Source organism: Mus caroli, unplaced genomic scaffold (assembly GCF_978045245.1).
Source record: "Mus caroli unplaced genomic scaffold, Mus_caroli_1 scaffold_15, whole genome shotgun sequence".
NCBI lineage: Eukaryota > Metazoa > Chordata > Mammalia > Rodentia > Muridae > Mus > Mus caroli.
This window is the reverse complement of record NW_028227270.1, coordinates 36,054,263-36,198,441: the sequence shown is the minus strand read 5'-3', so window position 1 is coordinate 36,198,441 and position 144,179 is coordinate 36,054,263. Positions and strand designations below refer to the sequence as shown.

The window sequence follows — 144,179 nt, the reverse complement described above, 5'->3', positions numbered from 1 at the left end:
GCCTGTTTCTTTTCTAATGAGCGACAATAAAAAAGAGTAGGTAAAGTAAGACATACCACTTAGATCTACTGAGTCTGCTAATGTATATAAATATATTTCCAAAATATTTGTACATTACAAATTTTCTCAATACTTGAGAAAATTAATTTGAAAAAGAAATCCATAAATATGAAATACCATATAAATTATATTACCTTATATTTAATCTGCATCTCAGATTAATAATTATGATAATATATTTAAGTTAAAGATGACAAATTTTAATCTTGAAAGAAAAAGGGAAAGAAAACGCCCTCTAGATTTCTCTATTTACAAATAAAATAATAAATGCTTTTGTACCTAAAGGATCATTTAAAAAAACAAAAACAAGTCAAATTTATATAATGCAGTATCTATGACAGAATCCTGATTTTTAATTTTTTTTTTTTTTTGGTTTTTTGAGACAGGGTTTCTCTGTGTAGCCCTGGCTGTCCTGGCACTCACTTTGTAGACCAGGCTGGCCTCGAACTCAGAAATCCACCTGCCTCTGCCTCCCGAGTGCTGGGATTAAAGGCGTGCGCCACCATGCCCGGCTACTTTTTTTTTTTTTTTTGAATCCTGATTTTTAAATACACATCTATAAAGTGTATAAAGAGGGTAAGTGAGGGGTCTTGGATAAAGACTGTATACATGGTAATAATGTGTTATAATTGTTAAATTTCTTGAGATTATTTTTTTTTAATTTTCAATTGCAGAAGGATCTCTTTGTTGCTAAAAAATAAATTAAAAAATATTCAGGGATCAAATTCCACAGGTTTGAGAAAAAGTTTTCGCAAATAATTCAGAATATTGAAACATAAATATTTATGTAAACAGTTGATGCAAATATTACTAAAGACACCAGCCTTGGTTTACTATTCTAGGAACAGTACATTGTGTTGAATTTTTTTTTTCCAAAATAGAACATTATTGGGAAAAAATAATGCTTGAGTCCCACTCTTAATTTTCCTGGTTTGCCTTTTCCTAGACAATGCTTGGATTGGAAACGATCATTTCACATGTATGTTTGAAGCAGAAGTCACATGTCATGCATGGTTGTTCTTGAAATTATAACTATATGACAATATTTCTCTAGGCACTTAACATGTACTAATTCTCCATATTAATTAGCAACTTATAAGTTTAAATAGATATTTGATTTTAGTCTTTGAATTATTTTTGAAGGTATGCTTGTGATTTGCTTTGTACCAGAAATTTCAAACATTCCAACTAATAAATAAGCCCAGGCAATTTGAAAGAGCAACTCTGTCGATGTGAAAAAAATGCTAGGTCAGAAAATTAAATTTTTTTGAGAAACTTGTGTGGAAAACACTCAGAAATAAATATAGTCATAATATTGATTTCTGAAAGGGCAAAAGTTTTTCACACAAATAGCACATTATTGCAAGAAATGAATTATAAAATATGTACAGTTAATATAAGCACTAAGATAGTGACTGTAATATACATTTCTAAAGTGAAAAGCTTAATGACAATTTTATACTTCACACCTGATCTACATCTATCACTTTAAAATAATGAAAATCTCAAATTTAGTTGTATTTGTTTTAATTCTAGAAGATATAATGCTGATATAATGTCAAAATTATTCTTCATCTTTTTGCCTGACTATAAAATTTAGATTTTATTTGGCCCTGACTTCAGAGACTTGTGTTACTTGCTATGGGAAATTTAGACATCATCTGAAGCTATAATTACATCTTATTTTTGCCCTGACATTTGTCAGCTAGTCAATGTTCTTGCTCTTTCCATGTTTTGCATGTCAAAAATTAAATAAATTAAAGGCTAATATTTCTATAAAAAGTAAGGGTACAAGAAGAATAGAAAAATAAGTACTCTTCAACTTCAGAAATTTTCAGAAAACTTGAGCTTTTTAAATCTCCAATAATGTATTGCTTCTTTATTCTTAGTATTTCAATAATTAAACAGTAGTTCAGTGTTTAACAAATGGATATAATTGCTCTGCTCTTTGCTACATTCATGTTTAGAGAGAGCTTGTTGCATATTTTAATGTATACTTTATGCTATTAAGCACACAGGTGGGCTTTATTTGCTAATATTCTTACATTTTATTTCACAATTACTCCCAATATTATCTCCATATATACATTAGATTTTAAAAAGATCTTTCTTAGAGTTATTAGCTAGAAAAATTAAAGCTTTTACTCACTCCTTGTGAATGACCAGAAAACAGTGATATTACTGAACAGCAATACACTCTACACTTTGGCTTGATTGTCTCCAGCTAAAGAAATATGTGAGGTTTTTTGTTTTTGTTTTTGTTTTTTTGTAAATGTGCCACTTAAAATTTTGACACCTAGGGTCATCTTGGAATAGCAGGAAGGAACCTTAGTTGAGACAATACCTCCATCAGATTGGCATGTGTGATAACATGGTAAATTTTCTTGAGTGATGATTGATGTAGAAGAGCCCAGCCCACTATAGGAGGTACCAGTCCAAGACAGATAGTATCCTGAGGTATAGTAAAGGTAGCTGAAGGTGAGCCTGAAGCACAAGCCAGTAAATTGCACTCCTCTGTGATTTTAAATTCTGTTCCTACCTGCAGAGTCTTACCTTGAGCTTCTGCCTTGATTTCCCTCAATGATAGACTGTGATCTGGAAGTGTAGGCCAAATAAATATTTTTCCCTCAAGTTGCTTTTGATCATGGTATTTATCACAGTAAGGAAAAGAAAACTAGAACATTAGTTTGGGGGAATTCAGTATAAAAGAGAGAATGCAAATGAACAGAACTAATACAACTGGGCTAAGTTTTGGATAATGATTGCTTTAGAAATTTTTGGGAAAGAATTTTCTTCTTCCTTATAGGTTTATTCTTTTCTAACTTTGAACATTATTTGCCTACGGTTGTAGGGAGAGTTACTCTAATCAATGAACACTTTCAATAAACAGACATCACTGGAGATACTTTTAGAAATCAGGATTGCCAAGGTCACATTTATTCTAGATTTTAAATAATTTATACATGTCATTGTTGGATATGATTGTTGCCACTTCTTAAAATTAAGGTAGACATGTCCTTTTGGAACATCTGTAGAACTCTTCTAATTACTCTTGACAGAATATATTTCCTGTGAGGGAGGAAGCTAGATTGTAAAGTAAGAGTAAAGTTTATGGATAAGAAAGAGATATTTTCGCATAATATATGGTTATTGACAATGTTTGCAGTATGTAGCTAGATCATGGTTAGGAACTGAAATTGTTCCATAAGAAATAAATCTATACTTCTCTTAGGCATTTACCCCCCAAAACTCTAGGTACGACTACAGAGATACACACACCACCATGATCATTGCTGATCTCTTTATAATAATCAGAAATTGGAAACAACCTAGATTCCCATCAATGGAGTCTATGGGTGAAGAAAGTCTGGTACATTTACACAAAGGATTATTACTCACTTGTTAAAGAATACAAATTATAAAACTTGAAAGTCAATGAATGGGACTAGAAAAAAAAGTATATTGAGTGAGGTAAGCCAGATCCCAAAAGGCAAATATGGTATTCAATTGTTTATAAGTGGTTGTTAGCTGATAAGTCAATGATATGCATATAACAATGTTAAGTCCATATAACAACAGAGGTTGATATTGACTAATGGACTAGGGAGGAAGGAAGTCCCTCCCTAGGAAAGTGAAATATATAGTTATAAATGATGGCCTTGCTAGGCTGGATGTCTCCCTCACCACTGGGGTGCCCAAAGCACCTTCTAGACATTGCTCATTGAGGCAAAAACACAGTCCTTAATGGTCTTCCTCAGTCAGTGTTTTCCTGGGTGGGAAACAGCAGAATCTGGGACAAGTGCTGTGGTTCCCAGTCTCCTGTGTACCTAGGCACTGCTGGCATTCTGCTAGGAATTGAGAACAGTGCCCATCCCCCCACCATGTACCCTTCCCCTAAGGCTGTCTATGTACCAGGCAGGAAGGGGAAAGCAGAACTGGGAAGGGGAAGAAGACAGTTTGGTTCTGAATGAGTGCCAAGAAGGGAAGCAGGCAACCCGGCCTGAGCTGGGGCACAAGTCCTCTTTCGGGAAGGAGTGGAAGGGCAGGGCAGGGAAGCTCATCAGTTTCTATGCTACATGACTGATTGCCATGGTGCTCTCCTGCTCTCTTAGTATTCTAGAACAGGTAGAGTTAGGCAAGGAGTGGCCCCAGACCTACAGTTATCAACTCTGAGATTTACCGAGTGTGGGCTCACTCAAACTTACCAGTTCTTTTGTCTGGGAGAAAGGTCCACTTCCCCGAACATGGCCGGTGGGGAGTGAAAATGGGAGGATCAAATGGAAAGGGAGAGAAAAGTGGGGACAATGGAGGGAATATGGGTAAGGACAGCTATAATGAATGGCCAGTCAAGGAGTTGTTTGGAAGTCTTATACAACGGAAGCTTCTTAAAATATATACATATATGAAAGAAATCTAAGCTGAAACTGGGTAACATCCAATTGAGTTGTTGTCCAATGGGGTCCCATGGAAATTCCCAAACAATCTAAGCTGCCAAGAAAAGAATACGTTGTTCTCCATAAACTGACAGCAAGTTGTAAAGGCAACCATTGCTGAAGATAACACACACATAACTCACTGAACACAGTGAAATCAAACTAGTGCCTACATAAAACTTTCACCCCTGTGTTCTAGTGCCATCGGTAATGAAAGGTACTCTGCAAGCTACTGAAAAAGAAACATAAATACCAACTCAACCACAAAGCTGTTGATCTGCAATCTGTCATGCATTAAAAATGTGCTAGGGCAATGGTGGCACGAAGCTTGTGGAAGTAACCAATGAATGTCCAATCTGACTTAAAGTCCATCCCATGACATAGCGCTCATATCTGCCACTATGACCAAGTGTAGTGTAGAGCAAACAGCCCAGAGACTTATGGTAAAACCACGTTCTATTTATCATATATATATATATATAATATATATATATATATATTATATATATATATCATAAAATGACTCTTAATTTTCTGCCATATGCAGCCATTTTCAGAGAACCTTTTACCTACAGCAGATGGGAAATTGGGAACAAATTTAAAGAACATTCCTCAGCCGGGCCTGGTGGCACACGCCTTTAATCCCAGCACTCAGGAGGCAGAGGCAGGAGGATTTCTGAGTTCGAGGCCAGCCTGGTCTACAAAGTGAGATCCAGGACAGCCAGGGCTATACAGAGAAACCCTGTCTCGAAAAACAAAAACAAAACAAAACAAACATTCCTTCTACATCAGATGGGAACAAATAGAGAGACCCACAGCCAGACTGTACAAACGTACAGAGAGAGAAAGAGAGTGGGGAGAGGGGAGAGGGGAGAGGGTACAGGGAGAGAGGGAGAGAAGGAGAGGGGGAGGGGGGAGAGGGGGAGAGGGGAAAAGGGAGGGAGAGAGGGAGAGGGAGAGACACAGAGAGACCTTGGAATTCATATCTATAAATGTGATGTCTCCATCAAATTTATGTCAGAGCTCAGGGAACCCCATAGAAGAGGAGGCAGAGTGTAAGAGCCACAGGGAATGAAATAAATCAACCTAGCACATCTCATATGAATTCACAGAGACTGAAGCATCAAGTACAAGACTGAAACAAGTCTGCACTAGGTCTTCCACATATATATTATAGCTCTTAATTTAGTATTTTTATGGGCCTCTGGAGTGTGTGAATGAGAGGGTCTCTGACTCTTTTGCCTGATCTTAGGATTCTTTCCTCTTGATGATTTACCTTGTCCAACTTTGATATGATGTTTTCTCTTTATCTTACTTTATTTTATTTTGTTATATTTTGTTTTTACCTCTTAGTAGCCTATTCATTTCCAATTTGAGACAGAAAGAGAGTAGATTTGTGTAATATTACCCAATTAAACACTCAAATTGATCCAGGATGCACTGCGAATTCCTTGTGACCTGCTCCAATGTTCTGACCGCCCAGATAAACACACAGATGCACAAACACACACACAGCCTTTATATTTTGATATGCCTAAAATAACTTAATGGTTGGGCCATTTCCTAACCTCAATGTGGCTAATCCCACTCCCTCCGATATTCCCTAGTTATTACTTACTAAAATCTATATTCCATCTTTGTTGCCCTAGACCCAGTCTAGCAGCCCTCTCGTGTTAGTGGAAAATCAAATACTACTATTGTCCCACTAAAGGAAGGTACAAATAAGATAACCTCCTTGCAACATTCTGTTATATGCATTAATTGTTATCTTGCTCATTCTTCATTAGAGAATTTCCCTCCTGCAGTAGATGGGAACAAATATTGAGACCATGGCTGGGCAATGTGAAGAGAGTGAGAGACCTTGAAACAATCAGTCTTAAATGCCATGTCTCCATCAAGCCCCTCCCCTCAGAGCTCAGGGAACTTTGTAGAAGAGGAGGTAGAAATATTGTAAAAGCCAGTGGGATGTAAGACACCAAGGTATGGAGGCCTTCTAGTCACAAGAGGCCTGAGGCACATAGGAACTCACAGAGACTGTGGCAACATGCACGGGACCTACACCAGTATATGGTAGATCTGGACCCTCTAAAAAGAGTAGATGTAAGGACAAACCCTTATCTCCAACTCAAAAACTATCGCCAATTGGTAACTGCTTGTAAAAGAAAATTAGTTTTCTTCAATGGAGTCTCATTGGGTATACAAATCACATGTCCAGTAGTAGATGATCAACAGAAAGTAAACTCAATGGGATTGGGGGGTGATACTTTTATTTCACAATGCTTTGTTTGGGCTTTAAAAAAAAACATATCTTTTGCTTATATATTATAGTTTCAGAAGCAAAACAAAACAAAAAGGCAAAAAAAGGGGGTAATAAACCATTTCCCAAGAGGCATTTTAGGGTCTATAGAAACTCTGGGGTGCTTTTCCTTAACGCTATAGAATTCATTTGTAACTGACACATTGGAAATTCACTCTACATTTCTTTCAATTTTCTTAACTTATTTAATGCCAATTTTTAATTGTTTTTTTTTTTAACAGTTTTGATGCCACAGTAAGGGCTATGACCATATTGGGCCTACAACACTTTATCAAACACACCATATGCAGAGGAATTTTATGGGTATCACCATTTCCATGAATGAGTCTAAAATGCATAAATAACAATTTAAACACACACAATGCCTTGATTTTAGTTTGTTTGTGGGTTTGGGTTTGGCTTTCTATTTAAGTTTCATTGTTTCTGTGTATGTCGTTACATATGGGAGTCCACCACAGCTTGCATATGATAGTCACAGGACCACTCTGTACTATCAGTTTTCCCCTTCCATATTTATGAGGGTTCCAGGAGCTGAACTCAGATCATTGCCTTTGCACTGAACAGCACTTTCACCCACTGACTCATCTCACAAGCTCAAGGTCTTATCTTTTCTAATGTATGCTATGCCTTCCTTTTAATCTTCATCCTTCTTCTACATTATATAATGTAAAGCATTTTTTAATTTGGTCTTTTATAATTAGAAAAGGAAAAAGAAGAAGAATTAGCAAATAGTGTAAGAACGTCACTTTTCCCCCCTAGATTCTCCATCAGTCCTCTATAGATGAATTTAAATAATCGCAAAATTTTTGTTAGAGCCGTGTACACTTTTACAATATGTATCCAAGAGAAACCAAGGCTTTAAGATATTTCAAGAAAAAGATGAAGTTGCAGTTTTTCTGAAGAACAAAAGTCAGTGTGAGTACAAACAGATATAAGCAACAGGTTTGCTAACACAGTGCACTTAGTGACTGCCAAAGTAAGAATTTTGTCAAACTCCAGAATTCACTGTTCTGTGCTGTTCCCCTAGCTTTATAAAGTCCGCCTGCACACCTGAAAGATCATAATGAACCTATCACTTTATGGGAATCTCGTGCAGAATGTCAGGAATGCCTGCTGGAACCCTGGGGGCAGATTGTGACAGCATCAGTTCATTTGAAACTGGAACAGATGTCTGCTCATCAGTTACCATATAAGGGCAGAAGTCCTTTTGTTCTTTGCTCAAGATTAAGGCAGGGGCATGGGGGTATCAAGTTTGACATGCTGCAGGAGCTTTCTGACTGCAGCCCTAAGAATTGTGAGACATAGGTACTTAGAAGGTGATCTAGTGTGTTCTCTGCATTGACATACACTTCAGGATGTTGAATAACAGTATAAATTTGAATGCAGGATATAGATTTTTTGTCATATATCATGTATAATAGATGTATTTAATATTCACAATTGAATACTAAAGTTATATTCCCTTGAAGCACTAGAGGCATCAAGAAAGAAAGAAAAATGGCATGTTATCTTTTCTGACATGTGAATATGGGAAGAGACTCAGAATAAATACGGTCTTTATCATGACAGGTGTGCTCAGGGAAAGCAAAGGGTGGTTACCAACAGCATAAAAGGATCAGATGAGGAATCCATTGAGCCTGGTTCTGTTCATGGCTTTGACACCAAGCACATAACCCAAGACAACCTTCAGTCATTCACCTTACTTTCCTCAACTTCTATGGCAGCATATTTGTATGGTCTCCATTAAATTTCCCTAAGATTTTTATGATGAGGAAAATAAAAAAACACCATCACAGTATACTATATAAAACACACATTGGTCTAATAGTTTAACAGAATTAAAAATTGTAGGAAACTTTTTCTTATAGACTACAACAAACACTATTTTAACTAGCAACTGCAGATCATCTGTATCATGGATTCAAAACTAGAAAACATAAGAATTGCATCTTTTAAAACAGGACTGAAAGTGGAACACTGTCTATTGAGTTGAATCACATGTCAATTTTCAATTCAAAGGATCTCGATTAAAGTCATGTCTTCCTACCTCAAAGATCCATAGTAGGAGTGAATCTTCCTACTCCAAAGTAAGCAAAACTCCCTCATATATCATGTTTAGTAGATGTATTTAATATTCACAATTGAATACTAAAGTTATATTCCCTTGAAGCACTTCAACAGGTTGGGCACTCTATTTTTGGGTTTTAGTTATTTCTAGATGTAGTCAAGTTAACAAAACAAACCAAAACAAAACCCCAAAACAAAAATAACAACAACAAAAAATCCTCTGTCATACCCTTGGTATTGGTTGCTTCCCAGAGGAAAGACCCTATTGCTGAAAATACCACACACTTTGGACCTAGGATTTGGAGGAATCAAGTTGAACTGGAGAAGAATCAAGCCTCCTTCTTGAAAACTAGTTGTTACAGTATCTGAGGGTGATAATGCAAATTACCAAGGGAGGAAAGTGACCAATGGTCCTACCCATTTGTATAGCATGTAAGCCACAACCATCTTGCCTGGCAAGATTCTGTCATTTATACAACAGTAGCACTTTTATCTTAAGGACAACTCACAGCTGTCTGATTGGACTTAAACCCTACCTAATAAAATAAATTCTGTTTTTTAAATTCTTATTTTTAAGCATAAAATAAATTCTTGCCTCAGACTATAAACCTAGCCAACTAACAAAGAATGTAGAGACGTCACAGACCCTAGAGAAAAACCTACTAGTCTTTTTCCAAACCAATATCACATCTAACTATAGTTACAATACCCTTGTGCTTACAGATAAAGTGCAGCTGCCATCCCTCATTAGAAGCTTCTTTTACAGGAGATGGAGATAATTACAGAAACCCACACTTCTCAAACTCATGGCCTTTTCTTAATTATTAATTAATTAATTAATTAATTATGTATGTATGTATATAAATATAATTGCATTGTATATATATCAACTTACCAACTCCATTTTGTGTTGCTCATATGCACATGTCTTTAGGGATGACTACTTGGGATTGGAAAACCTGTCAGGGGGCTGAACCCTGGAGAAAACAGATTCTAAGCACCCATTGTTTCCTGTAGCACTTCATCTAGAGGTAAGACCTTGTGGCTTAAAATACAGAGGGAAAACATGATCATGAGGTGTCCCACCTCTACTGGTACAACTTTTGCAACCCTACCTCTAAGCCTCAGTCAGCATCACAGAAGAGGGGGCAGAAAGATTGTGAGAGTCAGAGGATCAGGATGCCTGCTGTCTGATAATATCTTCTAGACATCACAGGAAACAGCACCTATGAAATCTCAACAGAATGGCTGCCCAAATAAGACCTGTATAATGGCAATACCAATTGATATGCCAACACAGGTGGGGAACTCTATCACAAGGTCTCACCTCTCAAGAGCAACACCATATGAGCAACACCAAATCGACTTGGTAAGTTGGTGAGTTGATACATATACACATATATATTTGTATATGTGTGTGAATATATGTGTGTGTGTGTGTACAATTATATGTATATAGAGAATTAATAAGTAATTAAGAAGAGGTCATGAATTTGAGAAGTATAAGAAACAGGAGAGGAGAGGTATTGTAAGTAATAGTGTTGGCTCACTTATTTCAATGTGCCTTCTTATTACAATGGCAGATGAGAAATTCATCAGACATGATGCATTTAATAAAAAAAGAATTTAAGAGATAATTTCTGGATTTGAATAAGAAGAGGCAATGCCTGGACACTCTTGGAAATGTTTTCCATGTCCTGTATAATTTTGCTCTATATGCCAGATTTTAAAATATAAACACTGATGTCAAGCAGTTTCTGTAATAAGACATTGTGCTTTTGGTTTCTGGACTCTCTCCAGCAGCCCACTGTATGTGTAGGTATTTGTTTGGCCTATCTCAGAGACTTGACAAGGAGAATCATGTAAGTATGCTGGGGCTCAATGTTGTCTGCTGTGCTGTGAGAAAGTAAGTCCTTTGTCTCTGACCTAGGAATCTCCTCTCATCCTCTAATATTCTGGAAGTATTAACAACTTTGGCAAATTACAAGTAGGTAGAGTTGATATCCTAAGCCTGTATTACACATAGCACATCACAGTGTGTTATGATCAGCAACCATTACTAACAGCAGCACGTTAATCCCAGAAGAAAGAAAAAGCACCGGTAATGGAGGAGGAGAAGGAGGAGAAGGAAGAGGAGGAGGAGGACAAGAAAGAGTCTATCAGCAGCAATATATTGTATATTTGGTGTTTGTTTGTTTGTTTGTTTTTATGAGACAGGGTTTCTCTGTGTAGCCCTGGCTGTCCTGACACTCACTTTGTAGAACAGGCTGGCCTTGAACTCAGAAATCCTCCTGCCTCTGCCTCCCAAGTGCTGGGATCAAAGGTGTGCGCCACCACCACCTGGCGCCCCTACATTTTATAAGCATGACTCTGAAACTTCAATATATATGTGCTTGCTCTATATAAACAAAATATATTCTGTACACATCCCAATGTCCAAGGACCTTCAACCATAAAACATTCTTATCACCAAGTATGAATTTCTTAATATAGTAATTAAAAGCAATAAAATTCCCAGCCCCTAGGAGCTGTAGACAGGAATATCAGGAGTTCAAAGTCTTTGTCAGTTACACAGTAAGTTTAAAATCAGCTTAAGCTTCATGAGTACCTATCCCAATAAAAATAAAATGAATAAGTAAATAAAATTTACTAATGTCTATTGTCTTTACTAAAGAATAGTGTTAAGACTACTCAACATCACAAAAACACAAGCTAATATTTTTGAGCAGCATGTTTGAATTTACATTAGAAAAGCAAAACCTCTTGCTTATTATTGTGTATAAATGCTGTCCATATTCCAAATATGGATTTCAGCTTGTTTTAGTGTTCTATTGCTGTAAAGAGATACGATGATCAAGGTAACTTAAAGAAGAAAGCATTTAATTGAGGACTTGTTTACAGCTTTAGAATGTGAGTCCATGACTATCATGGGATAGGAGCACAGTAGCAGGCAGGCTGGCATGGTTTTGGCTATGAGCGGTTACATTTCATCTGTAACTTATAGACAGAGAGCCAAAGACTGGGCCTGGCATGGGCTTCTGAAACCTCAAAGTCTTATACCCCAGTGCGTGGACATACTTTCTCCAAGAAAGTCACACATCCTAATCCTTCCCAGTGTTCTACAAACTAGGAACCAAACATTCATATATGTAAGCCTCTAGGGACTAATCTCACTCAAACCACCACAAGGCTGGAAGGCTTTTCCCTTATGTAATAGCTGTTGTAGTCAGCTTGACACATCTGGAATTAATCAAAACTCAAGCATCTGGACACTCCTATGGGGGATTTTTCCTGGTTGTATTATTTGAGGTCAGAAGCATCACTGTAAATCTGGGCCACACCTTCTGGTTCACTTGAAAGGACATGGAAAAGGGAATGTTTTTTGCTTCTTGCCTGCTTCTCCTCACTCTCAATGGCAAGTTCATCTATTCTGTTCCCAAGTCGTTCTTTCACTGGTGTTAGAACCTACTTCTTTGAAATTCCAATGTTGACTGAAAAGTGTCCACAATCTAGGACATCCATGAGACTCCAGTACCAAATTGGGATAGCTGAAACATTTAATCTTGTGGACTGAACAACTACTGTATTCTTGATATGTCGGCCAGGAGACAGCCATTGTTGGACTACCTGGACTACAGCCTGTAAGATCCCACTTATTCTATAAGTTATGTTTCTTTAGAGAGCCCTAAGTAACATATCTTGTTTCCCTGAAATAAGATGACTTTTCTGGACCTCATTATTATTCTGGACCTTAGCACTTTTACCTACATGATCTGGTTATTCAAGAAAAAAAATTAATTACTGCCTTTTAATCACTGCATTGGCAGGAAGATATATTAGTATTTTATATCAGTTTTTCCTTCAATCTACTAGTTTGTCTCTGATTTACAGGACATTTAAATCTGTTTACATGGGTGAGTTTGAAGCTCAGTGATAGAGCACTTTTGTTTGGTACCCAGCCCTCAGTATATGTGTGTTGGTGGGGAGGGGAAATCAGCCTTAAAGATAAAGGTCGATAGCATGACAGCATTTCTAGAACGAGAACTATTATCAGAGCAAACATTCTGAATGACTGTCCAGGGTCTTACAAATTCAGAAAGAATGCCTGGAGCATAATTCACATGCAAGCAACTCTTTTGTTGCTTTAAACATTGGTACTAGAGTTTAAATTAGAAGTGAGAAAAGAGATAAAGGAGGAGCAGCTGTTCCTGAGGAGGTTTCAAATGTTACCTCAAAGTTGAGTCAGTTGGCAGAACATAGATGCCTAAAATATATGCAAGGTTTGCTGGTTGATGAGATGCTACATGCTGTACTCCACTCCATGTAAAGGTAAGCAAACATTTAAGATGTGTTTGTCACAAATAGATATTCCTGCATTAAACATAAGGGAGCTAATTTATATTTTTAATTTTGCCATTCAATAAATATTAATATTTATCTACTATATTCATTGTTGGGCATATAGGCACAAGCTTAGACGTGTAGACAAGTCTGAAGTTTAGAAATCTGGAAGCAATTCTATAGGCTGAGTTTGCACAGATTGAAGTAGGTGAGAGTGGTGGTGACAGTTGAAAGGAAATGGTCAGATGTTATAGAAGGTCTGCTCATCATGTGAAAGAGGTTGATTTTATCTTTGAGTCAGTGAGTGAGCCAATGAATGCTTTTACCAAAAATACAATGCAACTAGATTTTTTTTTTGGAACATTTACAATAGTAAAGTTTGCAACATCAATTTCATTATAGAACTACCTGTGGAGCCTTAAAATCCATCACTGCCCATGTATCACCTTGGAAAGATCCTGTTCACTTAGGCTAAGGAGTAGAGAGAGTTTAAAAGCTGTCCAGGTAAGCACTTAGCTTTAGTGCAAAACCAAGGTCAGAGAACCACTACTATTGAAAGAAGACTGGGTCAGAACAACATTTCAGTGTGCTAAAGTGAGAGACTAGGGAGAGCAGAACGCATAGTAGCCGAGAAATCTACATGTAGGACTTTTGATTTGCTAGGGTTACAATTAGTTGTTTAACAATGATGAGAATAATAAATCTGGAACCTCCAGGATCTAGCCACATGGCTCCACCATGTGGATAAAGTGTGATATATCAAGGTGGTTGCTTGCTTTTTTTTTCTTTCTGATCCTGTTACTTTTAATAATTGAATGCTAATAGAAACAAACTAAAAAGCCAAAAATATTATGTTGGTTAAAGGACAAATGTGTTGACTCTTAGACTATTTAGAGCTCAAATACTGTAAGACCTGAATGTGTGTGTGTGTGTGTGTATACATGATTGCCTATTACAGTTTATCAAAATCTCCTTAAGCAAATTCTGAAAATGAGATTAAGAAGAGAAATTAACATCATATTCTTAATTCTTTGGTCACCCAGCAATTTGCATAGTAAGCAGTTTCTCCATATATATATATATATATATATATATATATATATATATATATATATATACTTTCTCTATTACATTTCTTTGGGCACACTTATGAAAAGAGTATTTACTTGCATTTATTACATCTAAATGTGTTAGATAGTGAAGTGGAGTTGCATATAATTTTAGGTAGAGATATGAGTTGCTATGAGGATTTTTGAAATGCCAAACACTTAAAACTGCTTTTTATGTCTCCAGGATGCCTTTCAAGTAGCCTATAATCACACTACATTTATTCTCAAGATATACTGAAATAGTTCAGGTAGAAATTTCTGTTGATTAGAAGAAAAGCAAAATAAATTGGCTAATTTTTACTGTCAAAATTCTTCTTCATCTTGCTTAACTACTTAAAATTTCTTTTAAAAGGCTTGAGTGTATGATTCTTAATGGCAAAATAAACCATTTTCATAGTCTGTAAACTTTCATACATGATTGCCGATTACAGTTTATCAATATCTCCTTAAGAAAATTCTGAAAATGAGATTAAGAAGAGAAATTAACATCATATTCTTAATTCTTTGGTCACCCAGCAATTTGCATAGTAAGCAGTTTCTCCATTCATAGTTGAAGTGTAGTTTTTGCTTTCTAAAGGCTTGCAGAAAGCTTAAATATCAACCCTACAGTCTGGCTTAATATATGAATGCAAAGATTTTTATTTTATTTTGTAATAGTTTTGTGCTGGAAGATGTATGATCCTTATCATCACTAGAACAATTTAGAGAGTACATAGAAGTAATTGGGATTTAAGCTAAATGGACCTAAAGAAACTCAAATAAGTATAAGTTTGAAAGACGATGTGGTCAGGAGCTATGACAAGAGTGAAAAATCTAGAAACAGAATACAGTCTACAATCTAATAGCATGGCTTCCCTGAGGAGCAAGATGGGAATAAACCTGGGGCCTGACCTCCTAGATCAAAGTCAGCATTTTAACAAGATCCCCCAGGTGACTGTATGCATACTAAACTCTCAAAACCAGTCTCCTGGGATAGCATTGAATTAACTGTACTCTATAATGGGTCAGAGAGTAAATATTTTAGGCCTTGCAGGTCAAGTGCTCTGTATCCACAGCTGTAGCCTGGAAGCAGTGCTGGATGACAGCAAGCAAATTAGTGTGGAAATTGGTGGAGGAGCACATAAATGATAACTCCTCTCCCTGTCCAACTAACTCTTTCATGTTCAAAAACTATTGTTTTCATGACTGCTTCTCATGATTCCTGGCACTTCAGGTGCTCAATGGAACTGTTTCCTGGGCTGGAGGTTACAGAAGAAGATTGGGTTATAGGATTTCTCAGCATCCATAATTATGTTCATCAATTTTTGATATGAACACATGCTCAATCACAACAATGGACCCGTGTGAAATGGTAATAGAGAAAAATAAAGTATATGTGTTGGATACTGTGAGCCATCCAATTACAAGAATTTGGGAGTTGGGGAACTCTGAACACAATCTAGAACACCTTTTGGAAGCTGTGTTGGTTGTTTTTTTGTTAACTTGATACAAACTAGGGTCATCCAAGAAGAGGGAATGTCTACTGAGAAAATGTCTCTATCACATTAGCCTATAGGCAAGTATAAAGGACAAATGAAAGGTCCTCTGGATTTTGGAGAACCTAGTCTACTGTGGGAAGTTCTAATGGCTTACCTAAGTGAAACACATGAAACGTAGGAAGAACAAAGACCAAAGTGTGGACACTTTGCCCCTTCTTAGAATTGAGAACAAAACACGCATGGAAGGAGTTACAGAGACACAGTTTGGAGCTGAGATGAAAGGATGGACCGTCTAGAGACTGCCATATCCAGGGATCCACCCCTCATCAGCTTCCAAACTCTAACACCATTGCATACACTAGCAAGATTTTGCTGAAAGGACCCAGATATAGCTGTCTCTTGTGAGACTATGCCAGGGCCTAGCAAACACAGAAGTGGATGCTCACAGTCAGCTATAGGATGGATCACAGGGCTCCCAATGGAGGAGCTAGAGAAAGTACCCAAGGAGCTAAAGGGATCTGCAACCCTATAGGTGGAACAACATTATGAACTAACCAGTACCCCGGAGCTCTTGACTCTAGCTGCATATGTATCAAAGGATGGCCTAGTCGGCCATCACTGGAAAGAGAGGCCCATTGGACTTGCAAACTTTATATGCCCCAGTACAGGGGAACGCCAGGGCCAAAATGTGGGAGTGGGTGGGTAGAGGGGGGAGGGTATGGGGGACTTTTGGGATAGCATTGGAAATGTAAATGAGGAAAATACCTAAGAAAAAAAAGAAAAAAAAAGAATTCATGAACTCATTGTTTTTAATAGCTGAGTAGTACTGCCAGACTGATTTCCACAGTTGTACTAGCTTGCAATTGCACCAACAATGCAGAGGTGTTCTTCTTTCTCCACATCCTTGCCAGCATCTGCTGTCACCTGAGTTTTTGATCTGAGCCATTCTGACTGGTGTGAGGTAGAATCTCAAATTGTTTTGATTTGTATTTCTCTGATGACTAAGGATGTTGAACATTTTCTTTTAGGCACTTCTCAGCCATTCAATATTCCTCCATTTAGAATTCTTTGTTTAGCTCTGCACTCCCCCCCCCCTTTTTAAGTAGGGTTATTTGGTTTTCTGGAGTCTAACTTCTTGAGTTCTTTGTATTTATTACATACTAGCCCTCTATTGGATGTAGGATTGGTAAAGATATTTTCCCAATCTGTTGGTTGCCATTTTGTCCTATTGACAGTGTCCTTTGCCTTACAAAAGTTTTCAGTTTTATGAGATTCCATTAGTTGACTGTTGATGTTAGAGCATAAGCCATTGGTGTTCTGTTCAGGAAAATTTCCCCTGTACCCATGTGTTCGAAGCTGTTCCCTACTTTCTCTTCTATTAGTTTCAGTGTCTCTGGTTTTATGTGGAGTTCCTTGATCCACTTAGACTTGAGCATTGTACAAGGAGATAAGAATGGATCAATTCGAATTCTTCTACATGATAACCACCAGTTGAGCCAGCACCATTTGTTGAAAAATGCTGTCCTTTTTCCACAAGATGGTTTCATCTCCTTTGTCAAAGTCCATGTGACCATAAGTGTGGGGGTTCATTTCTGGGTTTTACTTCTATTCCATTGATCTACCTGTCTGTCTCTCTACTAATACCATGCCGTTTTTATCACGATTGCTTTGTAATACAGCTTGAGGTCAGGGATAGTGATTCCCTGAGAAGTTTTTTTATTGTTGAGAATAGTTTTCCATTTCCTGGGTTTTTTTGTTATTCCAAATGAATTTCAAATTGCTCTTTCTAACTCTATGAGGAGTTGAGTTGGAATTTTGAAGGGGTTTGCATTGAATCTGGACTATATTAATTCTGCCAATCCATGAGCATGGGAAATCTTTCCATCTTCTGGGATCTTCTTTGATTTCTTTCTTCAGAGACTTGAAATTCTTGTCATACAGATATTTCACTTTCTTGGTTAGAGTCACACCAAGGTATTTTATATTATTTGTGACTATTGTGAAGAGTGTCCCTTCCCTAATTTCTTTCTCAGCCTGTTTGTAATGACCACCTAGCAAAATTTGTGCTTTCTGTTCCTATGACCTTACACTCTCCTTGATTCCAAAGATAGGAATGTTCCCTTGAAGGGACACAACAGTGAGTCCACTGATCTGGAAGTTAAGACTCCTGCTCATTTAGTTTGTAGTTCTCCAGTCTCTGAAAGAACAGGCAAAGGTGTAACTGTGCTGAGATGACTGATCCCAATTATCTGTGAGAAACAGTATTCCATCAAGGGTTATAAGAAAGGGCGAGCCTGGTACATAGGGGATTCTTGGAGTCTCTATTACAAGTACTATTACAGGTATTACAATTATTACAAGATCAGTAACAAAAACATGGAAATGACAATAAATCAATCCAGCAAGAACTACTAATGCTCTAGACCTTCCTGAGATAAATATTTGGTTTATTCCATCAGGTAAGTAATGAGCTGAAGTGTTTGTTACATGAAACAAAACACAGAAAGGATCACAGAAGAATGTAGTTATAAATATCACTTATAATTATGTAACCAATTTCAGTAATGAAAGCTGTAACTGATAGTAGTGTTCCCTTTTATTCTGTTATAGACATTTGGTTTTAGTATACATGTTTGTGCTAGTATGTGCACACAAATATATATTTCATATGGATATGGATATGCACATATATGTTTCTGTTTTCTTCCTTAATTTATTCCATTATTATATAACTCAAAATGAATTGATTTACACTTGTATTACAGTAAAATTTGACTTATTAACTATACATGATAGTACTTCAGTTCTAGGAACAAGATAAGCAAACATCATTAAGGACTTTGTCTCTTTTTCTAGGGAAGAAAACAGTTCATGTTTACTCAGATGTGATATAGCTATATTATATTACATGGAATTGCAAGATCCCACCATGTTACTTGAAAATATGGTATTGTTTATAAGAATGCATATCCAACTTTATAAAATGGGATTTGTAATAATTAGTTTTATGTGGCACAAGTACTGTATAGTGATTGGTAAAATGAGTGAGCAGGTAAAGTGCTCATTAGAACATGAGGATCAGGGGTTGAATCCTTGGAACCCACATACATGCTGGACTGGTATGGAGGTCTGCTTACAATCCCAGTGCTTAGGAAGTGGAGATGGGATCTTTAGAGTAAGCTGGATAGCTCAACTAGATAAATAAGTGAGTGAGCTTAATGATCAAATTAAAGATTCTGTCTAAGTATGTAAAATTTATGCGTATATTCCAGAGCAATCTAGGAAGACATCTATTTCTGCTCTCATAAGTATATGCGCATGCACATTCACACACACACATATGAATTTTAAAAAGTCTGTAACTTAAGAGAATTTTTGCTAAGACTTCATAATCCCAGGCTCTTCAGATCTGTTAAAGTCCTAAATTTTGTAACCAAACACAATAAATTCACCAGGTAGGAAGTGCAAAGCCAAGTAGGAATGGGTTGTAAGTAAGCCAGGTTTACTTGTCTGAACAGATGGCTCAGCAGTTAAGAGCAATGTTTGCTGTGTAAAGGGACCTGCGTTTGATTCCCATCATTCATATGGGGAATTATAACTCTGTAACTCTTGTTCCAGAAGGATTTGGTGCCTTATTCTGGCCTCTGCTGCACCAGATGTGTATGAAGTGAACCTACATACATCTGAGGTTAAATAAAATAAAAGTGATTTTCTTTCAAAGACAGGTTTATTATTTGAAGTGAGGAAGAAACATACTGCACAGAGTTGAAGTTAGCACTCAGTTGGCAGGGTATTTGTTGGGCATGCATAAAGCAGTCTGCTCAATCCTCCGCACTGAATAAACTCTCTGGGGAAAGGGAAACACAGCTGTAATTCCAACAGTCAAGAAAGTGGTCAAAGAAAGGTCAGAAAGTTAACGTAATTGTTGCCAAGGCTAGCTACTCAATGCTTTGTCTTGAAAGAAAATAAAAAACAGGGAAGTTAGTTTTAAGATGTATATGGTGGCTTCTGTCTGTAATCTTGACATTTGTATGTACACTGAGGCAGGAGGATGAAGGCCAGCCTGAGTCCTGGGCCAGTATGAGGTGTAGAATGTGATCCTATCTCAAAAAATACACAGAGATAGCCAGGAGTTGTGTGGCCAGTTTTTAGTAACAACACTGATGAGAAAGAGGCAGGACACTCTCTGAGTTCAAGGACAGTCTGGTTCATAAAGTTCCAGGACAGCCAAGGATATATAGAAAAACTGTGTCTCAAAAAGCCAAGAGAAAGAGACAGAGACAGGCAGACAGACAAACAGACAGACAAACAAACACAGACACAGAGATAGAGAGAGAGGGGGAAAGTCTTCCTCGGAAAAAGCACAACAGTACACTGTAAATAATTCTCAAAACAGAAAATCTTCAAATAAGTTAAAAATCATTTCTTAGAAAAATTTATATATAATCATATTAAAAATATTCATTCATAGATGGAGAGGTAAGCACAGTTCTAATTATACATAACTCCTGTCCATACACATGCATGCTCAAAACAAGAGTATCTGAAATCAAATATGCTCCAACATATAGCAAGGATATATGCTCCACTATGTTCATAGCACCCTTATTTATAATAGCCAGAAGCTGGAGAGAACCAGATGTCCTTCAACAGAGGAATGGATACAGAAAATGTGGTACATTTACACAATGGAGTACTACTCAGCTACTAAAAACAGTAAGTTAATGAAATTCTTAGGCAAATGGATTGAACTAGAAAATATTCTAAGTGAGGTAACATAGTACAAAAGAACACACAAGGGGAGCAGACCTTGGGTGTGAACTCTGCAGCCAGTCCAACAACACCCAGAGAAAGATCCACTCCCAGGCTCTCTAACATGCCCAGGATAGTAGTATCAAAGGTGAGGAGGACACAACATTTGCTCCAACAATGGAAGTAACTGGCTCCAGCAGTTCCCAGGCACCCAGGAATGCTACCCAACCACTGATATGGGTTTCTTCCAGTCTGAGAAGACCTTGGGCACAAACTCCAAAGTCAGTCACACCACCCAGAGGAAGCTCCATTCTCAGGTGCTCTAACACACCCAGGACCACAGGATCCCAGAATCCTGAGAGCTTGGTCATACCAGGATCTTAGGGTCCCAGAGGCAGTTTGACTCCCAGGAGCTCTGACACACCTAGAATCTCAGGATTACAGGACCCCAGAGACAGATTAACTCTGAGGAGTTCCGATACAACCAGGTTCACAGGAAGGACAGGCTGCAGTCAGATATATCGAGGGCAGGTAGCACTAGTAATAATCAGAGAGTGGGAGGCAAGTGGAAGAACATAAGTAACAGAATCGAAGGTTACTTGGCATCATCAGAAACCAGTTCTCCCACCATAGCAAGTCTTGTACACACCATCACACCAAAAAAGCAAGATTCATATCTAAAATGACTTCTCATGATGGCAATAGAGGACTTTAAGAAGGACAAAAGTAACCCCCTTAAAGAAATACAGGAGAACAGAAGTGAACAGCTAGAAGCCCTTAAAAAGGAAACACAAAATTCCCTTAAAGGATTACAGGAAAACACAACCAAACAGGTGAAGGAATTGAACAAAACCATCCAAAATCTAAAAATGGAAATAGAGACAATAAAGAAATCACAAAGGAAGAAACTGTGGAGTTTGAAAACCTAGGAAAGAGATCAGGAGTCATAGATGCAAGTAAGTATCAGCAACAGAATACAAGAGATAGAAGAGAGAATCTCAGGTGCAGAAGATACCATAGAAAACATTAACACAACCATCAAAGAAAATGAAAAATGCAAAAAGCTCCTCACCCAAAACATCCAGGAAATCCAGGACACAATGAGAAGACCAAATCTAAGGGTAATAGGTATAGAAGAGACTGAAGACTCCCAACTTAAAGGGTCAGTCAATATCTTCAACAAAATTATAGAAGAAAAGTTCCCTAACCTAAAGAAAGAGATGCCCATGAACATACAAGAAGCCTACCGAATTCCAAGTAGACTGGACCAGAAAAGAAATTCCTCCCATCACATAATAATCAAAACACCAAATGCACTAAACAAAGGAAGAATATTAAAAGCAGTAAGGGAAAAAGATCAAGTAACATATTAAGGCAGGCCTATCAGAATTACACCAGACTTCTCACCAGAGACTATGAAAGCTAGAATATCCTGAGCAGATGTCATATAGACCCTAAGAGTACATAAATGTCATCCCAGTCTACTATACCCAGCAAAACTCTCAATTACCATAGATTGAGAAACCAAGATATTTCATAACAAAGACAAATTTACACAATATCTTTCCATAAATCCAGTCCTACAAAGAGTAATACATGGAAAACATCAATACAAAGAGGGAAAATACACCCTAGAAGAAGCAAGAAAGTAATCTTTCAACAAACCCAAAAGAAGATAGCCATACAAACATAATTCCATCTCTAACAACAAAAATAACAGGAAGTAACAATCACTTTTCCTTAATATCTATTAACACCAATGGATTCACTTCCCACAAAAAGACATAGACTAACAGACTGGATACATAAAATGGACCTATCATTTTGCTATATACAGGAAACGCACCTCAGTGACAAAGACAGACACTACCTCAGAATAAAAAGTTGGAAAACAATTTTCCAAGCAAATGGTTCCAAGAAACAAGCTGGAGTAGTCATTCTAATATTGAATAAAATTGACTTTCAACCAAATTTTATCAAAAAAGATAATGAAGGACACTTTATAATGGTCAAAGCAAAAGTCTACCAAGACGAACTCTCAATTCTGAACATCTATGCTCCAAATGCAAGACCACCCACATTCATAAAAGAAACTTTACTAAAGCTTGTTGCACCCCACACAAAATAGTGGGAGACTTCAACACCCCACTCTCATCAATGGACAGATCATGGACACAGAAACTAAATAGAGACACAGTGAAACTAATAGAAGTCATGAAGCAAATGAATCTAATGGATACTTATAGAACATTTCATCCTAAAACAAAAGAATATACCTTCTTTTCAGCACCTATGGTAACTTCTCCAAAACTGACCATATAATTTGTCATAAATCAGGCCTCAACAGATTCAAGAAGATTGAAATAATCCCGTGCATCCTATCAGATCACCACAGACTAAGGCTGGTCTTCAATACCAACAAAAACAATGGAAAGCACACATACACATGGAAGCTGAACAATGCTCTACTCAATGATAACTTGGTCAAGCAAGAAATAAAGAAAGAAATTAAAGGCTGTTTAGAATTTAATGAAAATGAAGGCACATCATATTAAAGCTTATGGGACACAAGGAAAGCAGTGGTAAGAGGAAAACTCATAGCTCTAAGTGCCTCCAAAAAGAATCTGAAGAAGGCTTATATTAGCAGCTTGACATCACACCTGAAAGCTTTAGAACAAAAATAAAAGCAAATATACCCAAGAGAAGTAGACAGCAGGAAAATTTCAAACTCAGTACTGAAATCAAACAAATAGAAACAGAAAAATATATAAAGAATCAACAAAACCAGGAGCTGGTTCTTTGAGAAAATCAACAAGATTGATAAGCCCTCAGCCAGACTAATCAGAGGGCATAGAGACAGTATCCAAACTAATAAAATCAGAAACAAAAAGGGAGACATAACAACAAACTATATCTTAAAATAACTACTCTGTTTGTTGAATATTAACAGTCAAAAATGTTAAAATCATGTTCTACAAACATCATGGATATGTTATTGATAACTTTTCTCACTGTGCTTGAAATCAACATTTTCTTAATGTTTAACGTCAAAGAGATTTTGCTATTTTGAAATGTTTAAAATATACTTACTGATAAAATAATTTCTCTCCTAGAAACACTGATAAACTTTTTAAAGTAAACTGACTGTTAGACAATGTACCAAGATACATAATGCAATTTAAATACTCTCCACTATGTCAGGTGCTATCATATAAGGGCTTTGAATATAATTCTTAATTATTTACTTTTAATATTTCATGCTCTTTGGGGGTTTTGTTTTTTGTTTTTTTTTTTTGTTGTTGTTGTTGCTGTTTTTTTGAGACAAGGTTTCTCTATGTAGCCCTGGCTGTCCTGGAACTCACTCTGTAGACCAGGCTGGCCATGAACTTAGAAATTCACCTCCTCTGCCTCCCAAGTACTGGGATTAAAGGTGTGCGCCACCATGCCCAGCCTTTTTATGGTCTTTTACTATGCTTAATTTCCAAAGAATATTTTGTATGTTTTGAAACAATGTAGTATTCAATATTAGATATAGGATCCTCAGTTAAGGATTGTTTTAAATATTCATTAGTGATATTTTTAGGGTATGAAAGGATATGAATATAAAAGTTGAACAAACTTTTATGTATTATTTGATTCTTAAAATACTCAATATTATTCATTTGTTTGATTATAAAATGCATTTAAATAGTAAAAAAAATTAAGAAAAAAAAGAAAGAAAATCAATCAAGAAATACCTAATTAAAACACACGCACACACACACACACACACACACACACACACACACACACGGGATGCACTCACTGATAAATGGATATCAACCCAAAAGCTGGGAATTCCCAAGATACAATTCACAGACCACATGAAGCTCAAGAAGAAGGAAGACCAAAGTGTGGATCCTTCAGTCCTTCTTAGAAGGAGGAACAAAATACTCATGGAGGTTGAAACGGGAGACATTGTGTGAAGCAGAGTCTGAAGGAAAGGCCATCCAGAGACTGCCCCTCCTAGGGAAAGCAAGCTTTTTTATTTCTATGCACAGGATGCCTACTCCTAAGGTGGGTTTGAGAAGTCAGCATTGGTCTTGAGGAAAACAAGATTTTATAGATTGTAGGTAGTGTGATACCAGTCCTGTCCCCCCGCCCCAACCCCTCCCCACCTTTGTACTCCTGGTTCAGCCTTCTGAGTAGTAGGCTTCATAGACTGTGCTACTTAGGCCCCTTTAGATCAAAGATAATTTCTTTACCTCTTTTCTTTCTTCTCCATTTATTTTGATGTATTTTGGAGAAAGTATTAGCTATAGATATCTCCTTGATTTTTCTTAGTGGTAACTTAAAATATTGGGGGTAACAATGGAGGAGCTAGAGAAAGTACCCAAGGAGCTGAAGGGGTCTGCACTCCAATAAGTGGAACAACAATATGAACTAACCAGTACCCCCAGAGCTCGTATCTCTAGCTGCATATGTAGCAGAAGATGGCCTAGTCGGCCATCATTGGGAAGAGAGGCCCTTGGTCTTGCAAACTTTATATGCCCCAGTACAGGGGAATGCCAGGGCCAAGAAGTGGGAGTGCGTGTGTAGGGGAGCAGGGTTGGGGGAGGGTATAGGGGACTTTCGAGATAGCACTTGAAATGTAAATGAAGAAAATATCCAATAAAAAAATGAAAAATATTGGGGGTAAAAGTAGAAAAGGATTTTAGAGTCAATGTTAATTGTATGGTAGAAAAATAAAATTGTAATGCATTTATCGGTTTCACAATATAATTTGTAAGTCTATATTAAAAAAATGTTAGAAACCAAATCAGTAGCTAAAGGAATATAGAATCATATCATACTTTAAAGTACATATAATTTCTGTGAGTTTAAATGTAATTCACGGGGCTGGAGAGATGGCTCAGTGGGTAAGAGCACCCGGCTGTTCTTCCGAAGGTCCAGAGTTCAAATCCCAGCAACCACATGGTGGCTCACAACCATCGGTAACAAGATCTGACTCCCTCTTCTGGAGTGTCTGAAGACAGCTACAGTGTACTTACACATAATAATAAATAAATAAATACATACATAAATACATAAATAAATAAAAGAGCACTGACAAAAAATGTAATTCACTTTCTTTTAAAAACTAAGATTTAGATAGGAGTGTCATGACTGACCTAAACTCATTATATCATGGCCTTTAACTCTTGATCGTCCTGCTTTCTTCCAATGTCCTTACATAGCAGAAGGTGTAACCCAGATTAAAGGTGTGTACTACCTGGATCTGGGACTTGCTTTGTCCCAGGCTGACCTTGACCACAGATTCCTCAGACATTCACCACCATTCCTGGCTTTATTTATTTATTTTTCTTTAACTTCCTTTATTGTGTGTCACTGAAATCAGAAACTTTGTGTTGATGAAATAAAGGTGATGAGTTAAGAAAATGTAATCAAGATTCAACTTAAAATACTCTAAATTGGGGATAAGGCGTTGGCCCAGTGGATTAAGCATTTGTCTCTCAAATGTGAGGACCAGAGTTAGGATGCACAAAACTCAAGTGAAAACTAGTATGCTTGTTAGCCACCTGTAGCCTTGCCCACCACTCTGAATGCAGAGATGGGGAATATGTAGTCAGCCTAGCAGAAAATGTGGAGCTTTGGTTTCATTGAGAGGTGATGCTTCAATCAATACAATGGAGAAAGATTGAAGAAGACACCTAACATCAAATTTGGACTTTTACATGCATGTTACACATGTATACATGCATACATACATGCACACGTATACCATACACACATAGACATGCAAAAATTACTCCAAGTTATATAAGTAAAATTGATCCCTTATTCTTCTGGCCCCCTTTTCTTCCTTTTCTGTTAAGAAAACACAATCTTGAATTCTTTTGATTTTCTCCTTGTCCTAGGGTTTCTAGGATAAAACTTTAAGAAATGGAAAAATTTCCCCAAAGCAAGAAAGGAATTCCCAGCACTATGTGTGCTCTTGCAGATATTTTTTTTCATTATTTGCATTTCAAATGTTTTCCCCTTTCCAGGTCTCCCCTTCGGATCCCCCCCCTATCGCATCTCCCCTTCTCCTGTCTCTATAAGGGCGCTCTCCCACCCACCCACCCACCCACTCCTGTCTTCTCATCCTCATATTCCCCTACATTGTGACAACCCAGATGTCCCTCAACAGAGGAATGAATACAGACAATGTGGTACATTTACACAATGGAATACTACTCAGCTATTAAAAATGATGAGTTCATGAAATTCTTAGGCAAGTGGGTAGAACTTGAAAATATCATTCTGAGTGAGGTAACACAGTCACAAAAGAACATACAAGGTATGTACTCATTGATAAGTGGATAATAGCCCAAAAGTTTAGAATAACCAAGATTCATTTCACAGACCATAGGAAGCCTAAGAAGAAGGAAGACCAAAATGTGGATGCTTCAGTGCTTCTTAGAAGGATGAACAAGGGGCTGGTGAGATGGCTCAGTGGGTAAGAGCACCCGACTGCTCTTCTGAAGGACCAGAGTTCAAATCCCAGCAACCACATGGTGGCTCACAACCATCCGTAACAAGATCTGGCGCCCTCTTCTGGAGTGTCTGAAGACAGCTACAGTGTACTTACGTATAATAAATAAATAAATCTTTAAAAAAAAAAAAAAAAAAAAAAAAAGAAGGATGAACAAATTACTCACAGAAGAAAATATGTAGACAAAGTGTGGAGCAAAGACTGAAGGGAATGCCAACCAGAGACTGACCGACTTGGGGATCCACCACATATACAGCCAGCAAACCCAGCCCCTATTGTGAGTGCTGGGAAGTGCTTGCTGATGAAAGCCTGATATGGCTGTCTCCTGAGATACTCTTCCAGAGGCAGATGCTTGCAGCCAACCACTGGACTGAGCTCAGGGGTCCCCTATGGAGGAGTTGGAGAAAGGACTGAAGGAGCTGATGGGGGTTTGTAGGCCCATGGAGGGAGCAAGTGTCAACAGTCTAGACCCCCTGGAGCTCCCAGGGACTGGACCACCAACCAAAGAGTACACATGGATTGACCCATGGCACTGGCCGAATATGTGGCAGAAGATGGTCTTGCAGGTAACTTTAGTGAAGTATGTAAAACCTTTCTTTGTAGACCAAGAGGCAATAAATGCTCTGTAAAGCCAGATCTTTGATTACAACTCTTGGATTACAAGTTATATTGGCGCTCAAAAAACTTAGTCTGTCTACAAATAGTACATAGCACATTTTAAGAACTGCTGCACAAAGACATTTGTGTTTATTTTTTAAAAAAGCACTGAAAATTTTCCAGTTAATAATTTATGTCTTGATGGTGTCCAATGAAACAGTAGTATCTTTGTCATTGAGCTGTTAATTTACTTGTTTCTTTTCTAGGAAGACTAGAATGCATTTTGTTTGAATAATCTAGAATTAGATTCAGCAAAATGTGACCTAAAGATTATGTAAAGAGGGTGTTGATGCATGCCTGTGTTTCCAGAATTTGGAGAGGCTTTGGCAGGAGGATCATAAATTTGAAACCACCATGAACTAAATATGGATTTCTAGTATATAATGAGACAATAAGGAGCTGAGAAAGGCAGGAAAAATGGGAGGAAACTCTACTGCACAAATTATGGCAGTGGGGGATTGCTTTGTGCTCTCCCTGTTGGTATCAGGACCTCTGAAACTCTTGATATCATGTAGGCGAGACCCACAGACCTGTTGCCACAGACAACGGCCACCATATTCCCAGAATCCATTGTGCTCACCTCCCACCTTTACCTATAACCACGTCACCATCCATATATATATCCATATATATACATACATATATATAAGTATATATGTATATGTATATATATATATATATATATATATATATATATAATGCCCCTCCCTCCCTCTCTCTCTTTTTTCCCCTTCTCTTTCTACCACCACCTTGCCCCTCTCTCTCCCAATAAACCTCACGTGGAACTGTTTGGCCTGATGTAGTCCTTCTGAAGCCGTGCTTCATTCAAGATCAGAACACTCCCTCTAAAGAAGAAAATAGGTGACTCGAGAGATGGCTCAGTGGTTAAGAGCACTGACTGTGTCATCCATATGATCTGGGTTCAATTCCCAGCACCCACAGGGCAGCTCATAACTGTCTGAAACTCCCATTCCAAGGGAGCTGAAGCTGTCACACGGATATACATACAGGCAAAACACCAATGGGCATAAAATAAAAATAAAAAATAAAGAAATGAAGGCTTATGGAACCAATGTAAATTTGGTATCACAAATGCAATGTTCAAAGTCCTAGTAAAAAAACAAAAGGCAAATCTCTTTAAGGATTGTTAATACTGTAAGAGAACTGTAAAACTAGTATCCACTTTGGCTTCAGGGATAGGACTACTAGCAGGAAATAAAAACCCTTGGAGAAAGGGTCGCGTTAGCTGTAGCTCAAATTCGCATCCAGTACTTTTATTTTCCAACCAAGTCCCTCTACCCACGTGTCCCTTAGGCCTGAAGTTCTTTGTGCCCAGGCGTCCTCTGGAACCTGGATCCCTGCGGCCACGCCCACTTTCTGACCCTCCTGGGTCACGCCCTTCAGACGCCTCCCCAAAGCCTGGGAGCCGCGAGGCTCCGCCCTCCCTCGTCACGGAACACCTCCCACCGGCTCCGGAAACTCCTGAGCAGACGCTGGCACGTGACCGAGACGTCACGCACGCGTCCGCGGTCTGGGCGGGGGTGGGGGTTCGCGCGTTGGCCGTCGCTCGTGGTCGCTGTCTCTCGGAGTGTCGCTGCTTCTGTCGCGGCCCTGCGGCCCGTGAGGGCTACAGCATGTATCACAGCAGCAGCCAGAAGCGGCACTGGACCTTCGCTAGCGAGGAGCAGCTGGCGCGCCTGCGGGCGGACGCCAACCGCAAATTCAAGTGCAAAGCTGTGGCTAACGGGAAGGTGAGGTCCCCGCGAGCCAGCGCCTGTGCCCACCCTAAACCTGGGACCCCCTCCTGAAGTCCCGCTTTGCCTGCAGGCTGGAAGCCTGTAGAGCGCTCACCTGGCTGTGTCAGTGCAGACAGGGACTGACGCGACAGCCAAGTCCCGGGCTGGCGGTGGCAGAGGTCTGAGTGACATCCTGGGGACTGGCAAGAGCCTAGGAAGAGTGCGGACTTAGTGCGGGACTCGAACTGGTCACTTGTGTTTCAGGATGTCAGGACAAACCATTCTCTGTAGTTGGCAGGAGGGAGGGCACACACATAGGCTGGTGTCTAGTGGAAAGTCAGACTGGCAGGCAAGTGCGTGGAGTGCTGGTGGTCACTCATGGATGAAGCTGTACTTCTGCAGCAGTGGTTGAAGAACGTGCACAAGCAACTTTGTAAGCGGAAGTGTAAGGCGGTTGAAATTCTTGCCAAAACTGAAGGGAACTTTTCAAAGACTTGAGATGGGGGAATGATGGCTTGTTGGATCTGCTTTCCAGAAACAACCTTCACACAGAAGGTTGTACAAGGAAAGAAAATCGTTGACACAAGTATGGCGTGTTCTATGGCCCTCTATCCAGGTCTTCCTACAACTCTCCCATTCATTTCTGTGTAGGGCCCTGGATAACTTTATAGTAGCTTCTACAAATTTCAGGCAAATAAAATTTGTACTAACAAAACAGGTAGCCAATGAACTGAGTTATTTTAATTTTGGTGACATAGGGATTTATTGAGAAAGCTACTTTGGGAGAGTTCCAACCCATGAAAATATGTATCTTTTTAAAAAATTTACAAGTAATGGTATCAAACCTGGGAGTGAATTGGCACGTACTCTGTCATGATTGTATAAAAATGTCCAGCTGACAGTTTGAGAACTTGTAAAATGAAAGCCTAGATTCAGTTTATTGATTTTTGCATATTCTTCTCCTAGATATTTTGCTTGATGTTTAGTAAACTTAACAAAGAGAGAAAAATTCAGGTCTATTTTTTGTTGATGGTATAAGTCCAATTTAAGCAGGACAGATAAGACAGTCTTACAATGAATTCACTGACCTTACATTGAAATGTCTGCTCTGTCTTAAAGGTTCTTCCAAATGATCCAGTGTTTCTGGAGCCTCATGAAGAAATGACACTTTGCAAGTACTATGAAAAAAGATTATTGGAATTCTGTTCAGTGTTTAAACCAGCTATGCCACGGTCTGTTGTGGTAAGTGATGGCAGAGAATACGCTTGTTAGCTGGCTTGAGAGAATTGAACTAGTCTTTTCCCTTCTTTTTCCCCCATAATTTTTTTTTCACATTATATCCCAATATCACCACCTCTTCTCCTTCCTGCCGTTTGCAAATTCTTCTGACCAATACTCCCTTCCCTTCTCAGAGAAGGGGAAGCTCCTCCTCCTTTGGGTACCACCCTACCTTGTGACATCTAGTCACAGAAGGACTAAGCATCTCTACCACTGAGGCCCCAACAAGTCATTCTGGTTGGGAAAGGGGACCCAATGGCAAGCAACCGAGTCAGAGACAGCCCCTGTTCCAACTGTTAGGGGACCCATATGAAGACCAAGCTGCACATGTGGTACAAAGGTGGAGGGTTGGGGAGCTAGACCCAGCTCTCTTTGGTGGTTCAGTCTCTGCGAGCCCCATGGGCCCAAATTAGTTGGCTCCGTAGACCCTCCAATGGAGTTCTTTACAACTCTGGCCTGCTCAGCTCCATCACTCTTCCATAAAACTCCCCAAGCTCTTCTTGATGTTTGGCTCTGGGTCTCTGCAACTGTTTCCATCTGTTATTAGATGAGGCCTCTCAGGAGACAGTTACGCTAGGTTCCTATCTGAAAGCCCAACAGAGTGTCAGTAATAGTGTCAGAGGTTGGCTCTCTCCCATGGAATGGGTCTCAAATTGAGCCAGTCATTGGTTGGCCTTTCACTTGAGGTTGTTTCCAGTTTCTGACTATTATAAATAAAGCTGCTGTGAACACAGTTGAGCAAGTGTCCCTGTGGTACAGTGGTGCATCCTTTGGGTATATGCCGGGAAGTGGTATAGCTGGGTCTTAAGGTAGAACTATTCCTAATTTTCTGAAAATCTGCCAAACTGATATCCAAAGTGTTTGTACAAGTTTGCACTCTCACCAGCAATGGAGGAGTGTTTCCTTTGCTCCACATCATCACCACTATGTGGCTGATGGCTGTCACTTCAGTTTTTTGTTTGTTTGTTTGTTTGGTTTTGTTTTTTGGTGAGACAGGGTTTCTCTGTATAGCTCTGGCTGTCTTGGAACTCACTTTGTAGACCAGGCTGGCCTCGAACTCAGAAATCTGCCTGCCTCTGCCTCCCAAGTGCTGGGATTAAAGGCATGCGCCACCACTGTCCGGCTCAGTTTTTGATCTTAGTCATTCTAATGGGTGTAAGAAGGAATCACAGAATCCTTTTGATTTGCATTTCCCTGATGACTAAGGATGTTGAACATTTCTTTCAGTGCTTCTTAGCTATTTGAGATTTCTTTGTTGGGAATTCTCTGTTTAGCTCTATACCCCATTTTTAATTGGTTTACTTGATTTTTTCATGTCTAATTTTTGAGTTCTTTATGTTTTGGATATTAGTCCTCTGTCGGACAATCCTGTACAATAAAAGAATTTCTGGAGGTATGACCCTCCCTGATTTCAAGCTATAGTGCAGAGCAATGGTAATAAAAACTGCATGGTATTAGAATAAAAACAGACAGGTTGATCAATGGAATAGAATCAAAGACCCAGAAATAAACCCACATACCTATGAACACTTGATATTGACAAAAAAGCCAAAACCATGCAATGGGGGAAAAAGCATCTTCCAACAAATGGTGCTGGTCTAAGTGGCTGTATGCAAATAGGCCCATATATATTACCCTGCACTAAACTCATGTGCAGATGGGGTAAAGAAAGTAGGGAACTGCTTGAACTCATTGGCACAGGAGACAAATTCCTGAGTTCCTTAGCTTAGGCACTATGATCAAAGGTTAATAAATGGGACTTCATGAAACAGCAAAGCTTTTGCACGGCTAAGGATACCATCAGTAGGAAAAAATGAAAGCCTACAGAAAGGGAAAAGATCTTTTAACAAGTAGCAAAATGGTATTTACGTTAGAGTTATCTTTGAGGTTAAAGTAGTTCCTAACTGCAGACTAAATAGGACCCAAACTATTTGGCAGACTATAATAGAAAAAAACAAAAACAAAAATCAAGTAGTTTATTTCTTCTCACAGTGTGGCCCAACACAGGCCATCTCATCAGAAAATGACTCTCTTGCCATGACTAGAATCTTAGACTCCTCCCCTCTGGTGACTCTTGGAGTGCCTAACCTGGTAGTCCTCTGCTTCTGGGTGGAATGAGCTGAAACTGAGGGGAAGCCATAGTAGTTGCTCCCTGAATCTTGGGCTGAAAAGTGAGTCATTGCACTAATTTTGTTAACCATAACAGACAAAAGCAAGACTGTGAAATGTGGTTCTCTCCAGATGCTTAGTTCCCTGTGTCAAGGTGTGAATCTTAATGTACGTTAGCCACCTTAACATGCTTACATGAATCAGTCACATTTTTAAAAATACTGGTATTTTCATACATGTATCAGTATAGTGAATGTGAGAAAAATTAATTCTGTAAAAATTTTAAAGGCCTAACTCATAGTTGTTATATTTTATGAGTAAGGGCATCTCCTGGGTCATTTTATAGTGTGCTGTACAGGTTGTGACATCCTTTGTTTGTTTGTTTGTTTGTTTGTTTGTTTGTTTTAGAGCTTTATTGTAGAAAGGCAGAGAGAGAGAGAAGGTAGAGAAGGAGAGGCTGGCCATGGCCATGAGGAGAAGGGAGGGGGATAGAGGGAGCAAGAGGGCTAGAAAACCAAGAGAAGCAGGAGAGGCAAGAACATAAGCGACATCCTCATTTTTCTTCCCATATTCTTTACTAGAAAACAGTAGAATTGAGATTAGAATATAAACTAGTGATTTTTCAACTCTGCTAAACTCAGTTCCGGTTTGAAATGCTCATTGATTTATGTTCCAGCTGCTACTCTTGCCCTAAGATCTTTTAAAACTTTGATTAGAGGATATTAGAGGTGACATTGTTATTGGTTTCTTGGTAGCTTTGTTTATTTTGTTTTCTTGAGACTGTCCTCTATGAGTCATGTTGGTTTTGAGTTTATTATATTCCAGAGGATGAACTTGAACTCCTGGGATTCTAGGCACTACACATCTGGTTTTACTTAGTACCCAGGATCAAATGCAGAGCTGTATCCATGCCTGGTAGGCGCACTACCTACTGAGTATATCCCAGGCTTAAATGTCTCAGGATTCGTTTATGTGGTTCTTAGTGCTGTGTTTCTACTGGGATGGGAATAGGTAACTTGTGGTCCAAGCTAAATAATGAAGAAAAAAGATGGTGTTAAGGGTGTCCAAAACATTTCTTACCTTATTATTACTCTCATGGCTTGTTGGTTGTAAAGGTCAAGTATGAAGGGCTGTTGTACTGGCTGGTTTTGTGGGTCAACTTGAGTTATCACAGAGAAAAGAGCCTCGAGGAAATGCTTCCATGAGATCCAGCTGTAAGGCATTTTCTCAATTAGTGATCAAGGAGGGAGGGCCCATTGTGGGTAGTGCCATCCCTAAGCTTGTAGTCTTGGTTCTATAAGAAAGCAAACTGTGCAAGCCAGGGGAAGCAAGCCAGTAAACAGCACCCTTCATGGCCTCTGCATCAGCTCCTGCTTCCTGACCTGCTTAGTTCCAGTCCTGACTTCCTTTGGTGATGAACAGCAGTATGGAAGTGTAAGCTGAATGAACCCTTTTCTCCCCAACTTGCTTCTTGGTCATGATGCTTGAATCCTAAGACAGCTGTTTTTTTAAGTTTCCTAATAGAGAAGAACTATCTACTCTACTCCATTTTTATAATAGGAAAAAAGAAAGAACATTGAAAATATTAAGTTCGTTAGTATTTTTTATTCATTTTAAAGTTGTAAACACATCTGAGAGAGGACAGCTGATTAGTTTCCATGATGAAATTGGGGTTGATTTTTTTCATTACAGAAACTGTAGAATGAGCTGGTAGGATTAAATTATTTCTTTGATCAAGCAGTCTTTCAGTGAACTTGATGAAATTCATCTATACAATGGATGCAGTGATTTTGTTTGTTATTGTTGTTTAATATAATTTGACAGCAACTCTAGAAGCATTTAAATGAAGTATTTTTTCCTGTTATCAAATAAATAAGTGGTTATTTTACTGTTAAGTGATTCAGTAGGTAAAGATAGAGAGTTCTTAGTTGAATATAGCCTCTAACCCTTGAGAAATGTCACTCATGCTATTTCATTTTCTGTGAAGAGAGCAATTTTAGTACTGTGTTATAAGGATTGGAATAAATTGATACTACTGTGTTTTGCTCAGTGGGACTTATTGAATGGGAAGTATTCAGGCAAATGTGAGGCGCTACAGTTTGGCAGTAGTCATCATGGTTCATCACAGATTTGGAGTTGACAGAGAAAAGGCTTTTTGTTCCAATCATGTTATCCATTAGCATTTTTCCAAAATTGGCTAACCTGTGATTGTTAGTATTTTAGTCCTTAAAATTTTCTGAGTATAAGTACTCATTTTGCTCTGAGTTCTAAAATTAATACATACATACATTTTTAAGTTTAGTTAACTACAGAAAAACTTACACAGGCTGGAGACAGATAACTAAAAAAAAAAAAAAAAAAAAAAAAAAAAAATACAGGCTCTTTGATTGTGGTGTTTTTTTGCAAGGGGAAGTTCTGATACTAAGGTCTAGTTCCCGAATTGGTTCTTGATTTGTCAATAAAGAAGGGCAGGAGCCAATTGCTGGGCGGAAGGTACATTTGGGTCTGGGTACCAAGAGGAAGGAGACACAGGGAAAGAGAGAAGGGGCTTTTCTGCCATGTTTTGGAGGAAAATGGACACAGCAACCATGTAAGACCTCGGGGCAGCTAGGGCCTGCAGCTTCAGCTATGTCTTTTATCCAAGGATTCAAGGGTCTTGGGTGAGGCTGGTAACTGGACCCTTCCTGGAGCAAGGGTCTTGGGAGTGGACTGGTGAAGAAGTTTACTTCCGGAGCATAAGGCAGGTAGAATAGGAAGTAGAGTTTTTTTTTTTTTTTTTTTTTTATTACATATTTTCCTCAATTACATTTCCAATGCTATCCCAAAAGTCCCCCATAGCGCCCCCCACTTCCCTACCCACCCATTCCCATTCTTTTGGCCCTGGCATTCCCCTATATTGGGGCATATAAAGTTTGCAAGTCCAATGGGCCTCTCTTTCCAGTGATGGCCGACTAGACCATCTTTCGATACATATGCAGCTAGAGACAAGAGCTCCGGGGTTCTGGTTAGTACATCATGTTGTTCCAACAATAGGGTTGCAGATCCCTTTAGCTCCTTGGGTACTTTCTCTAGCTTCTCCATTGGGAGCCCTGTGATACATCCAATAGCTGACTGTGAACATCCATTCCTGTGTTTGCTAGGCCCCGGCATCGTCTCACAAGAGACAGCTATATTTAGGTCCTTTCAGCAAAATCTTGCTAGTGTATGCAATGGTGTCAGCGTTTAGAAGCTGCTTATGGGATGGATCCCTGGATACAGCAGTCTCTAAATGGTCCATCCTTTCATCACAGCTACGAACTTTGTCTCTGTAACTCCTTCCCTGGGTGTTTTGTTCCCAATTCTAAGAAGGGGCACAGTGTCCACACTTTGGTCTTCATTCTTCTTGAGTTTCATGCGTTTAGCAAATTGTATCTCATATCTTGGGTATCCTAAGTTTTGGGCTAATATCCACTTATCAGTGAATACATATTGTGTGAGTTCTTTTGTGATTGTGTTACTTCACTCAAGATGATGCCCTCCAGGTCCATCCATTTGGCTAGGAATTTCATAAATTCATTCTTTTTAATAGCTGAGTAGTACTCCATTGTGTAAATGTACCATAATTTCTGTATCCATTCCTCTGTTGAGGGACATCTGGGTTCTTTCCAGCTTCTGGCTATTATATATAGGGCTGCTATGAACATAGTGGAGCATGTGTCCTTTTTACCGGTTGGGACATCTTCTGGATATATGCCCAGGAGAGGTATTGCTGGATCCTCCGGTAGTACTATGTCCAATTTTCTGAGGAACCGCCAGACTGATTTCCAGAGTGGTTGTACAAGCTTGCAATCCCACCAACAATGGAGGAGTGTTCCTCTTTCTCCACATCCTCGCCAGCATCTGCTGTCACCTGAATTTTTGATCTTAGCCATTCTGACTGGTGTGAGGTGGAATCTCAGGGTTGTTTTGATTTGCATTTCCCTGATGATTAAGGATGTTGAACATTTTTTCAGGTGCTTCTCTGCCATTCGGTATTCCTCAGGTGAGAATTCTTTGTTCAGTTCTGAGCCCCATTTTTTAATGGGGTTATTTGACTTTCTGGAGTCCACCTTCTTGAGTTCTTTATATATATTGGATATTAGTCCCTTATCTGATTTAGGATAGGTGAAGATCCTTTCCCAATCTGTTGGTGGTTTTTTTGTCTTATTGATGGTGTCTTTAGCCTTGCAGAAGCTTTGCAGTTTCATGAGGTCCCACTTGTCAATTCTCGATCTTACAGCACAAGCCATTACTGTTCTATTCAGGAATTTTTCCCCTGTGCCCATATCTTCAAGGCTTTTCCCCACTTTCTCCTCTATAAGTTTCAGTGTCTCTGGTTTTATGTGAAGTTCCTTGATCCACTTAGACTTGACCTTAGTACAAGGAGATAGGAATGGATCGATTTGCATTCTTCTACATGTTAACAACCAGTTGTGCCAGCACCATTTGTTGAAAATGCTGTCTTTCTTCCACTGGATGTTTTTAGCTCCCTTGTCGAAGATCAAGTGACCGTAGGTGTGTGGGTTCATTTCTGGGTCTTCAATTCTATTCCATTGGTCTATTTGTCTGTCACTATACCAGTACCATGCTGTTTTTATCACAATTGCTCTGTAGTAGAGCTTTAGGTCAGGCATGGTGATTCCACCAGAGGTTCTTTTATCCTTGAGAAGAGTTTTTGCTATCCTAGGTTTTTTGTTATTCCAGATGAATTTGCAGATTGCACTTTCTAATTCGTTGAAGAATTGATTTGGAATTTTGATGGGGATTGCATTGAATCTGTAGATTGCTTTTGGCAAGATAGCCATTTTTACAATGTTGATCCTGCCAGTCCATGAGCATGGGAGATCTTTCCATCTTCTGAGATCTTCTATAATTTCTTTCTTCAGAGACTTGAAGTTTTTATTATACAGATCTTTCACTTCCTTAGTTAGAGTCACGCCAAGATATTTTATATTATTTGTGACTATTGAGAAGGGTGTTGTTTCCCTAATTTCTTTCTCAGCCTGTTTATTCTTTGTGTAGAGAAAGGCCATTGATTTGTTTGAGTTAATTTTATATCCAGCTACTTCACCGAAGCTGTTTATCAGGCTTAGGAGTTCTTTGGTGGAATTTTTAGGGTCACTTAGATATACTATCATATCATCTGCAAAAAGTGATATTTTGACTTCATCTTTTCCAATTTGTATCCCTTTGATCTCCTTTTGTTGTCGAATTGCTCTGGCTAGGACTTCAAGTACAATGTTGAATAGGTATGGAGAAAGTGGACAGCCTTGTCTAGTCCCTGATTTTAGAGGGATTGCTTCAAGCTTCTCACCATTTACTTTGATGTTGGCTACTGGTTTGCTGTAGATTGCTTTTATCATGTTTAGGTATGGGCCTTGAATTCCTGATCTTTCCAAGACTTTTATCATGAATGGGTGTTGGATCTTGTCAAATGCTTTTTCCGCATCTAACGAGATGACCATGTGGTTTTTGTCTTTGAGTTTGTTTATATACTGGATTACGTTGATGGATTTCCGTATATTGAACCATCCCTGCATCCCTGGGATGAAACCTACTTGGTCAGGATGGATGATTGTTTTGATGTGTTCTTGGATTCGGTTAGCAAGAACTTTATTGAGTATTTTTGCATCAATATTCATAAGGGATATTGGTCTGAAGTTTTCTATCTTTGTTGGGTCTTTTTGTGGTTTAGGTATCAGAGTAATTGTGGCTTCATAGAATGAGTTGGGTAGAGTACCTTCTGTTTCTATTTTGTGGAATAGTTTGTGAAGAACTGGGATTAGATCTTCTTTGAAGGTCTGATAGAACTCTGCACTAAACCCATCTGGTCCTGGGCTTTTTTTAGTTGGGAGACTATTAATGACTGCTTCTATTTCTTTGGGGGATATAGGGCTGTTTAGATCATTAACCTGATCTTGATTCAACTTTGGTACCTGGTATCTGTCTAGGAACTTGTCCATTTCATCCAGGTTCTCCAGTTTTGTTGAGTATAGCCTTTGGTAGAAGGATCTGATGGTGTTTTGGATGTCTTCAGGATCTGTTGTTATGTCTCCTTTTTCATTTCTGATTTTATTAATTAGGATGCTTTCCCTGTGCCCTCTAGTGAGTCTGGCTAAGGGTTTATCTATCTTGTTGATTTTCTCAAAGAACCAGCTCCTTGATTGGTTGATTCTTTGAATAGTTTTTCTTGTTTCCACTTGGTTGATTTCGCCCCGGAGTTTGATTATTTCCTGCCGTCTACTCCTCTTGGGTGAATTTGCTTCCTTTTGTTCTAGTGCTTTTAGGTGTGTTGTCAAGCTGCTAATGTGTGCTCTCTCTAGTTTCCTTTTGGAGGCACTCAGAGCTATGAGTTTTCCTCTTAGAAATGCTTTCATTGCGTCCCATAAGTTTGGGTATGTTGTGGCTTGGCTTCATTTTCATTGAACTCTAAAAAGTCCTTAATTTCTTTCTTTATTCCTTCCTTGACCAAGGTATCATTGAGAAGAGTGTTGTTCAGTTTCCACGTGAAGGTTGGCTTTGTATTATTTATTTTGTTATGGAAGATCAGCCTTAGTCCATGGTGATCTGATAGGATGCATGGGACAATTTCAATATTTTTGTATCTGTTGAGGCCTGTTTTGTGACCAATTATGTGGTCAATTTTGGAGAAGGTACCATGAGGTGCTGAAAAGAAGGTATATCCTTTTGTTTTAGGATAGAATGTTCTGTAGATATCTGCCAGATCCATTTGATTCATAATTTCTCTTAGTTTCTCTGTGTCCCTGTTTAGTTTCTGTTTCCATGATCTGTCCATTGGTGAAAGTGGTGTGTTGAAGTCTCCCACTATTATTGTATGAGGTGCAATGTGTGCTTTGAGATTTACTAAAGTTTCTTTAATGAATGTGGCTGCCTTTGTATTTGGAGCATAGATATTCAGGATTGATAGTTCCTCTTGGAGGATTTTACCTTTGATGAGTATGAAGTGTCCCTCCCTGTCTTTTTTAATGACTTTGGGTTGGAAGTCAATCTTATCAGATATTAGAATGGCTACTCCAGCTTGTTTCTTCATGCCATTTGCTTGGAAAATTGTTTTCCAGCCTTTCATTCTGAGGTAGTGTCTATCCTTTTCTCTGAGATGAGTTTCCTGTAAGCAGAAAAATGTTGGGTCTTGTTTGTGTAGCCAGTTTGTTAGTCTATGTCTTTTTATCGGGGAGTTGAGTCCATTGATATTAAGAGATATTAAGGAAAAGTAATTGTTGTTTTCTGTTATTTTTGTTGTTAAAGTTGGCATTTTGTTCTTGTGGCTGTCTTCTTTTAGGTTTGTTGAGGGATTACCTTCTTGTTGTTTCTAGGGCGTGGTTCCTGTCCTTGTATTGGTTTTTTTCTGTTATTATCCTTTGAAGGGCTGGATTCGTGGAGAGATAATGTGTGAATTTGGTTTTGTCATGGAATACTTTGGTTTCTCCATCTATGTTAATTGAGAGTTTGGCTGGGTATAGTAGCCTGGGCTGCAGTTTGTGTTCTTTTAGTGTCTGTATAACATTCGTCCAGGATAGGCTTGCCTTTATATGTTACTTGGCCTTTTTCTCTTACTGCTTTTAGTATTCTATCTTTATTTAGAGCATTTGTTGTTCTGATTATTATGTGTCGGGAGGTATTTCTTTTCTGGTCCAGTCTATTTGGAGTTCTGTAGGCTTCTTGTATGTTCATGGGCATCTCTTTCTTTAGATTTGGGAAGTTTTCTTCTATAATTTTGTTGAAGATGTTTGCTGGTCCTTTGAGTTGAAAATCTTCATTCTCATCCACTCCTATTATCCGTAGGTTTGGTCTTCTCATTGTGTCCTGTATTTCTTGGATGTTTTGAGTTAGGGTCTTTTTGCATTTTACATTTTCCTTGATTGTTGTGCCGATGTTCTCTATGGAATCTTCTGCGCCTGAGATTCTCTCTTCCATCTCTTGTATTCTGTTGCTGATGCTGGTATCTATGGTTCCAGATTTCTTTCCTAGGGTTTCTATCTCCAGTGTTGCCTCATTTTGGGTTTTCTTTATTGTGTCTACTTCCCTTTTTAGGTCTAGTATGGTTTTGTTCATTTCCATCATCTGATTGGATGTGTTTTCCTGTTTCTCTTTAAGGACTTCTACCAGTTTGGTTGTGTTTTCCTGTTTTTCTTTAAGGACTTGTAACTCTTTAGCCATGTTCTCCTGTAGTTCTTTAAAGTCCTTCTTGATGTCCTCTACCATCATCATGAGATATGCTTTTAAATCCAGGTCTAGTTTTTCAGGTGTGTTGGGGTGCCCTGGACTGGGCGAAGTGGGAGTGCTGGGTCCTGATGATGGTGAGTGGTCTTGGTTTCTGTTAGTAAGATTCTTACCTTTACCTCTCGCCATCTGGTAATCTCTGGAGTTGTTATAGTTGTCTCTGTTCAGAGGTTGTTCTTCTGGTGGTTCTGAGTATCCTCTGTCAGCAGAGCTGGGAGACAGGCTCTCTCCTCTGAGTTTCAGTGGTTAGAGCACTCCCTGCTGACAAGCTTTCCTCTTAAAGGGAAGGTGTACAGATATCTGGCGTTTGGACCTCCTCCTGGCCGAAGAAGAAGGCGGAAAACAGGACCTTTCCCAGATGCTGTGTTGCTTTGGCAGGTCACAGAAGCTGTAGGCTTCTGTGGTGCACACTCTCAGCTGTGCAGATAAGTTCCTAAATTCAGTGGAGTCCTGGATCCAAGATGTGCTCCCTGCTCCTGAGGCAGAGGGCTCCTGTGCAGGGCAGACCACTGTCTTCCAGCTAGGAGGGTGCCGGATGTCTGTGGCCCCAAAAGGGTGCTGCCTCAGCAGCTCTGTGGCTCCCGCCTGTCCCAGAAGCTGTCTGCCTCTGTCGGCAGTAGAGTTTTTAAAACTTCACTCAACAGTTTTTGTTGTACTTTATCACAATTTATTTTGATTAAGGGAAAATTTAACATATTGATGTAGAAAATGTTTTTAAGGAAACCTGGGCATGAGTGAATAAATTAAGTTTTTCAAAATTTAACATGCTACATGGAAGTAGGTTATGCTTTTATAAATGTTTATATTTTTATTTTTAATCTTTAGGGTACAGCTTGTATGTATTTCAAGCGTTTTTATCTTAATAACTCAGTAATGGAATATCACCCTCGGATAATAATGTGAGTATAAATTTGGTTTGGTTTGGTTTTGAACGGAGATGTTTATAATGTGTGAACCTTTATCTGTGGACTGTATATGAGAGATAGTTGACAATTTCAGTTAGGAACAATTTAGACTTGAATTTTTTTTCTATTTGGATATAAGGTCTTCTTACTTGCTGTTATGTTCTTTATAGCTAATGACATTGAACAGCAACTTGTCTACCACTCACATAGTTTTCCTTACATCTAGTTATTCTACCAATACTGCTGTCAGTGATACCTTTATTTCCCCAGTTGCTCAGGCTAAGAATCATTTGAGGAAATTGCTTTCCATTTCCATTCAGTTTATGGATCTTGTAACTTCGGATTCATTTTGGCTAAACAGAAGTTTATTATACTCTGCATTATGCTTACCATTATATATGAGAACATAATTAATATAGGGCTCATCAGTTTGCTGTCATTCATGCTTCTGTTTGTCCCCATTTCATTCCCACCAGTCAAGCTCAGGCCTTTATTGTGATTTCAGATTCTAAAAGCTGTCAGCAGTAGCTTTCTTACACTAGTTTCTCTGAACTTAATTTAGTAACCCAGGGGAATTTCATGTTTGCTTGTAAGCTGGTAATAACTACATACTCAAATGACTTGAGGCTTCTGCTGATGACCATCTGCAGTATTACTTACCATTACCTGTCTTCTATGGTCATAAGGTATATGCACATGATCAATTCTGTTAAATCTTCCATTTATAGTTCTTGATGAACACTACTTAGTTATTTTTTCAAGTCTCTGGTTGGACTATATAAAGCTATTAATAATGGTTAAATACTGTAGCAGTAGTAGATGATGGGCCAATCTAACTTTATAGTTTCCCCTAAGTCTAACGCATAAAAATTTAAAAAGGAACACTTTTAAGTCCATTTTTTTTAATTTCCTGCAGTGTCTAGCATTGTTACATTCCAATATTATGCAGTTTACAAAGTAATATTTAGGTATTTCTGCTGTCCTTTATTTTTTTATGTAGGCTTACTTGTGCATTTTTGGCCTGCAAAGTCGATGAATTCAATGTGTCTAGTCCTCAGTTTGTTGGAAATCTTCGAGAGAGTCCTCTTGGACAAGAGAAGGCACTGGAACAGATTTTAGAATATGAACTACTACTTATACAACAACTTAATTTTCACCTTATTGTCCACAATCCATATAGACCATTTGAAGGCTTCCTCATCGATATAAAGGTAAACCTGCTGATTGGAAATTAGCTAGTAGAGCTAATTCTTTGTTATTGTTTGCTAAAACGAATTGAAAACTTTATAATCAGTAATAGACTAACTCGTACAACACAGGTGCAACCTGAGAGTCTAGGGTAATAGTTTTCAAACTTCATTGTGCACTAGAGCACACCTGGAGAGTTTGTTTCTTAAGATTATTGGATAAGAGTTCCCAGGTTTCTGGTTTAGTAACTTTCTATAGTAGATTATGAGATTATAGTAATGTCATTAAAGAATTATTGTAACTCTTGTAACCGATATATATTGTCATAGATCTAGGCCTAGTGACTTATAGAACCTCAAAAAGTTGTTAATATTAAACTAAAATATAAATTGATCTTATTTTAAATGTTTTATGTACTCAGTTCACAAATAAAAGCACCAAAATTACAAGTACATAGGTGAGACCTACCTGTATTTTCAGAGGAAAATACTTCCTCTTTCAGAGGAAAACTTCTCAGGAAGTTTAGGTGGGAGGACCACTTTGAATTTAGGAGTTTGAGACTAGCCTGGCAATTTAGTATGAGTACACCACAAAACTTGTAACACAAATATGTGCACGTGTATATTTAATGTATAGAATTTATACCTATGTATTTACATGTGCCACATATTAATACATATGTTAATCTGACATAGTCAGTTTAACTTGTTAATAGTCTAAGTAAAGTCAAAGAAAAGTCAGGCACTGGTTATTTTCAGGTGAGCAGTTGTAGATATTCTGTTTATGCTAAACAGGTTTTGGGGTGCAACCTAGGAACAAGACAGGAACCATGACAACTTTCATGGACCTTAGATAACTATGACTGTGGTAAATTTTATATAGGGAAATCAAAACATTCTATTAGAAGATGGCAGATTGAAAAGCAAGGAAAACACTGTTGAGAAAGCATCAGTTGAAGTGAAATTCAAATCAAGAGTAGCAAATAGGTAAGGAGAGAACATTCCACCCAGAGACCTTCCTAGTCAGGAGCTCAGATTCAGAGCTCACTTAAGAAGTGAAGAGCCTGGAGATGGAGGGGAAAGAGTGTTTGGCTTGAATTAAAGGCAAAAGTCTAGACTATATAAGTAGTGTTGAAGATGTTGAACAAAGGGAAAAGAAGATAGTGAAAGCCTTGTCTAGAGAACTGGTATGATTGAGTTCTCAGTGTGCAAAAATGGCCTGTTGGCACCTGACAGGTTAGTTTTTGTCTATACTAATCCGGCTTCTCTAGAGTAACTTTATAGAGAGAGAAAAAAGGGATTTACTAGGATGTGGTCAGTTAATCAAATAATGAGTGCGTCTGAACAGAAGATCCCAGAACCCATCCAGGAATGTGAGGCTGTGAGGCTGGGTGTCTCAGCTGATCAGCATACACTGGAATGCCAAAGAAGTAAGCACTAATGCCAGTGCTAGCAAGGCAAGAGCAAGCAGGCAAAAAGAAGGGCCTCCTACAACCATGTCTTTTATATAGGCTTCCAGGAGAAGGTGTGACCCAAATTAGAAGTGAGTCTTAATACCTCAAAAGATCTGGATTAAAGGAGTATCTTTCTACCTCAGAATTCCAGATTAGGAATGAATCTTCCCACTTCAAATGAATGAATTAAGCAACAATCCCTCAGGTTCATGAGCCATTTGGGGTTCTAGATAATTCCAGATGTAGTCAAGTTGAGAGCCAAAATAGGCATTATACCATCAGATAAGATTAGACATCTGTATGTATCCTGCATTATGAAAAGAGTGAATGGGCAAAGGGGTAACAGTGGGGATGGTCATAAGAAATGTTTAAAGAGTAGCTGAAAAATGAAGAAGCTTATAATGGGACTAAAATGTATCCAGAGTTGTAGGATTGTTGGAAATCAAAGGGAAGGAAAGTGCTCTTGTAAGTAAGCCGAACATCTTTCCAACTCTTCTTAGATTACACAGAGAAAATGGAGTGTAATAATATTTGCTGAATTTTGTGCCAGAAAGGTCATTCATGAGTTTGTTGACATTTGTCTTTAAGGTGTAGAAGGACAAAAAAAAAGGAGATTGGTGGCTTTAGGGGAATAAGTTGAAAGACAACAGACTATAGAGATGCGGGAGTTTAGAGTGCTAGCTGTTCTTCTAGATGAACAGGGTTCAGTTCCCAGCACTCACATCATAGCTCATAATTGCCTGTAACTCCAGTTCCAAGGAGTCCAATGCTCTTTTTTGCCCCTCTTGATCACCAGGCATACACGTAGTGCATAGACATATGTGCAGGCAAAACACAGATACACATCAACAGGCATAAAAGCAAAGAAAATAAAAACTTTAAAACTATAAATGAAGGAGAGCTGTCTCATGTCAACTTGGTTACATAGAAAGATCCTGTCCAGGTAAAGGGAAAGAGGGAGAAAAACAGGTATGTTTCTTATAAATGTTCCTTAATTACTGGATATATTCTGAGACACGAGATGAATTTGTCATTGTGTGATCAATATCACAATGTTCCGCCTTTACACATTGCCCTTAGCTAGGTGCTACTGTGCATGGAGCTGTCATATACTCTCATAGCAATGGCTTGCTTCTGTTATTCTCGTATACCTGAGGTGTTTTATAATTAGCATTTTGTTACTAAGTAGAAGAAACATACTCTAACATAAAAACTAACTTTTTGCTAGTAAGTATAAAACATACACTCTAAAATAAATGAAAAGTGTATGGTGCAGCTAGAACATAAAGCAGTACCATAGTTGTTTATCATTTTTTCAAAATTCTGTAATGTACATACTGTGTCTTACACTGAACCATAGACTGGTTTCCATAAGCATCACGCAAGCATGGTCCTCATGATGCTGGTGTGGTACTGAATGGCGGGGAATGCTCAGGTGCTTTGGAAGCTTGGAGAACTCATGCCTCTTATTCATTATTGAAGGAAAAAATGCTTTGTAGGATAGAACTTGTATATATAACTTAGATTAAACAGTTTTTTTTTTGAATTGGAAAGGTAAAATGAAAGAAATGTTGGGTGTATACATGTTTAGTTTTCTAGAAGAGACTGACACACTTAAGTACTGATCCAATGAGCTAGCAATAAGAAAAAAATTAAGGGAAATAGAGACTGTATAGCAGAGCTGTAGACTCTACGAACAATATAAAGGAGGTTAGCATGGGGTTTGAAATAGGGTACAGCTGGCCTTAGAGAAGGTGTAAGCTCTTGTGTTGACACAGGAGAGAGTGAGTCTGGGTGAAAATATGGAAATAGTCTTATCCTTATTAAGTGCAGAGATAATTTTCCATAGAAAGATGTTTTTTTGAGACTTACTCAAATGAAAGAACAAATTTTCTAGGAAGACATCATTGTTAGGCTAAGAAACATACCAAAGTCAGTGAATTTGAATTTATAGTAGTATCCCAAAACCTCTTTTGTAGAGTTTTCTGCCAATGTCCAGAAGTCAAAAGTATAGAAATTAGATTCAGATGCTATTGAAACTGAGGCTGAAGAGATTGCTTATCAGTTAAAGAATGCGTGCTCCCTTCCAAAGTTCATCTACTTGTGGTGGTTCAAAATTGCCCATAACTCCAGCTTCAGAAGAACTGACGCCCCTTACTGTCTATACGTGCACTGTGCACATATTACACACATTCACAAACAGACAGACATAAATAAAAATAAATGTGTATATATAAATAAATAAATATGTGTATGCACACATATATATGTGTGTGTATATATACATATGTTTATATGTTTATACAGTAAAGAAATTATTGAAAACTCTAGTAACTCTGATCAGGTTGAAGAATTCAAAACCAAATGGTTCAAGATTTACAAGAAAGAACATCATGAAAAATTAAGAAAATCCTGAGAAAGGGGGAGTGACTACATTTATCATTTCAGAGGTTAGATATCTGGGGACAATGACCAGACCTATGTGGGACTCTGTAGTTGAACCAGATATATTTTGTTTCAGAATATTTATAGATTGTCTTACTACTAGGATTTGGCAATGAGTATCTAAAGTCAGTCTGAGGGATTAAAATTTAAGGAAAGGCCGGGCATGGTGGCGCACGCCTTTAATCCCAGCATTTGGGAGGCAGGGGCAGGTGGATTTCTGAGTTCCAGGCCAGCCTGGTCTACAAAGTGAGTTCCAGGACAGCCAAGGCTACAAAGAGAAATCCTGTCTCGAAAAACCAAAACAAAAAAAACCTTAAGGAAAGGAATTGACAGCATAAAGTTTTCCATAATTCCTGAACATAGTCTAAAAGTATTTCTGTAGATATTTGTGAAGGCTAATTGGTTCAACATTCATTTACATTTACATTTACTCCCCCCACCCCCATGGTATACATTAAAAAAACTTTGCTTTGACAGTGATTTGGTACAATTTCTAATGTGGCCTTCCAGTCTTTACCTGCGCGTCTATATCTTACATATCTTGGCTTTGCCTTGAATCCCGTAGAATCTCGAGGAGTTTCCCTTTCTAAGTTAGAAATGTACTAAATTGAGAATAATGTTAAGTACTAATGTGCTAAAGCATATGCTCCTGTTTTTTTTTCTTATAAGCATATATTTCTAATCATGGTTGTATTCCAAAAAAGTTTGAAAGTCATATCAGTGAAAACACTCAGAATTTGTTGACTATAACTTAGCTATGTACATACCAAACAATCTAGCACTGAAAGATTCATTTTTGGAATAGAGGAAAGGAATTATAAAAATCATTCTTTATTAAGTACTTCCTAGTTACTGTACTTTTTTTTTTAGATTTATTTATTTATTTATTATATGTAAGTACACTGTAGCTGTCTTCAGACACACACCAGAAGGGCGTCAGATCTCGTAAGGGATGGTTGTGAGCCACCATGTGGTTGCTGGGATTTGAACTCAGGCCCTTTGGAAGAGCAGTTGGGTACTTTTACCCACTGAGCCATCTCACTAGCCCCGTTACTGTAGTTTTTAATGGTATGGCTATCCAATAAACTCAGAAATGGTAACATCTATAAACTTTCTTTCTAGACTCGATACCCCATGTTGGAGAATCCGGAGATTTTGAGGAAAACAGCTGATGATTTTCTTAGTAGAATTGCGTTGACAGATGCTTATCTTTTATACACACCTTCACAAATTGCCCTGACTGCCATTTTATCAAGTGCCTCTAGAGCTGGAATTACTATGGAAAGGTATTAATTTGTTTTGTCTTAGTTCAGATTCAAGTTTTACTTCTTAGTAGAGTCTGAGATTTTAAGTAAGCTTCATGAAACAATATTTCTGTATATATAATGCCTTATATCTGGTAAGTTTTGTGATTGAAGAAAGAAATCGCCTTTAAAGAAAGCATTTAATCGAATATTGTTGAGCTAAGAGAATATATTTCTGACTAAAGTAGAAGTGTGACAGGTAGTTTTGGAAGACAATTATAGCTACCAGTGTATGATAGATTTACAAGGCAGTGTTAATGCAGCAAATCTGATGTATTGTATCATATGTTGTAAAGCATGTGTAACACTTTCAGTAAGGATTTGTAGAAGTATGCTTTAGGGTATACCCATATGAAAATTATAGTTGAGCCATAAATAATAATAGCCAGTACATAAACACACATACATAGACATTACAATGAGTACTTAATGTGAATTAATTCACTTGATTTTTTTTTATGTTATCATATGCACATGCTAATTCTTAAACTTGTAGTAGTACTATAAGTATATTATTACACAGCTGGAAGAATGGCCAATTCGAAACAGTTGTTATACTCCAGTTGTTTTACAATTTATACTATTTATTATTGTTCATTTAATTTCTCTTATGATGAGATTCTTTTGTTTCATCTTTATAAACAGCTGAAGAAAGTAAAATTTTCTAAACTTAAAACTATTTCATATACTTAAAAATTTCAAAATACAATGATAAGAAAACATCAGCTATTGACAGATGTGATTTAGATTTTGTTCTTCCTTGCTGGGAATATTTATTATTGCTACAGAAGTGACCTTAGCCTTTTAAAATTTATGGTATGTATACCTCTTATATCACTTATTTTATCTATGTGTACTTGTAATTATATGCCATGTGTATAGGTGCCATATGTATGGAGACCAGCAAAAAGGTGTAATTTCCCCAGAGCTAGAGTTGGCTGCCAAGGGCCTGCTCCAGCTGAGGAATGGGCTGAAGTGGGACACAGAGCTGGATGAAGGCCAAAGCCTGATAGTAATGACCTTGTAACTCTCGGCTCTGTTCTGGGGGTCAGAAGCTGATGGCCTCTGGAAACTTAACTCTTTCTTACTGTTCTGTGCTGATAAGTGCTGAGTTTTGACTCTATAGCTCTCTTACTATTTATGCATTAATAAGTGTTAGTTTCTTTTTTAGCTCAAGGACCCCTTGCTGGTGAGAGGCTTAGAACTCATTAACTCTTCATGGACCAGAGGCAAAAGAAAGGAAAAGAATTAAAATCTTTCACCAGGCAATATGTATAGAAAAATATACATTCATATACATACAGACTCTAGTCAAGCCCAGCCACCTATCTTATCAGCTCTACAAGTGTTCATGCATACTTACATACATACACATATAGCTACATGTCATACATATAGACAGACATATACATATATATGTGTTTGGTGGGTGGGGCTGAGCACCCAGATACCACACTTTATTCCTTCTCTCTGTCCTTCTTACACCTTCTTAGACAAAAGTTCTTTAGAAAATTACCTCATAGGTAAAATATTACACAAAAGTGGAGTTACAGAAAGACCTTGATACTAAGTTCAAAGCATTGTTTCATCCAAGTTCGAAGCAACAGTTTTACATGGCCTTGTTTTATCATAGTGCATACCTGTGGCTTTATCCTTGGATCTGACCCAGAATGAATATTTTTCTTGATCACAAATCTGTCCCAAGCCTATTTCTCTCCTTAGTATAATTGTGAAAGCTCATTATAGACCCTATTATGCAGCCTTTACTCTTCAATGAGGAGTGGACACATACTGTTCTTGATTCTAACTTTATTATATTTCTTTCTGGCAAAACAACTAAACCATCTCTTAAAACTTTCTTTGTAAAATTATTTGAATCAAATCAGGAATTCTATAAAATCATTAATTTATCTAAACAACATTAATTCATGAATGTTTATCTCTATGTTGATGTGCGTGAAATCTGTGCAATAGGGTAGGCTAATGCCCAGGGATCATTAGATGGTAATAGGAAAAGGTATATCAGCTGTAAGAAGCAATCCTGAGATGAACATCCCTTGGGACCTTGCCTCTCAGAGCTTACCCATCAGAAGCCATGCAGAATTGGTGGACCACCTCCAGGAAAGTCACCTGCTAGTCTTAGCCTTCCTTAGGTAGCTAGCTCCTGCCAGGTAGGTGGTTAAGAGCTGCCATATATGGATGCTGGGAACCAAAGTTGAGTCTTCTGCAAGAACAGTATCATTGAGATATTTCACTAGCCCCAGTAAACCTATCTTGTGCAAATATAACACACTACGTAGATTTAACCCTATTGTGGTTTATATCTCATTTATTCACTATGCAAACATTTAATAAGCTTCCATTATACTACACTTAAGGAATACAAGAATGAAACCCTGAGCTAAGAAAGCACAACGATGTGAATAATTGACTTGGCTGGAGGTTAGGTGTAGAGTCTTTGTAAGGGCCAATGGGAAATGGAAACAGGAATGTCAGGAGTTAAAGGACATCCTTACCTATGCTGAGTTGAAAATGGGCTGCATGAGACCTTGTTTCAAAAAGAAAAAAACCAAAACAAAACATGATTTAAAAATGAAAGAATAGCCGGGCGGTAGTGGTGCATGTCTTTAATCCCAGCACTTGGGAGGCAGAGGCAGGTGGATTTCTGAGTTCTAGGACAGCCAGGGCTACACAGAGAAACCCTGTCTCAACCCCCCCCCCCAAAAAGAAGAAACTACAGGAGAGTTGCAAATACATAACAAGAGGGGAATAAGGAAACTAGTTAATATGCAACATAGCTATCAATGTTTTGTCATATAGCTTAATCTAGGTAGTTTAAAATATAGCAACAACATTTTATAAAACTCCTTGCATTCTTTACAACTAATTTATCTGGAGAAAGTTTTCTATATATATAAAGACCGGAGATTGCTTTGGACGTGATAAAAATCAGACGTGATAGACTTATAAAGCATGAGGTAATAATACCATGTTGGTAGGTTACTTGCTCATGTATAGCTATAGGTACAATGACATTGTTACTGAAAGGAGAAAGCTGACTGGTGCCATGTTCCTTATCTTCTACCTTTGAGCTTACTTAAATCCATCTCTATAGCACAGACTTTTCATAAATCACATATAAAGTTAGGCTTGTAGTTAGGCTGTATCTATAGCAAACATTTAATATAACAATGATAAATATAGGCTGTTAGTACTTTTATCTCTGAAAAGCTATATATAATAAAATTTAAACTTTTAACAGTACACATCTCTTAAACTGGCAGAAGTGTTAGTAAGTTTTCAGACTCTAATAGGTTTTAGTACTGTAGAGGTTTCAAATAATAAGTAATAGTCTTAAGTAATTTTAAAACTGTCTTTGATGTAATGAACATGGAGGTAAATAATTTATGCCTGTCTTTTCAGTGTGCTATGTGCTTTCAATGAATTAAAATGTTGTTTTTTTACTTCAGCTATTTATCAGAGAGTCTAATGCTAAAAGAAAACAGAACTTGCCTGTCACAGTTACTGGATATAATGAAAAGTAAGTGCTATTAACGTAGTTGCTTTCTGAACAAATGCTGTAGTAGACTAGTATTTCAATTTATTTTTATTGAATTACTGTTCTCAAAATGCATTGAAGATTCATTGACAAGAATAAATGGAAGGTATGTGAAAGGAAATTCTTTTATCTTTAAAAAGAGAATATGGATATCAGATTTAGAAAGGCCTAAGTCAGAATAGATTCTTTTGAAAGTATTCACAAATATATGGTAGACATTTAGAATCAGAGAGCTAACTTCAAGGGAAGGTTTGCATTTGGAGCATTTGTTTTGTAAATAATTTTAACTAGTTAATATCTGTCATATACTGATCAACCAATACAAAGCCAGTAATTTTTCATATGGGGGTTGGTGAGGGAGAGGTGTCAATTTCAGAAGACAGACACATTGACTATTACAGCTTAGAGATCGATAAAAATGAGGTTTGTCAGCTAGGTGGGTTGGAACTAGGTGGTAAGCCCTTGTCTAGCTCATTTCAGTTCTTGTTCAAACACTAACATCAAAAAACCCACACTATCCAAACCAAAAAGCCATGAAGAATGCTGCTTAAAAATGCCCCCTTAAAGGAGGTCTATGTCCTATCTGTGGAACCTGTATCTGTTAACTGAGACTGTAAAAGATGGGGTTGTACAGGTTAGTTCATGAGAAGGTGCTGATGATAACTTGAATTACTGAAGCAAAATAGTACATGTTGTCACAGGGTCTTCATGACTAGAAGGTAAGAGACGTTTGAGAAAAACAGTGTGAAAACAACAAAAGATATGCAGATGTTGGAGTGATGTGTCAATTAGAGCCTTCAGACAAAATTTGCCAATACTGTGACTTGGGCCCAGGGAAACAAGATTCCCGATTTTTGGACTCTGAAGTGTGAGAGAATACAGTTGGTTGCTTTAAAACACCAACTTAATAATAATTTTAATAGGAGCCTTGGAAAATTAATATAGACTTTGATAACAGGCTTACCAAAAACTTCTTGGTGCTAGTGTTGAGAAATCCTCTTAGAAATTCTGATTTGAATTTTTGCTTAATTAATACATGCATATGTATTAATTGTATGTGCACATGTAACATATATGTGTATACATATACACATACCTACGTATATATAAGCACACATACATATTTGGCATATATATATCACTAATTTGTGTTTTTGACGCAGTCTAGCAATGCAGCCCAGGCTAGACTTAGACTTGAAGTCTTTTGCCTCCATTTCATGAGTGTGAAAATGGTAGGGGCATGCCACCACATTTAGTTCTTCATTGTCTCGGCAATTATGTTCATAGGTATGGAGACATACTTTAGAGGTAAAGCAAAACAATAAAATATAGGATTGCAGACCTTTGTTTAGGTGATAGTAAATGTGTATGTATATATTTTAATGTTTGTTTTAAAAGCTGAGATTCAAGTCATGCAGTTGCATGCCTTGAAGTGATTCTTTGCTTTAAGTAATTTTGGATTTCTTCTGAGCATAATGGAGGGTTGGTCTTTTTTCCCTATAAACTGTAGGTCTTCATATTTACCACTAGAGGGTTCACTTCCAAAGCTAATTGTGATTTGATAATAGTACTTTTTTTTTTTTTTTTCCTTTGGTTTTGTTTTTTTTTATAATAGTACTTTCTAACAATTTGGTAGTAGAGGGGACTATAAAGAAAACACACTGCTTATTTGAAGGCTGTGGTTTAATTACTGATTTCTTATATTATTTTTATTTTGTTCCACTTATTTTAATAAATATGAAACAAGGATAATGCTTCAAAAATACTCAGCTTTAGTAATATGAAGGTATTCATATTTCTTTTTATAAAAATACATACTGATCTAAAGATGTTTAATCACAAATACCAATTTCAGTCTGAAAGCACATGGCCATACAATATAAGTCCCTGGACTATCATGTTTCTAATCTTGAGATTTTTGGTTTATTATGTTAAACATAACAAGATAAGATAGAAAGTATTGTATATAGTCTTATCTTTACTGATCTATAGTTTGTTTTCAACATTTAATTTGTTAAGGAAACACCCTTGGTTTTTTTATATGTTCTTATAAATAAGAGGGTATATTTTGGGATAGATTGTTCATGTGTATGGCTGGTGGTAGAGAATAAAGAATATTTACTAAATCACATAGGGACTATTTCAAAAGCCTTAAGTTGAGCAAAATGTAAACATAGAGGCACTTGGAAAACATTACTACCAGTATTATATACAGCATGCTAATATTAATGCTATATATAGTGTGACATATAGCAGATACTCATTATTTGAACTTTAAAAGCTGCTGCTGCTTAATACAGAATACAAGTCCTGGTAAGAATATGTCATCACCAATGTCTTCAGTTTCCTGAAGCAAGTTAGATTATGCTTTTTTTATACAAAAGCAGATGTTTTGTTTTGTTTTGTTTTTTTAAAACAGGATTTGACTGTGTAAATCTGGCTTTCTTGGAACTTACTCTAGACCAGGATGGCATCAAACTCAGTTCTACCTGCCTCTGCCTCCAGAGTGTAGAGATGGAGGCATGTGCCACCACATTTAGCTGAGTTTTTATTAAAAAAGAGTTTGTATCCCCATGTAGGCATGAGAAACCTAGTAAAAAAGTATGAGCCACCCAGGTCTGAAGAAGTTGCTGTTCTGAAACAGAAGTTGGAGCGATGTCATTCTTCTGACCTTGCACTTAATGTGGTCACGTAAGTAGGCATGATAAAGAAGTTATGTTCACAAAGTCATTGAGTTCAATTGTTAAATTATTTCACTGTTACAAGTTTGTTAATCTTAGCACCTAAGTCAAACTTTATAAAAAGTTGAGTATACTGATTTTGTCTGTGTTGGGAGGCAAGCTCAGGGCCTTGTCCATAGGCAAGGGCTCTCTATACTTGTCCACGTCCCCAGGTTGGCCTATGTGCACATTTCTAGTGGAAGTAAACATAAGGAAGAAATGTTGGGCTTTCATCCTACAGGTTGATCCTGATCGTTAGTGTGTTACTTGGCTTGCTTTCCCACTTTATGTTAAACCTTTGTCTCTTAGCCAACCTGATATTTTTTGGTGAACAAATGTACTGTTTTAGAATTAATTTTTATAAACAAGTAAGGAAGCATTGTGTCGGAGAACGAGTAAAATATGCTGTTAGGTTGTGTAAGTATAAGAGCATATTTAATGTCTCTTGCTTTGTAGGCTAATGTAGAATTTACTATAAAATATATATTCTCTACATAAAAGATCCATTGTAACTTAATTTTTAAATATGTGATAATACAAGTAAAAGATTTTGTTTTATATGTATTGACTCTAATCTTGTTACTTATTTATTAACATGTAATGGGAATTAGCTGTGATAGCTATAAATATTTATTTATTTATTTTATTAGAGAAATGCTAACAAATATGTGTAAAAAGCTGAAGAGTATGCCAAAATCTTCAGCACAAGATAGTCATGGCTTAATTTCTTAAATGTAGTTGTAGTAGAGGACTCCCAGGGCTTACAGAGTGCAAATTATAGGACGGTTGTCTTACAGATATAGCTTCAAAACATGTCTTCAAGTAAATCTTGAATTGGTAGGTTTCAGTAGTAACCAGTAAATATCAGAAGGTTGTAGAGAATTAAAGTTGACATATTGGTAAGTAGAAGGACTGTAGCACTTGACTGTGTTCTTACATTGAGTTTGATTGGAACATAGCCCATTATTGGTTTACATAATTATTGTGGCTGTTTTCATTCTGTGGCAGAAAAGTTAAGTGGTTATGGCAGAAACTGCATGGCCTATAAACATAAAGTATTTACTAATTTGTCCTCATAGTTGGATCATTTGACTATTAATTCTGTTCCAGCTAGTAATGGAGTGGGCCATAATCCAGAAATTTCTAATCGATAGAGTTTACACTTTATTCCAAGTTGCCATTTGCTTTGCCAACCCTGCCAAAAAAGATGTCTACATTCCTGTGAGTGTCTGAATATTTCTTTGTAAAAGAAGGACTTAAAAATTATAAAATACAATCAGTTTCTCCAAAGTGAAATATACATAAAAATATAAGTTTAAATTCTGTTAGATTCACCAGTTAAAAGTTACTGTCAATTTGCTGCATAGTTCCTAAATACACAGTATCTCACTGCAGGCTGGAAACAGTTCATGAACAACACTAAGTAGTAGTACTTCAGCACACAGCATTTATTTTTTCCTTGATCATTAACATTTTTGCCTTTATTTTTCATTGTACAGTTACTGTATTCTTCTAAGTCACCCACTGAGTAAACACCAATGTTTCCTTTAATCAAACAGATCTTGATCTCAGAAGTCACTTACCAGATGGGTCTACCATCTGCCAACCTTTTCTTTGTAGAAATGCATGAAATACTTGTGTGTGGTAATGTGTCCACATCATGCATTTAACATTGCCAGTCTGGGTGAAAAAGATAGTCACCTTGACCATTTGCATTTCCCTGATTACTGTAACTATTGATGTTTCCAGATTTAATAGCCATTTGTAAGTTTTCTGCATTGGTTCTGGCATTTTATTCTTGTAATACATTATATATTGACATCTTTTTTTTTTTTTAAAGATGTTTATCCTATTTATGTTTTTTTCTTACACTTCTTTGACAAAGAAATGCTTAGGAAGGGTAAAGGCTTGTGGGGGGGGGCTTAGTTTGTTTTTTTAACCAATATTAGTAGTTTTTCTAGTTTGTTTTTAAGTATTCATTGTTTTCTTAGTTGACAATTTTTAATCACAAATAAAATTAAAAGGTATATCCAGTTTTTAAATCATTTATTGTATTTCAGTATGTACTTAATAAGCAAGTACCTTTGTGGAGGGCAGAGGACAACATAAAAGAGTCAGTTTTCCTTTTTCCATATGCCATGGGGAACAAACCAGGCCGTCCATCTTGGTGTCTAACCCCACTGAGTCTGTCACCAGATATGCAGAGCCATTTTTGCCTGTCTGCTTTGACTGCTGATGTATTAACACCACCATATTCTTAATAACCATAGCTTTTATAGTGTGTCCTTTTATTTGTTCCTAATCAGGGTCTGGTTTAGGACACCTCAGATTCTCAATTATCCTATCCTACCTGAGTGTTGGCACTGCAGGTGTGTGCCACCACTGCACTCCACTTTACTATGGTTTTATGATAACCAAGACAAGGTCTTCCAGCATTTTTTCCCTCTAGATTCTCTTTGCTATGTTTACTTGAGGCCAGGTATCACAGTGTAACCAATGATTATCCAATAATCTGGTTAGAGTCACAAGAACTGGGACTTATGGGTATGGTCAACCTTTTCGTTGTTGTTTTCATCTTTGTAGGTTCTTGCTACACTGGATTAAATATTAAATATTGCCTTTGTATCCACAGATAATACCTTTCCAGCTATCTAGTCCCTACTCTTCAGTACATAATGTATTTTGGTTTTGAAGATAGGGTCTCATTTTTTAACCCATGCTAGACTGAACTGAAGGCAATACTAGTGCCTCAGTCTGAGTGCTGTCATTGTAGCTGAGGGCTACCACATGTTCATATGGCCTTGCTAGCTTATTTTATAGGTATGGTTGCCACTATCAGTTTTGCTAATCGATAATTGCTTAATTATAGGAAGAAGAGAAAAGGCTATGAAGATGATGACTATGTATCAAAGAAACCCAAACAGGAAGAGGTATGTTTTCCCTAAGACAACTTGTTATAACTTACATTTTCTGGCACGACCTAAGTTAGTGTGTATTGTTCTGAACTATTATAAGCATTATAGAGAGCTGGGGCTGAGAGTGTTTAAAACAGTGTCTTGCTTTGTAGCCCAAGTTGGTCTTAAACTCCCAGTTCTTTTTTCACCTGAGCCCTCCGAATACTAGGACTACAAGTACCTCTAAAGTTTGACATTATTAAATGTTTACTCACCTGTTTATGTACAGTAAAAATTTTAAAGAAATGGTTAAAGGGAAGATTTATGTTGGGTTATGTTCAGGGGAACTGGAGTCCATGGCAGGAGCGTGTTGGCAGCTGCTTGTTACATGGCGCTAATCAGGAAGCCTATGCATGGTCTATGTTTACATGACTGTGAACCACTTCTAAAGTAAGCTACTTGATTGAAGTAACTTCCTATGATAGAAGGCAGTGATGCTAAATTTTATCTATTCTCTAAGGATTCTGTCCTTGCCTTACCCCAGCTTTAAAATCTATGTCTTAAGAAGTCAAGGATAAATAAGCACAGGCAAAAAGATAACTTTTTTACTCCTTTAGAGTGGGCAGCTGCCATGTCATTATCACAGCCAAGTGCAGGACTTAGCACATACCTGTAGTTCAAGCACTTGAGATATAGAGGATCCAAAGCTGGCTGAAGACATAATAGGAGACTATCTCAAAAGAAAAAATAAAAAAAAAAAAAATCAAACCCATCTACAGTAGACTGTTGTCAATCCACATTTCTTAAAGGGAGGGAGGTAAACAACAAATGGCTCAATACTTCAATGTTACCCTTACCACATTGTTTTCCCTTTAGGAGGAATGGACTGATGACGACCTGGTAGACTCTCTCTAACCATAATAAATGACTGCAGCAGTACTTAGTAACCAACGGAAGTGGGAAGCGTGTCTGACATTTTACTTTTTTAAAAAATAGTACAATGTGAAAACATCAAAATATATTAAACTTTTCTAGTTGTTATATATATTTTGTGATTGTTTTATATAACATATAGCTTCAAAAGAGGTGAATGCCACCTAGTTTGAATATTCATAATCCACTAGGATTAGGAGCAAACCATGTCCTCCTGTGGTGGACAAAGTCAAACTGTGGTGCACTTCCTTGTATTGTTTTAGACAAACTATAATAAACAAACCTTTCCATTTAGAAGCAATATACCAGAAAAACAACAACAACAAAAAAATGAACAATAGGTAAACATCTGAAAAGTTAAGAAGAAAATAGGTTTTATCCTGCAGATGCCCTTACAAATGCTTCTCAAATGTTTCGCCAGTGGACTGAAGTATTGATGATTCGTTACTAAGCTGGAGAATGTACTGGGCACTTACTTAGTACTTAGGTGTTAAATTTTATTACATGAAGTTACAGATATCTTCTAGGTTTAAATAAAAATAGAATTTTTGAGTATAGATAAAAAAATCTTAAATTACTACAGATAAGTCATAGCAAATGATATAGTCAATTTTATCATTAAATGATTATCTCTCAGTAAATCCTTATAAATTTGGAATTATAGTGACTAGAAATCTGTAGATAAATTATATTCAAAAATTTTAAATTAAATACCTTAATATAAAAACCCAAAACATATGCCTCTATTTTTCTATAACTTTAGTTAATTATATATCTCAATGTGCTATTTTCCCAAATACAGATTGGGAAAAATGATAATGCCTGCTCCTAATGGGATTAGTCACAGCAGTGCTTGACATACTAGTATGTATTTGCTGTATATTAATAATATGTGTTACAGTTAAGACCAAAATAAAGATAGATATGCATATATTAGACCAGTGTTTTGTTTTGATGTTTCTTTTTCTGGAACACCAGCTTAAAGAAATTCTGAGAAACTCAACTACTTTGAATCTAAATCTACTTAGTTTACATATTCCATGATACACTTCCCAGGAGGGTAGGTAGCATTTTAGCTATGTTTGTAAATGGTCTTTACTCTATGTGCATTTTCATCTCTAATTTATGGCTTGAGTTTATTTGTAGGGTTTTATAAAAGTAGAGTAAAAATGAACACTCCTCTGCCCAAGTATAGTTCAAGTAAAACAACATGCTAGACTATAGACAGAACTGCAAGTGCTCGCAGTGTGTCTGCTTTTCTTTCATATCACTAAAAATTTGGCATTAAAGCGAGGGCCACATGTTTCTCTGAAAATTTCCTACCCATCCCCATTAAAAATAGGTTTGAAAGATTTTATTTCATCACTGACCACCTAGTTATTACAGGGCCTAAGAAGGTAAGTAACAAGTTTCCCACTCCAATTTAAAAGACAGAGCATGTTACTATAATACAAAAATGAGGATAAGTCAGATTTCTTTTAAAATAAATAGAAAAGGGAGAAGCATTTCAGGCTTAAAAAAAAAAAAAATAGGCTGTCATGGCCAAACACAATCAGTGAGGACAAACTAAAATGCCTTAGAGTCTGGATCTCTCACTGTTTTCCAAATTTACATTAATTTGTCTGTAGCCTTTCCACCTTATAAACTTAAGGACAGAGATGAGTTACTGTCAACATCAATAATGGGAACTGCATTGACAACAAAGCCAAGAAGCAGGGTTTTTTTTTTTATTTTGTTACCACCACTAACTTGATTGAAACTATGTGAGGAGAGTAAATTTACCTTTATGGTAGCATTCAGCCCTATATGTAAGCTAGGGAAATCTCTCAATAATATTCTAAAGAATACAATTTAGGCCTCTCAGTTTGATTCTCAGCAAAGGGAAATAGACCTTGATTACTTAACATTTGTCCTTGTATACAATATCTCTTGATAAATACAATCAAATGTTTTATGGATCTAGGCCTTCAGAAAAATATTTTTATTGAGAAAACTTTATTAATACCTTCCTTAGTACCTCCCTTGGTGGTTCTTTAAAAAAAGAAAACAGCAAACCTATTTTGATTACTAAGAATACTCTGCTACATACTGTTTTTAAATCCCATCTTCAACAAAATATAGGAGAGAACACATGTTCCTTAACAAGTTGTATATTGAGTAAATAAATGGACTCCTTTGTGAAAGAAACAATAAAAATAACCCTGATTTTGCCCTGATATTAAAGCTTGAACTATCCCTAAAGTGGGAAGAAAACTATAACAAAGTTAGAGTAAGCTAATCAGTTATGCAAGCTATCCCTTAGTTTATTTTAACTTAACCCTTGTGAATACTTCACACAAAAATACATACACAAGAGCAAATGAACTATACAAACTAAATATCCAGCAGGAAAAACAAGTACAAATTAAAAGATGTGTAAGTTGTTAAGTGGCTGATTAGGTTATCTGCATAATCAAAGATAACAAAAACCTTCGTAGAAATGACAAAAGTATTCTAGCAGTTCGTTTAAACATAAAAGACATCAGCAATCTATAAAATGGTCAAATGGGTAACATGCAATAATTGGTACAATGACCAATAATATTTATTGAATTTAAACTATTTACTGTTGTAAACATTTTAACAAAAGCATGAGATCTAAATACAGTCTTTGACAATTCCAACAAAATAAGTGGTATGTTTAAAAAATAAAGCTGATGAGCAATAGATTCATCGATTTTATATATTGTCTTTCAACAGTTCCAGAAAGAATAGCACAGTATTTTTAAAAAGTATACAGCAAGATTGTTCCTATTATAATGTCAAACTCTGGAAACTGTAAATACAAAGAAAGTCAGTGAACAGTCAAATGGTCATGTTCATGAAGAAATTACAGTAATAACTGTGCGATCCATTAAATTCTGTTGTCAATAGAATGCGTTTCCTTGTCAGTTGATTTCATAGTTCCTTTTCCAATAGACAGCAAAACTTTGGCAATTGGATATACTGAAAATATATTTTCAAAGTTCAAGACACAGTCAGTCATAGCAGTTTTGTTGTTGTTAAGGGTACACCAAGGCTCAGAGTTTGGTAGATTCCATGTGGAAAAAGTGTGCAATATTCTGCACAGATAGCTTACAAAGGTGCTGGCAGTTACTCTTCAGCAGAATCTTGGGTTTTTGCTTGCATAGCTCACACATCACTGGAATGTGGAAAAGTGTGCTATTTTTTTTCTTTCTCTCTTTATTTTTTTCTTTTTGGCAAGAGCAAAGGAGACATGATGATGTGAATTACCGCGGTGGGCATGCTGAATCCATGCAGAACACCAGGCTGCTACCTGATGTCATTGGTTTTTGTGTACTGGTTTTGTTTTTGTTGAAGCAGTTCTGTTATTGCCAGAAGCTTTTTCAGTACATGCTAGACACAGGAGAAATAGTGAGGAAAAAAAAAATCACTAAGCAAATAAAGAGCCTAAAATTTCAATTATAGGATTTATTACTTTTGATAAAAACTTTATCAAAGGTACTGGGATTCTACTCAAGACATAAACTGAGTATTTTTAGTTGTAACCAAAATAGAGAAGGTCTTACTACGCTAAATTTTGTCATTATAAACCTTGAAATATCTAAGTTAAACAATACCGTTTTCCAATTGTATTCTTAACTAGCTAGGATTGCTTGGATTCTAGCCACGCAGGCTAATTAATCAGACTTAGGATGGGTGTATCTTGATTTATACTTTCCTATGTGATACCCTTTTCTCTCCATTTAACTACCTTAGCTCAAGAGAGACTATCTCCAGTAACTTTTCACTAAATCAATTAAAATATCTTTACAGTTCCATTGGACAGCAAAAACTTAATGTGGACTGATTTTTAAGGTATGAGTTATGTACCATACCAACTTGAATCACTATAATAAAGTGTCATCTGTAGTTAGTTTTCACATTTCTTATATAGTTCTCCTGTGCTTCACAAGTAATTTTGCTCACACACTTGGTATGAGAGTAACTGAAAGAGTACCATGCCTTCTTACTACTAACAGTAACTCACTTGCCATTTCTATATGTCCTATTTATGAAATATGAATATTGCCATTTTGTAAAACCTACCTGCTGTACACCACGCTCATTACTGAGCGTTCTCAGTTCATCTGAATGAGCTACACAGATCTCATGCAATGCTGCTAAGTCACGAGACAGGTCAGTTCTAGAATGCTCTGTAGTGTCCGGAAGTTCAGGTACATTCTTTAAGGGAATCATAAAACTGCATTTAGAAATAAAAACCCTTGTAGTCTCTTCTAAAGTTATCCTAACTAGGTATAAAACATTAATTTGTACAAAAATTTTTATTCAAGTAATTCTGCTAAACATGGGTTATAGAACCTCTATTTACAAAGAAGCCAGGTTCTACAACTTTCATAGAATGACTGAATTCTTTTTAAATTTAGAACATATGCAAAATAAATGATATCATTACAACTTAAAACTCCTAGACTGAATACTACTATAGTACTCTTATCTACATTAACCAACATCTAAAGAACTAAATTGTGATAGTATAATAAAAATTCATTGTTTGTATTTCTTTAGACTGTGCTCAAGATAATTTCTAAAATATGGGATTATTGGACATTAACATGTTTAACCTTCATGAAGTAACTTAGCCATCATAATAAGTTTATAATACTGTATTATTGCATTAAATGCCAATAATTAGAAGTACTCCTAATAGAATCTTTGCAGAAGTTCACATAAAAGTTTCTTATAAATATAGAACTTATGTTGTCGGGCTTCCTCCTAACCCCATTTGTTTGCCAAAGAGGGCTTTTGACATTTGTTTTAAAATGAATCACTGAGTCGGAATACACTACTACAACTGAATCGCCTATACTTTTGATGACATAAACTTGGCTCAACACACACACATGCATGCTAATTTCACCTTGGTCTCCGTGTATACATGCCACATTATGAATATATTTACTTAAAAATTCATTCAGTGTAGAAAATTTACTATTTAGGGTCTCAGAAATTATGAATATGTTCAATTTTGTATCAGTTTAATTTATAAAAGCTCAAGTGAGGCATAATAATTGTATTATTTCATTTAGTTCTAACTTTAGTTCTAATATAAATGGCTTCAAATCTTGGTTTAGCTACAACTTAAAAGATTAATAAATCCAACAATAGCTAAAGGGTATGAATGAAAAGACAGTCTGAAAGATGACTGGTTGAAAGCCACTATTGTGTATGCTTGAAATAAACAAGAATAAGTGAAAAAAACATTTTGGATAGAAAAGATTTTATTTTGAAGTCCTGGTTTTAAAATTTAAAGGTTACTACTTATATGGCTAAGCTTATTCTTAAAGAACTTGAAAATTATATACATACCCCAAGTTCATCTAAAAACATGATCATGCGATGTTTATTACTTTTTATAAATGGGTTGACACCTTCCATATAAGGCTCCTAAAAAATTAAAAACTTCCATAAGGCTCCTAAAAAATTAAAAACTTCCATCTCATATACCTTAAAAGAACTGTTTTACAACAAAAACTATACATGTTGCAAGAATTAGTATTTACTCATGCAAAATTTCTCTTTAATATAAAGTTTCGAGGGAGGAATGGAGGTATTTAATGAAAAGATTCAAAATTAAATTACAAATTAAATTATAAATTAAAAATCATTAAACATATAGCATGGCAGACCCAAATTGTTTATATATAGATCTAGAATTAATTACTGATAAATTATGAAGAATCCAATACATTATAGGGAATTAAAATACAGTGAAACCAAAAACTCCCTATGACTACAAAATACGCTTTGGGTTTCAGGAAATTTCAAACAATAACCCATAAATGTAAACCACTTAAACTAAAATCCTAACCCACTATAATTTATAATTTCTAGTTAGTAAAGTATCAACAACAGGCTTCAAATGGGATAACATTCCATTAGAAATCCCAAAGATGTAGATGTGAAGTTTGGAAAAACAATAATGACACACACGAACACCCCTAGCAGATGAGCAGAGATAAGGATCTGTGGGCAGCAGACACCTCTGCATCGAGAGCACCTGCTACACCTGCAGAGGAGGACCAGGGCTTACTTGCCAGCACTCCTATGGTGACTATGCTCCTCAACATCTCTTGTCCGCTTCTGGCCTATGTAGGCACAAGGACCATACCAGTGCACTTAACGTGCATACAGGCAAAATACTCATACACATAAAAGTGAATAAATCTTTTGAGAAAAAAAAGAATCTGGCAAGAAATAATAATAACCAAAAATGGGATATATGACAAAAGCCTGAAATGTGTATTTTTATTAACCATACCCCAAAGTTTAGGACAAGTCTGAATGGAAGTGTAAAGAATACTTGTTACATCTGAACATCAGTTAAAGGACTGCATACTGACTAGTGGTATGTACATGTGAATTTGTGAAGAAATATGTCATATACTAAGTCACAAAAGCAGCTAACTATATCATTCCAATAATGTTTTGAAGATCTGGTATATATTCATTGTGAATTTGAATTTCCATTTAAAATGTTATTAATTTAATTATCAAAATATGTTTACCTTAGCTCCAAATTCCACAAGATTTGCTAAATTCTGCACAGATTTAGCCACTAATGTCAGTGTTCTTGCAGCAATAGGAGATGGGGAATCTAGAAGAAAATTGGGTACAGCCAATGACACCGACTCCAGAGGTTACTTTCAGATAAATGGTCAAACACTTAGTATTAACACTAAAGAAATATTAAAAGTGCCAACAATCCTTCATTCAGAATATACTCACAATAGTCCTTGAAAATATATCACTTAATTCAAAAGAACTTGAATTAAAAGGGAAAATTGAACTTACTTATCAGTGCTTCTTGTTTTGTGAAAAGGAAACTAAACTTGAGTAATTTCCAACTGGCTGATATTTCAGAATACTTCAAAAAGCTGCTTTATTGCTAAGAAGACTCTCACTCTAAAAACTTTCAGACAGTGCCCAAAGCTAATTCAACCCACATAGGGGAGCATTTTGCAATCTTAGCAATTCCCTGTTCCCAACATTATTTGCAGGCTACTAGTTCACTTTATACATCAGTTTTTGAGTTCATGAAATAGTTCCTTGTAGAACAGAGAAAATGGAATGTAAATGAAAAGTATTTGTAGCTACCAAACAGAAACTGACAATTAAGGCACCACCCATGTCCATGGACAACCTTGAGTTTCTGATCTCATTGCTATTTTCTTACCTGAGTTTTATCAGGTACAAGGGGTTGAACCCAGGGCCTCATGTATACTCTGCCAGCTTAGTTCCACCAGCTTAGTTACATTCTCAGCCAGCAACTATTAACATTTTGACTCACTGTTTTGTATTTAAGTGCCAGTTTAAGGCCAATGTTTAGATAGAGCGCTCAAAAAATTCTAATCCTTTTAATTTTTAAAAAGTTATGTGTACTTTGGTGTGGGTATGTACAAATGAGTGCAGCTACCCACAGAACCAAGACCAGTGTCTGATCCCTTGGAGATGGAGTCATAAGTGGTTGTGAGCCACCTGCCATGGGTGTTCGGAAGTGAATTCAGGTTCTCTGTAAGAGCATGTATGTTCTTAAACACTGAACCATTACACCCAGTCTTTTATTCTTAATATGCATGATTTCAATCACCTTAGTATTAATAAAAATTGCAGGAATGTGAGTATAAACATAATAATATTGAAAAAATATATGGTCTTCCTTTTGATTTTAAGATCAAGGGGACTCTTAGACTCACCATTCATGCATATGGGCATTGTAGATACATTACCACTGTATTTAGTGACATAGTCTGGCTACAAAGCCCAGGTTTGCCTTGGGTTTTTTTGTACCTTAGCCTCCTAAGTTCTGTGTTTACAGAATTCCAGAATGAAGTTCCACCTCAAATAAATTTTAATACAGATTTGAGGTTCAAAGTATTAGCATAAAATGACTGTTTCCTTCTATTCTTGTTAATGGACTCATTACAACATCAGAGTAATGAACATCAATACTTTTTCTTAAGCTTACAAATCTTAAAATTTTTTCCTGTGGACAGTGAGTGAAAAGCAAAATGGAGTCAAACTTATTAAAAAGAATCTTGGGCTATCTTTGTAAGTGTTCACAGATTGCTAATGTGGCTGCACATAGATTTTTAACCTGATCTTAGCAGAAAGTTTACCTTACAGTAACCTGATGTAGACAAAGGACACAAGAGTCCTTCCTAATCTCCTACAAACACTTGTCAGAGCCAGCAGGCCAGCAAGAGTGGTAAATGTGCTTGCCACCAAGTTTGATGTCCTGATTTCAATCCTAGGCATTCAAATGGTGAAAAGAGACAGTCATCTCCCAAGAGCTGACCTCTGACCCCTACACATGCTCCATAACAAGCAAATGCCCCCCCCCACATATATATATATATATGTGCTCAAGTGACTACAATGTAGACTTTTTAAAATAAAAAAATGAGTCACAGGTCAGAAAAATCTTAGATACTAAAAGACAAAGCAGGGAAGAGTGTTTTATTTGTATCTTGAATTTTTTAATTTGATTTAAAAGGCAAGTATTTTTATCAAATATGAAAATACTGATTTTTTTTCTCATTTGAAGATATATTAAAAGGTACCTGAGATGATATTAAACATCCGTGGATTCAGGATAGCAGGGCAGATAAGGCGTAGAAAAACAAAACCACTAATTGAAGGAAAAAAAATTCTTTTTAGAAAACTTACATTATAAACAAAAAACTTAAACTTAGAACCATAACATTTACTCTCAACATAGGGAAGCCTAAATGAAGTTATTAAGAAACTTATAAAGCAAACTTACAGACTAACTTTGGAAAATTTTCGCATAAACCTCTTACCTGTTTATAGTAGATTAGTAATTCATTTTCTACTAGAGGAAGCAGTTTATTAAAAACATTGAGATTTGCTGTAAAATTATGAAGAGTGAAATAAGCCTTTTATAGATACATTCTGTAAGGTTTCAAATCATCCACTCTCTTGTCTGTCTTTTAAAGTTTATTTAAACAAACAAAAAAGTCCATGAGAGTAAAATAAGTTGGTCATATCAAAACTGCTCACAACTTATATAAACAGTTTAATACATTGTCATTATAAGTGACACCTGAACCAATGAAAATGTATTCAGTAAACACTCAAAGGCTTTCAATGATACTACATTTTTTTTTTTTTTTTGGTTTTTCGTGACAGGGTTTTTCTGTATAGCCCTGGCTGTCCTGGAACTCACTTTGTAGACCAGGCTGGCCTCGAACTCAGAAATCCACCTGCCTCTGCCTCCTAAGTGCTGGGATTAAAGGCGTGTGCCACCACCACCTGGCTGATACTACAAATTTTAAAGTTTTCTTTAAAAGTTGTTAAATTCCAAAATAACAGAACTTATCATGGCTTATCAACAGCAGCTATGGCTGACATCAGTCTTACTTTGAGAACTGCAGTTAATGTAAGCTTCAATAGATATCCCACTCTGTATATGTTGTCATGTAAGATCAATTTCACTTCTTAAAGAATACATGGTTCCCCATAGTTTTTATGCTCCTTCTACAGATTACTTACAACAATTAATAACTCTTCACATTATGATTTCCCCCATAGTGAAGAAGGTTCCTGCATAAGGTTTTCTGAAACATTTTGATACTTTAGTAGCATCTGGGAACTAAAAACCTAAATCTCAGTGAAAAAAATATTTTTAAAATTTTAAGGTGATTTTAAATTGAATAATACATGGGTACTACACAATTTAAAGATGACTAGGAAGAGAATTCACCTCAGGCACAAAAGCCTCTAAAGTACACTGTCATTGTTAATCCAACCAGAGGACTCCCTGCTGTATTAGTTTAACAGTTACACGTATTTAAAGCAGAGAACAGTTTATTGTACATCACACACAGCTGCTGAAATACTGTGCTTTTCATTTTCTTCATTCCTACAATTCTTCATTATGTTTTGGCACAGCTACTTGACGAGTTTTGGTCGGCTGTTTTATTCAGTGGTAGGAATCAAGTCCAGGACCTCTTAGTGTTAAGCTAGTACTCCACCACTGAGCTGTGCCCTTAGGGCACTATTAGACATTCTGTCTGTAAGAAAAGTAGAATTCTCTTGACAGAATTTACATTAGAAACAGGTCTTTAAAACTCATTTTACATTTGTACCTGTACTGTGTATTTTCCATAATTACTAGAAAACTGCTGTATTTGATGTATTTCTATTAAATTTCTAGTCACTGTGTACTAGCTGAGATATGCTTACCAAAATGTTTGAACAAGATTTTTAGATGGTTTTAGAAATTAAGTTTATAACTTAAGCAAACAGTGTAATCTCTGTAGCTCTGCTTCCTCACTGGGTAGTGATAATGAATGCCAAAGCAGTCCTTAATGTACTATGAGCAGACTGAATCAAAGCTTCAGAATTACACGGCAAGGCTGGAGATCTACATGCTACAAATGAATTAAAATCCAGATGGTTCAATTACTGTATTTTCCAAGCAACAAGTTTCTGTATTTTTGCCTACATAAACAAATCAGTGTGTATTCTATACAATGTCTATGACAAATGAAGAAGTGACTCTTACCTAACGACTCTTGTTCTCATGGTGTTATTTGTAGGCCACTTATGCTGAACTGATTTCTGTAAACACCCATAGATATATCTCAGTGTCCTGCCAAAATAACATAAATGTCTCAATACAGAAAGTAAGCATCATCATAATCTAGTAGCAACTAAAATTTTAATTTACCCAAACTGTATACCATATTTTAATGCATTTGGCTTTCTCATCTAAAAAAGGTTTTGTCAAAAGTAATGAGAAAAACATTCAATGATGTATGTAGAAACATAATCGAGTATGCTTAGCTCAATGCGTTGTAAATTCTGTGTTAATGAAAAGTATGAAACAAGTTATTAGAAATGAGAATAGATTTAAACTTCTTTGTTTGCTGGAAATCTAATGTTAGGCAAGAAGTAACCACTAAATTTCCAGATACTGTCCCCAGATTTGAGACATGTCAATCACTCCTTAAGCTAAAATATAAGCCAGACTTACTTGGTCCACAAAAACATACAATCTAATTTGTAAATACATGTTTTTAGGCTGGCCTAAACTCATGCTCTTCTTGCCCCAACCTCTCCAATACTGGGATTACAGACATGTGCCACAATGCCTGTAATTTTATCTAGCTTCTAAGTTATTTTACTCATTCTTTTACTGTCTTTTCCTTAAATATAATCCATCTTTTTTAAGGACTAAAAGTCTGAGTATAATGCCAAGATAATAAAAGTCATTCATTAAAAGACAAAACGAAAATTTGACAACTTACGGTGGAAGTATTTCTGAAGCCATGAATATTTTCTCCACAAGCTCTGAAAGTATGCTCAATAGGTGTGCTAAATTAGTGTTCACATCTTCATTTTTTTCTAACTTTGACGGACTTAACTAAGAGAAATACAAATTTATTTTTTGTGATGATTGACTTTCAAGTAAATTGTGGTAAATGAGCAGTTGTTTTCAAAGCTGTTACCTGTTCCACATATACAAATGCAGTAAGTTTGCTAAAATTAGTTTCTCAACTGAATATGCACTACTCAGTTCCATTTATATAAGAAGAAAAGCTGTTTTTAATGAGGTACAACTTAGTGGCTAAGAAAAATAATCACAATATATTAAGTAAAACCATGACCCTTCAGGTACAACCCTCTTCCCCACCATCCAACTCTTCTGGTCTGCTAGATTTATCTACAAATATGAAAGCTATGTCAGCTTTCATAGTAAGGGTAATTATGGGATTACCCTCAACTTAAGTCACTCATTTTGTTGTGGCAGAATTAACATTTTACAGCTCCAAGTGTTGAAAAGAATTCCCTTATTTTATTGACACTATATCAAGCCTAAAAATGTATACTGTCTTTCTTTGAAATTGCTCTGTAGCATTCATGAAGTAGAACAGTCATGTACGAGTGACTCTACTCAATGGTATGGGCTGCCTATAAGCTCACAGTGCAACCTTAATCATCTTTAAAAGATTATTTCATCTTTTATAAAATAACCCAGAAATACCTCTAGGGAGAAGATGTTACAACATATTACTCAAGGTAAGCCCTCTTGAAGTTTGACTTTGGCTGCTGACATGGCATTATCCATGTGGGAAATTCCATATCCAACTTCACACGATGTGCAAACCATAACACAAGCCTCCAAGAATTCATGTAAAATTAACTTCAGTCATAAGACTTAGGTTCCATTCCCAGGATACTTTATTGTATATATGAAATCATCCAAATGTTTTAAAATACTTCTTTTTTTTCCAATAACAGATACTCAACATTGTTCAATTGTCGTTATACACATTTTCTCAAAGTGAAGTATGCTTGGTCATTAATATAATAAAAGAAATGCTCAAAGAGCTTTGTATGTGCTCAAGGAGAGGTGGATTATATATTAGAGAACACAATTGTACTGATAAATTTCAGAAATGATGTACTTTCCTAAAGATGTAATTTTTTTTAAAGTTCTCATTAAAATATGCTATTTGCTGCAAAGAATAAAACTATAAATTCTTACCTCACATGATTGCTTGCTTTCCATAATCTTTAAAATGGAGTCTTTCAAAGCATGATGAACAAATTGTGTGGCAGTAGCTTTCATATACTGCTCCATCAAGGTACTTGCAAGTGTTGTAGCTCGAAATAGGGTAGTGGCTTCATCTACACAAAAATGGATGTTTCATTGTATTTACAGAAATGTACTAATATAACTACTCTGGAAATTAATTTTCTTTAGTAATGTGCTTTTTACATACATATGTTAGGGTTAACATGCATTAATTCATCTGATCTCAAGAGTGAATTAAATCATGACTATGATAAGTGAGAAGAAAAAAACACCATCATGTTCATATGAAAAGATTTAAAATAGTTCTCCAGTGTGTTGAACACCAGTTTGTGATAAACACAAACTTTCTACTGATTTCATACCAAAAATAAATTACTTCATCTCTGTGGTGGTTTGAGTAAGAATGGTCCTCGTAGGCTCAAATATTTGAATGCTTATTTACCGGGGGTGACACTATTTGAAAAGATTAGAAGGATTAGGAAGTTTGCCCTTATGGAGGAAGTGTTGTCACTAGAGATGGGCTTGAGGTTTCAAAAGCCCATACTAAGCCTAGAGTCTCTCTCTGTGCCTTCAGATCAGGATATAGCTCTTGGCTACTGCTACAGTGTTTGCCTACATGCTAACCATGCTTAATACTGTCATAATGATAAAATATTAAATCTCTGAAACTGCAAGCAAGGCCCCAATTAAATGCTTTCTTTTACAAATGTCACCAGATATAGAAAAATATGTACCACTTTATCTACTCCTTGACAAATTAATTTTTGTAATTTTTATGGTTAAAGAAGGCAAGGATTGTCACCAAATCAAAGTGCTGGGAGAAAATAGATTAGGAATCTGTGAAAAACATAGTAATATGTTACAGTGGCCTTGGAACTGATATAGAATATAGAAATAAAATACACTAGTATTTTATGACTTCTACTCATGAGTTACTAAGTACAAACTCAGGTAATATGATAAATATTACTCCACTGTTGATCACACATATATTACCTTCCATACTTATCTCTCTGTCATTTAGTGTGCATAACAACAATGATTCAAGCTTTTCATGAAGAAATATCTTTAGTAGGATGCTGGCCAGTAGTGTTCGGTCTTGTCCACATACATGTGATAAGGCATAGACGACATGAAGTTCCTTTTGCAGTATAAGCTAAAAGTGACATAAGTAAAGACTGCTGAAAGTACACAACAAGACCAAGGGAAAATATAATTGAAAAACATATCTATTGAATACAATTGTTAAAAATTGACTTTATGTTCCTAGTCTCATTAAGATCAAAATCACAGTATGTGTTTTTTACATCTGGCTACTTCTCTGCCATTAATATAGGGTGTTACTATTTAACTTAATGGATTTTTATTAAATAGTAAATATTTCTGTTTAGTATCATTAAAAATGATTAAACTAGTAAACAATACCTCTTTAAATTCACTGTACTCTTCTTCTGGCATGATTTTTTCCATGGAATATCGTGCTCGAACACGCAAAGATCCTGGTTCAATACCTTTTAGTGGTATATGGGAACTTAGCAGAAACCATTCATCTGTTGCATGTCCTTTCTGTAACCTGCTCAACTGGCAACGCATAAATACTACAACGAAAAAAACAAATTACTGTATTAGAAAACCACTACAGTCATATAATAAACTTTTCTTGATAATCCTTTTCTCTAGTTTTAAATGCTGTCCATTAAGCAGGTTTTCAACACTTTCACAAAGTCAACACTTAACTTTTTTTTCTTCATTTACTGAAGGCCTGTTATGTGGCATTTTGTTGTAGAATGGGAACATGGGATTGAGAAATGATTAAGACTTAATGAATGACATGTATGCAAAACGTCTTAAGTTATCAAAGAGGATGCAGTTCAAGTGCTGCAACAGTGAATAGTACTTTTGGACATAAGGATAAGTAAATCAGCCTAGGAGAGTTAAAAGTCTCTTCCAAACAGAAAAGTGTGTTGAGTTAGCTAGTGAGTTATCAAGGGAGAGGAATGAAGACCACATCCAAATAGAAAGTATGACATTTTTCTGTGCCATTACTGCAATGTTATCATATAAGTAATGGAGAAACACATTTTTTTAAAAAGGTATGCAATTATAGACTAAACATTTTATTCAGAGAGGTACATGTCATTTGATCTGTCATATTACTGTTTACCCTAAAACCCTGAATTGTAAGAAGACATAAACCTAAGTCACCCTGATGTGAATCGTTAGATCACACTGTCATCTATCTATTCTATCAATAATGTGGGAAGAAATGTACTGCTTAGAATAGGATCGGAGCATCTGCTATTAAGCACCTAAATTTTCTGTGTATGTTTTTTTTTTTTTCTTCATCTTTGCAGGTTTAGGTTTTAATCCTCGTCAAGCTAGACAAATACTCTACCACTGAGTTACAGCTCTAGTATTAACAGTACCTTTACTATGTGAGGTGTAGGAAATGAGGAACACTAAAAAAGTAAAGAGAATAAAAAAGTAATCACCACTACCATTTTCTCATCTTGTTCTTTGGGAACAGGAAAGTGGGTATTTGTATATTTTAAGTTGTAAGGACTTACATACACTTTAGTCATTTTGTTTTTACTCTCCTTCACAGTCTCTTCAGAACAATATTTAGACGCAAACTATTATATAGCATGTTTTTCACTTCCATTTTGACACATTATAAATTCTAAAAATATATACAATATGCTTTTATTACTTTAGAAAACTTCATATTCAACTTACAGATATCTGGATCTTTGCTTTTCTTTGTTTTATTACTAAGTGTGATTTCAAATCTATTGATGTCAGGAGGAAGATCACTAAAGAAGCGAGGAAAAAAAATTAGAAAAATGTTCTAGTATCAAACTACCTTATTTATTTTTTAAAAGTTCAGTGTGTTAGATCTAAAACAACATTAATAATTCATTAAAACAAAATTAGGAAATACAGAAAGCATTTTGTTATTGTTTTTGAGTAATTTAAATATGAAAGAAGCTAAGAGAAAATACTATTAAAATACCTAGAAAACAATAGAAACTTAAACAGATAATTTATATATAAACAGTAGGAGGAAAATGTAATTATGATTGTAAAAACTGATTGAATATGACAAGATATGACTTACTCAAAGACAAACTCCTCTGACCATACTGGGTTTTGCCCCTCCCTTGCATGAGTTTTTGCTACTTGGACGCTATTCAAGTAGATGTTACAATATGGATTAGTAAAGTGTTTTACTGGTAGTTTATGGGCTTCTTCAATATGTAAAACAAGGCTGCTGACCTAAAGAGAACACAAAAATTCATATCCAAGATTTCAAGACCTGTATATGAGGCTTTTAAATTAAAAAATAAAAGACTTTTTTCCTTAATATTTAAAAGAAAACATAAGCTTTGCTAATCAACTACCATCATCCAAATGAAAACTACAAATGGAATAAACATGCTTATATGTAATATACAGTATAAGCAACCATATGCTTACATTAAGATTTCACTATTCTAGTAAGAGTCTCATGGTTAAGGTATTCTAAGACACCAATTTTATCTTTTGACATTTCAAAAACGACAGTAATTCCAAGAAACTATCTTATCACCAGTTTGGGTGCCAGACATGACCATCTACTATTGCTTTCTCCACATCAGTTATGAAACCTCCTACAAGTCAGTCTCGGAGCCTCTCCTTTTTCATAAATGTAGAAGACTATATGTTAATGATTGGGAACAATCCATAGCCACACAGCAGAGTAATTGACATATCAAAGGGATTCACGATATTAGCTCTGATTTTACATGTACAAATATATATGACAATTTCAGTATATTGAATACTTAAATCACAAATACAATTAAATGTCCTTGGGACAAAACCCAGGTTTTATAATACAAAGAGTATTTAGTTACCTAAAGAAACAACTATTTTATATACTTACAATAAAATAGTACGTTAAACTCAACAAGATTCCTAGAAATATCCATTTACAGCAAAGCTATAAAATACCTGAAAGACTAAAACCTTTCTACTCTTGAGAAATGTTAGGAAAAAATAGCATGCATAGAAAAACCAGCAAAGTAAAAAGAAAATTAACTATTACAAGTCAGACAAAATGAAGTTTCACCTGACGAAGGCGTTTATTAGATGTCCCTGGGCTACTTTTCCGTAAACTGCAAAATGCTTGCAGACCTTTCATCCAATCCTACGCTCACAAAAAACAAAAACAGAAACAAAGCATTAGAAACAAACAGACATGAGTTTATGCAATTATCAAATTATCTTTTTTATATTTATTATTTGCCATTCATACTCTGCAAGTCCTACTCTCAAAATATACTACATTATAATTTCTTTCTGTCCTACCAGAGTGAAACAAAAAACAAAAATTTTAAGTCAAAGGGCCTACTTAGGATCTAAAGTATTATGGTCATTTGGTTCATATCTAGGCCTGGCAGATAAAGTTCTATTCCCAGACACTTACGTTCATTTTTTGATCTAATTTATTTTTCAGAGTTTCCTCAGAAAACAGCCATATTTGTACAAAATACAGTTAAATACTCTGAAATATTACAACTAACTGGCTTTCTTTTAGATTATACTGACTTATGGAAATGTAATGAAATGATTAGTTTCAACTGAATTCATAGAGTATTTAATGGTCAATTTTAAAGGGCAATTTTCATACCTCATAACACTTCACTGTACATGTGTCTGTGTGTATGTCGTCTATGTGTATTAAAAAGAAAAAAATGCTAAAAACTATTAACAAAAACTTTGACATGGCGTTACTCATTTACTAAAATGCTAACACTTTAGACATGCTTTCATAATTCTGTATTATGGTAGTTCTGTATGCAAGTTAATAAGGAAAATTAGGCTAATACAAAGATATTAATAGTTTAGGAAAAAGTGATCTTACCTCTGCTTGTTCTGGAGTTTCTCCTGCAAAGTAAAAGATGTAATGTTCTTCACTAAAGTGCTGAACTACTATTTGAAAACAGTTTGGCCTTGGAACACATGCACACAACACAGGAAAAAAAAAAAAAGAAGAAAAATTATTTAGAAACTTATAAAATAGTTACATCAACTTTTAAAAGCCACAAAGTGTAATTTAAGACTGTTATAATTTTTAATTTAAGAGAAGTTGGTATTTCGTTCTGCCAAATTAAAATATCATGTATAAATTTCAATATTTAAAATAAAGTGCAAAACTAATATTCATTACAAAGAGAAAAGTGATAAAAATGTTTAAGTAGAATTTCTAGAATTACACTAAATTAATAAACAGACACTGTGCGCATTCACTGAAAGTAAAAAGAAATGTTCTTACTTGAAAAATGTTAATGCTTATCTCTAAACAGACTAGAGTTTGAATTGTTTGCATTATAATTTTCTATTTTCAAGTATTTTAGTGTTGATTTTTTTTTCATCTATAAAATCAGAAACACCATCTCTGCTACACCACTTGCTCTGTAGTTTAATGACTACAGTGTCTGTTTATATCTTCCTCCAGTATGAAATAAACTTGAAATTGCTTAATAAAATGTTTAACAAGGAAGTGTTCAGAACTTGGTAAGCATTTCTTTGTACTGTAGACAAAGATTTTTATCATGCTTTGGGGAGATACTAAAATAATGGAAAATTATGAACTGAGAATTTCTAATTTAAATATATAGCAATCTAATTGAAATATAATGTGATTACAACTATCTATCTAGACTGGGTAATGTACAGTAATAACAAATGACCATGTGAAGATATGAAGAACAGCACACGTTGCGAAATTTGAAGGATAAGCTCACTATGAAACGAGATTGACATTCCCCATACAGTTTCTTTTCAAACCTTTCCATGTGATATGTGGGAACGGCCAAAAGCTATGAAGCTGATGTGCTAAGCAGAAAGCAGCAACTGAAAGGCTATCCAAAATCCCCAGATGTTCCACCATGATTGGGAAGGAAAACGGAACTTAGGCCCCTCAATGAACAAACTTTTGTGTTAGACACCTCAAAATGACTACATTGTCACATAAGAAGGCAAAACCAAAGTGAGGCTGAGTTTCCCAACTTCAGAACTCAGTCTTCACTTGGTCACCATAGGGCGTAAGAACAATACCTTCCGGAAGCAGTAACATCATTCAAAGCTTTTCACACAAGGAGTCTGTCATTCATGCAAACATAAGCAGATATAAGAACTAAACAAATGAAAAGTGAAAAGGAAAAGGACAGTAGAGGACAAATAGCCAAATACAGTTTACAAGTAGGTAAAACTTAAATCTTAAAACGAATGAACAAACAAAACCAGTACAGATGAAGAACTCGATCTATAAAAAAATTTAACTTCTCAACTTAAAATGTGATCAATAAAATGAATCAGAGAACTTAACTGAAGATAAATAGATTAGCGAAGTGAGGCATCAAAAGGAAGTACCCTAGCTTGAAGAAAAGATCCCAAGAGTAGATGTAAAACACAAACAAACCCATATATTTAGCAACATGGGACATGAAATATGCAGATCCTAGAAGAAATTTTGCAGAAGCACTGCAAAAACATGCCAACAAGTATTTTTCTAAAGCTGGGAAAAGACAACAGATCTTTCATTTAAGAAACTATAATCATTAGAATTTTTAAAAAATATATAGCAATAGGCCTATTCTGGTTTTGTTAAAGGAAAACCCTTCAAAGCATCCAGAAAAGGACTCATTAGCATAAATAAATAAATAAATATCTGAGAGAAAAAGATTGAAGTGTCAGTGAAAATGATGGAAGGTAGTAAAGCTATAATATGGTTAAAGAACTCAGAGATGCTTCTTAATGCAGTGTGCTAATGGTTAATGAAGACACATTATTGTTCAGTCTGGGAATGAGCAACTGACTCCTTGTGTCGTAGATGGAGCATCTGTATGAGTTTCATGAAAAACAACTAGAAAATATAAGAAACAGAAAATTGCTGATCTGTTTTCCTGGTCACTCTCCAAAAACAGCACATACAATAAAAAGTAGACCCTAAACTGGCCTATTTCAGGAGCAGAGATTAAAATTTGAGCTTCGTTTCATAGACATAACTTTTCATATCAAGTTTCAGACCTGGCATCATTAAATATTTATAACTAAGGTACATTTAAAGTATATAAACAATTTCTACAAGCAGCTGTACACTAGAAGCAATAAATGATGATGATACAGTGATGCTAAATGTGTATTTACTGCTTTCCAACTGTCAGAACACGACAGTTTTGTGCTATAGTTAGAAACTCACTCCTTATTCAGTAAATGTGACTTTGAGTTACTCCCACAGAGTTTTTCCTACAGAGCATGCTTCTTAACTCTTGTATCAAACAGTCAGAGTCTGATCCCTTTTCTTCATACAAAAACAAAAAACACGAGGCTAAAACACCTTGGATTTCATTACAGCCTTCATTTTTGTTTTGTTTCTTTTTGTTTTCTAAAATAAAATTGTTTTATCTGAATTCAGATCTACAGACAAAACCAGCCCCATATTGCTTATTTTCAGGAAATGTTTGGTTTAATTTAGCCTTAATTGGGTAAAGTCTAAGGCCTATCCTCCATCCTTTGACACTGGAAACGCTTCTCCCTATGCTGTACTCCTTATAACTGAGAAAAAAGTGATGTAACATGTCCATCCTGTCTCCTTCAGTGAATCTTTCTTGTGATTTAAAAACCAAACATTCTGTTTTCCTCTGATTTCTTGAGCTCTAGGAAAGACACTTGTACATGAATAGTCTGTTTAATGAATATGGAGAGAGAATGATTTGAAAGGGGTTTTTCTGCCACCTTGTTCCAACCTAGCTTTATATTGTGAATATTTTTGGTGTGCATTTCTTATCCTTATCAGCATGCTGTTTTGTTTTAAAATAAAAAGAATAGCAAAGTCAAGTGAATTTATGAAATATTTAGTAGCTAGTTCTACTACTGAGAAGCCGTTCCATCCATATCTACCTAAGAATCAAATTGCACATACAGCTTAGACAAAAGCTGAGAAAAAAAAATTACCGGTAAATACGTTTAGGTAATTTTATGCTCTTTGAAAATGGTTTCATTTTTCATATTTGAAAATGGTTTGAAAATATCTACTATTTTTATTATTAAAAAAGTTAAGGAAAGCACTGTCTTACCTGCCGAAGAGACTGTCATGGACAACATAGACAGAACACACACTAAGATCTATTAGCCCTTTTGGTTTTGTAGCTCGTTTTTCACTTTCAAAATAAATAAGTTGAGCATCACTGCCTTCTAAGATAAAATATAAATTTTTCCAACGTTTTCCTTTACCTGTTAAAAAATAGTATCTTTCCTTAGGAACTATGAAATCACATTTTCAGAATACAAAATTAAATACATTTCAATTTTCATTCTAAGTTTAAAGAATAGATCAATCCATGTATAATTACAAAATGCCTCTAACATGTAGAAAAAAATACTTGTTATTATTGCTTGTTTAATAAATTAATAAATAGTAGAGTTCATTAGAATATTTTAACTTTATCTTTTGATATTTCATTATTATAATGTTTAAAATTCTTGTTTTAGAGTCATGGTTTACCACCAATATCTACCTCAATAACTTAATATAAAACTGAGGTAGACTTATAAATAAAAGTTTAGTACTGTGAAGTCCACGTGCCACAAGGATTTTCTCTTAAGAATCCATAGGTGAGAACCTGAAACTAAGTCAAGATTTAATGGCACACTTTTAAAAATGTAAGCTTGTTCTAAAACCCTGGTTTGATACATGGATTTAATTAACTAAACCTAATTTTCAAACATTCTATGCACAAGCTCTGAACAAATACTTGTTACTAATAACCCATGACAAAACTGATGTCTTGCAGTAAGTTTTATATATAATATTAAAATCCTACATTAAATCCTTAGTCTTAAGAGTTTACTTACCCTTCTTCAGAAGATAACCTTTCTTAACAATATTTTTATAAAAAGCGTCCTTTGTTTTACGACGAATTGTATTATAGATTTCCTTCCCATCCACTGTGTCATTGAGTACTTGCCCTTGATCCTGAATTATAAAAACCATTAAAATTATTTATGAAAATATATGAAATTACTAATTAAAAACAAGGTTAAAACATGTCTAAAATACTAAAACCAAAATATGTCTTCCAAAGAAATTCTCAAAAAGGTTTATCATTTCTTAAGAACAATGTCTCATGGACAAATGCTGTTTTTTTTTATTAGATATTTTCTTCATTTATATTTCAAATGCTATCCCCTTTCCTAGTTTCCTATCCAAAAGTCCCCAATCTCTTCCCCCTGCCCTGCTCCCCAACCCACCTACTCCAGCTTCCTGGCCTTGGCATCCCCCTGTATTGGGGCATAGAACCTTCACAAGACCAAGGGGCTCTCTTCCCATTGATGCCCAACTAGGCCATCCTCTGCTACATATACAACTAGAGACACGAGCTCTGGGGGTACTGGTTAATTCATATTGTTGTTCCTCCTATAGGGTTGCAGACCCCTTTAGCTCCATGGGTACTTAAATGCTATTTTAAACCTCATTCAGCTTGTTGTTAAATTTTATGGCAAATGATACAGTTTTGATCTACTTGTCCAAGAATTAACTTGCAAGTCAGGAGGCAATGTAAATTAAAGCAAAGTAATGTTTGTGAATGTTCTTTAATTCTGAGAAACACCATGTACAACTAGAAAACTACCCACTTGAATCAGGACACATGCCCATCTTAACCCTCAGTTCACCACACACATGATACAGCACATCCTTACGTCTTCACCTGGTATTTCTAAACTGTCGGATTTAAAATACTTTTCTTCCTACTACTTTATAGCTTTCTTTTGTTTTACCACTTTGATAGCCACTTCCGAAACAAAAAAGCCTCACATCTTTTTTCATTTTAAAGCACCATATTATAACCCTTACAAATATAAAGTAATCATGACCTTCACAAATAAACTAATTTTCAAATGTATTAACGTATAGAGAACTAAATTGTTGTATTCACATTTCTTTATAGAAGTTCTTTTATTTCTGAAATATTACTATTTTATAGTATCTAGCCTGTGGGGAGGCTTTGTGTGTCTATTCACCATCTTATAAATATAGAATATTAAGTTATCTTCATGATCACCTTTCTATTTTAAGACATTCTGCTATTTCATTCCCTTATTCAGCAGTTATGCCCAGGTACTAAAATGTTAAGAAACGGAAGCATTACTTACCTCCAATAAAGGTGACAAACTGTCTTACATGCTAAATTCAACCCATTATCTCTTTTACTTTGCTGCTGACTTGAAGTACTGTAGTTTGAACCTAGTGCATTCTGCAATACGAGGCAAGTGCTGTACTACTTAGTTATATCATCAGGTACCCCACCCCCAAACCCAGTTTTCTGTTTTTGTACAAAAGGTTTTAGTGAACCACAGATGATAATTAGTAATGACTAATTTCCTGGTTTAATACAAACTTGTACTCAACAATGGTGATTGTCTTTGTATTAGCTGTAGAATGTGGCACACCAATACCACATTCTTGACTTCAAGGTAATTTTTACGTGTTATCTGTTTCTATGTATGTAGGTGTGTCTAGATGTGGAGGCCTGAGGACAAGGCCTTTCCCAATCATTTTCCACCTTACTTTGTGAGACACTGTATCTCCCTCAACAGAGATCTTGCCAATTCAGCAAGACTGGTAGGCCAGAGAGCTTTAAAGATCCTTCTCTCTCGACCTTTAGTTGGGGCTGGGATTATCGTTGCACTCTACTGCATACAGGTTTTTTTTTTTAAGTAGACACTTGGAAATCAAATTGTTCTTACGTTTATATCATAAGCACTGTACTAACTGAACTATCTCTCTAGCTTTATTAAATATTAAATTAAGATATAGTGACCTACAAGTTAATAAATGATGCTAGTAAGAATACAGCTTCACTTGTAGGTTGTAATAAATCACTAAATGGTAACAAGGCATGTGTCCCTCACTCTGACCCACTTTCTACATAGTTCTGAACAAGAAAATCTCAACTTACACAGTCCTTCCTTCTTGAAACTAGTGGATAAACTGAGAATACACAGGCTGTAGCCAAACTTCAATTCTATTATTCGACGACTAGGAAAACTTCATTTAACACTTCAATTCAACAATCTACACTCATTACAGATCACTATGTTCTAATTAGAGAAAGTCAGTAAATATATCAAGTAAATTATACAGTAAAAGATGTAGACTGCTTTGCAAAGAAGTACTTGTCTCTAAGTAAGTCTCATATGAAGCTATTTTTTTGGGTAAACTTTGCATAACTTAAAAAAAAAAGGTAAGTAGATGTCTGAGGGAAAACCTAGCTCAAAGATCCAAAGGAGGCAAAGAGCCTAACATGTTTAAAAGTCTTCAACAGGACCAGGCTCTGTTGGCATATGCGATTAATTCCAACTCTCCAGCAGAAACAGGAGGATCTCTGTGAGCTCAAGGCCAGCCTGTTCTAAAGAGCAAGTGTCCAGGACAGTCAAGGTAACCCTGTCTCAACAAACAAAACAAACCCCAAACAGCTGAATTCAGGAAACAGATGACATGAAGTCAGAAAAAAATAGGTATGTGGGTAACACTAAAATTCCAGTATAGTTTTCTGTCTGCCACCAAAGGTATTTTTTATTATTTATTCTGAAATATTAAACATCTTGGATCCAACTCACATTTTAAATGTCTAACTCTTACATGCTATAAAGGACAAAGGCACACACAAAGAAATAAATCATTTTTTGTGTTGTTTGGGTTCTGAACGTATTTTGAGTTCAGAGCAAGAAGGATGTTACCAACATAGTAAATAGGGGGGAAACAACCAAGTATGACTCAGTGACTTGAGAAATATACTTAGCCTTTCTAGTTTAAGTTTTGTTATTTGTAAAATAGGCATGATTATAGGATTAACTTGACCAAATTGTTGGAATAATTAATTACTATATTATAGAAAAATACCTAAAATGAAGTATTTTTACAATTTTGAATTTTTTAATGTTTGTATTTATGTTGTCTGTTTAAGAGCAACAAGTTACTCACATAACACAGCGTACATGTGGAGGTCGGAGGATCCTTCCATTAAGTGAGTGCCTGGGACTGAACTCAGTTTTTCAGGCTCAAAGCACAGTACCTTACCTACTGAGCCACCTCATCAGCTGTTTTTCCTCTAGCGCCTTTAACATGAAGTACTAATTCTAGTACTGGCTTGTTTCCATTTTAGCTGATGTCTTGGTATTTAGGGTACATAGAGGGGAGGGTTGATTGTGCAAGCTGATCAGGTTGTTCATTAGAAAAAAAAATTTGTATTTTCTAATGGACTGCCAGTTAAAAAACAGGTGTATATGTTATGAGTCTTCAGCCTTCTGCTGAAACCTACATTCATTCCAAGACTAACACAGTATACTATCACTAACATTTAACTGCTTGTATAATACATTTGTTTTATAATAACCATTTTTGAAACATTCAAAGAGTACCACCTTAAAGTTTCTATGATTATTACAAGGACTTACTAATTATCTACTGACTTAACAAAATTGAAAATTAATAAATTCCCTTACAATTAATTTTCTAAAGGAATCTAAGCAATCAGTAGTTTTAAATTTTATGTAGTTTTAGAAGAATGCTTGTACAACCATCACAAAAATTATTTTGAAAACATGATGTCAATTATTTCAAGCAAAATAATAATAATAATAATAGTAATGCTGACCTGCATTGGTACAGGTTCCTTAAGATAATAGCCTTCAACAATTTGTTCTTTCCGATAATGGTCTATGATGTCCCCAATACTGTTAAAATAAAATAAGTGTGTAAATCTCTTAGAATACACATAATCCTTGTTACCAAGGATTATCTATTCATAATAGTCACATTATTATAGAAAAATATGAATGTTACAAATACAGGTTCACAGGTTGGAATACATAAGTTAAAGATTCTGGTTCACATATATATCAAACATGCAAGCAACCATGAATGGAGCTCCATACTCAGAAAGTGACATTCCATGAGAAAATAAGGACAATCTCGGTTTGTTTGTTTTGGGGGGTTAAAAACCAATCCTTCAGACATGAAAGTGAAGAACAGAAATGGTGTTTATTTAGCAAATGATAAACTAAGAATTTTTTACATTAAATCACTTCACTTATATACTTGATTTTGTATAAAATTTCATTATCATTAAAATAAAAACACGAATACTTAAGTAGAAATAGAAGTTGAAGAATAAAAAGAAAAAGTACCCGTTCTGCCATCTGCACCCTCGAGCTGAGGCTGTTCCACAGCCTGTACACTGGTCCCGACAGGAGAGACCTATTCTTTCAGGAGTGTTTTCACTCCCAGGCTCGGTTGTGAGATAGCCACTTTCGCTCCAAAAACTGTGTGAAGCAGGGTCAGCCAGGAGCCAGCAGAACAGAGGAACAGTGGAGCAGCTGGGTCACAATCCTTCTGAGCCGAGGCAGATCCACAGCCTGCTGTGCACTGGTCTGACTAAGAGAACCCACTTTCTCTCTAATAACTGGCTAACTGGCTGGAGCTGGGCAGCAAGGAAAGGGGCATACGGGTGTCAAGAACAGTGGAACAGCTGGGCACCCAGAGCTTGGACAGTTCCAGAGCCCTCTGTACACAAGTTCCTCCAGGAAAGAGCTGATTCCCAGGAGTGCTGGCACAGGCTTACAGACCCACATGAGGAACAAGCTTCACCCAGAGACAGCTAGAACATCTAACACCAGAGATTACCAGATGGCAAAAGGCAAACCCAAGATTCTTACCAACAGAAACCAAGACAACTTGGCACCATCAAAACCCAGTTCTCCCACCACAGCAAGTTCTAGATTCCACAACATACCAGATAAGCAAGATTTGGATTTAAAATTGTATCTCATGATGCTGATAGAGGATTATATGACAGACATAAATAACTCCCTTAAAGAAATGCAGGAGAACACAGGTAAACAGCTAAAAACCCTTAAACAGGAAACACAAAAATCCCTTAAAGAATTACAGGAAAACACAACCAAACAGGTGAAGGAATTGAACAAAACCATCCAGGATCTAAAAATGGAAGGAGAAACAGTAAAGAAATCACAAAGGGAGACCACTCTGGAGATAGAAAATCTAGGAAAGAGATCAGAAGTAATAAATACAAGCATCACCAACAGAATACAAGAAATAGAAGAGAGAATCTCAGGCTCAGAAGATACTATTGAAAATACAACAATCAAAGAAAATGCAAAATGCAAAAAAATCCTAGCTCAAAACCAGAAAATCCAGGACACAATGAGAAGACCACGCCTAAGGATAACAGGTATAGAAGAGTACAAAAATTCCTAACCTGAAGGGCCAGTAAATATCTTCAACAAAATTATAGAAGAAAACTTCCCTAACCTAAAGAAAGAGATACCCATGAACATACAAGAAGCCTACAGAACACCAAATGGAATGGAATCAGAAAAGAAAGTCCTCCCATCACATAATAATCAAAACACCAAATGCACAAAACAAAGAATATTAAAAGGAGTTCAGGAAAAAGGTCAAGTAACATATAAAGGTAGACCTATTAGAATTACACCAGACTTCTTGCCAGAAACTAGGAAAGTAAGAAGATCCTGGGCAGATCTCATACAGACCCTAAGAGAACACAAATGCCAGCCCATACTACTATAGCCAGTAAAATGCTCAATAACCATAGATGAAGAAACCAAGATATTCCATGACAAAACCAATTTACACAATATCTCTTGACATATCCAGCCCTTCAAGGATAATAAATGGAAAACTCATGGTATGCACTCGCTGATAAGTGGATATTAGCCCTAAAGCTTGGAATGCCCAAGATACAATTCACAAACTAGATGAAACTAAAGAAGAAGGATGACCAAATTGTGGATACTTCTTCGATCCTTCTTAGATAGGGAACAAAATACCCATAGATAGTTACAAAGTATGGAGCAGACTGAAGGAATCCAGAGACTGCCCCACCTGGGGATCCATCCCATATAAAATCAACAAACACAGACACTTTTGTGGATGACAACAAGTACCTTCTGAAAAAAGCCTGTTATAGCTGTCTCCTGAGAGGCTCTACCAGTGCCTAACAAATATAGAAGTGGATGCTCACAGCCATCCATTGGACTGAGCACAGGGTCCCCAATAAAGGAGCTAGAGAAAGGACCCAAGGAGCTGAAGGGGTTTGCAGTCCCATAGGAATAACAACAATATGAACTAACCAGTACCCCCAGAGCTCCCAGGGACTAAACTACCAACCATCCAAAGAGTACACATGGAAGGACCCATGGCTCCAGCAGAGTAGCAGAGTATGGCCTTGTCAGACATCAGTGGGAGGAGAGGCCCTTGGTCCTGTGCAGGCTCTATGCCCCAGTGTAGGGGAATGCCAGGGCCAGTAAGCAGAAGTGGGTGAGTTGGTCAGCAGGGGGAGGAGGGAGAGGATAGGGCGTTTTGGGGGGGGGGCAAAACCAGGAAAGGGGATAACATTTAAAATGGAAATAAAGAAAATATCTAATAAAAAAAAAAAGAAAAAGAAAAACTAATAGTTAATTCCCCCTGTACAGTTGTCTCTATGGCATGGACGGATTAGAGGACTTTGATTAAAAAGTATCATCAACTTCTCCATATATTTGGAAAATATTACTGATGAAACTAAAAGTAAAATGACATAGTATAACACAAAGTTTAGGAGAGCCACTAAATATTTTTTGTAATAAATAAAAGTGTGATCTGTTATTAATAAGTTCCATTAATTTCTAATATTTAATTTCTGGAATTTGAAACTTTTATTCTGTATACTAAATGGATGAGTATTTTTAAGGCTCCCAAGTAATAGATTTCTAACAAGATTTTGTTAACCTGCCCCTTGATTTATTCTTTTCATAGTTCTTCAGTGGCAGAATAACTGCAATATTTTATGTGTATATGTTGTGTCCACAGTTCCAAGTATCTCTCCTATATTAAAAAATTAATCTAAATATAATAGCCACAAGTAAAATATGTACATATTAACAGATGGGAAGGAGAAATAAAAGCAGACAAGATCAATTTTTAAGAGACCATGTTAAAAAAAAACTGAAAATAGGATAAATCTAAAACTATTTAAAGAAAAATGAAAATCAGAAAAAAATTGAAAGCAGCTAGATACCACCACAAAGATGACTGTGTTGTAGAGTAAAACCTATCATTTATCTATGAAAATTAATAAAGGCCAAAGCCTTTCCTATGCATGAAAAGGTAGACATAACCATGGTAAATGCAGGCATGGGAATGTAACAGTGAAACCCAATATTATTTATATTTAGTATGTTTTAAATATATAAGTGATCCTCAGTAAGATAATTTAAAATAAAAATTTAAAAAGCTTGAATGAAAGCACCCTGTGTGGGTGGATAAAGCTGTTCTCCAAAGCCACAGATTATTAGAAGAAAAATACTCTGCTAGGGTTGGGCTCATTTTTTAAAGCCTTCAAAACAATATAAGCGAGCACATTTATTATTATTGATCATGAGGAATACATGGTATTCTGAAACCACCACACCTGGAACACTGAGAAATGAAGTGGAAACAAAGTTATAAGCTTCTTCTCTCCTATGTGGCTCTAACAGTTCTAGAAATTGCTATGCAAGTAGCTGGGAAAACTGTCACCAAGTTTCAGTTTGTGTGCCTGCTGTGCTACATTCCCGACCTACAGGCAAGATATGTTCACTGGGATGAGACTATGATAGTGTTAGCCAACAATTTTCTAAAAGGACCTGAGGACTGGTTCATAAGAGGAAACTCACATGTGGTTCTATAAACCTGACCAAGTTCATGACTGCACCTGTCTTATGCTCTAGCAAGGAAGAAGCTACAGCTGCTATTTTGTGGACTGCACATGATGTACAAGCAGATTTCCTCCTCACCAAGCACAGTAGCACACTCCTCTAAATCAGCACTTGGCATGTAGAGACAGGTGAATTATTGTGAGTGCAAGCAAGGTTGAGCCAGGTCTATACACTACCAGGACAGTCTGCGCTACAGAATGAGACCCTGTCTTAGAAACAAAACAAATTTGCTTCTAAATAATGTGTTCATTCCCAGAGATTAGTGTTCCTATCATATCAGCTTTGGCCAACGAAGCTTCTTTCACAGTGCTCTACAGTTACTGCTGAGACTCACAACACAAATAAATATCTGTTGAAACTGCAGCTAAAACTTGGTATCTCCCACCCCAAGTTCAAGAAACACTGTGAAAGGGTTAGAATGAATGTAAGAGCTGAATGAAAGGATGCACTGTTGTAGGCTGCTGTCTTCCAGTTATGGCATGCATGGCCTTGTATTCATAAACTCCCATCAAGTATTACCTGCACACCACCATACAAGATTAAATTTCTAAACACCCTGTCATGGAAAAGTGAAGGGCTCCCGAGGAGCTATCCCTCCCTGAGGATATACAGCCAATTAATAGTTGCTACAGAAAAGAAAGGTATTTTCTTCAGTTACTGTAGCCACTGGGGCGGGGGGGCGGGAGGGGAGCGGGGGGGGGGGGGGAGGGCTTATCTATAAAACAAATTTCTAAAGCCACCATGCAAGGTACTTTAATTTAGTACATATTACATAAAACTATGCACACCTCTTCCTAAGCCCTACATAGATGTTACTCTTCAATGTGTTACTAAAACCTCACTAATTCCCTTTTACTATTACCGAAATTGTAGTCTTTTGGTGGTTCTCAAGCCTATTTGTATTTTCCTTCAATTCATCACAAAGTGAAAATCTTTTCTAACATTTCGGAGTACTAAATAATGTAGAAATGGGTCTTTTCCTTCTTCTTTCATGTGTACACAGCACAGTAGATTTCACTAAATAATCAGTCAATAAATATCTGCTGAATTCAATTTGGTGCTAAATGCCTCTCCTTTTCCAAAGTAGCTTTTTAAAGCTGTAGCTCAAATTGCTTCATGAAACAAAGCAAAAAGTCTAAGAGGAAAACAGAATACTAAAGTATGCCTAGCAAGCTGGATCCTAGGTGATGTCTAAGCCTAGATTATAACATTAAAGGAACTCAGGTAGCGTAATACGATGAGATACGCAAATGTCTATAATTACATCTTTCATTTAATTTTTTTAACTGTCCAGTGAACTTCTGATGAGCAAAAGATCTTATTCTTGAATTTCTGTTTTCCAGATAATCAGCTGTTGAGGCTTTATGAATTTAAAACTCAAATAGGGAACTCTAATGGAGGAGGGGAATATTAGGTCAGTATTAAGAAGCAGGTAAATATATTTTTAAAAATAGATCATACCAGCTTCCAAAAGAAGAAATAACACTACCAAAGTGAGCAAATGTTTCACCCTTTCTCCTTTCCAGAACAATACTGTCACTCTATATTACATATCACTGTGTTAATATGATCACTTTCCTAAGCAAGCAGTGAAACTCATTGTGAGCTTTGAAACAAAGTTTTCTAGGAGTTGAGAAGCAGAAACAAATCAGACACGCAAAATGTATCAACTTGAGACAATAATCCAGTAACATAATGACATTTGTAAAAAAAAATCAGATGACTCCTAGAGAATTACATAAAAATAGCTTGTACATAAATACCTGATTAAACAAGACATCTGGGAGTTGAAAAGTTATTAACGATCATGTTTGACACTGTTTAAAGCATTCTCATAAAAGACTATTACAATTATACCAGAAATTGAGGAAATCTGTGTATTTTGATTCCAACTATTTTCACCATAAGCTGTCGCTTAATTTACCTGTTATAATAGCGGCCTCCCATCATAAACTGGTTGTTAGGTGTTGGACAAATTTTAAATCGCTGAATATTTTCATTGGTCCGAAAATACAGGGAATAATCTCCAGGAGTATTATCTGAGGGCCTCACAAGAAAGCTGCAGACTTGTCCAACTGTAAAAATTAAGCTGTTAGTTTTATAATCTAACTATCAGAGAGAAAGTATGTTAAGTAATTATTAAGTACAGTCAAATGTAAAATTTTATAATAAAACTTTTACTATTTTCATTTTATGTTTCCAACCACCCGTGTTATTCTCAGTGTAACACAAGCATATTGAACGAAATTCTGTACAATAACTTCTGGAGTATATCTACACCCTTCCCTCACTGAAAGAACTCTCCTGACAGTAACAGGAATTAAAACTGTTGCATCATCTGTTAATCTCCTAAAGAAGATGTTGAAAGTTAAATTAATTTTGCCTAATTTCTCCAGATTTCCAATTAATAATTTAATTTAATAATTTCCAATTAATAATTAATAACAAATATATTTATATAAGAGCTTGCAGAGGCAAATAACTTAAATACCTGAGAATATTATCATAAGTTAGTACACACACCTGATACTTTATTCACTAGGTATGATCCTGAGAAGGCATACAGAAAGGACTATCTACAATTTACAAAGACTCCTAAGACTGTCTTTCCTTTGTGATGGAGAACTGGTAACAGAAAGATCATGAGCTGACTCTTTTAAGAAAGCATAACCAACATAATTACCACATGTAATTTTTATATACATCAGTAATTGTTTCAATCATCTAGCTCAGGCTCTTGCTATCAAGTAACTTGGTACTCAATACAAAGAAGTAAAATTAATTCTTTTTATATTGGGTTTTCATGGTTCAACTTAATATATAAGTAAATTTAAAATTGCAAACTATGTGATTTAATGTAGGATTAAAAAAAAAAACCTCTTGGTGATGATTCTGATACTCTCTGTTTCTTCTACAAGTTTGTAAGTGAGTATGTTTGTGAAATTCTGGGGGTGACGTTTGCACTCTTTCAAAAGAGAATATGAATGAACAAAAATAGACTCTAATGGGAGAAACTATGTTTAGGCTATTTTCATGTTTACACACCTAAAACAATACTGGGTACTTCAAATACTTGGCGATTCGGTATCTAAATACAAACCTACTCCAACAACTGAATAATATATTTATGGTTCCACCTTGAAAGCTAATGGCATACTCCTGTGGTTTAAATTTGATTTCTATTTCTACCATAAAGCATTGTTGTGTTTTAAATTATATTCTGGATCTACTTAATGCTGGTTATTAAATCCATTAAGTACTTCAAAAATTATTTCAAAACCAATGAGAGAAAATTATTGATTTAAAATGTAATGCCGTATATCTTTAAACAACTCAGATCACATACTTAACAATTAGTAGTTTATTTACTCTAAATAGCCTATTTCCAGGTACCCTAGAAAATAGATGAACTACCAATTTTTCAAGAACCACAACATCTAAAATACTCTGATTGATTTCTGTCCCAAATGTTTGTGAGGCATTGTTTACTAATAAATTAACCTAGAGATGAACAGTTAATAATAAAGACTGAGGTAACACAGCTGGCAATCAGTGGTGCTTCCTAATGCTACGACCCTTTAATATAGTTCCTATGTTGTAGTGACCTGCAGCCATCAAATTATTTTCGCTGCTACTTCATAACTATAGTTTCACTATTGATGTGAATTTTAATGTAAATATATTTGGAGATAAAGGTTTGCCAAAGGGGTCACAACTCACAGGTTGAAAACCCCTGCTTTAAATTATAAACCCATAATATAAGTAAATTTAATTTATTCTTCCCTGTAACAATCATAGTAATTAGAAATTTAATTTCAAATAAGGTTCAATTATGTAATTCCACTAGGCATACAAGAATGTATATTGACACATGCCTTTAATTTAACACTTGGAAGCAGAGGCAAGTAAGTAGATCTGTGAGTTCAAGACCAACCTGGTCTATAAAGCGATTTCAATGACAGCCAGGGCTAATACACAGAGAAACCTTGTCTAAACATTAAAGAGTATATTATGTATTCTTCTAAGTGTGTTATATGTAGGACAGACCTAATACACATAAAAAAGTATATCACAAGATTGTAAGGTATAAAATAGGGGGAAGGAAACATGGACAGTGGATAGAAAAGAAGAAAAATATATTCCAAAAGAGCTTACATGTACATTTCAACTTAAACAGTACATGTACATTTCAACTTAAAACAAAACCAGAAAATACCAGCTCCTATTGCCCTGCATTGGAAAGAAATAACAGTATGCATGTATTATCAAATGCTAAAAAAAAAACTGTAGTACATTAAAAATGGTTGTTCAATTTTATACTTTATAAAGATATTAAAGAATACAAAGGTACCTGTCATTAATAAATTATAAGCTTCTTGTTTGGAAATTTTCCCGTGGAACCATCTTAAAAGGAGAACAAATTAGATATTTAAATCAAAAGTCCACATGGTGCTGCTTTCATATACTCAAAGGTAACCAAGCTGATGAAACAAATGTCATGGAAATGGTCAAATTTTCATTTGTTACATTTCTATTGCATTTTGCAAACTTATTGTGCTTTATCTCAACAAAGTATGAAAATACTAGGAACTGTCAAGTATAGACTACAATTACCATATTAATTACAATATTTTTAAGAACAATGGTTTTAGTTTTAGTAGTAATCGTCACATGCTTATAACATAGCTCCATTTTTCTTTGAATGGCTTGGGAAGGATAGAGAAAATTATACAAGGCAAAAATTATACAAGGCCTACAAATGTTTTCTCATGCTTCTTCCTTCAAAAATAATTTTCTTTTAACATAAGATCTCGCCTAGTAAAATTAAAATGTAAACACCAGAACAAGTACATACTAATAGAACGAACTACTTTTAATTCTGAGCTAACAGCCTATCAAATTGGACTAGTAAAATATTTTATAATCTGTATTCTGGAATTAAGAATTTAGAAATTATTATTATACACTACAATAATTGAAAATGTAGCAGAATGAAATTAGAAAGGTATCTAATATTTTCCTTTCCATAAAATAACATGTTAAAAAATTACTTAAGGATCAGGAATGGTGGTGCATGTATTTAATCCCAGAACCTGGGAGACAGAGGAAGGAGATCACTGTGCTCTGAGGTCTGCACAGTGAGATCCAGGGCAGTCAGGACAAGTGAGCTCTTGTCTCAGAAACTAAAATGTAAAAGCCAAAGGTCTATCGGTTCTCCTCTTATTTACATCACATCTCATTTTCTCTTGCTGGTTATGTCAGAACACTTCACTCCCACGTTGCTACATCTTCTTAAGGTCTGCAGTGATTTGTAGTAATGAGTTAACGGCCAGCTGTAAAGTACATATACTACAAGACTAAAAGCCTAAGTGCTCTAAGATGCAATGCTATAGGCTTAGAGGTCACTCATTCTGCTTCAAATTATTCTATTAGTAGGGAAAGTTAAAATACAACTTAATTTTTAAGTAAATGAAAAAGTAATCATTAACTCAGATTTCCTGATGTTCTCAGAATAGATGTTAATAATGAAAAGCAAATGAACTATACAGTTCAGAATGCTTTAAAATGTATGCATTCAAGTAAAGATTAAATTACCATTTACTACAGAGTGGATTTCCATATTGTAGAAGACTTAGCTAGATGGCTTCCAAGACTAACTCTACAGTTTTCTAGCTAGTAAAAATATAAACCCAAAGAATACAGTTTAAAAAAAGAGACAAAGGTGAATAATATTTTGAGCACTGAGAAAAGAGCCTTCAGGCACAGGGGTAAGATTATTTCCCAGTTATTCTTAAATAAAACTTATATATTCAATTACATAACTTGGACTCAAGGTAACAGGTAAGTCCTGGCTCTTAAGAAGTCCAGACTCTGGTTATAGGAAAAACAAAACAAAACAAAAAACAATACAAAGGGAACAACTAAAAACCATGTAAAAATACAGTAAGTACAGTGATAGGTATGTGTTAGGGCATTTGGAGAATAACGGAGAAGTGTACCAAGTCTTCAGCATATGTAAGGAATAACATGAACATTCACTCAACTCAATTTACTAAATTCCATAATTAAATACATAAACAACTGTAGGTAATCCCAGTCTTGGAAACAGCTTAATAAAATCATTAAAAATAGTTATGCATTTAAAAGGTCTACAAAGTTAAGAGTGAAATGAAAAGGCAATAAGTTACAAGAAACATGGACATCACAGACCATCATTTTAAGACCTGCTGAAGTAAAGTTGGTAGGGAATCAGTTCGGGATTTTAGGTGAGAAAGTATAATTTCTGATAGGTATTTTAGACAAACCATTCTAAGTGTTGGAGCAGAGAGTGTGAGATGATTAACAACTTGGAGGGCCCAGAAGAAGATGACTGCTGTGTCAGGCACTAGGAAGAATGACTCTCGTAAAATTATTTAAGACTGAAAAGTAGGGACTCATTCAATAAATATTTTAGGAGAAAAAATGTACTAGAACTTAATACCCACACAGATATGGAGCTCAAAAACACAAAACAAAAACAAAAAAACAAAACACTAAAACTGTCAAACCAGCTATTTAATCTCAAAGGGATTCACTGCGACTAAGGATACTTGAGACAATTATGATATTTCACTGCCATAGTCTCTACTTTAAATACTTAAGAGACTAGGCAGGTACTTAAAATAAACCAATACAAATTTAACTTATGCTAAATTCCACATAAATATAAAGTTCAGAAAAACAAAAGACTTACATGTATTAATATGACTTCCCAGTGAAGTCTTATATTTGACATTGAAAAATGAATGCAGTTTAAATATTTACTGGCATCTTAAATCTGTACTATTAAAACAGATACAAGGGAATATACACTTTCTCTTGAAAATCTGAAGGATTTCATAATACTGAATTCAGATTAATTTAGTGTGTGTATATGTGTATTTGTGTGTGTGTGCACACGCGCGTGTATGCAAGCGATCAAGCAAAAGAAAGTGTGTGTGTGTGCGCACACGTGTGCGTGTGCATATGTGTTTAAGTATGTGGACATCATTATATGCATGTGGAAGTCAGAGGATAATTTGTTGGGTCCTGTGGATCAAATGTAGGTCATCAGATCTGGCAGCAAATGCTTCTACATGCTGAGCCTGTCACCTGCCCAATGAATTCACATTCTAACACACATTAACTAGACAGAGTGGTCACCTTAAGACACACAAAAAACTTTATAGTTTTCTACTTCTCAAAATCTATAACATTAAGCAATGAATGTCAATTACCATTTGCTAGCACTGAGGTAAATGATAATTGTCTTCTGACAAGAGGGAAAGAAAGTATTCTTGGCACTGTGGTCTCTGTCGGGGTTTATATAATACAGAACAGTATTACTGTGTTTGGAAAATATATAAAATATGCCTATATACACACACACATAATATAATCTGCTTTTGTTATGAATCTCATGCTCTTCAAGCATTAACTAGCATTTGAAACTGCTGATACAGACTTCAAGCAGAATCAACTAGGTACAGGTAGAATAATGGAGTCACTTGTACCTGCATGGAGTATTATAAAAATGTATTCATAATATATATTCTATTAAGACAGGAAACTAAGAGAACTACATACAGAATACTCAGATTAATGTATTCACTTTCTAATGGCTAGATAACAGGAAAATAAAACATTTGAGGCAAGTTTTAAATTTCATCTACAAATGCTGACAGCTCGGTTAGGGGAAAAATGCACTGTAAAACTAACAGGTATATATTCTATTGAAATAATATGACCAGAACAGGATTAAAGGCTTAAGATTTTAAAAGGAATCTCATACACGCAAAAAGATTATTTAAAAGGACTTTACTTAGTTATACTAAAATTTTGAGTTATCTCACATATTAATGATAAAAACTGAATTTAAAAGTTCATAATATATATATATATATATATATATATATATATATATATATATATATATATATATATAAAATACATGGCCACAAAAAATAATAATGTAGTCTGTAAGAAAATGAAGAGGGCTCACTATGATTCAAACATAATGTTTACCAGAAAGTCTTTTAGTTTGGTGATATGAGATTTGAATATAGGTATAGGCCAATGTTTGCTTAAAATTCTTACCAAAAAAAATTTAGTACTAGCTCCTTAAGAAATATTTATATAGCCAGGCGTGGTGGTGCACACCTTTAATTCCAGCACATGGGAGGCAGAGGCAGGCGGATTTCTGAGTTCGAGGACAGCCTGCTCTACAGAGTGAGTTCCAGGACAGCCAGGGCTACACAGAGAAACCCTGTCTCGAAAAACCAAAAAAAAAAAAAAAAAAAAAAGAAATATTTATAGAATCAGATTTTTAAAAAAATGTTAATCTAAAAAAGTCATTATGTTGACTATTTTCTAATTTATATTTTTTCTTTTTATAATTAATAAAAACTCACATTTTGCCTTCATGTGGATCTTCTTCTCGGCTCTAAAGGAAAGACATTAAGACAGAATTTTATAAAATTAAATCCTAATATAATTTCATGAAAATTCCTAAGAATCAGATCTTCAAATCTTTCTCCATAGTACCTTTCATAGTTACATGTATATGAGAATATGTTTCTATTCTATAATTATTACTGTGTCCTACTCCAACCTCTCTGAATTCATTAGTTTCCATTGTAAATGTTCACTTAAGAGTAAACCAATCAAATGAACGGAAAATTTTGAAGCCAAACCTTTACTACCCTCTCTCTTGCCTACAAATTTCTCTTTTTACAACCAATACTCTTAAGCATAGGTCTCAAATGCTCATGTACATTTCCTGCCTCATCCCACTCACTTTCTAGCTGTCACACCTAACTACCCATTTGCTAACCAACCTCGCATTCCTACTCTGGTTTGCCTTCTGTTATAATTGTCGCTATCAAAATGTCCTTTCAACTCATTGCTACCTACCTATTTCAAAAAAGCAAACTATTAAGGTAAACTACCTCAAATGCTATGTCTTCACAGTGTAACATTTTGACCCTAAAAAGTGAGAACTTTCTTTTCTGTGGATTATAACATGCATCCTCCTTTTTTTAACCGTATTACAAACTTAACCTTACTATAGTCTGTACTCCAGGGTGTACTGTTGTCTTGTTTGTTGTTTTTGTTTTGTTTTATTTTTGAGACCATATCTCCCTATGTAATCCTGCCTATCCTGGAACTCAAACAGAGTATACATTCATAGTTTTTACTAAGTATTGGTTGAATTCTAGTCCTAACAGTTTACACAGAGTTTTCAATGAACAGATAATGAAAGAAAAAAAGTAATTATATTACCTATACAAGGACTTCTCTTAATTAGGTCCTCACTAAGTATTTAGAAAGACTAAAATCAAACATTCAATGAATACATAATTCAAATTAATGTATAATAGGCAAAAGGAAGTCTAACATAAACAAAATCTAAAAATTTATAGGAAAACTAACATATTTATAAGATGCTTGAATCTGATTGTTCCTGTCTGTATACCTCTTCCAATGTAGAATTCGGAATGCTATTCAAAGAACTGGAAGTTATAATCCTAGATCTTGCATTATGTTTGTGACTATGAATACAGGATATATCACATTTCCATAATTCCTTCCAACTTTCCTCAGTATGTTTTATGCATGTGAATCAAGATCTAGTTGTCAGAATAAGCAGACAAAACAATTAGTAGCAAAACAAATTACTCTACCATCTTCCACACAGGGCATACATAGTTCTGGGGTTCCATAAAAGATCACAGAAAGCCATTCTATACTACCACACAAATCTAAGAGGAAAATGTAAATTCCAAAATTATAATGTTTAATACATTTTGGTGGTGTTGAATATTGTCTGTAAAGCATGAACATTGCTTGAGTGCTAATTTGTACTAATTTGCTAAATATATTGATGATTTAAATTATATACTAAGATAAATAATAATGTATAATAGCAAAGAAAACAAAGGGGAATATTCAAACTGTAGAACTTTGGGGTTATGTATGAGTAATATAATTAAAAATTTCTAAGATTATTAGAATTATATACATATTTGAAAAATTATACCAAACATACAACTACTTAAAATTCTGAGTCAGATATACCTAATAAAGAAAAGAAGCACAAAAAAATTATCAAAATAAGTACAAGTGATAGAAATATTGAAGTACTGTGTGCAAAGGCAGATATATAACACACTAACCTACTTTATTTCTTTACAAATAATCATTTATTAACACCAAATACACCTTAAAATTTCTTTGCATTTATGAATTTAAGCATTTGACAAGAGGAAATTGTTTCTGTCTAATGACCCAGAAAACAGACTTCTAAACTTTTATAAAGAATTTAGGATCTAAAATTTAGAAGAACAAATGAAACTTACCACCTCTTCCACTAGGTCTTCAACAATAAGGCCTTGCTCATCTGTTCTTAGATTGGTAACCCACATCCATCCATCTTCTAACTCATTGTGAACAATGAACATATCTCCTTTTAAGAAACTAAAATAGCAAATGCCATTACTATCTTAAAAATGAACATTTAAGTAGTCCTAAACCATTAGATATTATGATATCGGAAATATGCAAAAACACTTAAAAAACAAAGTTCTATGCTGTTTCTAGCATCTTTGTTTGTGAAACTGAAGACAGTAAACCTGAATCCTAATTTCATTATATGTACAATTTAATTATAGGTTTAGTAATAGAGTCTACTTTGCTGGACTATATTCAAATTAGAATTCCTCTATTTACTACCTACTTTGCTATATTAGACTCAAATTAAAATTCCTTTAAATAGTAAACAATTACTTACGTATTATAAGTAGTTCCAAGAAAACTGAATTTTAAAGTTTCCAAGTTTCAATGTTGTTTATTATATGTATGACAGATGTAATAAAAAGCAATTTACAGTTAAGATATATATAAATATATCCATATATATTTATATATGTGTGTGAGAGAAGGATTGATTTAATAGAACTAAGGTTTATAAGTATTGAGCCCATACTGAAAGAATATTGAAAAATATATAAACATATATATTTATATTTATATATATCTCCTTTAGAAAGGGAAACAAAGTAGTATTAATTAGCGTTTATAATTACATCTTAAATTTATTTGATTCAAATGCCTACTGTTTAAAAAGTACAGCATTCTTTGACTAAAAATAGCACCCAGACATGTGTTAAAAGGCATCTATGCTTTTTTTCCTGCTATGTAGTTCAGAGAAGAAGGATGTACACAACTTAGTTTCCTTTTTACTACCTGGATGTTTTCAAGCTCTACACCAACAAGGAGGCTTCAGTTGGCTGTATCATCAATATAAAATCACCAAAAATTCCTTGCAGTTTTCCTTCCAGGATTAAGTGAATGACTCTAAATATCCTTCTGGTTGGATGCTGCCACTGACCATACATCTATAAGGTATCTTCATATATTTTTCAATATTCTTCCAGTATGGTCTCAATACTTATAAACCTTAGTTCTATTAAATCAATCCTTCTCTCACACTCATGAATGCTTTTGTTTTTGCCTAAATGACTCTATTTTTCTCAAATTTCAAAAAACAAAGCTTATACAAAGGAGAACTTTTATAAAACACTCTATATTCAAAAAGCCACAGATTAATGCCATCTCAATTCTAAAGTCCTCCTTAAAAATACCCAAGATTTTCCTAGATAAATGGCAGCCGACTTTATCATTTAACCAAATACATCTTTCTAGAACCACTTTCCCAGCTACTAGGATAACAGGACCATACCATCACAGCTACATGGAATTGTTTTATCTTCTTGTTTACTACATGAAGTTCTAGATGCCTAGTCAAAGATCAGAACACAATGTGTTTTGCTTGCTCATTCAGACATCAAATGAAGCTATTTTTATTTAGCCAGAATTGATCACTTTAGGGTTGTTACTGTGCACTTTAAAGTACCTGAAGTTTTTAATACCCAAAACTTTAGCACTATTATTGTGAAGTCACAATGAAAAATAATTTCAATCTCATGAGCTTTGGTAATTAATTTTATGTGTCAAGTTAACGGAATGTCAACCTATATGAAGCATTATTTCTGGAATATTCTACAGGAGTCAACATTTGAATTCATACATTATGCTAGTGTAGCTTGTTTTCCTCCATAGAGTAGTTATCATCCAGTCCACTAACTGTCTGAACAGAATAAAAAGTAAGATAAATGTTTCCTTTCCTTATCCCCCTTGGCCTCACTGTTTCCTCTGAGCTGATTCTTATCTTCTGTCCTCAGAGTGGGATGTACTCTGACTTCCATGGTCTCCCCAGGCTTCCATACTTAAAATTATAGAAATGAGTCTCCTGAATCTGTTCCAATTCTTAAAATAAACCTTCTCTGGAGAAATCAAGATAACATATGGACTATCTAAGTGAGTCTCAGAACAATCAGATGAAATACACTTAGAGACTGCAGCCTTGGATGATCAGACTTGAAATTTACAAATTTTCTAAAACTTACACTTCAATACTACTAACTTCTATTAAATAACTTTCTTCCTTTTTATTGATTTTATTCATTTTCTCACATTAATTTATAAATAAATGTGTGGCAGTAAGAATTAAATGAGAAGGCATTAGCTTGACAATAATTATATAAAAATGAAACCCTTATTTGAGATTCAAACTATATCTTTGTTTTCTAATACTAATTTCTAAAACTTTTAGTCCACAAAATATTTTTGTATTATAATTTGCAATTATTTCAAAGAGAAACTATATAATCAGTAATAGGCAAACATTTTATAGTTAAGAAACAAGGATTCTATTGAATGATTAAATAGCTTTTTAAAAAAAGAGAATTTGATTATAAGTTTTATAAATAACTTAGAAGTCAAATAACATACAAAAACTATAATGCTCCATGATTACACAATATTCTTGAATGTTAAGATTGTTTACTCATTATGTAAAATTAAGACAATTATTTCAGCAAGATTAATAGCTGAGGCATAAATGTAATGGGGAATAAAAACAAACCATTAGATAGATAGATAGATAGATAGATAGATAGATAGATAGATAGATAGATAGACAGACAGACAGACTAGATAGATAGATAGATAGATAGACAGACAGACAGACAGACAGACAGATAGATATAACATAGGTAGATTAGGTAGAGTAGGTAGGTAAGTGAATGGATAGATGGATGATTGATATAGATAATAAAAACACACAATTTATGAGAGAAATCTCTACTTTCTCAGAATTTTTTTTTAAATAATCTAGTTTTTCTCTTGTAATTTTCACTGTAGCCACACTGATTCAAACCTTGGGAATAGATAAGCCATCCAATGGGAAGACAACAGATCGAGTATTAAATACAACTTTATATGCCTATAATATCTCTCAAATTCAAAATCTTTCCTAGTTTAAAAGCAATGTATCTTCATTGTCTACCTCTTTTCAAATGCTACAAAAAAAAAAAAAAAAACACTATAAAATACCTTATTTCATCAGTGTCTGGTACTTTTGTGTAGGGCAGAATGGCTCGCACACGCCTTCTATCTTCTACTGGCTGAAACCATGAAAAGTAAAAATAATTAGGAGCTGATAGAGGCTTCATGTCTCCATAGCTAAATCTCCAGTCTCACAAGCTTGAAAATCCAAGCTGGATCCACAGAACTCACATAAAAGCTATGACAGGTATGGCAGCTGCCTGTAATGCCAGCATTTAGGAGAAACGAACAGGGGGTACCTAAGGCAAACGATCAAGACAAACTAACCAAATTTAAAAGCTCTACTTTCATCCAGAGACTTTGCTTCAAGTAATCAAGTAGAGAGCAATCAAGAATGACATGTTGTCAAATTCTAGCCACCAGTAATAAGTTCGCATGTGCACTCCTTCCTTGTCACACATGCAAGCCTGTATACACAGTCACAGACATATACAAATACCCATGCACACAAAAGAAGATTGTTTCTGTAAGTCAAAAAAGATAAATTCACACAAAGCTTGAAGTCAATACAGCTGCATACTATAAATTCCATAGTCACTGTACTCTTTACTGAGCATCTACATAGAACCTAGACATGTTTCTGCTCTTCCTTGATATTTTTAGAAAAATTACTATACACTCATAACACATTTTCTTCGGGTAATCTAAACAATCCTTAAATAAGCTACAGAGAACATAGAAATTAATCTATCTTTTATGATATAAACATTTACCTTCTCGAGCAATTATTATAATCTATAAGCACAAAATTATCTTTAAAAGTCCAGTTACTTAAATACAAATATTAGTTTTGAAGGAAACTATCATTTTTTGTTCTAGAATTATAACTAGAATTAAAACAAATACTTATTAAATTCTAATACATGTAAAAGATTTGGTAAGATTACAATCCACCCGATTTTGTAAAATCAAAGTTGTGATATATCATGTGTTTTACTTACCTCTGGTGGTGCAACTGGATAGAGTAATTTTTCTCCTTTAAGTAAACAAGAAACATGACTGTAATAACCTATTAGGTCTGAGAGTGAAGAAAATCGCCTTCCACCAATGTAGTAATCACCACACATAGCAATAATCCTATAGTAAAGGAAACAAAACAAACACATAAATAAATAAAAACAAAAAACATAGTTTGGAAAGGATCTTAAAAGCCAGTCTTTTGTTGTCTCTTTTCTGAATATGATCAATTTCATACTCTTTTCCACTAATATAACATTTCTATATTTAAAATATATATATTTATATCATGAGAAATTGAGTATTATTTTTAAATATTTATGAATTTGATAAGACATATTTACAAGCCTCAATTATGTAGTTGAATCAAATATTTGAAAATTTACCCTCAGATATCTCTCTTTACTTTCTATTTTTAATACTCAACAATTGTATAAGAGCTTCTTTGACTACAAGTAGCTTACATATCTTTTGAAATTTATGTGAACAGTAATAAAAATGTTACATAAAAATTATGATCAGATATTACTGATGTGAAATTATATATGTGAACTTATCACAACAATGACAGTACCCTTAAAACTTATTCTAAAATTTAAAGACACAGAACATTTTATCAGTTAAAACTAGCTAGATGATTTATGTTTTATTTTCTCCCATATTTTCGTTTCATAAAAATGAAATACAGTAATATCTGCAAATATATTTATATATAGATATACCTTTGAAATTTTACATACCTGTTTATCTCACAGAAGAGAAAATGTATCTTGAGAATTTCAAGATAGTGAGACTTAAAAAAAAAAACTAAGGACAACCTCAACTTCCATACAATATTTTCTGTTACTCTCCAGTCTCAATCTATACATCTTTCATTTTAGTTTTTACCTTTTTCAAAATGTATCTGTAGTAATATATTCCTTAATTGTACATATATTTGAAAGCTGCCATTGTAAAAACCAATATTACTACCTTTTGGGGGGGGTTATAAAATGTAGTTTTATTTTATGGTACTCTGCTGCTGCATAGGGCATAACATTTTCACAAGGCTTTTTTGGGACTACAGTCAATGATTAGCAAACACACAATATAGTGGTCCAGGTCTCTAAAGAATAATTGCTGGACAAACCAGATACCCTCTCACATGTGCACAAATCTGCATGGAAAAGTACTGAAGTCTAGACTTGGACTTGTGTACTTTATTTCTCCTTTCTAGTGTATTAAGACTGGGAAGAGAGGCCCCTTGGTATTGCAAACTTTATATGCCCCAATACAGGGGAACGCCAGGGCCAAGAAGCAGGAGTGGGTAGGTAGGGGAGCAGGGCGGAGGGAAGGTATAGGGAACTTTTGGGATAGCATTTGAAATGTAAATAAAGAAAATGTCTAATAAATAAATAAATAGAAATACTAGCCCCCCCCCCAAAAAAAAAAACAAAAGAAAGGACGAGTATTTTAATTTGCCCAAAGCAATGCTTGTATTGTGGCAGCAACATGCTACTTCTATCACAAAGCTAACAAAGTCAGGAGGTGTAAGTGAATTTTTATTGGAAAGGAATTGTCAACTTAAACTGTAGCGAATGAAGAATGCATAAGGAAACACCCTGTTGTCACAGACAGATGTAACCTCCACAATATGTGATGCAGGAGACATTTCAATCTGTGATCTCCAAGCCCAGGTGCATTAAGCGCTTTCCCATTCAATATTACTACCTTTAAACAAAAAGTTTAAACACGTCGAGTATTTACTCTAAATCACTGATGAAAGAATTTAATTGAAATCAAGTTTATTATACCAAAGTCATTCACTTTTATAAAAGTGAACATATTTATATATAAATATATATCAGATTAAATACTAAGTGCCATATGAAATACCTTAAACTAGGAACAAAGACTTACCTAAAGTGATTGACAACATTTGTCTGACTAAGGAATGAAAGGACAAAGGACCCCGGCCTCCGATCACTCTCTCTTATAAGATAGCTTCCAGATTTCCCTGCCTGCCTGAGGCGTTCTTCTGCTATAGTTCTATCAAGTTTTCCATGATACCACCTAGGGAAAAAACACAAGTAATTAAAATTAAAATACCATCATAAAATTTCTGTGCAGATGGAACAATTACAGTCTTATAGACCTCAGGTCTGTGAGAACACAACACTCCAAGTTTTAAACACATGCAATTTAAACATTTGTTTAGTACGAACAATTGAATTTTAACTCCATTTTTCATCTCCTCTCAAATTCCCTAAAATCAATAATTCATTAAGTATTTAAGTTTGTTATACAAATGCAAACTTCTTATCTCACTGATGAATATTTATTGCTCTAGGTTTACTTGTATTTCTTCAAAACAGAAATGTTTATTACATTAAATCTTTTCCTGGAACATAAGAGCAAGATGAGTAATTAGAAATAATTTACAACTCTATATATTGAAGTCCACCTGACATAACAAAGTATTTGAATCCTTATAAAAAATAACATTTTATTTTATTTTAGTCTTACTACCCTGACAGAAGAACAGAATAACTATTTAAAAGACTACTATTAAAATTTCCTGTTCCAACAAAGAGCTGATTATCGCCCTGCGTTTTATGACAACTTACTTCATGAACATATACTTAAGCTCAACTGTTCTTACAGAGAAAACACGGGTTTGTGTGTGTGTGTGTAAAAAAAATGCAACTGCCTTGTGTAAAAGTTTTCAAAAGTTTTCTATAACTTCAAAAGTTTTCTATAACTTTTAAAATACTTTTCAAATCATCTTACATACATCTGTCTCTTCTAAAATTACTTAATTTGCTAAATTGATAAATCTCATAAAACAAAGACAGTACAAACAATCTAAAGCCTACTGTGAAGTCTTCCTCTTAGGCAAAACAATGTTTGTTAGTATCACAAATACTGTTTGAACACACACACTTTCAGTGAAAATTGCATCATCCTGCTTCTGCTTATCAAAACACGACCCTACTTTGAGGTCCTGTAAAGTGTCCATCCATAAAGTCATTTAAACGTCTACAACTAGAGACATTATGTTCCTCTTTTAAACTGTACTACTACATAGGGACATCAGATTCCTTTATCTCATTAAAAAAAAATCTCAAAAGGAAAACCTTATCTCACAAAGAACGTTTGAAAAGCAGACCTGGTGTTTCATACAGGTAACCTCAGTATTTGGGAGGTGGAGAGGAAGGAGGATCAAGATTCCCCTTGATAATAGCAAGTTCAAGGTCAGCTCAGACAGTATAAATTCCCTCATCTCAACAAAGGGGAATTAAAAAGAGCAGTGTTTTGCTTAGGATTTCCAAAATAAAAATGAAAAGCAAAGGTGGAACTCATGCCCTCGGCCATGTCCATGCCATACTTGACCACTATTATGATAAGTTAAATCATTCCTAACTCTTCCATCAATTTTATACACAAAACAGCTACTGGATCTTCCACTCTGAGCAATTTAAACCAAGAAAATTGAAAACAACAATAATGAAAATTGCCTCATGCTTCATCCCATCCCTCTCAAGAATATGACTAAGTCTCAATCCTCCAGACTTGGTCCCCACAGTATCAAGGTCTATAGGCATGGCTTAACCTTTCTAGATCTTTTTCTCTCTCTGCTGCATCCTCATCATTCCTTGTCATTATTTACACCAATCCAATTCACATACCATTCCCCATCTCCCCACCACTTCCAAGTTAGTACCCTACAGACAGATTTTTAAATAACAGTTATTCGAGGTAGGGATGTAGCTCAGTGATAGATGTCCAAAGCCATGGGTTCAACTCTCACCACAAGAAATCTTCAGAAAATGCAATCATTAAATATAAAAATATAAAAACAGAATTAAAAAAATAAAGATGAAATGGGAGCATACAAAAATCCAAACATTTAAAAATAAATAATCAAATTCATAAAATTAAGAGCTAATGAGATTAAGAGGAAATTAAGCAAATTTTAAAAAGCTAGATTACTTTGAAAATATGGTTAATAAAGAAAATCCAGTAAGAAAATTAAAAAAAAAAACAAATTATGGATGGTACATAATCTACTTACATGTGGTAGTTTGGTAGAATACTGTCAAGTCTTGGGCTTTTAGATACTTAGTTTCCAGTTGGTAACATTGTTTGGGAAGGTTTAGGAAGTGGGACTGTTTTGGACCAGGTATGTTATTGGTTTTGAGCGTTTAACACCTCCAGCCATGCCCAGTTTCTTCTCACTAGGTGACACTTAAAGGTTCAATATTTGAGACCTCAGTTTCCTGCTTGTGCCATCGGGTCTTTGTTCCACTATCTTACCATAAGCCTTCTCTAACCATAAGCCCAAATATACTCTTCGATAAACTGTCTTGCTCATGGTGTTTTACCACAAGAATTAAAAAAGAAACTAAATCATGGGGAGTCAGAAAAAGAAAGCAGGAAAGAGAACGAAAGAAAAGTAAAATCTGGAGAAGATCCAAAATAATTCCCAAATCCAAGAAAGAGAGTAACAACAACAACAAACAATTAAAGTCCATAAATGGGAAATAAGAAAAAGAGATGGGGCAGATATAAATGCAGAATTGCCCTTTTCAAGATATATCAGAACAAAGTTGCTAAAAATGAGATTAAATCATAAAAGCAAGTATGGAGGCATTATCTTAAAGAAACAATGGTAAAAATCTTTGCTAACTTTCCAATATTTCGTTATTCACTTTACATCCCACTCATTGCCTGCCTACCAGTTACCTCCTGGCAAAATCCCCACACCCCCATCCACTCTTCCTCTAAGAGGGTGGGGACACCTTTGGTATCCTCCAACCCTGGCACATTAAGTCTCTGCAGGAATAGGTACATCCTCTCCCACTAAGGCCAGCCAAGGCAGTCTAGCTAGAAGAACATCTTCCACATACAGGCAACAGTTTTTGGGACAGCCCCTCCTCCATTTGCTTAGGACCCACATGAAGACCAAGCTGCACATCTGCCACCTAAGTTCAGGGAGGTTTAGGTCCAGCTCAAGTATGTTCTTTGGTTGGCAGTTCAAACTCTGAGAGCCCCAAGGGCCTAGGTTAGTTGACTCTGTTGTACTTCCTCTGGAGCTCCTAGCCCCTCAGGGCCTGCAATCCCATCCCCTATTCTTCCATAAAAGTCCCCAAGCTCCATCAACTATTTGGCTGTGGGTGTCAGCTGTTGGGTGGAGCCTCTCAGAGAACTAGATTAGTGTGTGTGTGTGTGTGTGTGTGTGTGTGTGTGTGTGTGTGCCCGCTTCCCTTGTTCTTCCTGGTATGGAAGTACCAATTTCCTATGTTTTCTTAGATGTAGTTATCCTCCTTAGGTTGGAGTTTTCCTTCTAGTATTTTCTGTAGGGCTGAGTTTTATGGATAGAGACTATTTCAATTTGGATTTGTCTTGAAATATCTTGCTTCCTCCATCTATCATGACTGAGAGTTTTGATGGATATAGTTGTCTACATTCGCATCTGAGGGTTTTTTTTAGGTTGTAAGATATATGTCCAGGCTCTTTTAGTTTTTAGAGTTTCTGTTGAGAATTTGGGTATTATTCTGATAGGTCTGAAACTGTACTGTGCAAAAATCACTAAACATGAAAATTTAGGAAAAGCAGAATCAAAGCAATAAGGTACTTCAATAAATTCAACACTCTTAAGAGAATTACTATACTAATAGCCATGCTGGATAACAGCACATACCAGAAATGCAGAAGATTCTAAGTTATGTGTTTATCTAAAAGGTCAAACATTACCAATTCCTTCCCCTACATATCACACAGTACACAGTGGTTAAATGTTACTGCATGCTCATATAATAGATGGCATACTGACTTGCTACATACAATTCACTGTATTTGTTCAAAACTGTTCTTTCTAACAAAAATCTAGGTTTTATTTAAATACATTAATACCAAAATAAAGTACTGTTCATAGAGGTTAAAAACAAGAAAATCAATTCGACAGTTAGACATTTATTACTCAGAATGATTAAAGGTTACCAATCTAATGTCATCTTTGCTATTTTGAACAAAACCACTTACTTCACTCTCTTGTCTACCCATTTTTGTTCTTTTACTATTACGTTTGTACATATAAATCATTTTGTTTTTTACCCACAATCTTAACAGATGCTCAATTCACATAAACCAACCTATGTATTATAAAGTATTTATGGCATGGCAGCTTTTGAGCGTAACCCTACCACCCAGCAGACCGAGACAGAAGAATACATAAGGAGTACCAGCCCATCTGGGAAACATGGCAAGATATTATTGTAAAAGACAAACAAAACTTAAAACTTCTTCAGAACACTTCCAGTTTCCTATATAGAATGTATGAAAATCCAAAGTCAAGAATGCATCTTTTTGACAAATCATGAAATGAATAAAGTGAAAAGTCCACAACTCTCCTACAGCCTTAGAACCTGAGACACTGGCAAATATGGAGAGGAGAGAAAAAAAAATCACAACTCAACTGAACAGACACTCAAAAGCAAAAACTCTCTTGAGAACAAATTCTTGGGTAGAGGAATGTTAACTGTGACTGATGAATCTCTGGAGACTCCATGTGGACAGATCTAAGAGTTCAAGTCCCTAAGACCCAGTCACAATGTTTTTATCTCCAAGGATTCCTACTAGTTCTAAGTCTATTTATTAAACTGTAGGTAATAGCCTTTTATGAATGTGCTTATATAACTACAGGTGAGAGCTTCTGAACATATACCAAAAATTAACTAGAGATACTACACATAATGAATCTCATCTCTTTGTGGCAGTACCCCCATACTGCAAGGCTTAACCTCACTGCAGCCTTGGTTTTGAAAACCAGGGTGTATTTTATGACCAGCCTGCTATCTTGGAATTCAATACTAATGAATGTTTGCCTTTGACACCACTGACTCAAGACTTCCTGTCAACAACTGCAGTATCTGGGGTCTGAAGATATGGCTCAGCTTTTTTTTTTTTTTTTTGGGGGGGGGGGAGTTGGGGGGGTTGGTTTTTCGAGACAGGGTTTATCTGTATAGCCCTGGCTGACCTAGAACTCACTTTGTAGACCAGGCTGGCCTCGGACTCAGAAATCCACCTGCCTCTGCCTCCCGAATGCTAAGTTTAAAGGCCTGCGCCACCACGCCCGGCCATGGCTCAGCTCTTAAGGGCTGTTCTTTCAAAGGACCTGAGTTCAATTCCCAGCACCTACAATGGAACAAACAGTTCCAGGGGATTCAAACCCTTTTCTAACCTCCATGGACATCAGGAGCACACATGGAACACATATACATGCTGGCATTATATACATAAAATTAAACAAACAAAATCAATTGCAGTATTTTTACTATACACATAAAAAAAATCTTTTTTTTTCTTTTACAGAAACCTAACTCAGTTGGATTTCAAAAAGCAACAGACTGTTGCCTTTTCCCTAACATCTTCATCATGATTGATTGATTGATTGATTGATTGATTGATTTTGGTTTTTCGAGACAGGGTTTCTCAGTTCAGTCCAGGCTGTCCTGGAACTTACTCTGTAGACCAGGCTGGCCTCGGACTCAGAAATCCGACTGCCTCTGCCTCCCAAGTGCTGGGATTAAAGGCGTGTGCCACCACTGCCTGGCCATCTTCCTCATGCTTAAACCAGCATGTCTTTGTGTTATATGAAATGTTCAAAGAATAAATAACATTATTTTATAAAAAGAGAAATCATACCCTGAATAAAAGCACAAATTTTGAATGTACTATTATATTAGAGCTTTTAATTTTGTGGAGATTTCAATATGCTTGTCCTAGGGAGTGCCACTATTAGAAGGTGTGACCTTGTTGGATTAGATATTCACTTATTGGAGGAAGTGTGTCACTGAGGGTAGGCTTTGAGACCCTCCTCCTAGCTGCCCATAAAAATTTTTCTCCACCAGCCTTCAGATCAAGATGTAGAATTCTCAGGTCCTCCAGCACTGTGCACACTTCCCACCATGATAATAATGGATGGAACCCCTGAATCTGTAAGTCAACCTCAATTAAAAGCTGTCCTTTATAAAAGTTGCCCTGGTCATGGTGTCTCTTCAGAGCAATGGAAACCCTAAGACAGAAGTTGGTACCAGGAGTGGAATATTGCTGTGATAAGCCTGACCATGCTTTTGTTTGGAGGAATGTGGTCTTTGGGTCTCTGGAAAGCAGAGGTGTGGGAAGCCATTCCGGACTTCCTGGTCAGCCGGATAGAAATCTATTCCAGGCTGTAAACAAGCCCATGTTTGGTGGATGGTCCGCCCTTAATCCCTGATTGGCTGAGCAAGCCTGTCTGGTGAGGTAATGTGACCTGTGGTGATTGGTGGGGGCGTGGTTGTGGCTGGAGTGGAGAAAAACACTTGTAACCAGGGAGGCTGGGGGATTTGAAGAAAGAAGCTGCCTGAGTAAAACTGCTTTAAGAAGAACCGGTGGTTGAGTCTTTCTTGCTGGCCGAGTTGGATGAGACAAGTGGTACCAAAATCCGGGACCGATTCCCCCACCAAAGAGGTTCAGAACTTTCTGCAGTCAGGGTCTGTCTACAGGATGAGTACGGTAAGTAACTCAGTATCCTGGGATTGGGATTAGGCTCTCTCTTGGTAAAGAGACAATAAGGCTCTCTGGCTCTGAAGACAATAAGACTCTCCGGCTTGGAGACAAGAAAGTGAAAGTAAGAGAGAAAGTGAAAGTAAGAGGGTAGTGAAAGTAAGAGGATAATAGGAACAGTCTATGGGTTACTTTCTTTTTCTAGCCATTTGAGTAATTTTTCTGAGGGCGTGAATGACTAGGTATGGGGTCGTCACAGTCACACCCAATTTTTTCAGTGCTCGAAGAGCGGCTAAGAGCAAAGGATGCAAAAATTTTTCTTACTGCCTTTTGGTTTAAAGGATGGCCGATTCAGGAGTCAGAACAGATATTACAAGGCCTGGGCTATGCAAAGAGCCCAGACGTAAGTGCCAGGATGCTCCCTTGGAAAGATGAAGAAGGGCATGATGGGATGTTTAAGCCATATGTGCTTGAGCTGCCCATTACCTTATGGGGCAGGGATTTGTCGAAGGATCTACAATTAAGACTTACTAATGAATATTCTGATGCCTCCCAGAAGATGATGAAAGACATGGGATGGCACCCATCCTTCGGGTTGGGAAAAGGGTTGCAAGGAAGGAAGTCCCCGATTCTCTCAATTAAAAGAAAGCCTCGGGAAGGAATGGGTTTTTCCTAGGGGCCACTGGGGGAAGCATTCCCATAACCTGGAAAACTGAGGAGCCGGTGTGGGTGCCTTAGTGGCCATTATCCTCAGAAAAATTACAAGCTGCTAAGGAATTAGTTGAAGAACAATATCTTTTGGGTCATATTCAACCTTCTGTATCTCCATGGAATACCCCAATTTTTGTTATCAGAAAGAAATCTGGCAAATGGAGGTTATTACATGATCTGTGAGCTATTAATGCACATATGCAGGTGATGGGCTCCATTCAGAGGGGTCTGCCTCTCTTATCTGCCCTGCCAGAAAAGTGGCCTCTAATAGTAATTGATATTAAAGATTGTTTCTTTTCCATTTCCTTGGATTTGAAAGATAGTATTAGATTTGCTTTTACTTTGCCCTCCTGTAATCATGAAGAGCCTGATCAAAGATTTGAGTAGGTGGTGTTGCCTCAAGGAATGGCTAATAGTCCTACCATGTGCCAGCTTTATGTAGGAAAAGCATTGGAACCAATTAGGAAAGAATATCCCAAACTTGGCTGTGTTCATTACATGGGTGATATCCTGCTTGCAACAAAGGATGAAAAGTATTTGCAGGAAGCCTATGGAAAGATGGTGGAGAGTTTGAGGCAATGGGGTTTGTATATTGCACCAGAGAAAGTGCAACAAGATAAAATAGTGTCCTATTTAGGAGCAAGGATCGCCCCTACAGCCGTTTGGCCTCAAAAGATACAGTTGAGGGTTGATTCCTTGCATACTTTAAATGATTTTCAGAAATTGTTAGGCAATATCAATTGGATTCGGCCCTATTTGAAGATCCCAAATGTTAAATTAAAATCTCTGTTTCAAATTTTAGAAGGAGACTCAGAGTTAAGTACCAAAAGGGAATTAACACCTGAGGCTAGAAAGGCCCTTACCCTAGTGGAAGAAGAATTGATTAACGTCCAGCTTCAACGTTGTCAAGAAGGGTTACCCATCATTTTGATAATATTACCTACTGAGATGCAACCCACAGGATTATTGTGGCAAGAAGGCCCATTGCTATGGATCCATTCCAAAATATCTGCTGGGAGGACATTAGATCATTACCCTACAACAGTGGCTTCTTTAGCCTTGTTGGGAATTCAGCATTGTTTACAATTTTTTGGTATAAAACCCAGCTCTATTGTAATCCTTTATGATGGGTATCAGCAAAAGGTCCTAACAGCAAATATTGATGAGTGGGCTATTTTAGCCTGTGTTAATGAGGGCCCATTTGATAATCATTATCCCAAACATCTGTTAATGACCTTTTTTAAGGAACATCCAGTCATTTTTCCTCAAGTGGTGAGGAAAACATCCATTAAGGATGCAGTTAACGTGTTTACTGATGGATCAAAAACTGGATGTGGAGTATATATGGTAGAGGGGAAAGATCCTGTGGTCAGGCGGTATTATCCCTGTACTCCGCAGATGGTGGAATTACAAATAGTTGTTGAGGTCATTAAGGATTGTGATTTTCCTTTTAATCTAATTTCAGATTCACAATATGTAGTTAATTTAGTTTTATCCCTAGAAGTGGCAGGTCAAATAAAGGCTCATAGTACCATCCAAGCCTTGGCCTTACAATTACAGAAGTTGCTGTGGGAAAGACGCCAACCATTATATATTGGACATGTTCGTGCCCATAGTGGGCTTCCAGGACCCTTAAGTAGGGGAAATGATATTGTGGATAATTGTACTAGTATGGAGTTCATATTTTTAGCATCCCCTATAGAGTTAGCCTCACAATTTCATTCTAAATTTCATGTTAATGCTAAAACTCTGCAGAGAAAAATTGGAATCTCTAGAGCACAAGCTCGGGATGTAGTCACTACCTGTGGACGTTGCCTTGAGTTTCAACACCCACCTTCTTATGGAGTGAATCCTAGAGGATTGCTCCCTCTACCGGTGTGACACATTTTTCAGAATTTGGCAAATTGAAATACATTCATGTATCCATTGACACATGTTCAGGAATAGTTTATGCATCTCCCATGGCAGGGGAAAAGGCCTCCCATGTTATACAGCATTGTTTGGAGGCCTGGGCAGCTTGGGGTAAGCCCCAACAACTTAAAACAGACAATGGCCCTACATATACTGCCAAAACCCTGGTGTCTTTTTGTCAACAGATGGAAGTACAAGTTAAAGACGGCCTGCCATATAATCCTCAAGGCGAAGGAATCACTGAACGAGCACATAGAACCTTAAAAGAATTATTAATAAAACAAAAGGGGGGAATAGGCTATGGCCATACCCCAAAGATAAGACTCTCCTTAGCTCTTTTTACCTTAAATTTTTTACAATTGGATAAGGAAGGTCGCTCTGCTGCTGAACAACATGCTAATACCAGCCCCAGTAAACTGGGGTATGCTAAATGGAAGGATGTGCTTACAGGATCATGGAATGGTCCGGATCCCGTGTTAGCCTGGGGGAGAGAGGGTCTGTTTGCATGTTTCCACAGAATCTCGCAGAGCCACTGTGGGTTCCAGAGCGGCTAGTGCAATGCTGTCAAAATGAAGAAGCTGATCTTGCTGGTGATGTGCATGTGTCTGCCCCTGATGGGTGCGGAACCCAGATGGGGAATACTGTCAGTGTTTAAATTGGACTGTAAAATTTGATGGCAAGATGAATGAGCTTCGCTCGGCGATTGTCACCGTGAATTCTGAGTGGATCCTGGCTTGGCATCGGGAAAGAATGGACTGGGATAGGTGCCCTCGCTGTGGCCCTTGTTTTGGCATGCATGTTGGGTGTATGGTGTATGTATCGTTTGCGGAATGCCCAGGTCCACACTGTCGCCATGGTGGTGCAAGCTTTTGCCACAGTGGAAGCAGGCAGTCACCTCAGATTTGGCTTGCTGTCATGAAGAATGAACAATGAACCCATTGCTCCATAGGGTTGTACGGCTAAGCACTGCACAGAGGTTAGTCTGGAAGCTGTTTGACAATCTCTGGGAGGTATATCTGATTGCATGAGGGTTGAGTGTCCTAGTGTCCTTCCCCCAGGAAAAAGGGCATGGGAGCAGGTCAGGGTTGCTCTGGGTAAAAACCTGTGAGTCTAAGAGTCAGTCCTGTTCATGGCCCCTATTTCTGCACACTGGGGATCAGACCTCTCTCTTCACCCACGGAGCTTGTTCAAAAAAATATAAAAGGGGGAATTGTGGGAAGCCATTCCGGACTTCCTTGCCAGCCGGATGGAAATCTATTCCAGGCTGTAAACAAGCCCATGTTTGGTGGATGGCCCGCCCTTAATCCCTGACTGGCTGAGCAAGCCTGCCTGGTGAGGTGATGTGACCTGTGGCGATTGGTGGGGGTGTGGTTGTGGTTGGAGCGGAGAAAAACACTTGTAACCAGGGAGGCTGGGGGATTTGAAGAAAGAAGCTGCCTGAGTAAAACTGCTTTAAGAAGAACCGGTGGTTGAGTCTTTCTTGCTGGCCGAGTTGGATGCGACACAGAGGAATGTTTTAAGTGGGGCTTAATAGGCCACCAGTATAAGAATATGGAAGACATTTTGGTGCTGAGGATGATTTGAACTGTGTAGACTTGGCCCAAGAGATTTCAGTGGAGAAGAATTTCAGTATGTGGCATAGAGACTGTTTGTTATATTGTGATGACAAACGTGGCTCCTTCATGCCCTTGTCTGAAGAATCTGCCTAAGGCTAAGGTGAAGAGATTTATATTAATTGTATTGACAAAGGAAGTCTCTAAAAGCCCAGCAAAGACTTTGTTCTCTGGTTTAGTCTTATGAAAAACATTTTCAAGCTTAGCAAACTTCCAAAGGAAAAGTACAAAATGTATGGCTCAAAGAATAAAGGGGCACCAAGAAGGAGAATGGAGCTGGATCCTTTGTTCAAAGACATAATCAGATTAAGGGAGTGGTGACCTCAAGGCAAGATCCCATCATACTAAACCTATTTTTATGCTTTTGTAACTGAATAAGGAACTACATTCCAAAAATGTGATCCAAATCTTGAAGCTGGAAGACAGGCTTTTGATCCAGATCTTGAGAAATAGTGGCCATGAAAATCTAGGTCCAGGCATAGTGTGGTACACATCTTTGATTGAAGAATGTAGAGGCATACAGATCTCTTAGCTCAAGGTCAGTTTACAGAGCAAGTTCCAGGACATCCAAGCTTAGGCAGTGAAGGAGGTGAAAACAGAAAGCTGGTGATAATGTAATAGAACAAGGGGGAAACATTCCAGGCCCAGCAAGCAGCAGAACTCAGCAGCTTTGGCCATGTGGCTCTGGCTTTGGAGTCAGGAGTAGGAAACTACTGGGACAATTGATGCTGGTTAGCTGGAACTAAGAAATTAGTGATCATCGTCACTGAGGTGAAATCTAGGAAGTATTTTCTGAGAGCACAAAGAAGCTGTATTCCAGAGATAGCCAAGGTTGTACCTCAATGCTACAGCTGGACCTGGTAATGTGTAAAAATCACTCACACGGTACTGGTTCTGAAGGCATGAAGGGGTCATGGAGAACAGCTAAGTCTTGGCACTGGGAGAGGCTAGTGAAGGCCATTGGTAAAGGTGTAGCCTCAGTTGCAGTTAACAGCCCAGGACTGAAGAGGTCATACAAAGAAATTGAGGTTTGGCACCATGAGAGGCTATTGGTGAAGCCAAGTGGCAGTAGAAAATCCAGTGAATCAGAGATGCCAGTACATGGGATGACTACAAAGAAGAGCAGCAAAAGTGAAGACAACCTTACCCTGGAGTGCTATAGAGAGTAGATGTGACCCAAGCCCTTTGGAGGATACCATAAGATCAAGTGTTGATCCAAGACATCGGAACAAGAAGTTGTAATGTTGAAGCTGCCTCGAAGTCCCCAAAATACTCAAGATGCCAGGGCCATGGGATAGCTGCTGAGGAAAGCTGCTAACAGGGAGTAGTACAAGTCAAGAAAAATGAAAGGAGACAGAGATCTGAAGAGAGCTATTACATCAGACATGGAGATGCTGAGTTTGTGAGTTTGACCAGCTGGCTTTTGGTCTTGCTTTTGTTCAGTATTTCTTCACTGTAACATTTTGGAATGGTAATGTAAATCCTGTGATGTTAGACGTATGTGACCTGCTTTCTTTTATGATTATGGACTGGACCTCTGAACCTGTAACCTAACCCCAATTAAAAGTTGTCCTTTATAAGAGTTGCCTTGGTCTGGCAACTCTTTGCTGAAAGGACCCAGATATATATATATGTCTCTTGTGAGGCTATGCTGGGGCCTAGCAAACACATAAGTGGATGCTCACAGTCAGCTATTGGATGGATCACAGGGCCCCCAATGGAGGAGCTAGAGAAAGTACCCTAGGAGCTAAAGGAATCTGCAACCCTATAGGTGGAACAATAATATGAACTAACCAGTACCCAGGAGCTCTTGACTCTAGCTGCATATGTATCAAAGGATGGCCTAGTCGGCCATCACTGGAAAGAGAGGCCCATTGGACTTGCAACTTTATATGCCCCAGTACAGGGGAATGCCAGGGCCAAAAAGTGGGAGTGGGTGGGTAGGGGAGTAGGGGGTGGGGTATGGGGGACTTTTTGGGATAGCATTGGAAATGTAAATGAGGAAAATACCTAATAAAAATATTAAAAAAAAAAAAGATTTGCCTTGGTCATGGTGTCTCTTCATAACAATGGAAACCCTAAGACAAATTTTTAAAATTACTTTTTGAAGCTGGGGGTATATAACCCAGTGGTAGACTATCTGCCTAGTATATATCAGGTCCCAGATTCAATCCTAGTGTTGAATAAAAGAAATTTTTTAAGTTCCTGTTTGAGCTGGGTATTGTGGTACACATCTTTAGTTCCATCACTCAATAGGCATAGGCAGACAAATCTCTGTGAGCTCAAGGCCAGACTTGGTCCTAGGACAGCCAGGGCTACACAGTAAGACCTTGTCTTTAAAAGAAAAAAGAAATCTTATTTGACTTGTTCAATTCAATTTTATGTTGAAAATTACTGGGGTTCTGATGCCCTCTGACCTAAGAGCCGTGTATATACATGGTGAAAGAAGATACATATCAGAAAAACAACATAAAAAATGCCTATTTTTAAATTAATTCTTATCAGCATCCAAAAAACTGATAATCCTTTAGCTAAGTTAAAAATTAATGAGAAATTAAGGAACATATATCATTATAGATTCCATAAGGATAATAAAATTATGGTAATTTGCTACTCACAAATTTGAAAATTTAGATGAAGCATACTCATCCTTTGAATATATAATCTTCCTATACTCACATGAGAAAAAGATAATCTTCGTGTATATAGCTATTTAAAACAATCAAATGAATAATATTTCAATACTGAATACACCAGGCCCATATATTGTTCACTAGTAAATGTTAGCTAACATTTATGAAAAATAATTATTTAATACAACAATTTATGTGTTAAAAACTACCAGTGTGTCTAATGTCTTGTTTCTTTTAAGATACTCTAAAGATAAAAAGAACACAGAACTGAGATCTAAAACTACATGAAATATGATAAGTAAACATTGTCAGTGTTTACGAATATTTCTATATGCGTGGAGGGTAAGTCCCTTTGCTAGCCACACTGTTTAGAAGCACACTGTAAAGAAAATAAGTTCTCATATTGTAAAATGAGCATTATGGTAAACTATTCTATTATCAAGATTTCATCCTAAGAACATTTCTTTGTAATAACTGTTATGTAGTATTCTTTTTGATAATAATTGTGTAATATTTTTACAGGCTACAGCCTACTCATTAAAGAGAGAAGTGAACAAAAAGATACACATAAAAATTGTGAAAAAAGAATGTCATTGCTTTATATATTTATCTTTTAGTTAACAGTAGGAACACTAGTGTAAGGATATTGTGCATAATACATTGCTGGCACTATAAAATCACTACAACAATAAAACTAGTATACTATATACTATGATTTGGATGAGATTCCCTCAAGGGTTCTGAAGGTTTGACATTAGAGGGGCTATAGACAGACCTCAGGCTTGCATACACAAGGCCCTACTGCCCAGCACTGAAAAGGGGTAAAGTGGCAGACCCTTTTAGAAATGAAACCTAGGGGAAAATACTGGGTTCACTGCTCATTGGAGGCACTTCACCTGAATGGAATTGTGAGTCTTAGCGGTAGTTATCTCCTGAGTGTACTTTTCTAAAAGTGTGGCTACCATGTTGTTTGACCCATTTTACAAAAAGCCATTTCTCTCCCCTTGGTCTGTCGTTTTGTGTGATAAGCTACCAGGATTTCCAATACCAGCATACAGATAGAACAGTCCAATCCTGAACTTTCACTCTCTAAAACCACTACCTAAATATATTTAAAATTTATCTTTTGTTTAAAAAGTATCCATCTCCCAAATACTCTGTGACAGCAACAGAAAACAAATTAAAACACTATACAATGTAGCAATCGAGTTTTGCAGTGTTTTCCCCTAGTTAAATGAAAATGACTCTATACAACAACAACAAAAAGTACACATGACTCTGGCTGATTTACTGTCACTTGGAAGCAACCAAGATTTCTTTCAGTAGCTCAATAAAATTAAACTAAAATTAAACTAGGGTACATCCAGATAATGAAAACTAGTCACTGTTAAAAAGAAATATACTACCCAATTGTGAGAACATGGAAAAATATTAAGTTCACATTAAGAGAAGCAATCTCATCTAAAAAGCTATGGGCTATGTAATTAGATCATTATGACACAATGGAAAAGCAAAACCATGGAATCAATACAAATATCAGTGACTACCAGAAGTCATGGAACATCTCATACTATATCCTATGCAATCAAGTTCTAATATATGTAACCCATTAACATAACAGCAGGTGTTATGTTAATCAACAACCTAAATTCAACTACAAAGTAAGATACAAACCACAAGACAACTTTGAAAAAGAAAGAAAAACCTGAGAAAACTATTCTAGGTTTTAATAAAGAGAAACTAAAGAAATGTGGGAAGTAAATGTGACCTTTTTTTTTTTTTTTTTTTTTTTTTTGTAATTGGTTTTTGATAGATACAGGGTTTCTCTATGTAACCCTGGCTGTCCTGGGACTCCATTTGTTGACCAGGCTGGCCTCAAATTCATGCACCTGTCTTTGCCTCCAGAATACTGGGATTAAAGACAAGTGCCAACACCACCCTGCGATATTAAAAAAATTTAATACCATTTTAGAAACAATTAAAAATATCTGAATATTATATTAATTTTATGATTATGTTTAACTACTAAGGTTTTCTTATTCTTATAACAGTACATAGTGAAGTATTTGAGATTTTAAGACCTAAGAGTTTAAGATATAATCACTACAATTAGTTTTGGCATAGATAATGCATATATGCATAATGCCAAGGTTATTATTCAAGTATGACATAAAGTATATTATTAAAGTATTTTTAAAAGTTTTCAGCAAATTTTAAATTTTTTAACATAAAATTTATAGGGGACGAACCCAAAGGAGATAGGAACTCCACAAGAAGACCAAAAGCAGTCAACTAACCTGGACACTAAGGGGCTCCTAGAGACTGAACCACCAACAGAAGAGCATACAAGGGCTGGACTTAGGCCCCACAGCACATATGTAGCAGATGTGCAACTTGGTCTTCATGCGGGTCCACCAACAACTAGAGCAGGGGTCCACCAACAACTGACATTGTTGCCTGTCTGTGGGTTGGCTGACATTGTGCCTCCCTTAACTAGGATTCTTGTCTGGGCTCAGTAGGAGAAGATGTGCCTAGTCCTGCAGAAACTTAAGGTGGCAAGGTGTGTTGGTTCCTGGGGAGGGACCTCCTCCTTCTCAGGTGAAGGGGATAAGGGTGAGAGTACTGGCAGGAGACCCTGTGAAGGGGGGAATGGAAAGACTGAATGGAGAGAACTTGCAATCAAGATGTAAAGTGAATTAATTAATTAATTAATTAATGGGAAAATATATGGGGGACTTTGCTTATGCAGTCTTCATAAAAGCATGAGTAACTCGTGTACAAAATGAATACTAACAATAAAATAGCTGCACCAAGAAGGTTTCATCCTTAGACTGAAGAAGCACACTGGTTTGAATGCATCACTGACAACCTAACTCTCGATAAAACTGCAGTTTCTAAGAGTCCATGTCTTTTTCTATAATTTTATTATCTAAATTAGTACCACCAGACAGGCTGCTGCCAAGTTGGTTTTTTTTTTTTTTTTTTTTTTTAACCACAAAGCTTCTATAATGTGTCACAAATCAACTTAACTGACATATAGGAGGTTAATTTTTCTAAAACTATATTTTACACTTGTTTTGAACAAAATTTGGTTTGTTTGTTGTTGTTGTTGTTGTTTTCCAGTTAATCATAGTACCTTCATGCTGCCCTGTTAGTCAAAAGAATGAAGGTTTATCCCACAATCACTGTAGAAGATGGGTATTTCAGACATGAGGAGCAGACAATGGAGAGAGATAAAACTCCCCAACTTGTAGAAAAAGCAGTAGAGCACACAAGAAACAGCATACTAAAGAAGAGGTTAAGGTGACATTGTTTTGCTGAACACACAAGCCTCAGGGTAAACAGGAAATCAAAAGAAAGGACTATAAGTAGGGTGCAACACAATTTGTAAGGGTCTGCATCAAACTGTTCAAGGATAGTCACAAAAGGGTTTCAAGAATGAGTCTAAGACTGTTCAAGATCATTTTGGAAATTCATATAATTTTATTTTAATTTTATCCAACTGATTTCTGCCAACATTTGTTTTAAGTAGACAAAATTAGAATGAGACTAGAACACATCACAAGTAATAACTGTAAAAGGCATTCTTTAAACTTTAGGCTTTCTTTTTAGACTTATATCACGTAGTATTTCAGAATTCCTTAATATTTACCTAGATTGAAATAAAAATATTGATCAAGACCTATGTTAGTTGGTTGACGAAAAAGATAGGATAAAGGAGAAAATTTGCATATTATTCCAAAAGGAAGAAAGAAAAGTAGTGTTTGGAACAAAAATAACTGATTGGATTGATATAGAAAAGAGAGATACATATCTAACATATAAAACAAAAGTAAAATTATCTTGAAAACTTAATAGGATTACATAGATCTCCCACATACCCTCATCACAATATGTAAACCTTTCTGTGGCATTCCAAACACAGTAAGCATCTATATTATTGTATTTTTTCTTCTCTTGATTTTCCCACAGGTACATAAGATACATAACATGTCCACAAAACTTAGTACTAACTGGTCCAAAAGCTAACTTTTCTCCTCAGTAATCTAAGCTTCTGTGTAATTCTGATACTAAACTAATCCATGTTTTTGTTGTCACTCAAACACAACTGATATGAGGAAATAAATAAGCTCACTATATACTGATCTGCTTTATACATAAAAAAAAAACAAAAGGGTTAGAGTGAAATAAGGTGTCTAAAAATTTCTATAAGCTGCTGCTCAATACATAGTCAGACCTGTCTCAAAACAATGACATAGAACAAAAGGAAACAAATAATTATATTCTATCTTATCAACAAAACTGGCACTTAACAAGATTAACAAAGGGAAAGATAAAAATTATCAACACTAGAAATAAGAGTATCATTATATACCAATTTTTCAGAAAATAATTAACATAGATGAATGCTATTAATAGCTAAATAGCTAAGTAATAATAATTAATAATAAATATTATAATGAATAAATGATAAATATAAAAAATAATAAATAGCTAAATAATAGCTAAATAATAAATAGTATATGCTACCCATGAAAATATAAGGACCTGAGTTCTAGCCACATTAAATAATAATTTTTTTTAAGCTGGGCACATTGGCACATCCTTATAAGCAGGTGTTTGGGGGAAGTCAGAAACAGGCCGACTCCAGGCTCCTTGGCTGGCCAGCCAGCCTAAGGTACTCGTAGAGTTCCAAGCCAGAAAGAAACACTGTCTCAAAACACAAAAAAAAAAACTGTTCCTAAGAAAGTATATCCAAGATTATTGTCTGGCTTCCACTGCACACGCACAAACACACACACACACACACAACCTATATACATCCATTCATATATACATACTCACACACAGGAATTAGAGAATTATATATTCATAAACTAAACCAAATAGAATATAAATGCATCAAAAATCATGCAACAAAAATAAGATGATAGTTTATATTTATATTAAATTCCTAATTCAAAACTTTTTTTAAAAGTCCAGGGCCAGATAGTGTCACTGATGAATTTTACTAAATATCTAAAAATCAATCAATAGAAATACTTCATAAACTTCCAAAAGATGCAAGAAAGAAAATTTCTTCTCCATATTATGAGATCAGAATTATTCAGTCACTAAGTGTCACAAGAAGAATGCTGCCATTATCTTCAAAATTTACATAACAAATCTATGTGACTTATTCTAAGCATAAACTCTTAGACTTAACATTAAAAGCACATTCTATAAAAAGCCTGACTTGTCCGGTGCTAGCATAGAAAGTGCTTGTTCTAAAAGACAACCTACAGGCTGAGAGAAAATCTTTGTGAAGCATATACACAAAAAGCAAGTAACTAAAATTTAGGGAAAAAATGTATATATATATATATATATATATATATATATATATATAGTTATTGAAACTTAACAAAAAAAAATCTAAGCCTAAACGAGAATTTTTTTAAATGGCAATCAAGGTGGCTCAGCAGGTAAAGGCACCTGCTACCAAACCTGACAATCTAATTTTGATACCTATGACCTACACTGTGAAGAGAGAACCAACTCCCACAGGTTGTCTTCTAAATTTTCCTTGTGCAACACGGGACCTAAATGTACTCACACCTGAAAGTAAGAATGTAATTTAAAAATTGAGTTTTTGTTTTAAGTAACAGTACTAGAAATAATAAACCACTAGAAATGGGACAAAGATATTTCACCAGAGAGAATATATAGGTAAGCAAATAAGCTCCTGAAAATATTTAACACTGTTAGTCATTAGGAATCAGTTCATTGAAACCCTAATGAGTTATCAGGAACATTTATCACAAAGTCTACAATTAACAGAGTGATACTAAATGCTGGTCAAGATAGAGAGAAACAGGATCATTTGTGTATTGCTAGTGGGATTAAAAAAGGATAAAGCAGAGGCTAAAGAGATAGATGAGCAAGAGATAAAGCAAGAAGCTAAAGAGATAGGTAGCAAGAACACTTTAGTTCAGATCCCATAAATCACACAAACAGTCAGGCATGGCTATGAGCATCTATAACCCACTGTGCTGTAACTGGCAAAGAGAGAAGGACTGCTGGGACTTGCTGGTGGACAGACTAGCTCCAGGTTCAGTGGGACCCCCTGTAGCAAGGGAATAAGGCAGAGTGTGATACAATAAGACACACAAAGAAGGGATATAGACATGCTAGAAAACAGAGGGCAGCTTCTTACAGAAAGCAAATATGCACTTACTACAGAATGCAGAAACTGTATTCATGGGCATTTATTTAATATAACAAGGAATTTTGGTTTACAGCAGCATTTTTTCATAGTAGCCTAAACTAAAGGGAGGCAAATGTTCACCAGTGACTGAATGGTTACATTGTTACATTTGTATCTTTGTAAATACCACAAAACTAACTGGCAATGAAAAAGAACAAAATATTGGTATATTCAACAGCATTGTTGAAGCTGGACAACATTTTCCTGAGAGACAAATGTCAATGTTAAACATACTACGGTTCCATTTATATAACCTCCTTTAAATGAAAAAATGAAAAGCAGTTAAGTAGTTGCCAGAGGTTATGGAAAAGTGTGAGAAGGAGGGAGAGGTTAGTCACACAAGAACATCACAAGCAGCCTGGTGATAGCAAAACTATTCTCTACTTCTAGTGTGGTGATAATTACATATACCTACACATGTAACAAAACTGATCAGGACTAAATATACATGTACATAGCTAAGGAAACATGAGTAAGTGGATTATGTTAGTTTCTTGGTTTGATGCTGTACTTTAGTTACATAAAATATTACTACTGCAGCACAGTCAAACCCTGTGTACCCTTCTCCTCTGTCTGCAGGTTCTCCCTGACCCCGCCCATCCATGCACCCTGCTAGATTTGGCTCCCAGGTCCCCATCCAGTGCCCCACCTTAGTCTGGCCACCCAGGCCTGCTCAGAAACCAAATTCTAGGCTCCCACCAAGACTGGTCCTGCCTACCCAACTCACAGTCCACTCTGATGCATATCCAACCTCTCCACCAAACCAGATGTACCACCAGTCTAAGATTAGACCACAACAGCCCAGCCTCCTGTCAACCTAACTTCATTCTACGCAAACAATTCACCAACCAGACTCGACCCCCACAAGCATCCTCTCTTCTGACCTAAGCTCTGTCCATATCAAACTTAGAACTAATAAATGAAGTTCACATGGCCCAGATCTCATCTCCAAATTAGGAACAATATGAAATATCAAGCCAGTATCACCTCTCCAAAATCTACTATTTCTGTAGAAATGTCAATCAAATGAGAATTATCCAAGAGACAGAATTTTAGAAAAATCACAAGCTTCATCCAAAAGAAAAAAAAATTTCAAGAAGCTTAAAGAAGAAACACACACACACACACAATGAATTAATTTAAAAAACAGCCCACCGAAATTAAGAGTAAGAACTTAAGGAAAATGAACACTTGAGTTATGCTCAAGAAATCACATGGAGATTGATGGGAATCACAACGACAGGATAGGACTTAGAAAAGAACTCAATAAAGACATAAACTATGAAGAGGGCTCAAGCTAAAATGAAGATGGAACTGGAAAACCCAAAATCCAACTAGAAAACTCAGAGGAAGACTACAGGAGGCTTAAAAGAGTCAAGTACAAGTAACATTTTAGATTCTCATAATCAAGAATAAGTACAAATATCATAAGTTGCAAATGTAATTTTTATTCTCCTATAATAATTGTCTCCCTGATCTGCTAACCTAGACCTAGTCCTGGAAGCTTCCAGCCTCCATACAATCTTATTTAGGCCTAGAATATTTCTAGCCTCTGAGACTTAATGCTGAATAACCTCACCCTGTCTTATTCTTTCTGAACTCTGTTGGGCTAGTTCAACTCTGCTGTTCTGGTTCAAACAACTCTCCAAGCTGACTGATCTGGCTTCTTTCTCAGCCACTGAATGAATTACTTTGCTTGGCCTCAAACTAACTGTAGCAATATGTTCTAATCTTCTGCCTTCTTCTCATTTCCTGGCTCATTCTGTCTTCACCTAAGTCTAGTTTACTCTGTCTTCAACTACCTCTGCAAAACTCTCCTTGAAAAAATGGCTCCTTTCTCTCTCTCTCTCTCTCTGCATTATTCCCTCAAGTAGTTTCCCTTTCCTTTCTCTTCTCATGAGAATTGGGCATATTCTATTCTGTCAAATCTTTTTCTGATTCATCACTTTGTCTACCACTCATTTAGACATCACTTTCAAGGATGGGTGCTTCGTTCTACAACTAATTTTACCTTCATTGTTTGGGATTAAAGTGTGTACTAAGGGCTGAGCCAAAACTCAATTAGAAACAGGTTTTTTTCAGGTAAAAAAAACAAAAACAAAAACAAAAAACAAAAAGCTTCAGAGTTTACAGCATGATCAAAAATCCTACAACATAAAGTGAAGGTCAATGTTTGAGGACTTTTAAAAATGTGTTTTGCCTAAGGTCATACTTACTCTTCTAAACTGTCACTGCAGGAGTGATACATATATATTGTAAAAGAAATAATTAATGTACTATCATCACCCAAATAGTAAGTGTTTCCTATTACATAAATAATACTATTTTATAAGATTTCTCTGGGTAAACACCAAAAGCACTGCAAACTCTGGACTGAGACATTCCTTTAAATGAAGTAGTTTTATAATGTTATATCATGTGTCCTTTTCAAGCTAGCTTGTATTTCTAATAATTCCTATTTGTGAAGTGTACCTATCTCTCTTTTTTACTCATTCTCTACACACACACACACACACACACACACACACACACACACACAGCCTCTCTGTATGTTCTCTATACCACAGTGGCCCTCCTTGTTTCATTTGTGCTGTGTGATATGTGTGCTCTGAGGCCAGTGCCCTCAGTAGCCCACTCTGGGGATGCAGGATAAGCTGGATCCTTCTCAAAGTTCCAACCAGAATAAATTACATCACATTCATTGTATATTCTTCATTGAAATGAGGATTAACTAACTTTGGAAAACATTAGAAAAAATAAAACTCAAACAAAATACCTACAAGTAGAATGAATAAAGCAGAAGACAAAATATCAGGCCAGAAAGATAAATAAAGGATCTAAACCAAATACACAAGAAATAGGAGATTTAAAAAATAAATACATAAATATATAAAATAAAAATAAATTTATAAAAGGAATGAAGCATACAGGAAATATAAGCCACCATGAAAAGATCAATCTTAGAATCTACAGGCACAGATGAATGAGAAGAATCCCAGTCAGTGGCATAGTTCATAACCTCGAAAAGATCTTAAAAGGAAACAACCCCAAAGTAAGGAGAAAGCATACACCTACTTATACAAGAGGCACACAAAGCACCAAACAGAACACACTGTCACTCTAACACCATGTAAAGATACAACAATATCCCATATGAACATAGGCTCAATAATATTCAATACAGATTATACAACATGAGCAAGTTGGCTTTTATCCCTTAGTATAGAGATGGTTCAACATACATAAGCCAAAAAAATAAATTAAGGCACATAGATTTAGAGACAAAAATCACATGATCAAATCAATAGCTGCAGAATGGGCCTTTGAAAAATCCAACACATCATGATAAAAATCCTAGAGAATGTAGAACTGGAAAGAACATACCTCAGTATAATAAAAAGCTCTACATGGGGAACCTACAGGCAATATAATCCTAAATTGAGAAAAGCTTTTAAAATTCCCACTAAAGTTAAAAATAAAACAGGATTCCCACCATCTCCATTCCTTTTCAAAATTGTGTTTGAAATGCTTGCTGGAGCAACAAAGCAACAAAAAGAAAATTAAAGGGATACAAATAGGGAAAGAAGTCAAAGTACTATTTATAGATAATACTATACATTAGAGAGTCCAGAAATTCTGCCAGAAAATTTCTAGAAACTAAAAATAAATTTGCAATGTGGCAAGATACAGAATCAACTGTCAACAGCTTTTCTATAAACCAATAAAAAACACGTAGAAGGGGCCATGGACACACTACCACTCATAATAGCCTTAAAGAAAATAAAGTATCTAGGAACAACCTAACCAAGGAAGTGATCAACTTCTACAATGAAACTTTGAATCTCTGAAGGAGCTAGAGATAGACACAAGAAAACAAGACAACTCATGCTCGTGGATTAGTAGAATTAACATTGTCAAAATGGCCATCATATCAAAAAGCTATTTACTGAACCCCTGAAGCTGCTAAAAGAAATAAGCAGTGCCCTTCATAATAATAGTGTAGGAAATGAATAGGGTTCCATTTATCCAAGAATTAAGACCAAAAATTAACAAATAGGCCATCATGAAACTTCTGCACAACCATGTATGTGTGTGTGTGTGTGTGTGTGTGTGTGTGTGTGTGTGTGTATAAAATCAACTGGGTGAGGAGGAATCCTACAGAATGTGAGAAAATCTTTGTCAACTATTCATATGATAGTGGGTTTACATAAAAAATGTATAAAGAACTCAAAAAATAAAAACAAAAGTCAAAACAAATGACCATTCAGAAGTAGGCCTAGGATCTGAAAAGAGAATTTTCAAAAGAAGAAAAAGGAACAGTTAGGAAATATCTTTTAAAATGTTCATCATTGGTAAGGGAAACACAAGTCAAAACAACTTTGAAAGTTCATCGTATCCCAATCAGAATGGCAAAGATCAGCAAAAACAAGTGATAACAAAAACTGGAGGGATGCGTGGAAAAAGGAACGGTCATTCACAGTTGGTGGGACTGCAAACTCGTCCAGACACTGGAAGTCCCTGTGGATAATTCTCAAAAATCTAAAAATGAATCTGCCATACGACCCAGCTAAGTCCTTGGCTTATTCTTAAAGAACACACAAAGAACATGACAGACACTTCAAAGATAACTTTGTTCATCCATGTTCATTACTGCTAACTGTACAACAGCTAGGAAATCTAATCACCTTAAAGTCCTGCAACCAACAGGGATAATGAAAATATGGTACATATGCTATATAATACTATGTAGCTGTAAAAAAAAAAATGAAATTATGAACTTTGCAGATAAATGAATAGAACTAGAAAAGATTATATTGAGTGAGGTAACCCAGATCCAGAAATCCAAAGGTCATATTGTTCTTTCAGTAGAGGCTCTAGTAAGCCAAATTTTCAGATATGACTGCATATGTGTATCTGGGGGTAACTGTAAAAACCAATTAAGTAAAAGGGACCATTGCCAAGGTAGGGAGATGGTGAAGCAATAGAGAGGCAGAGCTGGGTACAAGTGATTAGACTGGGGAACAAGACAAAAGGCAGACCTCTGATTTAGAGAAGGGCTAGGGAGATAAATACAAGAGGAGGAGAGAAAAGTGCAGAATAACAGTAGCAATGTTGAAAAGTTACAAAGAATCATACTACTATCTACCTAAAACCAGAAAAATCCTATAATGCTCATATATACTCTCATCTGAGTTGGCAGTATTCCCTCCAAGGGCTAAAGATCATCTAACAAAAATCCAACAGCAGGCATGAAAAGCCCTCCTTTGAGTTGTTAGTCTAACTTGTCCCAGACTCCCAAAACATCACGGGCTACTGCTATTGATTAAGTCTCTACTGCTGAAGACACCCTGCCCTTTAGATGAAATATACAGAAAGCTTAATCTGGAACTGACTTGAATGACTTCTCTTGAGTACTAGCTTTCATGGTAGTTCCAAAAGACACCATGCAGCTTCCACAGCTGGAAAGCAACCAACAGACCTATGAACCACATCAGTACCCAGTATGGAACAACAGCCCTAAGGCTACAGTAGTCGTATGCATACCTTGGAGGCAATTAACAGCTCTCTAATTGGACTTAAGGCCCACTCAACATGCAATCATGCCTAGTACTTGAAACCAAGCCAACTATCCAGGGCTAGTGAAGTCATGAATCTTGGAAGAGAATCTACAATCACCACTTTACAACATAATTCCCGACAACATTCTAAATAGTTGTTCTCAAATGGGCAGTAAATGTAGTTCTTATCCCTCTTCATGGAGACCTCTCTTTGCAACACAGACCATTACAAAGAACCATAATCAATCAAAATGTAGAGTTGTGGAGCCTAGTCCCAGTCTATTCGTCTATAAAACATCTCCTGAACCTAAAGCTCAGGGAACATTGCTGAAAAGGGGGAAAAGCTCTAAAATCAGAGTTTGCTGTGAGACTGTGTCTTCTAGGAATGTTAGAAGCTACACCCCATAAAGTCTCACCAACATAACTGCCTAAACCTGAACTGAAAAATAACAAGAGCAGACATGCTAATGTCAATGGGGGAAAGCCCAGCAGGCCTCAACCTTACTCAAAGAATACAGGCAACTAAGGAATGTTGAGAGGGAGAAAACAAACCTTCCTCAAGGAACTAGCATACCAACCGTTTATCCTGCAAGCATATATATACAACTAAGATTATATAAATGAGCAGGTCTCATTTATGTACTTAGAAATATATATGTATATAGATATATATTTATGTAACAACAATTACTTAACAGAGTGCAACAGGGTTACATGGCAGGGTCTTGGAGGGAGGAAAGGGTATGTGAAATGATGTGATTTTATCATAATCTCCAGAAACAAAACAGTTACTTTCAAAAAGCACAGAACCAAAAAATAAAAAATAAAAATAATAATACAGAGATTAAAAAGGTGACTGCTAGTACTCAGCTATTAAAAACAATGAATTTATGAAATTCTTGGGCAAATGGATGTATGTGGAGGATATCATCCTGAGTGAGGTAACCCAATCACAAAAAAAGTCACTTGATATGCACTCACTGATAAGTGGATAGTAGTCCAGAAACTTAGAATACCCAAGATACAATGTGCAAAACAAAAGAAAATCAAGAAGGAAGACCAACATGTGGATACTTCATTCCTCCTTAGAATAGGGAACAAAATACCCATGGAAGGAGTTACAGAGACAAAGTTTGGAGCTAAGACGAAAGAATGGACCATCCAGAGACTACACCACCTGGGGATCCATCCCATAATTAGCCACCAAACTCAGACACTATTGCATATGCCAGCAAGATTTTGCTGAAAGGACCCTGATATAGCTGTCTCATGTGAGGCTAGGCCAGTGCCTGGCAAATACAGAAGTGGATGCTCATGGTCATCTATTGGATGGAACACAGGGCCCCCAATGGAGGTGCTAGAGAAAGTACCCAAGGAACTGAAAGGGTCTGCAACCCTATAAGTGGAACAACAATATGAACTAACCAGTACCCCCAGAGCTCATGTCTCTAGCTGCATATGTAGCAGAAGATGGCCTAGTCGGCCAGCATTGGGAAGAGAGGCCCCCTTGGTCTTGCAAACTTTATATGGCCAGTACAGGGGAACGCCAGGGCCAAGAAGTGGGAGTGGGTGGGTAGGGGAATAGGGCGGGGGAAAGGTACAGGGGACTTTCCGGATAGCGTTTGAAATGTAAATGAAGAAAATATCTAATAAAAAAATTGAAAAAAAAAAGGTGACTGCTTTGTTGTTGTTTTGATTGATTTGTTTTGTTTTGTTTTGAACAAGATCTCAATATGTAGCTCTGGCTGTCCTAGAACTCACTGTATAGACTAGCCTGGCCTCAAATCAGAGATTGCCTGCCTATGCCTCCTGAGGGCTGGGATTATAGGCATGCATCACCATGCCTGCCTCAGTGATTGCTTTCTTAGTGTCATGTTAAGGTACAATCAGTCACCTCACGAGAAATGTTAGCTTAAAGAGTGAAAGATCAATATTTTGATAGGACATGACATAGGGTATGATTCTGTTATAACAAGGTACTTAGCAGTGAGCTCAGTCTAAGTAGTTACACCTACAAAAAAATACAAGCATTAAGAGGAATCTTTCTAAGTCTTTTTCCTTGACTGAGGCACATAAATTAGATAATGACGATGTTAAAAGTAAGGCTGAGGATGGTAAGATGACTCAGCCTGTAAAGACACCCGCCGCTCAACCTGCTGACCTAAGTTCAATCCCCAGGGCTCACATGGTGGTAAGGAAGAAGCAGCTCCTACAAGCTGTCTCTGATCTTCATTCACGAACTATGGTGTGTGTACCCCCATAAATGCAAACATCCACACAAAAAATAGGAAAACATTTCATTAAAAAATTTATACCCACACACAGATTAAATCGCATTCTCAAGACATCATCCAAAAAATTCCTTTGTACAATGAACAGCAGTTAGTGCAGAAAATCACAACTGGTCCAAGTACAGAGAATATGTGTCTGTGAAGTGCTCAGCCATATATCAGATATCTATATCATAAACCTCTCCATGGCTTAGAGAACATCCTAGAACAGAGGATGTAAAGAGGCAGAGGTCAGGGAAAGACTGGGGCAAAACTGTTATCTTCTGGGCATGACAGGACTACTGACTGAATCATAAACTCAAAGTAGCTATGGTTGCCTGCAAACAATCAGGAGAGTCAACATTCTGGTAGAGTGGTACCCACCTCTAGCAACTATTGACAGCTGACACCTTCTGGTAAAGAAAGGGTCAGATCTCGTTAAGGACGTGGTTCCTGGTAGATCAGCCATGCTCTAGTGGATGGCATGACGCCTACGCATATATGGGCATCACAAATAAAAACCAATAGACATAAGAGGCATAAAATTGACAAAGAATGGAGGTGGATCTAGAAGTAGTTAAGGGAAGGAGTATAAGGCATCAAAATGCATTGTATGCATAAATGAAATTCTTGAGAATAAAAAAAAATGTAATAAAAAGATTAAATGTTAAAACACAAAATACAGAAAATTTGCTGTAGTAATATCCCACCCATAGGAACTACTATAATCATGTGAAGGGTCTTCATATATTAACAGTCATGAACTTAAATTTATTTCCTCTTTTAACACAGACATAATCTACTTCCATACTACCATGAATGTGCCATATCTTGTCAATGCAGATATAGCCAAAATAGAAATGTCACTGACTCACAAAAAAAAAAAGAAAAAAAGAAAAAAGAAAAAAAAAAGGGTAAAATAAGACAAGCTTTAATTTTCCTACAGTGAAAAAAGGAATAAAATGATAATTCTTTTCTCAAACAATGTTTATTTAATCAGCTCCAAAAATCATCCAAACCAATTTTAAAGTGCAGAATTAACCATGGTTTACTTCAGGTTGCCATTAAAAAAGAGAGAAAGAAAAAGAAAGCAACAACAAACAAAACTCCAGTCTCAGTGGTATTGTATGACCGTTCTGCAACTTAGAAATTAAAAGACCAAGGTGCTAGCAAAATTGGCTTCTCTCTTTACACACGGTAAACTTCTCAGTACCCTAACATGAACTATCATCTGTATGTGCACACACCCAGCATCTCTTCCTAAAAGCCAGCAGTCCTGCTGGAGTTGTAAGCCATGCTATTTATGCTCTTATTTAATATAATTTACCACTTTAAAGGTTCTATCTGCAAATAAGTCACACTGGGGATTAGGGCCTCAAGATGAACATACTCTAGAATACCAATGACAGGTTGCTAGCTTTGAGGTATTATCAATGTTTAAAGTAAGTGTGTGTGTGTGTGTGTGTGTGTGTGTGTGTGTGTGTTCTCTGTCATAGACTGGGACAAGAAAGAAAAGGAAAGGAAAGGAAAGGAAAGGAAAGGAAAGGAAAGGAAAGGAAAGGAAAGGAAAAGGGAAGAAAGTAATGCTGAGTATCTCTAATCTAAAATACCAAATATTTAAATGGATTTAAATTCAGGATATTCAAGTGATATTTATAAAATTCATATACACATTTCAGAATTTGAAAAAAATGAAATTTTAAATTCTTGCCCCAAGTATTTAGGATAAGAAATAATCTATGTTTTCTCCATCACTCAGTTCCAGTTCCATCACTCAAGTTTTCCAAGGATTACACATTAGTGTAGCAGCAACTCTCACTGTAGAGTTATAAAAATTAAATAAAACAATCTGTAAGCCAGGCAAGATGATAGAACCTGTAATCCCAGAATCAGTAGATGAAACAAGCAAAGGACTAATTCAAAGCCAGGGAAGCTGAGCTACATAGCAAGAAAGGAGGAAGGCATGAATGACTCTGTGTGTGTGTGTGTGTGTGTGTGTGTGTGTGTGTATAGCAAATATTACTAAATACAGGGTACTAAGCCTTTGCCTTGTTACCCCTCAAAACAAAACAAAGCCAACAGCTTGATATTCTGATTTACCATTACCTAGTAATGTGAATATAAATAAGCTACTCAGAACCTGAAAATAGGGTTCCCTCTGACATAATGACTGCTGTATCCCGAATACAATATCAACTATCAATAGATAGTTGAAAAAGATGAATATAAGTATACGAAAGATAATCACCAAACTTTTGAAAAAATTAATAAAATTATGATAAGAAATTCTAATATGCTTCTTTCATTTATTTTCATTATTTTAATTCGTCAACAAATAATATACTCTGAATTTGAAAAGATTACCTATACATCTCTATAGACTAATTTTTATCTTATTTCTCTAACAGTCCTTCATCTTCCAATTACATTTCATATTTACACTTTTTCCCCTGTGATGTTCATTTTTTAACTCATTAAAAAATACAATCACCAAAATGTCTCAAATCCTTCTAAAATGTATTAAAACAAGGAGGTGATAATTAAACTGTTATAATAACTTTTTAACTCACTCCAAAAAAAAAAAAAACCACACATGTAATTTCAAGGTTCTACACCGATGTACCAGTATCTAGACACTCAAATAGTTGCACTGGTACGCAGTATGCTCTTAAAAACTATTAAGACAACAGAAGCTAAAATGTATATGTAATATTATATGCATATTATATATGTGGTAAGAAATATATAACTAAAAGGCAATTTACCATGTTATACTTATAGAAGCCATCTGTATTTGCTTTTCTCCTACCCTGTATCTCCCATGAGAAACAATCTCAGCACTGACAACTATAAAATCAAAATTCTGATCAGTCACAAAGATGTTCTATATCCTACAATATCAAATATTCAGCCAAGATTTAATTCCTTAGATGACAATAAACAAATTTATCTTAATTTGCAATTTGCTTGTTTTTAATAAATTATATATACATCAAAGAGCTGTTGAAAATAAATTTCCCTTTGACGTCATCATCAACGATTGTTTGATTAGTATACCTATTTTAGATATTTAACATCATGGTAAAAATGGAGCAAAAGGGAATCAAGAATAGAAAATATTTCAGAAGCCCTGTTCTAAAGCAGCATTTGGGCGTGGCATGTGGTACACACCTACAATCCAAGTACTCGGAGAATCTCTAACCCTGTACCAGCCAGCACCACATTGTAAGAGCTTATCCCAAACAAGTAAATAAAAAAAATAAGTAAAACTGTTATTTTAACCAGTGAGGTGGACTTCCCTATAATCTCAGCTGTTCAGGAACTCAAACAGAATGATCACTTGAGCCCAGAAATTCAAGCTCAGCTTGGGGAACATCTCTCAACCTTGATTAAAAAAAAAAAAAAAAAAAAGGTAATTATAAAATAACTAGCTAACAAGGGTATTTGTATACCAAAAGAATTACTAAACAGTTTTATGAAAAGAAAATTATATTTTTATGGGGGGCAGGGAAGGCTATTTATTGGAAGATAGTAAATAAATGTGCTGGCTGCTAGCCTAACCAAAATAAATTTGAGCTCAAGGTTTGGAGAAAGACCTGGCTTCAAAGAAATAAGGAGAAAAATGACAGAGAAGAACACCTGACAGTTTTATGTACTACACACGCCCAGGCAAGAGAATCCATACATATTTGAGCACACACCACACATCCATGTACCATACACACACACACACACACACACACAACAAATAGAAGAGATGAAAATGGAATCACTCACTAGAGCACCTGAGGCTCCTGAACACACACTGAGCTTCCTGGCAACTCAGTGTGGACTGTGACATGAGAATAAATCTTATTTTAAAAAGGAAAAAAGAAGTGGACTTGTATAATTAGTAGTAAATTTTAAAGGCACACTAGAAAATTTGTCTAGATAGCTCAGTGGCAGATATTCTGTCTACTATGTACAAAGCCCTGGATTTGATTCACAGCACTATAAGAATTATGTACACATGACCCAACAGGTTATACTCAGAAATATATGTGTGTGTGTGTGTGTGTGTGTGTGTATGTGTGTGTATGTGTGTGTAAATGTGTATGTATAAACAAATAAAAAAAGGCATTAAGTAACAATTTTTAAAAAGAGGTCATGGGTTTGTAGAAGGGCAGAGAGGAGTATGTGAGAGGGTTTGAAAGGAGAAAAGGAAGAGAAAAGAAATAATTAAATTGTAACCTCAAAATAACAAAGATATAGATACACACATATATACATATGACATTTTTAATATGAACACTTACTAAACTTTATATTTATTCCTAAATATATTTTAAAATAAGGAAAATACTAATAGACTTCTCACAAACAAAATTTTTCCCAAATAATCATGCTTTTTCTTTAAAACTTAAGTCTAAAAATCTTATTCAATTTTACTGTCAATGTTAAATTCCTCTTTAAGAACCTATTAGAAACTAGAAAGTGAATCTGATGTCTCAAGCCTATTATATCCCAGTACTTGAGATGCTGAGCAGGTTCACCACAACTTCATGGGTAGCTTGGGCTACAAGAGAATTCTAGGTCATCTTATACTAGAACGAGAGCCTGTCTTAAAAAATAAAATAAAAAATGACTTTATTAGAAATAATTTAAGAGCAATATCCTGGGACTAGAAAGATGACTCAGCAGTTAAGAGTGCTTGCTGTTCCTATTGAAAAGCAGTGTTTGGTTCCCAGCACCCACAGAACAGCTCACAACCACCAGTTACTCCAGGTCTAGGGAACCCGATGCCCTCTTCTGGCCTCTGTCACTAGACGCTGGCACAGCACAAATACATACATGCAGGCAAACACTCATACCCATAAAATAAAATTATTAAAACTTCAAATGGCTTTTTAAAAAATAGATTCTAAATATGCCTAACTCAATTACAAAAATGGCACAATACTTTATTCTTTCAGCATTAAATACTGTATTTTATTATAATAAAAACATAATTGTTTTCAAAAGTATGTACAGTGTGCTGCAATTTTTTAAGCCTTTCAGAACATTTCTGACAGACTGAAATACACAGATACAAATTAGAGAAAAAAATTGAATGAAAAGTTATTTTTTGTATCAAATAACATTAAAAGAAACAGGACATCCTCTCACCATACCTGGCTAGTATCAAAATAAACCTAAGTTGAAATTTACAAATGCATCAAAAACAAAGCCTTCTGACCAATGCCTTTTCAAATTACAGTATGATACAATACAATACCCATACTAATCAAAAGTGGACTAGCATTACAAAATGCCTCCCTGGTTATTTTAAAGTCATTTCTTAAGCCTCTTAAAGAAGCTAAGCCTCTTCTGAAGTGTCTAGAAAGTGTCAATATATTAAACGAATCTTTTTTCCCTAATATGCACCAATGCTATTGAAATTCTAAGGGTCAATTATGATTGATGTGAAAGATCTATAAAACATTTCTGCCCTATTATTACTACTTTCCATCTCAACACTTTCCCTTCATCAAGATCAACCTACAGTTGTAAATACATACCCATTTCACTTATGAAAAGAACACTTTAAGGAGAGAACTCTAACTTTAGAGGGAGAGCCATTTGCCCTGATCATGTCACAATCAACTACCAAATTAATTTCCACTAACAAAATGCTAAGAGGAAAAATATTTAATATATTTACTGTCATGGATATAATAAATATATAAAAACATATTTGCATATTACATATATTTATATGTAAATAAATAAATCTAATAGTTCTAAGGAACAAGTTAGTGTTCAGTCTGGGGGCTCTTAATCACATCTGTAATTCACAGAACTTCTTTTTTCTCTCCACTTCTCTAAAGAGATCTAGTGTTTTTATGAATCGCAACGCTTCCAGCAGACATTAAGTAGGAGTTTGCAGCTGCAGTAAAAACAAAACATTCTGACCAATGAATTTGCAACTTACATTAATATATTCATTTAAATACTTGTACTCAACGCCTCTCGCTAAGTATCTAGCTTCAGCAGGGAGCACTGGAGTTACAATAGACAGCGGTTGCCTTTATAGAGCCAAGTTCTGCTGAATCCCGGACACTATCTCAATTAGGAAGGGGCAGAACCATATCCGGTTCCCACTGAATACAGTTTCCCATGCTTCCCATCTTAAAAACTTTTACGTCTTCCCAGAAGAGCAATAAACATACGAAGACGCCAGGAAGAGTGCCTGTAGGGGAAAATGACTGATCAAATTAAACCCCTGTATATGGAACCTGAAACTTCAAAACTTGACAAACAAATTACAGCGTCAGGAGCACGGTATGTGTGGCCCCTTCTTTCCCACTTCTTACACACAATTCCTCAACAGCAGTTTGACTTACTGGTTAGTGGGAGGTGCGGTCAGCGGTATGGCCACCTCTTCCTCTTCGTATTCTGGTCCATCCAGGGAGTCACCTTCATCCACGGTCCCCAGACCGGAGCCCAAAGGGGGCAGCTGAGGAGGCGGCGGCAGAGGAGGGAATCCGCCGCCCGGCCCGAGCGTCTCAGCAGGCAAAGACAGAGTCCCCTTGGTGAAAGCGACGTCTCCAGCAGGTCCGGCGGCCGCAGCACCAGCCACGCCAGCAGCAGCACTGCCGGTCAGCGCGGCGCCCCCCAAGACACCGGCCACCGGTCCGGTCCCCAGGAACCCGGACCCCGACGCGGCTCCGCCACCGAGGGCCGCAACCAAGTCGGCCTCCGCCAGCCCGGGACAAGGGGCGGCTGCCACCGGCAGGGCCGCGGGTAACTTGACCCGGCACGCTGCCGAGTAGGCGCTGGAGCCCGTGGCCGCGCCGCCGCCGGCCCCGGCCGTCGCAGGGCCGCCTTCCTCACTGCCCGCCTCGGCCGCCATCATGTTGAAGCCCGCTCTCCTCTAGCTACCCTGCCGCCCGGGAGCCCCGGGGGCCAGCAGGCCCCGGCTGCGAACCGCCCCACCCAGGCGCGTCCCCCTTCAGCTCTCCAGGCAGAGGAAACAACAACAAAAGGAGAGCGCCCGCCGCCGCGCCCCCTCCCCGGGCCACAGCCCCAAGCTCCGCGGCTGCTGGCTGGCTTACGGGAAGCGACGCGGGCAAAAAAACCCAGCGCCTGCAGAAACGCTAGGCAAGCCTCGCCGCGCACACCCACACTCACGCGCACACATGCACAGGGGCGCCAAACTTCCTGGCTACGCTAAAGAGGAAGGGAAGCCCGCTGCAGCGGCTGAGGCAGCGCCGCCTCGGCCGCCGCCGCGCCTCAACGCCCAGGTTCCGGCCGCCCCCACCGCAGCCACCAGTGGGGCTGCCTAAGCCAGAGCCACCGTAGCCTCATCTCCGCCGGCTGGAGACGGGAGCAGTGGGAGGGGCCGAGGAAGGGGGCGGGCCCGCAGAGCCCGACTCCACTGCGGGCTACCTGCGGCTCTCCGGAGCGAAACCCGGGAGAGAAAGAAGGGCGGGGCCGGGAAGAAGGGAGGGGCGGGGCGGGGGCTTCTGCGCAGGCGCCTTCCGGGAGCGCGTCGGGACAGAGGAGAAGGAAAAGCAGCCTGGGCAGGAAGCGGCGGGCGCGCGCGGAGGCGTGGCACACCTTCCCACTGAAGGGTGCGGGACGTGTGGTGCGGCCGTCCCTCCACGCCACCGGGCTCCGTGCAGGCCTACCTCTCACGGCTTTGTTTACAGGGAGAGAAGGAAGATAGCTCATCTCCAGGCCCGAGGGACTGGAGGGACGAGGGGGCGGTGGGAAGGAAAGGATGACGCCAGGAAGTCCATTCACTGCTTTGTAACTTGTAGAAAAATGGCCTTAGCTGCCCGTACAGTCGGCAACAGAAGTCAAAACAGTATTCATGGTTTATTCCTTTCCGTCGCATGATATAAATCACCGTATAACTTAGGTAAAATCATTTCAGCCTAGATCCTTGGACCCGAGAAAACAACGGTCGAAAGAAGCCATGGAAAGTATGAAGGTCAATTCTACCACTATATACATAAGTTCTCTTCACCGAATGGCTCCCTCACATATATTTGGCTGAAGGAATGTATATTTGTATCACATATATTTGGAGAAGGAATGTAGTATTTAGAGGAAAAGTGCCACCGAAGTCATAACTCAATATATTTTTGTCCTAGTTTGTATGCAAAAATCAGCAACACATACCAAAGGCACACTACAAGTCTAAACTTTGACAGATCGATGTCACCCTTAATGAACCCTAGGAAAAAGTTTTATTTCCCGTACTTGTGTGTATATATAAACTCATGAACACATACTCAACTGTTAGAATTATCTTTTGGTGTTCCCTGGGGATAGGTTCCAGGGCCCTGTTGAGTTACAAAATTATTATCTTAAATAATTTGTGCACATTTTCCCATTTACACAGTAAATCATCTCTAGCTTATCCACAATTCTTAATATAATCTAGATATCATTTATTTCGTTATTATTAGAATAATGGCAAAAGTTTATTCAGGTGGAATTTTTTCCAGACATTTTTGTATTTGGCACCCTTGAATCTATAGTTTGCTAATATGAAAGCAGATAGTATATAAGCAGGCATTCATATAGAGAGATCATGCTGGTTGCTTGAAATTTATCGGTGTTAAAAATTTGCCCTTTAGAATTCATGTACTGTACTAGCTTTTCTGTTCTCCCTGGAGAGTGTCACATTGAATGCCACTGATTATTGATAATACTTTCTCTATTAAGTTTGACCAAGCTAACTTGCTAAGAATAGCAAGAGGCTGAGATAGAATACTAGGGAAAGAGGGAAGGAGTACCATTAAGGGAAATGACAAAGTACAGACAGGACATTTCCATATTCCTATATACCCAGTCTATAACAATCAAACTGATTTCAACAGTAGTAGTGCTTGCCTCTTGTGTAAGGTGTCAGCTGAGAAAGTGAAAGTAAATTGTATAAGGGAGCTGGAAGTCAGAGTAAAACTCTGACCAATTAGGTGTAAGAAATTTTTATCCGAGAATTTCTGAATCAGAAAATGAACCATTTGTGTTTAAATGGGGCCTTCCAGTGATTTTTGACACACTTAATTTGAGAACTACTTGCTATAATATAGTATACTAATTAAGGAGGCAATATACAGAAACTTGAAAAGCTGTAAAAAGAGCAGGTATCATTCATTCAGTGGATGGGTAAAATGTAGGTATTGGTTTGCTAAGGTCTGTGTTCTTCTAAACCAGCTAGCAAAGGAGAACAAAATGAAGCAGATTCATAATCGCTAAAATCAAAACGAAATGCTGCTTCTTACAGCGGCCTCCTTAGAGCAGATTTTCTTTTAAATGTACTCTAAAGTCCCAACTACTGCTTAGTTCATGAGCCACAAGTGCAACACCCCAACTTCATATCAACCATCCGAGTTAGAATTCAGGTCTTTGAAATGACTACTGGGTTATCTATCACCACCTCTATTTATCAATCTTCTCAATTTATTCTATGCCCTATTCCTGAAAATTCAGGTCAGGCCCCCAATTTCAATCACAAACTTGCCTTCTCCTTTTCCCAAAATTAGGTAGCACTCAAATATCCACATTTAATAAAGCCTGATACCTCTTAGACACATATTGTCTCCCAGTTACTTTTAAGTATGTATAATTAGAAACCTTCACTGCAGAAACAACTCATCGTCCATCTTTTTTTCTAGCTCAGTTCTGCTTGCTGCTTTTAACATCGCACCTTTCTTTAAAATCATAAACGCTATATTGCATCATTGCAAATTTTTGGAAATTAATTTCTTATCAGCAGGAAGGAAATAGTAAGTCTATTTGAAAAGTCTGTATATGTGTTGCATGCGTGGCCGTGTGTGTGTGTGTGTGTGTGTGTGTGTGTGTGTGTAGGTGATATAATATAAATTCCTATTTGAAGTTCCAGGAAAATCTGTCCTTTTTTCTTTTACTACTGCTTACACACTTTTAAAGGAATTTATTTGCATGAGTGTTTTATCCACATGTATGTCTGTGTATCATGTGTATGCATTCTCTGCTGAGTCCAGAAGAATGCATTGTGCATTTTCCATGGAGGCCAGAAATGGACTTCAGACACTGGAGTTGAACATGGTTGTTAGCTGCCATGTGGGTGCTGGGAATCTAACCTAGGTCCTCTAGAAGAGCAACCAATGCCCTCACCTGTTAAACCATCTCTCTAGACAACACACTTTCTTGATCTCTGTTATCTTTTATGTTTTGTGTCCTTTTAGTATACCCAAAACTAATGTTCCTAATTCATTTAGTTTTCTCTTTGGCCTCTTTTCTTTTTCTACTTCTCTTATTTTTTTTCCTGCTAATTTCTATTTCGTGTTGTGCGTCTGTGTCATCTTCTTATAACCTCCTAAATTCCCCGATGCAAATATACTTCTTGAAGCTTCATGAGTAAAAACTGAAGGACAATTTTTATTTAAGAAATGGAATTATTAGTCTTCCACGAGCAGCCTTCAGATGAAGAACTCTCAGCTCTGTCTGCACCATGCCTACCTAGATGCTGCCACACTCCTAACTTGATGATAATGGATTGAACCTCTGAACCTGTAAGCCAGCTCCAATTAAATGTTGTCCTTTATAAGACTTGCCTTGGGCCAGACCGGTGGCACAGGTTCTTTCCAGTCTGTCTGGGCCTGTGCCCTGAGCAGACCTTGGGCACAAACTGTGCAGCCAGTCCCACAACACCCAGAGGAAGCTCCAATCCCAGGCGCTCTAATACGCCCAGGATCCCAGGAGCTTGGTCACACTAGGATCTCAGGGTCCCGAAGGCAGCTTGACTCCCAGGAGCTTGGACACACCCAAGATCTCAGGATCACAGAAAGAGCTTGACTTTCAAGAGTTCTAACACAACCAGGATCAAAGGAAGGACAGGCTCCAGTCAGATATAGCCAGAACAGGTACCACTAGAGATAATCAGATGGCAGGAGGCAACCATAAGAACATAAGCAACAGAAACAAAGGTTGTTTGGCATCATCAGATCCCAATTCTCCCACCACAGCAAGTCCTGGATACACCATCACACTGGAAAAGCAAGATTCAGACCTAAAATCACTTCTCATGATGATGATAGAGGACTTTAAAAAGGGCATAAATAACTCCCTTATAGAAATACAGGAGAACACAGGTAAATAGCTAGAAGGTAAATAGCTTGATGCCTTTAAAGAGGAAGCACAAAAATTCCTTAAAGAATTACAGGAAAACATAATCAAACAGGTGAAGGAAATGAACAAAACCATCCAGAATCTAAAAGTGGGAATAGAAACAATAAAGAAATCACGAAGGGAGACAACCCTGGAGTTAGAAAACCTAGGAAAGAGATCGGGAGTTATAGATGCAAACAGCACCAACAGAACACAAGAGATAGAAGAGAGAATCTCAGGTGCAGAAGATACCATAGAAAACATTGACACAACAATCAAAGAAAAGGCAAAAGGCAAAAGGCTCCTAAAAACATCCAGGAAATCCAGAACACAATGAGAAAATCAAACCTAAGGATAATAGATATAGAAGAGAGTGAAGATTCCCAACTTAAAGGGCCAGTAAATATCTTCAACAAAATTATAGAAGAAAACTTCCCTAATTTAAAGAAAGAGAGGTCCATGAACATACAAGAAGCCTACAGAACTCCAAATAGACTGGACCAGAAAAGAAATTCCTCCAGTCACATAATAGTCAAAACACCAAATGCACTAAACAAAGAATTTTAAAAGCAGTAAGGGAAAATGGTCAAGTAACATAAATGCAGACCTATCAGAATTATATCAGACTTCTCACCAGAGCCTATGAAAGCTAGAAGATCCTGGGCAAATGTCATACAGGCCCTAAGAGAACACAAATGTCAGCTTAGGCTACTCTACCCAGCAAAACTCTCAATTACCATAGGCGGAAAAAAACAAGATATTCCGTGACAAAACCAAATTTACAGAATATCTTTCCATAAAACCAGCCCTACAAAGGATAATAGATGGAAAACACCAACACAAGGAGCAAAAATACACCCTAGAAAAAGCAAGAAAGTAATCTTTTGACAAACCCACACAAATATAATTCCACCTCTAACAACAAAAATAACAGGAAGTGACAATCACTTTTCCTTAATATCTCTTAATATGAAAATTAATATTACGAACATATCCTAATCAATTGAAATTCAAAAATGTGAGGGATTAGAAATTTGTTGGCTGTCAGCCAGTGATCTCTCTAATTTGGTAATGGAGAAATAGGTCCAATATTGTACAATCCATTTACTCTTTCTGCATGTTTGTATGTGACAGGGTCTTGCTCTGTACCACATAATGGTCTTGAAATCATGCTTCTTCTA

At 36.4% G+C, this 144,179-nt stretch overlaps 2 protein-coding genes across 2 annotated transcripts; one reads left to right on the top strand and one right to left on the bottom strand.

Moving 5' to 3' along the window:
* The first annotated feature begins 29,227 nt into the window (after positions 1 to 29,227).
* Ccnh (cyclin H) lies at positions 29,228 to 58,623 on the top strand. The gene is made up of 9 exons (XM_021180109.2): positions 29,228 to 29,479; positions 30,584 to 30,706; positions 41,936 to 42,009; positions 43,016 to 43,226; positions 48,224 to 48,387; positions 51,876 to 51,946; positions 54,544 to 54,655; positions 57,554 to 57,614; positions 58,455 to 58,623. Exons 1-9 carry the CDS (start codon positions 29,363 to 29,365, stop codon positions 58,491 to 58,493), a joined length of 972 nt encoding a protein of 323 aa, XP_021035768.1. The 5' UTR covers positions 29,228 to 29,362; the 3' UTR covers positions 58,494 to 58,623.
* A 956-nt stretch (positions 58,624 to 59,579) lies between these two features.
* Rasa1 (RAS p21 protein activator 1) lies at positions 59,580 to 139,288 on the bottom strand. Its single transcript, XM_021180504.3, has 25 exons — positions 138,240 to 139,288; positions 104,308 to 104,460; positions 102,393 to 102,528; positions 101,440 to 101,510; positions 98,343 to 98,460; positions 96,396 to 96,427; positions 92,318 to 92,370; positions 89,891 to 90,041; positions 83,844 to 83,922; positions 80,041 to 80,161; positions 79,263 to 79,419; positions 76,046 to 76,133; positions 75,251 to 75,328; positions 74,258 to 74,415; positions 73,876 to 73,952; positions 72,565 to 72,737; positions 72,136 to 72,295; positions 71,089 to 71,231; positions 69,848 to 69,963; positions 69,103 to 69,189; positions 67,136 to 67,203; positions 65,081 to 65,169; positions 63,882 to 63,959; positions 62,601 to 62,735; positions 59,580 to 61,907 (listed from the first exon to the last, which is right to left on the bottom strand). The coding sequence occupies exons 1-25, from the start codon at positions 138,749 to 138,751 to the stop codon at positions 61,824 to 61,826; spliced, it is 3,117 nt and encodes a 1,038-aa protein (XP_021036163.1). The 5' UTR covers positions 138,752 to 139,288; the 3' UTR covers positions 59,580 to 61,823.
* Between the last annotated feature and the right edge of the window lie 4,891 nt (positions 139,289 to 144,179).

Coding starts and splice junctions, on each gene's coding strand:
- Ccnh (XM_021180109.2), top strand. CDS start 29,363: ATGTATCACAGCAGCAGCCAGAAGCGGCACTGGACCTTCGCTAGCGAG. Junction 30,707..41,935: donor CTATGCCACGGTCTGTTGTG/GTAAGTGATGGC, acceptor TTTAATCTTTAG/GGTACAGCTTGTATGTATTT. Junction 42,010..43,015: donor TATCACCCTCGGATAATAAT/GTGAGTATAAAT, acceptor TTTTTTATGTAG/GCTTACTTGTGCATTTTTGG.
- Rasa1 (XM_021180504.3), bottom strand. CDS start 138,751: ATGATGGCGGCCGAGGCGGGCAGTGAGGAAGGCGGCCCTGCGACGGCC. Junction 79,420..80,040: donor AGGTTATCTTCTGAAGAAGG/GTAAGTAAACTC, acceptor ATTTTTTAACAG/GTAAAGGAAAACGTTGGAAA. Junction 72,738..73,875: donor AAGCAAAGATCCAGATATCT/GTAAGTTGAATA, acceptor TTTTCGTTGTAG/TATTTATGCGTTGCCAGTTG.